General features: G+C 32.0%; 1 protein-coding gene across 1 annotated transcript; it reads left to right on the top strand.

Moving 5' to 3' along the window:
- Positions 1–40,060: 40,060 nt before the first annotated feature.
- LOC132754542 (uncharacterized) lies at positions 40,061–108,707 on the top strand. The gene is made up of 14 exons (XM_060745182.1): positions 40,061–40,231; positions 79,885–80,020; positions 81,753–81,829; positions 88,700–88,780; positions 97,676–97,876; positions 98,170–98,279; positions 101,311–101,419; positions 101,591–101,879; positions 102,294–102,358; positions 102,650–102,724; positions 103,130–103,300; positions 103,805–103,893; positions 104,357–104,468; positions 104,988–108,707. The coding sequence occupies exons 1-14, from the start codon at positions 40,177–40,179 to the stop codon at positions 105,155–105,157; spliced, it is 1,740 nt and encodes a 579-aa protein (XP_060601165.1). The 5' UTR covers positions 40,061–40,176; the 3' UTR covers positions 105,158–108,707.
- Positions 108,708–144,179: the final 35,472 nt, after the last annotated feature.

Here is a 144,179-nt window from a genome sequence, read left to right as displayed (position 1 = left end):
CAAAGAATATTTTTAATTACATTATCAATACTGGGAGGTAACTTCTGATGTCTTGTTTCCACTGCAATGTTCAGTATAATGATGATCAGCATATCGACAAGTTACCGATAATTGTCTGGTAGAGTCATAAATCATGTGCAGCCAGTTCTGATCTTTTCCTCCAATTTAAAGAAACATCTCTCACACATTCAAAGATAAAACGTCCCATGTGACATACGGAACCGCCGTGAAATATTCAATTACAATTTATTTATTATGTATAAGTCTGACTGATAGATACTCATGCTTATTACTTCTATATAAATCTCGGATGTAACATGCTAATTTGTCAATAACGTCGGGAAAATAAATTGGAAATCTCCCTACCGAGATGTAATACGTAGACGTAATTTATTTGCAACTTGTCAAAAAGAAATCAGAAAAGATATATGAGATGAATATCATTTCAATTGACTTTCTAGATGCAGAATTCATAATTCACTGTTTCTAAAATTGTATTTAGCCTTGTGTAGCTAAAGACAGTACGCAATAAGATTCAGGAACCAAATAGGTCTTCCTTTACGTCTGTTTGCGTCTTCGAGCATGTTCGCCTGTGTGCAAACATTCATGATGCTTGTATACGGTGTTTGAATATGTTTATAAATAGCGTCATTTTATTTATCTTTATATGGCTCGTCCTTACTGTGCAACGTTGTATGATAGTGCAACAATTATTATTGATAATTTCACATAAAAAAAACCCGGAATATTTCTCATAAAACCGTAATTGATGTTGCAGTATTGTTTTATTAAACGTCCGTTAAGACTAAAACTTGTTATAATAGTGTGTTATATACACGACTTTATATAATTAATATTACTTGACTTGAACTAGCAACCTTACTATAAATTAAAGGCCGAGTTGATATTGTGTCGGACTAGTAATATAAGGATCGCTAACAATGTATGTTCCTAGCGGTTATTTTCTTAAGAAATAAATTTACACTAAATGCTTACAAATTGCTTGTTCAATGAACGGGTTCAAGTGTATGTATATAAGCCGACAGCTTCCTTCAGAATGGAACTGAAAAATATTCTGAATAAACTCAAGGGAAGCAATATCTTACTTTGAATATTGATCATATGCTTATACAACTAGCTACTTATTTCTGTCACATTGACTCAAAAATCCAAAAGGGAAATTCCAAATTCATTAGAAAGACAAGACAATTGTACAAAATAAGCAACATAATGGGTTACAGGTATGCATGATTCCCCAGTTATCTATATTACAGAACAGAAAAAAACACTTTCTAAGATATACAATATAACCGTACCATACATTTATAACTTATCACTTGACATACTTGTATTAATTAGAATTAAACCCTCTTCGGGAATAAATCGTTGTATTCAGAATAAAGTATATGAATATTTAAATAATATATAATACTGAAAATACAATGCGAAAATCATCTGAATCATAACAAAACATTAGTTTACTATATAAACGTTTTTACTTTAATAATAAACACGTATTTTATCAAGTCAGCATTGTGTTGGTGTTTCAGCTTAATAACATAAATTGGTGTTTGCTTGACATTTTGATAAGTTAATGATTAACAACAACAACAACAAACTCGGCAGTGATTTGTCAAGATTTAATTTGCCACTGTCTCATAAATCAGATTTTCATATCATTTCAGTATGATGCCTCATCCGTTTATACCAATATTCTTTCGTTGCTAAGCAACACAAAGCTGTACATAAAATTTTAACAAGATAAATCACTTCAACAACCTTTTAACATAACAAACACGAATTTATGAAAACTTGAAGTTTCTTGTTCAGTTTAAATGCAACTTTATTTGTCTATTATTCAAAGATAGAAGGGTAGAAATATAAGAACATCTGGATATAGGTTGTTGTTCTTTACAATCTTTCTCAGTTTACTTCCCATCCACTTCTGACCAACACTGTTCTCCTTGGTGATATTATTACCCGGACCATAAATGTTCACTTTAATAACATTGCGATATGATTAACTGTCACCATCTCTCACGAAAATTGTATTTCAGCTAGCGCTTTTCAACTGATCGTATGTATATATCAACAAAACAAGCTCCTTCCATCGAGCTTGATGAACAGCCATGAGATTTTGTACATTTTCATATTCTGGACTGTCCGTTTTACTCTAAACAGCTTTGCAAATTTTACAAAGTTTGTATTTATACTCGTAATCAATGCAACTCAAAACGACACTGAGTGCCCTACATGATTCCACGTGCCATCAAAAGAAATTGTTACGTCCGCGTTCTCCTCGATGTTGCAACCGCCTAACTGTTACTTTATGTTCTTCAGTTCCGGAATAGCCCAAGACATGTCCTCTTCTTACAAACGAGTGAATTTGGTAATTCACACCACGGACTACCAACGAAATACGCATTTTCTATGTCAACGATATTTTTACGTCCCATTTTTAATTATTTTAAATTGTTTGTTTTTCTAACTAACATCCAAATGTTACATAACCACTATAACTAATGAAAATTTTACCCAATAAAATTAGAAAAAAAGCTTTCCGTCAGTCTTCGGATAAGGACCACGAACATAATAGTATGAATACACAGAACAGATACGGCATTGCGGTCTAACCTACGCTAAGAAACTAAACATGTAAACAAATAGTAAGTTTATGCTGGGATTAGTTAACAAGTTTATTTCCAATATATCAAGTAAAAGTCCACTTAAAATAAGTGAATTCATAGGTACAAAAGCAAACAATACATTATTTATATATTTATAATTATGGTTGTAGAAACCGAAAATAAAGAATGTCAACCTGTGGACAATGAGTTGGATTTGTTTAAAAGTGTACATTAGTGGGCATATTTAAATTAATAATGGTTGGCAGACATATACTACTGATACAGACTTAATTTTCCTTTGGATGTCAAATATCTACATTCGTTTTACATTACCGAAGATTACACACTATGTTTCTGTTTACATCGGAAATCACGTGGTAGAACTACTTTCAATCCGTATTAACTCCGAGGTTATTAAAGATAATAGCCAATGATGTTCCGATTGGACCACTAGCAAAGAGCTAAGGAGGACATCAAACAAAAGCAAGTCATGATACAAGGCAAAGCACGGACAGACAAACAGAATAAGAAATACTAGAAACCGACAAGGCAATTGGGGATGACGATTATTTGATATGTCTACAAATGTAAAAATGTTGTAGTGTATTAATGTTATAGCATTTTTAATCAGGGATCAACTGAGCTCCAAAAATCCTAAAAATTAGTGCAGGATACGAATAAGAAATTGTATGTTCAAATCTTCGTTTTCCCGGTTCGAACATATTCAATTATTCGTTTTTACAAAAGTTGTTCATATATTTCTCTTTTAATCATCTTTTGATGATTGTAGATAAATTTTATTGATCTAGCTGATATGATTTTTGTGTAAAAATTCCGCCTGTCACTTTATATTTGCAAAATAAACATCTTTTGAGATCTTACAGTGAAAATATGTTACGTTTTAAACTCCACGCACTGTAGGTAAACACAGTATGAAAACATAATGTCGAAAAGAACTGACAGTCTTTTATGAAAGAACCAAATTAACTTAAAAGTAATATCCTAAATAGCGTTTGTACATTCTCTTATTCAAATTAGACATAGAATCATCTCTTAGATTTGTATACATATCTGCAATTAAATTTTTGTACCAAAAGTTGAGCATAGTATATCTTTTAAACATATCCATTCGTGTACATTGTCAATACTGCACAATCGTGATATTTATGGTCTACGCCCCTGTTAATATCCAAGCAAACATTGAGTGTTGTGTTGATTTATAAGTCTGCATACACAAGGATGATAAATCAAGCTTCAGATTACGGCTAGTCAATAGTTGTCTTAGATTTGGCAACTGAATTGATATGCATAACTCTGAATGTCAGGGACTTTGTGCAAAAATGCTTTTTTTGAGCAAATACAAATAAGGTAACGAGACGAACCAGACTAAACTTCTGTATTTATCTATTCTATCCGTCTGTCATTTTTACACCTAATAGACATGGACAGCTTGTGTGCTTTGGTTATCGGTCAGATAAATTACTTATCTATTTAATAATTCACATATTTTCCTGTACTCTCGTGAACTTTAAAAACAGTATTCTCACTCGTGGCTACGCCACTCGTGAGAATACTGTTTTTAAAGCTCACTCGATGAAATAAAATTTCATCTTACACACAAACAAACAAATATCCTCTATGTAATTTTTACATAAAATTGAAAGGGATTAGAACGGAAGAAAACTTATATAGTTCCTCTCCCTAAATATAAAGTTTCAAATCGTGTTATTGGATAAGAATAATGCGATAATTAGCTATATTGTATCGAATATTGAGAGTATCTTAAGACAATTGTTTACTAACGTTTTAAAACAAAATCATGTTATCCAATGGATTATCAGTCAGAGGATGACCGTTGCGTTATGTGTATTAGTTTATAAAGCACAATAAAGAATAAACAAGCATATAATTGCTGAAGTTAAAAGATATAACATTTGGCACAATAATGTGTACGTAAAATACCAGCTATTTTCCTTGATATTGTAAATTACAAATAAGTTTTTTTTCAACCTTTGGTTATAAATAGGCCACCATTTGTATAATGTTATAAACACAATACTGGAAACTAAATTTTCATCACAAGGAATGGTTAAAATACAAATTATAATTCCATGTTATTTTGATATCCATAACATTCACCTTTGACCTTATAACTTATGAAGTAAAGTGATCTTTAATCTATTTGTGAAAAAAGCTTATTTAAAATTCTCTTCAGATTATTCATTTTACTTGTAATCATATCAGGTAGAAATACATTGAACATGCTTAATATTTTGTTGCGTGAAAGGAGCACAGCATCATACATTTATCACAATGTCATCCATAAAGGGTATAAAATTATAGAAGCTCAACTGATGTAAAAATTTAAAAAAAAAATAAAAAAGGCTGAACACTTAAAAGTTTTGCACAGCACAAAGCACATAAAATGGGAATTTTGCAAAATAAAATATTCTCGGAATTGAAAATCGAATTTCGCACGATTTTAGCTCGGTTTGGGTGAAAAGCGTTGTGGTTTGAGTGAAAAGTAATGCAGTAATTGAATGAAAAAAACTTATTTCGTAGCAGATCGTTATTGTAAAAAAATGAGTTATATAAATTGAAATCAAATTAATTGGTTCTTATATCTCATGTTTTTTCTCTCTCCAAATTAATTAAATAAATTAATAAGAAAACAACAATACAGTTAATTATACAATCGTTATTTCATTGTTAATGAACATATACATATTCATAAATCAAAGACGAACTTGGTATTTCTGCAAATATGTATGAGCATTGTTATTATGTTATTATGGGTACGTGATTAGAGCAATACATTAACAAGTTAGAAGTAACCTTTCTTAAACTACAAAATTAGAGATAGACATTTGGTCATTAAACTAATGAAATGAATGCCACGAAGAAGGGCGAAACTATCACATGGCATGTGAATATTGCACATTACATGGACACTCGAAATCTCTATCAGAATTATTCAAATGTTATTAGTAGAATAGTATTGCAATGGAAAGTGACAAGTGACAAAAAACATCAAAGGAATACATTCTATGATGCTGAAAGGTCATATAGTTATTAATGAACATACTCAATAAAACTAAGTCTTCAATTTAATATGATAATTAAGTGATCAAAGACAGATACTAACGACATAAATTAAAATAATGCCTTTTTAATCAGTGTACAGATACAGATAGAACAATTTGAATTTTCAATATAAAAAGTTCAGATCAGAGGGATAGCAGAGAGATAAATATTCTGCAAATTTAAAATCATTTCATGTATAATCTTTTCCGATTAAAACATTTCATCACAAAACTAGTTATTTGAAAAGTCTTGAAAATGGCATCTAAGTACTAGTAAATCATAAGATTATATTATTATTTGTAATATCTGTTCAATCAAAACGTCATATAAAACTATAACAAATCGTTTTCCGATATGTCAAATTCCAAATCTAAATGCAAGTAATTGTTCTGCAGAGTGCTCTCCTCTTTATTTTTTTGTACGGAGTATTTTCATTGGTCTAAGGTTTTCACACAACCAATGAAAATACTCCATACGAAACGGTTCGTTATAGTTTCATATGATGTATTCATTGAACAGTTATTACAAATAATAATATAATTTGATCATATTTATATGCGCAATACAAAACAATATTCATTTATTTCGAATAAACTGCCGTTTAGTCGGGTAATTTTGACAAATACCCAGCGGTCAGGTCTCTGTCGGTGACTTCGAGATTACATATCTTCTTAAAACTTGAAATGATTGTAATGACAGCTTAAATTCCTTTAAGAGTAATCAATTCCCTACCATTTGGTACCAAAATATTGAAAATTGGTGAAAAAAATGTTGGAGTTATGAAGTTCATATTAAGATGAGTGCTTAAAAAAGAGCGGCGAGTTGCATACCTTTACTAAATATATACATATCATTTTTTTATTTTTTGTGAGAGATGAAGGTGATTGAATTAAAAGCATATACCAAATATTAAAACATGTTTAAAATGAAAAATACTACAGTTTACATGGTTTTAAGAGGTAGGAGGGTTGTAGAGTGGGTGAGAGGGGGGAAGTTGGCCCGGGGGTAGTGACCAATCAACGCGCCGAACACCTATGGTAGAGTATACACGTGTTTGTTGTATTATATCACTATTTTATGAAGTCTACTTGATTAATATAACTCCCAACAACAAAACAGTTTTCACACTATCTTTTAAGTAGTGTTGCATTGCTTTGGCGAAATGTACTACGTGCTAAACGCCACACTTTAACATTTCATGAAAACAAGTCTGTAAAATCTCATGCGATTTTGTATATTTATGAATATTAATAGCCATATTCCACAATGTCGACACTACTTATATGCTTGTATTGGCTCGATCACATTTGCGAGAGCTCTTTCGCATTGCCGATGGCGCCAGCACCGTGTCGATGGCTGGATCGCATTTGAATAAATGTAAATATTTCATATTTAACCAATCTCTTTGAAATATTTTTAGTGTTGAGTCGACGTCAAAGGTGAGGTAGGCACAATGTTACATCCAATATAATGTGTGTCAACCTTAACTTTATAGTAGAGAAATCACTCAAGATGTGTTTCCTCGCGAAAGAAAACACACGAGTCGATAATTGGTAAAAATTCTAGCAACGTCATTTTGGGGTATTTCGTATCGAAATTGCATCCAAATGGATGAGAAAAATATTGTTCGTGGCATAGCATTCTTCGATTTTTGAAAAACAAGCATGTTTTTTTTAAATCGAATATTTTTAGAAACTGTCTTTACCTTTTTCAGCTTTGTTTTGGTCGATGGCTCTCATTTAAACAGATCCACTGTTTAGTAGGCGTGAGTAAGGATTGGCTAAATGGCTTTTAAAATTAATCTTTCCCAAGAAACTTAAATACGTAAAATACAGGATCTGTTTGAATGGTAGTCCATGCTATGATCTTTACCGCCTTAACAAATGATTTTATTTATATATTGTAGTGAATGTAAATATACGAGTATTAAGGAAATCTAATCGCATTATGATTCATAGAATATATCTATCCATTCCCTATTTGAATATTGAAACAATTGAAAGCAAATGTCGGTCTCTGATTTGATACACCATTCTGTGCATTTCTAATCTGACATTTCTCAATGTCTGAAATATCACTGATATAAACCCTGTATTTTGTATCTACAAAAAATCATTTCATCTATCCAAGACGCCAAATTGACAGACAAACTGTTATTCAAACATACATAGACATCTATACTTTTGATTTACTTTACATTAATTGGAATTCGTAAAATATCAAATTCACTTAGAAACATTGTTTATCCATCTAAAAAGCTCTATTTTAAACAAAGATGAAAATCAATTATTTAATTATTTTAGGAATATTCTACGTTCACTAAACATATATATATAAAGTACATTTTGACAGTCGAATTACATAAAATAAATGTTGAAACGTTCCATACTAAATGTGCATGATTCCCACAAAAATGAGAACAAGGATCAACAAAGCAAGGCGACGTTCACGGAACGCAGCCCCCATACTCACAATGTGGCAATAAGGCACCAACCAAAAAACAGGAGAGGGCACAATGGTGTGAAAAGGAGAGGAACATTTCAAAAACTGTAACAATTAACAATTTAATATGTGAATTGTCTCATTTATTGAAACATGTATTTGCTTATGTATTTTTCCATCGCATTCCTTGCATTTAAGATTACAAAGTGAAATCATCGACTTTTCAATAAGACAATATAATTGACAATGCAAACAATCGGTTTATATCTCATCATTCATTTGTAGACAGAGAGTATATATTGTTATTGTAAAAATATATTAATATTTAGTATATAATTAGTATATTAATATTTTGTAATACAGTGAAGGGATTACAATGTACATGTAAAAAACTGCAATTGTTAGCTATTATGATGCTATAAACATCTTTTTTTTCTCAGCGATGTAGCAGACAAAAGCAATCAAAAAGCAGAGAAAGTAAGTATATAAATAAGAAAGTAGGCAATAGAAAGAAGCTTTGCATCTAGAGTGGATACTTCTATCTCATAAATAATCGAGCGCAGTAATAATTACATATTGATAGATGAATTCATTACACATCCCCTATTCGGAACAGCACATACTACATGTATTTACATGAGTTATGAAATCATGAAAATGTTTACTTTACTTTCACATATATTACAATCAATTTTGCACTTTCACATACATTTTTTTTCTAACATTTCCATAGCAACAACTAACATTCACATGTATGACATTATTTGTATCATTACATATATGCATCTAAATGTCTTTTATTTAACGACACCCATAATATATTTGGTTCATGTCAAACCATTTTGTTTCAAACAGTTTCCAAGATGGAATTCCGTACAATGTTGAAATTTCTATTTTACTCAAAAGGGCTAACATCAAAGGGGCTTATTACTTTTTCGTACCCGACGTGAAATGTTATAAAGTCAATCTAACTTTCTTCATGTTTGATCTAATATTAGAGACGAGTTAGAAAGACAAAGCTATTTCTTTTCGAATTTGTGATCACACATGTCACTATGTCAAGCAAATTAAATATAAGTTATTTTACCACTAACTCTTTTTTTCTGGTAAATCTTTAACTAAATGCGATGAAAATAACTTTAAATAGATCTTTATGAACACAACTGTTACCCAAAACTCCGAATGCGTGCCATAAACGGTAGCAAATAAATTACCTGATGGATACTACTCTTTGTACAACAGAAATGTGGTGAAATAGATGTTTTCATACAAAAAGTGCTCAAAAGTCTTGCCAAGCTACACATTTGATATGGTATTCTAACTGATGTACACGACATAAACTTACAAATACTAGTACGACACCCTTTTTCGGTAAATGTAGTGTTGATTATTTTGGTTTGCAACAAGCTATACAAATGCGAGCAAAACAAATAGAAAACTTATGTTTTACAACAAAGATTGAATATTTAACACACTGACATTAATGTCGTAACTTCAAGACTGAATTCTATGATTATTACCTCATATACATATTTCTTATTCCTTTTTTGACAAGTCAAAAATATAAACTACATCAAGGTATCGGCAGAAAAATTTTGAATTTACTTTATAAATAAACTTGTCACATCTGATAAATACAGAGTATCTATCAGTCAGAATTTATACAAAATAAATAACTTGTAATTGAATATTTCACAGCGGTTTCGTATGTATTATTGGATATTATGGCACTTTTTTAATGTGTAAGATATGTGTCTTGAAATTAGAGGAAAAAATCAGAACTCGCTGCACATGATTTATGACTCAGCCAGACAATTAGGTCTAGCCTTTCGATCTTACCAACCATGGCTTTGGGCAATAGACTGTACAAAATGACGATTTACCTCTCATATTGATGAAATATATACCTGCATGTAGTTTGTGTGCAATAACTACTACCACTTGTTCAATGATTGTCTTAATTGTATGATTATTTTAGTCATGGTGGGATAAATAGAGAAAACAAAATCCTTTAAGAACATTGGTAATGTTTCAGGTTTGGTTCGATCAATTTATTTAAAATAAAGAAATACATGTAATCGTCCTTTAACTTATCCTCAATATATTTGCACAATATAAATTCAGCATTATTATTTGCACGATTCCTTCGTTTGTTTGGTTTTTGTGTTTATGCTTCCCGAGGAGAGCATATAGTCGCAGCCTTGTCCGTCTGTCCGTCCGTTGTCATGTCCGAAGCATAACTTGAAAACCCTTGGAGATAATTTGTTTAAACTTCACACAGTGAAAGAGGGCATTGAGGCGGAGTGCCGTAACGCTGCCTTGCCTAATTTTGGAGTTATTGTCCCTTGTTTATGTTTACACTTTGAACTTTTACCGGAACATAACTCTAAAATCATAAGAGATATCAGCATGAAACTTTGTAGGTAGATATATCTCATTGGGTAAAGGTGCAGTGCAAAAGAAACCATAACTCTGTTGAGCCCGATTTTTTTAATTATCTCCCCTTTTAGAAAAGTCTTGTCCGGGACATAACACTAAAACTATAAGAGATATCAACATGAAAAGATCTCAATGGGTAGATGTGTATTACACAAGAACCATAACTCTATAAGAAATATCAACATGAAACTTTGTTGTTAGATAGATCTTAAATAAAAGTGCACTCCAAATAAACCGTAACTCTGTCTTGCCCATTTTGCGGTTATTACCCTTTTTCAATTTAACACTGTGAAGTTTGTCCGGGACATTCCTGTGAAACTACAAGAGATATCAATGTCGATTGATTGATCTCATTGATATGAAATCCAGTGCAAAGAATATTTACTCTGACTTGCCTTATTTTGGAATTATTGCATTTTTAACATTATCCAGGGACATAACAGATGTACTTTCTTGTGTTCAAACCCTATTCGGGGAGCATCAAACCGGTTCAAACCGGGCTTTTGTTTGTTTTTGTTCTTGTTTCTGGATACGCCTGCGTTGTGTCTAAACATTGCCGATTGGTAGAACTAACGTGTCAGCGGTACAGTTTAGGTACAGTTTATGGTTAAATAATCATTTGATAATATTCAGTGTGTATCGTGGCCAACGTCTGTAATGCATTTGCTATGTCAGCATATTTTTTCTCGAAATCTGTGGCTTTTCCCAATGGTGTACAATCTAATTAAAATTGTTTAAACTGTATAGATAGACTATTCCTTATGGATACTTAAAAATGATATATTGAAACGAGAAGATTTTTTGATTAATTCTCCTTTATTTACATATTTGTGAAATAGACAAAGCCCTCTAGCGGCCATGTGTTTTAAAAGCATATCACAATTATTATTTTAAGCTTTACAAGTAGTCCTGTTATAATCGTGTTTGTCTAACATTTGTGTGAAATACCAAAATTTGACTCTACAGTTTTCGATAAGTGATTGTTATGGCTTTATATTAAATGAAAGTTTTTGAGCAACATTATAAGAAAATTAACATAAAGTTGTAATTACGATGACTCTGTGGTTTATGTAGAAATGTTCTGTAAATAAAAATGTTGAAAGAAGAATTTGTGGACGCAGGACGGGTGATGTGTGATCATGATATGTTGTGCTCTGGTGATCTAAATCTTGACTCAATATTAAGCAAACTTGACCCTGCATTATTTCAACTTGATTCAACATAAAGCCTTATAAAAGAAAAGTTAAACAAGGGAGAGCAACATTCACTAAGCGAAGTCTCTCCAACAGTATCAAGTCACACAAGACGTATGGGCAGGCACCCTGCAGTGCAAAACTTGTATAAACTTGATCCAAAATATTGAAAATGGACACAACCTGTAGCACACTTGACCATTTTTAATGTTGACACAACATACTGCTAATCTGACCGAATAAAATGCCAATTTTGCGCAATCTTATGTTGCCTTAACTGAGTCTAATGATCATGCCACGGGTCGGTAATGTGTTAGATTCAATCTTCATTTGGCCGTGTGCTGTTTGTTAGGGTTTCCCGACACACACGTTACTCGAAAGATAGTAGCATGTTATTTTCTATATCTAAGTGTTTGATCATAACGTAAAACAAAGATCATTTTATCAATACTGAGAGGTAACTTCTGATGTCTTGTTTCCACTGCAATGTTCAGTATAATGATGATCAGCATATTGACAAGTTACCGATAATTGTCTGGTACAGTCATAAATCATGTGCAGCCAGTTCTGATCTTTTCCTCCAATTTAAAGAAACATCTCTCACACATTCAAAGATAAAACGTCCCATATGACATACGGAACCGCCGTGAAATATTCAATTACAATTTATTTATTATGTATAAGTCTGACTGATAGATACTCATGCTTATTACTTCTATATAAATCTCGGATGTAACATGCTAATTTGTCAATAACGTCGGGAAAATAAATTGGAAATCTCCCCACCGAGATGTGATACGTAGACGTAATTTATTTGCAACTTGTCAAAAAGAAATCAGAAAAGATGTATGAGATGAATATCATTTCAATTGACTTTCTAGATGCAGAATTCACAATTCACTGTTCCTAAAACAGTATTTAGCCTTATGTAAGCAGTAAGATTCAGAAACCCAATAGGACTTCTTTAATGACTCTTTGCGTTTTCGAGCATTTTCGCGTGCGTGCAAACATTCATGATTTTTGTATACTGTGTTTGAATATCAAACGTGCAAAGAAATCACTTTTCTGTTTATTAACAGGGGCATTTTCATTTATCTACACTTCTGTGCAACAATTGAAACTTGAAACTTGAAACTTTTTATTTAATTAAACGCCTGTTTCTATTTAACAATATTCAACGGCGTTGTACAGTACATATAATATAATAAGAATCAACATCAAATGAAATAAAAGCTTTAACATACAATTCCAATTAATATATTTTTAAAAAATTTTAGAGACCTTAAAATGATAAAACTGATATACATGTAGCATGATATAAGATTATTTACATACATGTAACTTGATTACAAATAGATTAAAAAGAATAAAACATCCATTTACATTGCACATTCATCACACTGTCAGTGGATCTTGTATTTGGAACGGCCTTCCTGATTATATTAAGTCTGCTACATCTGTTAACCATTTTAAAACCTTATACTTGAGGTTTTATCACGCATTGATGTATACAAATTGATAATCTCCTGTATGTTTTTACATTTATGTATTTTAATAGTTTGAAAATGTTAAATTTATATTGTTCCTTGTTGAGGGCCTCATGGAAGATTGATATGTTTGTTCAAATGAGTTCTCTCGTTAAATAAAGTCTTTATTATTATTATTATTATTATTATTATTATAGTCATCAGTTATATGTTACTCATGTTTATCTCATTTCAGATTTTAAAATAGTGATTCAAACTTTCTGAAAAAAAATGTGTTTTAAGATTTCTCTTAAATACATCAATATTTTTAGATTGTTTCAACTCTAATGGCAGCGGATTCCACAATTTTGGACCAATAGTTCCGAAACTTCTGTCACTAAATGTTTTTCTTTTATTGAATGGAATAACGTAGCAGTTTTCAGAGGTTTAGCTGAACGTAGTCGGGTATTTGGTACTTGTTTGGTTAGGAGTTCAGAAAGGTATTTTGGAGCATGACCGATTGAACAATTGTATACAAAAGTCAGAATTTTATATTCGATTCTAGATTTGATGGGCAGCCAGTGAAGGTCGAACAATGCTTGCCTTGAACTGTCAAATTTCTTTCGTTGCAGAACTAACTTAGGCGCACATGTTTTGAATACGTTGCATTGTTTTCAATTCAAAATCGGATACACCATAAAGAATGACATTGCAATAATCCAAGTGTGACATTACGAGTGCTATTACTAGTATTTCAGCTGCTTCTTTGGTGAGGTATTTTCGGATACGTTTTATTCTAAGATAGTTTAACATTGCATTATTATTGATAATTTCACTAAGAACGTAAGATAATTTATAATCTAACATAAATTTGATGTATTGTTTTATGAAAGGTCCGTTATTTTATACTAAGATTGCTATAATGATATGTTATATACCCAACTTTGTAAAATGAATAATGCTTTACATGATTTGAATGATGACGGGAAACAAAAAAGGGAAACAAAAAAAACACCTTACTTTTAATATTGATCATACGCTTATACAACTAGCTACTTATTTCTATTGCATTGATTCAGTAATCCCTTAACATAACAAAGGATAATTCCAAATTCTTAGAAAGACAAGGACAGTTATACAAAATTAGCAATATAAAGGCTTGAAAGTATTATAACTTACCAATAAACTGTATTACAGAACAGAAAACTTTTTCTAACTCACACATAAGAACCTGACCATACATTAAAAGCTTATCACTTGATATGCTTTTATCAATTTGATTCAAACCCTCTTCCGGAATAAACATAGATTGTTGTATTCAGAATAATATATATTTCAATTATAATTATATTAATACTGAAAATATAATGTGAAAACCAACTGAATCATAACAAGATACATGTATTGTTTTACTATTTAACGCTTTTACTATACTAATAAACACGTATTTTTATCAAGTCAGCATTGTGTTTGTGTTTCAGCTTAATAACATATATTGGTTTTTACTTGACAATTTGATAAGTTAATGATTAACAACAACAACAAACTCGGCAGTGATTTGTCAAGATTTAATTTGCCACTGTCTCATAAATCAGATTTTCATATTTCAGTATGATGCCTCATCAGTTTATACCAATATTCTGTCGTTGCTAAGCAACACAAAGCTGTCCATAAAATTTTAACAAGATAAATAACTTCACGCTTTCAACATTATAAACATGAATTTATGAAATCTAAAAGTTTCCTGTTCTGTGTAAATGCAACTTTATTTTTCTATTCGTCAAAGAACGAAGGATAGAAAAATACCAACAGTTTTTAGTCCCGCGCAATAATCTGTCCTTACTTAACATTTAAATCACTACTCGGTAATCTCCCTTACACTAGATTTTTCACGCATGCACCAGTACAGCTTTTTCACAACTACACACTTATATTTAATGACAGTTCCTTTATCAACATTCCATTGAAAATGCAAATTAAATCCTCCTAATTCCAGTAACTTACTGAAGTACATGTATAGATAAGAAATGCAGTTACATAAACTGAAGACAATTTTTCGGTTTTATTGGTCTATGGCAGTTTATTATCGTAACTATGGCGAGCTGCAAACCATTATTCAATTCGTATATTCTAAACAGTAGAAAAATATATCAAATTTTCTTCCTAGGAACATAAAGAATAGCTTTGTTACTGAGCAAACCTACAATGCACCACGTGGTCGTTTTGGGTCGTCTGATTGCAGAAAAGGCACAGCATGAGAATCCGGTAACCTTGACAACCTTGTACCGAATACTGGCACCATCTGATTTATTTCAGTGTAAAGTTACACGAACATTCCATGCAAAAATATTTTCACCATCTAGTGTATCGTTAATTAAAACATAATTAGAATTTCAGATTTACACCAGGAATAATTTTAGTTGTGTACTCGATGATATTCCTTAATTACAATAACACATTCGTGAACAGAATTTCTGTTATATCATTAAATGCAGCAGAAAGTTTGCAGTATTAAGTTCTATCATAGAAATAATGCGTTCCAATTGATGTTTTGAACTCGTGTTTAAATTCAATTTATCGCCTTTTATCTAACTTATCTTGAAACCAACATTTTCGGAAAAATCGAAATTCTCAAGAGAAAGATAAGCGGAGAATGTCTAGATGTTTTAATCTAACAACTCCTTTGTATTTTACTTTTAACCCACAGATACTCTTTATTATTAAATGGATGTTCACTTTAAACTTAACTTTAAAAAAAATCAAACAGAATTAAGGCAACATATTATAGAACATATTCTTTGAAATTCAGATATATTTTAATCTCGAGGGCCGTAGAAAATATAGCATCAAATAATATCTAAAATATAATTATCTCAGATTATGTGATAATGGGAAAAAGGTTTGAAATAATCTCATGATTGAAGGGACAACATGTTTAATGACATTTAGTCTCATTCTTTCTCGTAGTAAAATGGTCACCGTATATTAACTGGTAGTCTTTGTTAAAAATACTGTATTTTGTCTGTTAGTTGTCGTTAAATGTTACTGTATTCTGATTTGTACTGGTTCTTGACTGTTACTATATTTTATCAAATGTTATTGTAATTTTCTGGAAATGTTCGTTAAATGTTTCTGTATATTGTCTGGAAGTGGCTATTGAATGTCACTTTATGTTGACTCTGGTAAATGTTACTGTATTATGTCTGGTAGTGGTTGGTGAATGTTATTGTATATTGTCTGGAAGTGATGGTAAATGTTACTGTATACTAGCTAATAGTGATTGGTAATTGTTAATATATAATGTCTAGAATTGGTTCGTAAATATCACTTTGGTATGCTGTCCCGTAGCGGTTTTTAAATTTCATATCGACGAGTGTTATTATATTTTGATACATGTTACTGTATTCTGTCTCTTGGCGATTTGTAAATGTGATTTTGTAACATGTTACTGTATTCTGTTTAGAAGCGATTTACAGCGACTTGTAAATGTGATTTTGTTACATGTAACTGTATTCTGTTTAGTAGAGATTTACAGCGACTTGTAAATGTGATTTTGTTACATACCACTGTATTCTGTCTCGCAGTGATTTGTAAATGTGATTTTGTTACATGAAACTGTATTCTGTCTCGCAGCGATTTGTAAATGTGATTTTGTAACATGTTACTGTATTCTGTCTCGCAGCGATTTGTAAATGTGATTTTGTTACACGTTACTGTATTCTGTCTCGCAGCGATTTGTAAATGTGATTTTGTAACATGTGACTGTATTCTGTTTAGTAGCGATTTACAGCGACTTGTAAATGTGATTTTGTTACATGCCACTGTATTCTGTCGCGCAGTGATTTGTAAATGTGATTTTGTTACATGAAACTGTATTCTGTCTCGCAGCGATTTGTAAATGTGATTTTGTTACATGTTGCTGTATTGTGTCTCGCAGCGATTTGTAAATGTGATCTTGTTACATGTTACTGTATTCTGTCTCGCAGTGATTTGTAAATATGGTTTTGTTACTTGTTACTGTATTGTGTCTTGCAGCGATTTGTAAATGTGATTTTGTAACGTGTTACTGTATTCTGTTTAGTAGCGATTTACAGCGACTTGTAAATGTGATTTTGTTACATGTAACTGTATTCTGTCGCGCAGTGATTTGTAAATATGATTTTGTTACTTGTTACTGTATTGTGTCTTGCAGCGATTTGTAAATGTGATTTTGTAACGTGTTACTGTATTCTGTTTAGTAGCGATTTACAGCGACTTGTAAATGTGATTTTGTTACATGTAACTGTTTTCTGTTTAGTAGAGATTTACAGCGACTTGTAAATGTGATTTTGTTACATGCTACTGTATTCTGTCTCGCAGTGATTTGTAAATGTGATTTTGTTACATGTTACTGTATTCTGTCTCGCAGCGATTTGTAAATGTGATTTTGTTACATGTTACTGTATTCTGTCTCGCAGTGATTTGTAAATGTGATTTTGTTACATGTTACTGTATTCTGTCTCGCAGTGATTTGTAAATGTGATTTTGTTACATGTTACTGTATTGTGTCTCGCAGCCATTTGTAAATGTGATTTTGTTACTATTACTGTATTCTATCTCGCAGCGATTTGTAAATGTGATTTTGTTAAATGTTACTGTATTCTGTCTCGCAGCGATTTGTAAATGTGATTTTGTTACATGTTACTGTATTGTGTCTCGCAGCGATTTGTAAATGTGATTTTGTTACATGTTACTGTATTCTGTCTCGCAGCGATTTGTAAATGTGATTTTGTTACATGTTACTGTATTCTGTCTCGCAGCGATTTGTAAATGTGATTTTGTTACATGTTACTGTATTCTGTCTCGCAGCGATTTGTAAATGTGATTTTGTTACATGTTACTGTATTCTGTCTCGCAGTGATTTGTAAATGTGATTTTGTTACATGTTACTGTATTCTGTCTCGCAGCGATTTGTAAATGTGATTTTGTTACATGTTACTGTATTCCGTCTCGCAGCGCTTTGTAAATGTGATTTTGTTAAATGTTGCTGTATTGTGTCTCGCAGCGATTTGTAAATGTGATCTTGTTACATGTTACTGTATTCTGTCTCTGCAGTGATTTGTAAATGTGATTTTGTTACATGTTACTGTATTCTGTCTCGCAGCGATTTGTAAATGTGATTTTGTTTCATGTTACTGTATTCTGTCTCGCAGCGCTTTGTAAATGTGATTTTGTTACATGTTGCTGTATTGTGTCTCGCAGTGATTTGTAAATGTGATTTTGTTACATGTTACTGTATTCTGTCTCGCAGCGATTTGTAAATGTGATCTTGTTACATGTTACTGTATTCTGTCTTGCAGCGTTTTGTAAATATAATTTTGTAACATGCTATTGAATTCTGTCTCGCTACGATTTGTTAAAGTGATTTCGTTACATGTAACTATATTCTGTCTCGCAGCGATTTGTAAATGTGATTTTGTTACATGTTACTTATTCTGTCTCGCAGTGATTTAAAATGTGATTTTGTTACATGTTAACGCATTCTGTCTCGCAGTGATTTGTAAATGTGATTTTGTTATATGTTACTGTATTCTGTCTCGCAGCGATTTGTAAATGTGATTTTGTTACTTGTTACTGCATTCAGTCTCGCAGTGATTTGTCTCGTAGTTGTTTGGAAATGTTGCTTTGGTACATTTTTTCTGTATTCAGTCCCGAAATGATTGATGTTAAAGATACTGTCTCGTAATAAAGGGTTAATGTTATTCCAATATCAGTTTTATGTCAGCTAAGACCATGGCTAACAATGTGCTAACAGTAAATGCATTATTAATTTTGTCTTAAAATAGTTTTGTGCCGGGTTTATGAGCGCATGATTTTAATTTCCAAAATTGAACGATAAGGCATTTTCATTCATATTCGTTTCGTTTTCATATGACTTTTTATGATGTTATTGGGATATATTAATACAGGAAGTATGCTCTTGAGGCTGTGTCACACATGTTACCCCGTGACCTCATAGCTCTTACTATCACGACATCAACTTTGCACTGGCAAACGTCTTAATGGAACTTAATTAATTTTTTTCGTGGAAAGAATCCGAGGCCATATAATAATCTGAATAATAGGTTTCAGGTTGTTTTAAAAGCACCGGATAATTAGCAGTGTCCGCATACTGCCACAGTACTTGTAGCATATGAGGGCTTTGTCATAATTCTATCCTTTCATGTGACACGTGTCATTACTAGCCATTACTGGACATTCCCTTGAGCTAGGTGAAACAAAGGAATCTGCTAATGATAAAAACCAAAAATTAAGTGCGCATAATGACTTTGTACGTTTTTTAGGTTTATTTGATTAGCATATTAGATGAAAGTCATAGCCGGTGATAGAAAACATCAACAACTTATTATTCACAGTAATTATGCTGGTCTCAAATGCAAAATATAACAATCGTCTCCTGAGATGGGGGACATAAGCTTAAATCAATATAAAGTTTCCAATTTTAAATGTTTATTAATTTTCAGATTAATCATGGGATTATGTGGTATATTAGATGATGGAGGGTACAATTATATTAGCCTCTTATATATCTCCTAATGAAGCTTGCATGTATTTATCATTCTCATACTATAAAAGTAAAGTGAATACTATTTTCAATATCTTTATGGCCAACTGATTGGTTTTCCAAAAATAATCAAATCTACGTAGAAGGAAAAGTAAATTAAATAGAACAGTATCAACTGAAACTTTGCTCTAGATATTGCAACTAGATATTGAAAAAATAAAGATTTAAAATTGTTCGGCAGGACCCTAAACTTAGTTTACGCCTTATGTGTCCGTCCGTACACAATCGTGACGGGATCATATTCACAGATAAAGGATGAAGAACGTCAAACAAATATGTTAATGATTGATTATTACTAAGTTGGTAAATATTACTGTATTACTATGACAGATAGTGATTGGTAAATGTTATATAGTGATTGGTAAATGTTATATAGTGATTGGTACATGTTATATAGTGATTGGTAAATGTTATATAGTGATTGGTAAATGTTATTAAATAACTTTGTAATAGTTTCATGTATTTTCCTTAAACTTGACATAAATGTACATCATCATACAGTACCTTACCTCAAAGATTTTTTCGTGTCTGGTCTTTGTAATGGATTTTTGATTGACTTTTTAATTATTTTGCATAAATATTCACAAGAACGAGAAATTTTGGGATGGAAGACCAAGAACCTCAAAACAAAGATCAAGATTGCATTAAGGTAAAAATACTAAAAAAATGAAATATTGTGGGTTTTATATATATGGGTTTTAAAGAGCGTTGACTTACCAAGTAACGTCATTATTTATTATAAGAAAGGGGGAATGAGAAAATATTTGTATATAAGGTAGAATAACCTGAGCACAACGGTATCATTTCATCAAACTTCAAAATACGATACCCACTACTTTAAGTCTGAATTATATAATTTTCCCTACAGGGAGAAAAACGGCCATATTCAATGTAATAAACACTCTAATTATCAGTTAGATTGTCAAATAGCTAAGTTCAATAACCTCGTGTGTAGATAATGCACGGGCAAATGGTGAGTATCACAGCTTGCCATGATAATATGTGGGTACGTCCTGCGTGCACTTATCAACCATAAAAATACCTACATTAATACGATCATGATAAAAATAGTCTTGGCATCATTAATACAAATTATAATGACGTTCTCCTTGCTTCTTACTAATATATTTATTGGCAATAAAGATACATCAGATTAAATGACCCGTTCTGTGACTGCTGGATGGACAATGGGAAAAACTTGTACATATCGCTGAATGATACACAAAGATAAAATTATCAAATATTTTAGAATAAAGATTATAGGTCAAGCAACGTTTTAATTTCAAACCTACATATCATCACAAAGACATTTTGTTCATTAAGTATCTTTGAATTCTAAGAGTTATTTTTTTCTCATTTTTTTTAAGCTAAACAACAACAAAACAAGATATCTCCCAAAGGGTTCTGCTCTGCAAATGCTGTACTTTACATGTAGTGCATAACGATTTAATAAGTCGTCTTTTGTAAAATATTACAAGTTACAATAATAAAATTATTTTTGGACTTTGACAATGTAACTAAGTTAAATCGTACAAACATTTCAATGCAGTTATATTCATAACATGTCTCTTGAATTTTGTTAAATGAAACTGTTTAAAGAAAAACGTTTGCTCATATATCAATTTCACGAGAAATGTGTGTCCATATATGTCGTTTATATTTTTACTTGATTAAGCATATAAACCAAGAACTATTAATCTAAAAAATACATCAAAGATTAGCACTTAATGTAACATGAAATAGTTCCTTTTCACTGCGCATGCGTACACTTAATCATTTTTATAGTGTCATGAACACTTACATTAGAAATCGTTTGATACAATTAAAAGCCACAACGAACTATATTTTCTCAGTTCTTTATTTCTTATCAACGCCACATTTCATCGAGACTTTCCTATAACTGATAAGCCCTCTGGCTTAACTAGCAAAAATGCCATTTCTATAGAGTATTCGTTTTTTTATTATCATGAAAGAGCAATAAAACTCGAACTACGAAGACAAATGTATGAAAACTGAGCTCACTGTTTCTTGTCACATATATAATGAGATATGTTGATAAACATCTACGATTTGTGGAATTAAGTTTCCAAATCCCCGTCTTTACTGACAAATAAATTAGTTTTATAAGCCATAAGTTACATTTTAGTGGCGAATATATCCTGCTGTAAATGCAATGCATGTTTTATTTTGCGTATTAGAGACACACAGCGGCAGACATAGTCAGGACTGTTAACTTCATAATACATCATAAGTGTAAACTGACATCAAACATCGTGTTAAAAAACTGAAAGTACTGTGTTTGTTTCTATATAATCATTGGTGTTTTATGATGATATAAATGTACATTTGTTATCTAAGGCGTCAGTAAAGGATAAAGTTTGATATCAATGAGAATTTCAAGAAAGAAAATCAGAACTTAACGCCAAAATAATGTTGAGGAATGCCGTTATTGCAAACTAAGATAAACGTAGACTAATAATAATTGTGAGTTAGATAAAAGAAATCATCTACTTGTTTTGTTGTTGTTGTTGTTGTTTTCCACAAGTTACGATAATAAAGGCGTCAGTAAAGTGATGAATGGTAAGTTCTAAGAAAATCATTTTTGAACATCAATTAAGTTTAATTCAGTGACGTATAATTTTTTTACGCCAGATAATTCTATAACTTTAGTTAGGAAAAAATGGCATAATGTATTCGTTTTCCACAACTAAGAAAATTAAAAAATAATTACAGAAATACAACTGTAATTGTTTCTTGAACTTTTCATAGCTGCAATTAATAAGTCCTTAAATAAATCTATGTGTTCGTTTTCTTTTATTATCATTTCCGGATTTGCAGTTAATTGAGATGCGCTTGGAATTATGAAAAGCAATAAACTAACTTTTACTTAACAATATCTTTTGACCGTTCTGGTGTTTATTTGCTGATACATTTGATAGCAACGCGTTTTGACCAGTATATCGGGTCCTTTACTAACAAGCCCCCTGGTTTTCCTATAAATTGATCCTTTATCTTCATACATCAAAGTTCCAGATAACCAAATAGATGTGCATGTTTAAAAATCCACATGTGTCTTAAATTCTTTGATCAAAATCTAGCCCCGAATGTCCCATAAATCCAACTTTCTTGCTCGTATATAATAAAACTCTGCTAAAACCATCATTTAACTACGCCCGTATTTCAAAAGTCAAAAGGTTCACACGGGGCATTATTGATCTATAAATCTCGTAAATCAATTATAATCCTATATCATATCAGATATTAAGGCGAGTGCGCATCTATGTATTGGTGGGTGAACGAGATTACATTGATTATGGACAATAATGTACTAGCAGAGCAAAATTACTAATCAGTTGATGTGAGCAGGTGCTAATTAAAATGGATGTATTCAAAAACACGTACTGCACTTCCCTTTGCTGTTAACAGTTTTAAATTAACTCAGTAAGTTTGACCACAACTATGTGGATGGGAATATTCACTTCGGTCCTGTGATGTCGTTTTGACCCCATAGTACGGAAACTTATAAATTTCTTTAAGGTATCCAGTGCTAAATGTCATATACTTAATAACATAATATAGTACAAGCAACAATTTTCATCAACGTTAAGAACACATAATTGTCCATATATCGTCATATTCAATCAGAAACGGGTGTAACACGGCCAAAATTAAAGAAGTAAATGACAAATATAATACCAAAATGTACAAAATTAATATTCCTTAGTGTTCGAAATTTCATATACGTCAATCATGCACCGAAATTAACTAAACACGAGCGTTCCGACATTAGCGTTAAAAAATAATTACAGAAATACAACTGTAATTGTTTCTTGAACTTTTCATAGCTGCAATTAATAAGTCCTTAAATAAATCTATGTGTTCGTTTTCTTTATTATCATTTCCGGATTTGCAGTTAATTGAGATGCGCTTGGAATTATGAAAAGCAATAAACTAACTTTTACCTTAACAATATCTTTTGACCGTTCTGGTGTTTATTTGCTGATACATTTGATAGGAACGCGTTTTGACCAGTATATCGGGTCCTTTACTAACAAGCCCCCTGGTTTTCCTATAAATTGATCTTTTATCTTCATACATCAAAGTTCCAGATAACCAAATAGATGTGCATGTTTAAAAAATCCACATGTGTCTTAAATTCTTTGATCAAAATCTAGCCCGAATGTCCATAAATCCAACTTTCTTGCTCGTATATAATAAAACTCTGCTAAAACCATCATTTAACTACGCCCGTATTTCAAAAGTCAAAAGGTTCACACGGGGCATTATTGATCTATAAATCTCGTAAATCAATTATAATCCTATATCATATCAGATATTAAGGCGAGTGCGCATCTATGTATTGGTGGGTGAACGAGATTACATTGATTATGGACAATAATGTACTAGCAGAGCAAAATTACTAATCAGTTGATGTGAGCAGGTGCTAATTAAAATGGATGTATTCAAAAACACGTACTGCACTTCCCTTTGCTGTTAACAGTTTTGAATTAACTCAGTAAGTTTGACCACAACTATCAGGATGGGAATATTCACTTCGGTCCTGTGATGTCGTTTTGACCCCATAGTACGGAAACTTATAAATTTAAGGTATCCAGTGCTAAATGCCATATACTTAATAACATAATATAGTACAAGCAACAATTTTCATCAACGTTAAGAACACATAATTGTCCATATATCGTCATATTCAATCAGAAACGGGTGTAACACGGCCAAATTAAAGAAGTAAATGACAAATATAATACCAAAATGTACAAAATTAATATTCCTTAGTGTTCGAAATTTCATATACGTCAATCATGCACCGAAATTAACTAAACACGAGCGTTCCGACATTAGCGTTGTGTGTGACTGAAACACATGCTTCGAGGAAGTTACGTCATGCGCAGCGGTCTACTGTAATATACGCGAGCCAACTGTAAAAAGGGAGTAGATTACCCTGCTTTAAATATTTGACTTTTAATAGACAAGTCACGTGTTATAACTCGTGTTTTTATTCAATTTCCCAATGCCATGTGTATGTTTTAATGCTAGGGCCGGGCGTCCCAGGTCGACTGGTTAAGGTATTTGACTGCCAACCACTTGCCACGCACCGCTGTGGATTCGAATTCCGACAGGGATTTTGAACTTTTGCATGTGAGGAACCTATCCAGCTAGCTTACGGAACGTCGGTGGTTTTACTCAGATGCCCGTTTGTGCCTGAAATAATGGACGGAAGGGCATCTCAGGTCTTCGTCCACCAGTATAGCTGGGAATCGCCATATGAACTATATTGTGTTTGGGCCACAATCATACAAATATTGGACATAAATATTGACATAAATATTGAAACTACGGTAGCAAAAAGGTTATATTTCGCTAAGGGCGTTGGAATGATATCAAAACCGGCTATTATAGTCAAAATTATAAGTATAACAAGAGAACTTCTAAACGTAAGCAACAAGTTATATGTGTAGAAGTGACGATATTTGACAGACTTTTTACAATGCATCATACGACCGTATGGTCGGCTGCTTGAAATTCGCTCATATGAAAATAACGTTCAAAACTACGACTTTAGTAAATATAATGTCTTTAGTACACACACATTCCATATTTGGTATGCCATACTTACGTGTAACAGACACGTCGTATTATATATGAGATATGAAAAACATACTTAATCAAATCATAATTGTGTTAACAATCTCTTTAATCTTAGTACATGTATTTGAACACTAGCGGAGATAATAATTTGCCGATGCCACTATTACAAAACTAGGCCAGCTTGCTGTTTTATATAGAAATCCCTAGCGGTAACAATATGAAGATCAAAAACAAAGCAGCACAAGTTCATTATACCAATGAAGAAAAATTTCAATGAAAAAAAAAGAATGAATCAAGAAAGAAAGCTATGACGGTCAATGTCCAATTTCCCATCCTGGTTGTGAAGGTCGTCACGTGCAAGCGCCTATTTGATTAGATTGACATGCAGACGACACAAGTCACATTCCTCTTGTCTCAATTATCGTATTAAAAATATTGATTTTAATAATGAAATCATCGACGAATTATTCGTCTATAACTGACACCGGACTTTATATTAAACGTATTTTATAGGTCACCGTCTGCTTCATCATCTTCTGCTGATTCTAGTATAATATAGCTAGGATTGACATGACGTCATAGAGTGTGTAATGGCGTAAATGTAGAATATCTTGTCTCTCCCGCTTTGAGCCATCATATCTCGATATATAAATGACACGGAAAAAAACTAGACATTTGCATTTTTCTATCGTGTTATTAATACTATTTTAACCAGACAGTAATCATGCAGGCTAACAGTGCAATCAAAAGTCTTCAAGGTTTTCATGTTGTATGATGGATGGTAAAATAATGTTTCTGTTAATTTCCGCGTGTTTAACTAAATATCAATGTATTTCACTCGTAGTTTCTGATACTGTGTCAATTAGACGAACTATATTCCATAATTATGTACCCTATACAATTGCATTCACTATTGAAAATGGTAATTACAACAGGAAACTGGAACTATTTTCTATAGTCATTTATATTGAATGCAATTCACATCTGTGTTCGTTCGGTATATACTGGCCTATAACTCATGTTTCCCCCTTTATATTCCTGAATTTCATTAGGGGATTTTTTTTATTATTCAGATTTTCATTGAAGTCATGACTCATTCTATATATACATTTGACTGACCTGATTGATTTCATTACTTTCTTTCAAGCAGGTTTCTGCTTCATATCTAAAACACCATGCATTTTTCCATGTGAGCGGTAATGCACGCGCACGCCTGGGAAAAGTCTGTGTGTGGTTCTAGTGATATTATAAGCGATACATACTCGTAAGCTGTAGGCATCAAGTGTTGCAATATTAATGAAGTTTATTCAATCATTATTTCTAATTTCGCCCGTAAGGCAATCATGTCTGTTTTATGATTTATTTGAAAGTAGAATAGAAAACAGGATGCATGCACGCGGCGTGTAACGCAACGCATGGCACGAGCAGTCAAAGAAAACATAGTGTTGAGTGCAGTTTAACACGGGAAAGCATATTTTGTTGCATATAAGAAGGTACTGATAAAGAGCAATTAACAAGTCTTAGAGTTTCTCAGTGCTCCGACTATCAATATCAATTGCCTACCATAATGATGGTTTCCTTGGACACATCGGAATGATTACTGAGCAATTTAGAAGTTAGACAGAATGTTTTTCTTCCCTTCTTGATTTTGCTGTCATGTCATAAAGAGGTAATGCGAATTAAAGTAATAGCCTGGAAGATTTATAAAATTGTGGCAAACCTTTTTATTGTCTACAATAATATTTTATGATTTGCTCTCAGTAAAAGCCCCCGTGTAACAAATCAATTGACCAGTAACATGTTCAAGATGTCTTTGAAATAGTGTAATATGATGAAGGCTATCATAACCTAAATTTTACCACAGTCTATTTACAACATTCAGTCCAAGTTGACGTGACCATACAACTATTGTGACAGCAGTTATGTATCTTCTTTATTACTGTAATTTTTTTAAGCGCTGTCCTGTGAAACAGTTTTTACTATTCAGAAATCAAAGTGTCATCATAAGACGAGTTTCGAAAAATTACTGAGACATCAAAAACCTTACCGCTTTACATTAATTGAACGGTCAATTCTTATAAAAACGCCCTTCCGTTTTATCCTAACCGTCTGTCTGAGCATGTACGTATTTTGTCATATGATCAGCAAGGTAAGGCAACATTCACCAAATACAGACCCCAACATCTTCCAGCAACACAGGACGTTCCTTTAAAGGACAAACCTAAAGGCCACTAACTTTAAAAAGACTCATTTTGTCATTCCGTGTAGATGTTTTACCATTGTGAAATGATTACGGCGAAATAAATGTGCTTATATATTAAGTCATTCATACAAATTTAACATCATATAAATAGAAATAATGTATACATATTCTAGCAAAAATTTCCCACGTAATAAAAGGTAACTACATACATGTATATGTAGATGAAGCCAACAAAAATATAATGGCAGTTTGTACAGTTCAATTAAATACTACACTAGGAATCTACTATTTATAGAAAACGTCTGCTGCTATTTTCAGCTTTTTCTAAAGATTCAATTTTTTGCAGCATATTTCAATATAAAAAACATCCAGGAGCATTGGGGACCTTTCGGTTGTATTATTTAATCAAAATGGTAAAAAAGAAGCAGGCAAATTGCTCTTGCTAAAAACATAAATCAACGAAATCTGCAATTTAACTCCGTGGTTAAACATTACACTTCAGGGGGTGAGAAAAAATCTCTTACTCCAGATCCTTGTTGTGTTGAGAAACATTAAGAAAAATAAATTTGTTGAGAAATATATTTTTTGTGTAAAAAAAAACACACAAAATACAATATAGATATTATTCTTCTACACGAACATAACAACCGAAAAATTATATAAAAGTAATGTGTTCATATCCGGATAATAAGATAAGTAATGACATTACAAAAAATTGTTTTTCTCCCCATGAAAACATTTTAATATAACATTGACTTCGGAATTTTGGGGAAAGGTACAATATTACTTTTGTACTTAAAATTGTTGCTACTTAAAATATTATGCCAATATCTTTCTTTTTTATGCCGCCCATGTTTAACGCGTTTAATAATTGTTTTAAAACGATGGATGGATTCACAACATATGATATCTAACATGTATTGATGGACTTAACGCGTATTGATATTATAAAATCATCAAAAGAAAACAGAATCCTAAATCTCATTATTTAAGTTATAAAATGTCGTCTATGTACACTGTCTTGATTGAATTAAAAGATAATGTTTAACGTAATTCGATAACCGATTTTGAAATGGTTCAGCGATCAAAACATCAATTTTCTTGTTTGACTTTTAAGACATATCAATATGTCTAGAATATGGCCACGCTCCCGTAATATTTCGGCTTGAAATTTGTTATTGTGAAAGGTTTACATATCGTTTACATTGATATATTACACAAATTTATCGGTCTTTGTGTAAAATGAAGATGGTAGGTTTGTCTGCCGTAATATAACGCCATCTTTAAGCCACCGCCTGTCAAGTCTCGTTCACAACGTGATTTACAACGTGATTAGTACATCTGACATACCCCACGAGGCCGAGACAGCTTTATTCAAATACTGTGACACCAACCGTGCCACCAGTTACATTGTCACACAATAATAAATTACACCCGTTGAGAAAGAATATCTTAAAAAGGGGGAACTACTCTTAAAGACTTAACGCGTTGATATTTCAAGCTTTTTACTCCATCAAAATTCAACCTCTCGAAGCTGTCAGCCAATTTATAACTGATGTGAAAATAAATAAACGGAAAATTATGATAAAAATTCCTTTAAGGATTCTTTACAACCAATGAAGTTTAATCTGAGGATTTTCTCCATTTTCTGCTGATAGCAATGGGGATTAAAGGACAATTTGTTGATGAAAAAGGCTCGGAATACTTTCGCTTCAACAGATAACTTGAAAAGTAATCCGAATGATACTGATCAGGCGGAAACATTGCGTTTTACGCCCGAAATAATAAAACTAATTACTGCCGCTAAAAACACTTATAACACCTGATGTCAGGGATTTAAATGATGAACCTTTGAAGTTAGGGAGGCAAATTCGATCAAAGTGAAATGAATGGTACAAGATTAATATTCAGATTGAAAATTTGAATATGTTCAAAGTCGTGCAATTCAAATTTAAATCCCATTGTTTTCGTAATGTATTTTTCCAAGAGATAATTAGCAATAATTCAAAGATGTAAAATGCATTATATATCCTAGTTTAATTAAAATTTGTTTTAAAAATGTGAGGCAATAAAAACTTGTCTAATTATTTCCAAGTGCTTGAAATCCCATGTCCATATGTTCTCCATAGACAGCCACGTTTCACGCAGCCCTTTTTATGAAAAAATACATTTGATAGGATCTCTATATGTCGTAAACATGAATTCGATTTGCGACGTTTCAAAATACAGATGTCGTAAAATATGATGGCCGCTTTATGCAGAAAAAACGAAAATGCATTTTTATGTTTATCAATTTCCCGAGAGAACTTTTATGTCGTTATAAAAAGATTTTATGTCAATTTGTGTAAGATGGTTTATCTTAATAGTATTCCCTACTGATACTGAACTAAACAACAACCCTCTAAAAACGTTTTAGCTGAGATAGTCGGATGAGGTTTTATGTAGATAAAAACATAAATGACACAGAGAATAAACAAGTTATTAATTACGTTGACATAATAAACTGAGAACTACAAAAAATGTCCGTAGATATATTTCAGAATACAAATAAATCGCATTTATGTTTGTTAAAGATAAATGGTTCATAACGACTTTAGGTCGTTCCCGCGCTTTTGCGAATTCCGTATGCGTGCTATATCTACATCCATGTCCGTCTACGCCAAAAGCATCTCAAAAGCACATACCGTAAACTATATAAACGAGCAGAAGAATATAGATGAGGATGGTGACTGATGAATTACTTTACAAATGTCCACTACTAAATGTACTTTAAGTCAGAAACAAATGTAAGCGTATTCAGTCCTATGTATTGTCAATGTTTAGAGCTGTTTAGTATGAGAGTCTTCTCAAGGAAAATATTCATCTTTCCATGTTCATTGTTTTATTCTAACTTATCATAATATTTCTTATCTTTAAACAATATCAAAGACTCAGTTCCTTTAAACTGGGAACTTACTGTTTTCATCTGCATGTATGTAAGAACGTAATCAATATATTAATGTTTTGAACGATTGAGGCGATAGAATTGGACTTACTGTTTGCGTATCATATGACGGCAGGAGTAGGAAAACTAAACGTTGAATTCGGCAAAATGTAATCTATTTGGGATTTATATCACTACAACAATGCCAGGGTTATATTGAAGAAAGGTTTATACATAATAAATTATATGGTTATTAGTGAAACAATGGCTGTTCAAGAATTACTGCTTGGTCTCCGATAAATATTTCACTTTTTTAAATTCATATTTTATTTATATTTCCATTCAATAATTAATGAAAGAAATGATTCAGAAATGAAACATTTTATATACTTATAGATCGATTATGCTCTGTACAACGATAGTACCACTAGAAAGCATAGTGATTGTATAAATGTAGATATTTACTGGTTGAAAAATAATAACAAACATTAAATAAATGAGAGAAAAAAAACAATGGCTGAAAATTACTTTCTGTGTCAGGAGCATTATATTGAAGTGAATTTCACGTGATTATAGTAGAGGCAGCGCTGTTTAAGCAATAATAAACAGCTCTGACTGCTTTTGAAAATAAGATTTAGGAAATATAGAATATTTTGTCACTCAGCTTGTTCTTTAAGGCCCATTAAGCCTCTAAATACTTATGTTTTTTTTAATTTTTCATCAGTTTTTTTTCAATTTTGGTGTCTTGTAAGGTTTTAAAAATGTTACACATTTAACATGTAGCTGATCCATCGTTTGTGTCTTTTAAATTTTGTAATAAGTGCATTAATTATGATTAAGTATTTTGTATGTTATTCAAAATACTTCTTTCTTTACATTTTGCTACCTTCATCACACCAGCGCTATTTTCTTAAGGTTAGATAGATATAGATAGATACTTTTATTTCCTCCAAAGATGAAGAGCATAACAGTATTTACAGATACAATATTTACAGTAACAATACATGTATAATACCATTTAAATATTATGCGATAACATTACAAAAATATATCATAACAAAAACAAAAATCATATATATTGTGGGATCTATATCAAATCTCTTATTCAATGGCAAAAGTAATTCACACCTGTGTTTAATTCATTGATCTATTATCTAACATAAAAAACATGGCAACTACAAGTGTATCCTTAATATGATTGTAAGCATTTCTCCTTTATATAGCTTCAACGAAATCGAAACTAAAGCTTTTTAAAGTGGGAAACACCTTTTATTGATTTCTTAAAAATAATGAAGGGGAATTGGCAAAAAGTGCTAAATAAAAGTCATATCTTCTTCTTAACAGAAGATATAGTTAATATAAAGCTGTAGTTAATTATTTTAGTATTTTCTTCATTTATACAAAAATGATGAAAGATTATGAAAGGAAAACCCGATTTTATACAGTTTTGAATAGTGTAAAACTTTAATAAATAATTCATGAGATATTCTACTTATTCATAGAAGTATTTATATTTTAGTTTCCTAGCACTCGAGGATTAAATATATCATGGTTTATTTCTTACATAATTACAGATAAGACATACGTATCAGAAAACATTTCTCATTGGTACAAATACAAATTACAATATACACAACATATAACGTTCGAAAATGTATCACAATTCATGTCAATACATCATTTAATCTAATAAACGTAATAGTGATTTAGTTAATGAGAAATTTATGAAAATGCGTTCGTCATTTTTCACGGCGAGCCCCATTATAGTTTTACATTGTTCAAGAGGACAATCTGTTATTAACTCACGGAACCAAGTAAATCCCAGCCAGTCTATAAGCATGTTCCACAAATTCTCACGTTCTCGGGTATTTCTGATACAGAAACAGATCTGGTGTAGGATAATATTTTCTGTATTAAGTTTACATTTTGTGCACTGACGCTCATATTGTCGTGAAACCAATAAAGCGATGTTTCTTGAGAGTTTCCTGCAGATATGTGATAGGGAAGGAGTGTTCCTGCTTACGAACCATAGGCTCGAACACTGGCTAACACGAATAAGGTTATTACAAACCCACAAATGTCCAGCTGAAACAATACAATCTATTTGATATTGGTTTTCCGACTTAAGCACTGCTTTGACGAGAATATCTTTCCACTGCCATTTACTCGGAAATAAACTCGATTGTAAGTAATTGTACATTACATCAGTCAGAGAATATTTGCAGAGGATCCTATATATATCAGGAATAAAACCAAAACGTTCCGGAAATCCATTATAATATCTGGTTAAACGATAATTGAATATTTCCTTCGCTAAAAATATGCCGGACAATCTACACAATTGCCCAAAGAACTGCAGTTTCCTATATTCTATCAGGGTCTCAACACTCGTAATATTAAGACAAATACGCGTATAGTTTGAAGATGCGTTTCTTGGAAGCTGTTGCATATGTTTCAAACAAACGTTTTGAGCAGTCTCGAGTAAACGTATATCGTCTTTAGAATAGGAGCTCCATATTTCACAACCATAAAGTGCTCTGGGTAGCACCACAGATTTGTATATTTTACTTAAAGTAACAGGGCTGATAGAACCCACATCAAGACTTCCGGCTATGCTGAAGTACGTTTTCTTCAGCTTTGAACATGCGTTTTCAATGTTAGGTTTAGTAGATAGAATATTTTCACTGATAACACCTAAATGACAGTAGCTTTCGGTTTCAGAAATTATGTAAGGCCCCATACTAAATCGTCTGCAATGTATTAATTTGTGTTGTTCATTCATCACGACAACTTTACATTTTTCTGCATTATAATAGTATCTCCATTTTTTTGAATAGTCCCAACATGTACTTAACATTTTGTCTAAACCAGTTTTTGATAACGAAACAAGTACCATATCGTCTGCTACAGTTGGAGAACACACATTGAAATTGAAGATGCACATTCCTTCGCCTCTATCCTCAAGTTCTTCAATTAATTCATTGATATAGACTAGATACATCAATGGCGAACTCTTACCGCCTTGCCTTGTGCCTTGTTTGACAATAAAGCTATCAGATATCAATCCTTGACAACGAACTTGACATTCTGAATTGACATACAATGAATATAGAGATGCAAATGTAGTGTAGTCAACACCATACTTAAGAAGTTTGTAAAACAGTCCGTTATGCCAAACGTGGTCAAAAGCCTGTTTTCCATCCAAGTAGCACACATATACCTTCGAGGAATTTTCTTTTGCAAAGTGGATGCATTCTCGAAACATAAAAGAAGTCATTAAACATCCAAGACCCCGCTGGAAACCACATTGCTGCCTCGCTAACTTGTTTTGTAAGTCTTCAGCACATCTATTCAAGAGCATTAGTTCGTAAAGTTTAAGAATACAGGATGATAAGGTAATTGCTCTGTAGCAGTTAGGGTCGTCTTTCTTTTTGTTTCCTCCTTTATGTAACGTAATGATTATACCCCTCTTCATATCTTTTGGTATAAAAGCGTGACGTAACATGTTCGTAAATAAAATAGCTAAAATCGGGGAAATTATCTCTTTGCTTAATCGTAAATGCTCGTACACGATACCATCTGGGCCACCCGATTTCCCATTCGGAAGAGTTTTGATAGCATCCTCTACACAAGCAGACGTAATATGCGCACTTTGATCAGTTCTACATGACGTCATCACTTCATCAACTGTCATATCTACAAAGTCTTTCCAACTATCATCAAAGTATTCGGATTCAGAACATTTATAAAGGTTTTCAAAGTATAGTTTCCATTGTTCAACTAGATTTTCGCGACTTCTATATATTTCGCCGTTAAATTTTATACCTGCACCGGATGTTTTCCCTGCGGATTTACGAGAATTAACTTCTTTCCAAAATTCCATAGAATCAGTCTCTGCGTCACTTTCCAATTTTAAATCCAGTGCTGCAAGATAGTTTTGTACATGCATTCTGTGAGTTTTTCTATATTCGGTTTTCACTTTCTTATATTCTTGCTCTTCAAGTGAAGTACGACCACGTGGTCTTCCTGCTCTGCACCACGTTGCACGTGCAGTCAACATCTTTTGGTGTAATGTCTTAAGCTCTTGGGACCAATATGGTTTCAAATATGATCTAAAACACTTCTTTGGAAATACACAGTTGGCATGTGATTTTAATTTACAACACACTATATTATATGCGTAGTCTATGTACTCCGTGGACATATCAGAATCAAGTATTTGTTGTAATTGAACGTCATCGGATAACAACGATTGATACTTAAGCTTCATTTCATCAGTACATTTTTTCCAATTTATTCTGACAGATTCTGTTTGAGGCTCGCACGTGTTTATTTGTAATTTTAAACATAATAATATTGGTCTATGTCTAGAAATATTTAAACAAGCGTCATCAGCTATTTCACAGTGCAAAACAAAATCAGTACAATCAGACGGAATGCACACATAATCAATCATTGAGGTATATTGCCCGTCATAAGATACAAATGTATTGTCTTTACCGGTAAAATCATTTACAGCACTCAAATTACAGTCATGAAGAAATTTTCTTAACAATTTATCTCTTGTTTGAGAGTGTGTACCAGATAATCGAGCATTAAAATCTCCCATAAATACTGTTAAGCCTTTCTCACCATACAAGTAAAATAATTCAAACATCTTATCAATACACAAACGATAGTTTTCAATGCTATGATTCGAACAAGGGAGGTAAACCTGAAATATAAATATATACTGTCCCGGTGAATACTCAAACTGTATACCTACTATACGATCACTGTCAATCACAAGAGGCACAACCACACTATTGTACTTTTTACGCCAGAAAATTGCTACACCTCCCTTGCCAACTTTTCTTTGATGATTGAATGTCAATAAGTCATTATCACATACTGCGTGGTAGCTTATAATAATCGCTTGATAAACAACCTAAAAAGTGTATATTGTATGGTGAAAGCCAGTGTTCAGAAACCCCGCAAAAGTCAATAATTCCTTCTGTAATTATATCACATAAGACTGATGCACTGGACATTATTCCTGTGACATTCCATGTCAATAGATTTAAAGAAGAAGCTGACATGCTTTAACAATAATAGTTCAATTAACACTGCCTAAATCCCGCAGGCCTATTAAATCTCATTTACTAGCATTTTATATCTGTTCGGATGATCCAGTCCAGAATTAGCTCTTTCAAATCGTCTATTTGTTTCGAGTCTTAGTCGCTGCCGTCCATTCAAGTTTCGTAGCCTAGCAGATATGTCTTGTGTTTCGAGCCGTTGGTTTAAGTTAATTGGCTGCGATTCCCAAGGCATGCATGATACATAATGCGGCCAAAAACCTTTATTGAGAACAATGTCAGCATTACTGTCGGCATGGATATTGAGCTTAATTCTTACTTTTGAAGGATTTCGTCGGATAGGAAACACACGCACACTTGACACTTTTGGACCTATAGAGTTAATATCTGACATTAATAGGTCTAAATTAACTTTTTCACTTAACCCAAGAACAAAGAATCGCTTTGGCCTTCTCCGTTGTCTGATTATAAAGCCGTCGTCATCAACTTTCTCTTTCATATGTACAGATCGTGTAGTTATAAGTACAGGGATTTGTTGTCCTACTGATTTTTCAACGAGAGTTGAAAAAGAGGCTGCGGAAGAGGCACTGTTTCCGTCAATTTTAGAAGACTCTTGCTGAAGATTGTCATCAGAATGTGAGTTTGGATTGGTGTAGGAGGGGTGAATATTGTCCTCTGCATTATTTGTGACGTCATCAGATTCGATGTTCTCATCATGTAATATGGCATTATTCTCGCCGTAGAATGTGTTTTTATTTAAACTCGAGATTGTGACTATCTCTTCTGTTTCTAAAAAACTCTCTAGAAGTCTAATTCTGTCTTCTAATTCTATTATGCGTTGCATCAAAGATGACGTCAAACTTCTCATCGTATGTTCAGTGTCCAAATGACATTTTTTAATTCCGTGATTGCATTTCATAATATCTTCCCGTATAATTCTGACATTCGAATTTACACACTTAGTCTGTTCTGAACGTACTCTCTCATTTGCATGGTACGATTGTTTCAATAGCAAAATGTCCGCCTGAATGCTAGAGACCATTTCTTTTACTAATGTTAGTTCATTTTTACAGGAGCATGAATTTAATGTACTGGCTGAAATATTGTTTGATCTCTCTCTCGGTATCGCTGATACTGATGATTTCCTGGACTTGCAATTACTGATAAGTTGCTTAAGACTGATAGGGTCGCCTCCCTGTACAACGTCTATAATTGTATGAATATCCTGGGCAAGTTTGATTGCCACTGGATCTCCTGTTCGTGTGCTCACGCGTCGCTTTAATTCCGCATCAGAACCAAATGGAAAGCCAACATGAGTTGTCTTTAAGTGTTCAAAGTATTCAGTTCTAATACGATCTAACTCTTGTTCATTAGAGTGGTAATCTCGAAGAATCTGCGTAACAAACATGTCTCTTGGAAACGATCGAAATGAATTCAAGATATTTCTATATTCCCTTATGACCGGAAATTCATTCGGATCACATTCCGATAGGTTGGATGTGCTGTCACTGTCTTCTGCTCCATAACGTAACAGAAACGGGTGACACTGACCGTTATAACAGTCTTTCAGTTGAGCCATTGTACTCTCCGTCATAACAAACAATCACTGTCTCGGAATGTTTCAATAAACTGTATACCATAGATCACATTAAACAACACAATAGGAGAGCCGTTATCGCCTCAGGCTATTTAAGAAAAAAATCAGCGTGACCCACCTTTAATCCATGAACACATAAACGCGCGAACTTAAACAACAATTTGAATATAGATACAGAAAAGAGTCTTACTGCTACAATGTTATCCCATGTATATTTCCATTCACAATAATATTATTATACAGCAAAGAACTCTTTACATCACATTTTCACTATTTATCCTTCTTAAATCGCCCACAAATGACTATATTCTAACCATTATCACAAATTTTACAACATTATAAAACATTATATTATATTACAACATTATAAAACATTATATTATATTACAACATTATAAAACACATGTTTGCCTTTAATACAGAAAATAAATAAATATTCATTTCTGGGGCTTAATGTGTCTTAAAATATCTACAATGATGAATATATGGTAACATTTATAAATATACAAGTATTATAACATTGCTTACTGATAATACAATGAATTTATCTTTATAAAAAGAGAATTTATTATTGGTTGTTGCTGCTGCTGCTGCTGCTGCTGCTGCTGTTGATGTTGTTGTTTTGTGTTGTTGTTGTTTTGTGTTGTTGCTGTTGTTGTTGATATTGTTGTTAAGCATACTTAATCAAATTTTCTAACATTTCTCATTTAGTATGATTTTTAAACACATTTTTAAAAAATAATTTAACCAGAAAATAATAACAACAAATGATAAGATTTTTTTTGTTTGTTTTGGGTTTTACGTCACATCGACACAGTATAGGTCATATCGCGACGTTGGAGGAAGACCTCGGGTGCCCTTCCGTGCATTATGTCAGGCACGAACGGGCACCTAACTAGAACCACCGACGTTCCGTAAGCTAGCTGGATAGCAGATGATAAGAGCTATGTGTTTTGCAACATTGTTATTTATAGTAGCAGAATTATTTGTTTTGTACAGTTGTGTAGACAAATACAAATATCTAACTTTTGTTGTTCTGTTTTTTATATAATATTGGTGTATTCGATATTCGATATAGTAAGTGATCATATTTCTGTTATTGGAGTACAAGAGAAGGATATAATTGTTGCTATCTATTTTTGACAGCACGTGACATAAACAATACGGAAACTCGACATATGATTCGGATAGTAAATGAATTATGCAGGGACACCCTACTGGCCAGTTTTAATCATGTTTTCTCAGTTTTCTGGTGTCACATGTCATATTTCTTATGATATATTTGAACACAGCGAAAATAATTCATATGCTGTACAATAAATCTCGCGTAATAAGAGTCTAGAATACTTCTCCTTATAAAACATAGATGAACATTGTTTATGACTGTGTTGTTGTGTTCTTTTTTATCATTATTATAAGAAATTAATTATAATGACTTGCACGATGCGTAGTTATCTTTTTTGTTAATTATTAGAACAAAATCTAGCTTTAAAACAAAGATTGAACTCAACCCTGTCAATAATATACAATTAACAATATTTTTTTGTTTCCAGTTAGAATGACATATTATTGATTATGAATTCTATATAAAGAAAATAAGTTATCAGATGTTTATTCCTATTTATATTGAATTATGATATAATGCTTTTAATCGTGTGTAATAATGAGTCTAGAAAAGGGATATATCAATATTATAAAGATTCAGTGGTAAAAGTAATAAACAATAGTTATTTAGATATCATAGATAGATACACATCAATACATGGGCGATTATAAGTCCTTTAGATATTATCTATTACCCAGTTGCATGGTTCATTGATATTTTGCCACACGCACGATCGCTAATTACAACTCCGCCCATTTTCCAATTCACTGCACCAATACTGACATGCCGAAGATGTTAAACCTGCATTATATTTGTTTCTTCATTAACGTTAATTCCCTCACACGTATGCAGGAAGCAAATTGAAAACCCTTAAACCTCATAATCAGTATCGATCCAAAAATGCCCTAATTGAATTGCAAATTAGTGTTGATCTGCTGATAATTACAACGTGCGCGCGTGAATCACAAGAAAATCGACCCTCCCACAACCGCTGTTAGAGTAACGCCTTCTGCTTGTATAGTAGCTGTATCGCTTCAGTAAGAGAAGAGAATATTGTAGAAGTAAATAGCATCATTTATGAAGAGGTTGCAGTAGTATAAATAGCCAGTAACAAAAATTCTGTGTTAATGTATCAACACGTCTTGTTTTTTGACAGGAGGTGATTAAGAGTGAAGGATTTGAAAACTTAACAGAAAGGGATAATGTAAACGGAAAAGTGAAAGATATATATATTCAACAGTGGATATTTTTTACGCATGACATTTCCGTATCAGTGTAAATCTCAAAACAAACACAATGGTATAAGCGAGACGATGGACTATATAATGTTTAAAGTTAGTACTTACTTTAACAGTATGACTAGCGTATGTTCTATATGGTAAACAGTTTGGTTGTCTATTTCGGTGTTTTTAAACCTGTTACTGTATTACCGCATATACATAAAACTATAACATTTGAAGCCAGAGGGAAAAAGTGAATTTGAATTTCTATATAAAATTTATAAAAAAACCCCTTTGAAAATGTTAAAAACTACACTCGGTAATAAAAAAAACTCGTGGCTAGGTAGCTCTTTATTTTCTTATTTAAACCCCTATCTTTAAACCCCAAAACTTAAAACTGTATTTTTTAGCCCTTTATTTCCTGGATTTTTTTTAAAAGGGTTTATTATTGTATTGGGTGTTTAAAGCCGCCCCGTGTCAGTGGACTTAAAACATTGTGTTACCTTCTTCAGACAAAAATATAACCCATCTTGTATATAAATGGAAAAAACACTCGTTTTATTTGTCAAGTGACCGAGTCCATTCGAAAATATGGAATTATTCTTTTGGATATATTTGTGTTCTGCCTACATTTCATTCGTATATGGTAAGTTTGATAGTTTTATTACATAATTATTCATAAGCAAGTTGCAGCAACATTAAGTGACTGGTTTAATTAATGAACACAAAATAATCACTCTAAAATGAAATGCTGGTACCAGTCAGGTTTCAGGAATTTCATTAATTATAATATATGTCCTTTATCATCATCAAGGTATGAGCTTCCATTAAACAACACATTGTGTAAGATTATATATTAACATTACAAGCACATGTACAATGTTGCAAAGATAAAATGTAATAGTTACAATCAAGCTAATTATTTCCTTCTCTACCGTCTGTTGGTGCTAATTTTTGGCACGTGGAGGTATATAAATAGCACGTGCGCTACAATATATATACCAGGGCCAAAAACATAATCTTAAATAAAAATCAAGAAAATATTTTAAAAATAAACATAATAACAATAGATTAGACTACATTAGACTAAGAAGTTAGGTTTAGTAATCCAAACTAGCCCCAGAAACTACTGTGCTATGTGAGAGTATTGGAAAGTTCATGCTGTGAAGATGTTATTATCAACATTATAGTGTGAAGAAATTACAAAGTAAACAAATTAGCAATCAATACATCAGAGCAAATAAGTGATAAAAAGAAGATCCAATTCGACATGTATAATAGTAAAATTACACAATGCATACGTTGCCACACACTGTATTTTTCACTTAGTCTAAAATAACAACTTTACAAGCAATAATCGATAATAAAAAGCTACATGTACATTGTTATATTAATTTTTCAATCAGCCGATGGTGTTAAGTAGAGAAGATATTTCTGGTGTATGTAGTGACATATGTTTTATGTGTTGAGAGACGGTTCATGTGACAGGTTTATTAACAGTTTATTACTACCATAACGGACATCAAACCACTACCAATACCTCCTTAATTGCATCAATAGCTTTATTAGAAAAATAAGTTTGAATCGATAACGTTTTTTTTTTCTTTCTTCTGATGTTACCATGTTTTTTTAAGGGTACGTCCCTGCGTCGGTGAGAAGTAACAGGTTTTAGCTTACTAGAGACCTTGTGGTATTTGTTTGTATAAAACGTAATTTGTAAGAAATAAGGTGTAAATTTGTTGTCAAGTATTTTTTAAGGTTTCAAGATGATCCTGTTTTTATCCCATCGGAAATCTTGGCAAAATGTTTCCATATTAGTCATTTCTAAACCTGCAGACTTGTAGAGGAAGATTACGATGTGACACACAGGAGAATACCCACATTTAGACATTCTTTTAACAGATAATGACAAACATTTTAACACTTGTAAATTGATTTAACTTTCTTTTTAAATTTTATCCGTTTGTAATCAAAGCGCGGCGATCAAAGGTACATTTTTTCGCTTTATTTGATATTTGATAAAATATGGATGTATATTGTGACAAAGCAAATATTTTACGGGGGAGATGTATAATACCCTTTAAAGCAAAATTGATTTAAATCTGTCGCAGATTGCACCTGTATAAGAAGGACAGTCGCCTATATACAGTATATGATAGGGATTATGGGGATTATCGTTCTAAATGATTAATAGATTGGACATAATACAGCTATCAAAATGTAAATATCATGGCTTTAAATCTAAGATACGTTACATGATAAAATACCGGCTAGCCGCCCTGCTAGTTTTTTGTGTGTCATGTTGAACAATTTTAGGTTAGCTTAAGTAACTGGCTTTATGTTTGAGAATAACGCTACTAGAACCGGATAGCAAGGGCCTGTAAATGCCTTTAGGATCTTAACCTGTTGTCCTAGTCCGATAAATATGGAGTTCGTCCTGCTTAAATTACACAAGAATATAGAAACACATTTTACTGGTCCTATATATAAAGACAAAAGCCATGCCAAATTGAATAATGAAATTAAACGCTCTATAGAAGAGTTTTAGACTGAACATGAATATTTCAGTACTTGTCAGGCTTTTAAACTTTTCATTTTTTGTATTGATACTTAATTCGAAAAAGTTTTGTTGTTTCCATATTTTTACTCGTCGTGTATTTAAGATATACATGCACTTTTTCTTTTTATTTACACATTTATTGACAAATGTTCCAAGCTAAGTAGAGTGCCAGGATGTCTCTGGAGTTTATCTTTGAGAGAATTTTTTGGCTTCATTTTCGAAAATATTCTCATAATACTCGTAAACCATGCTTAATCTGCAACAATATATGACAGCATTCACGGAATAAAGTACTTTTGAATAACACATATAAACATTTATTTATGACAAATGATAAGAAAAAACAATGACACCGGTTGGCCTAATTCCAGCGTTTTAAATTTTGCAGTATTGAAGTCTTCAAGGTTTATTATGACTTTGTGTTTTTTGTTATCAAAGTATTATGAATATTTAACTATGACATTATGTTTTGTTGATTACCTTACTTCTCATCAATACTCAATTTACCACACACATGTAAAATCCATATTCCATCTGTTACTCTTATGGGAATAATTTAGCACTTGATGATCGCGTTTGATAAATGTTAAGTTTCAACGAGATTTTTTCCCATTGTCAAACGATTTATTTATTTGTAATATGTTACTAATATAAAGAAACATGGCACCGTTTTTTCTAATGAAGAACAATTCTCATACATAATCACATACATTCCCAAAATCTCAGAAGTAATGTACTTTTCGTGCGCTATTTTCACTTTACTCCTTACTGTCTTTTGTGTATTTTTTCATTCGACTTTATTATTTTTTTCACTCGACAATCGCTTTTTTTCTTATTTTTTCATTTGATTGTTTTCACTCGCTTATGTTTTGTGTTGTTTTTTTTCCCCCCCAAGCATTTTTTGTTTTTATAGTTGTTTTTTCCTAAAAATTTTATTTTTCCATCAGTTGATGAAATTTATCACCTTTGGGATAGATTCCCATTCCCAAGGGTTTTTTTTTGTTAAAAACAAACTTTAAAGACGGGTTTTTTTGGCCCAGACAAAAACCTACTACTACGGGTTGGTAAAAGGATTTAAATTTTTGTAAGAAAGCACACATTTTCATTCTGCTACAAAAAAGTCTTTGTGAAAGAAATACAAGTTTTTATAATAATCCCTTAAAGAAATAAAAGGGAATTTTTTCTTTAAAAGCTGAGGCAAATTTAATTTGAGCGTATCGATTTGGTTTACTTGAACGTTATTTTACATTTTCTTTTACTGTTATGTGAAAAAGGGAAAAAATTCTGCTGATTTTTTCCTTTATTTCTATTTATGACACCCTAAAATTTAAACTCACTCACCAAAAGATGGCATTTTGTTGAACATTTCCGCTGCTTGGAAGAAAGATTGAACTTTTACGTCTTTTCTGGAATGTTCGTCCTATAAAACTAAGTAATAAATTGTAAACAGTTTGTTAGAGGAAATAAAACACAAATACGATTGTTGCAAATAACATTTACCTGAGCTCAAATTGTTCTTTTCTCCCCCATCAACAAAAAGTGATATACAAAAAAGAGAAAGAGAAAAAAACACTCTAAATTCTTTCTGCTGATAATGAAATTTCACCCGTGCCAGCAAAATATCTTTATAAATCGCTTCTAGGTGTCCTAAGATACATTAAGTATAAAAAGGTAGATAGATGTATTCGGGATCATTTCCACCGACACTATGTTTATAAAAACGTTATAATCACCATCATGTATAAACTGACTCGGGAGTTTTTACTCCATTTATTACTAAACTATTTATAAATTATTGAGATGACAGAAATATCACGGATTACAGCCCCGAGAACTTATGTTGTTTTTGAAGAAAAGAGATAATTTTATAGTCTTAATTGAGTATATTTTTTACAGCGCACATCAAAGGAAAGTTTCATATAAGATGAAGGTATTCATAATCTACAACTTTTAAAACATAATCAGTATCATTTTTTATGAGATATTTTTTACTCTCATTTATGGTTTTCTAATTCATCACATATGTTTTTCAAACATATTAAGAGACAAAACCTATAACTAATTCAGACGTCTATTTAATAATGTGATATTTTAAGAATGCAACTTATATTGAAATCGATATTTAATTTCGCTTTTTAATGCAAATTGTTCTTGTATATCCATAAATCAAGCCCCTACAGGCGTTTCTAAGAAATCCATGATTGTAGAGATGCGCTTGTAACATTTGGTAAAGATATCATTGAAATTTCTGATATAGAGGCTGTCAAAGAATCAATAAAGCAAAATGTATTGAAAAATCACGTCGCGGGAATAGTTATAAAACAAATGTAACAGAATCTAGCAGCTTGCGAAAGATATTGCACAAAAGACTGTTTTAAAAAAATACATGTTAGGCATAATGAATTAACTTCACGACTTAAAACATCATGATTTGAAATTCATAAAATATTTATAACTTGAATTTTCTTACCATATAAGTGCGAGCTTTTGAATAACTTACCTTTAACATAGTGTTTGCATTGTCCACTTGTGAAACCACAGCATATAAATAAAATGCACAATACTTCTTTACTTTCTCTTGTATCCGCTGCGAGGATAGAATTTCCGAGCTGTAATTTATTGATACAAAGTGAAAGATGTTGAAGATAAATATGTAAATACGTTCTAATCTTGAATATTTGTTGAAAGCTTGACCTCCTAACTGTAAAATGATCCTGCAGACATGAAATTTCCCAGTCTCAAACATTTGAAAGCGGGGAGAATGCGTAATTTAGATATATAAGTCGTTAATGATAAACAATTAGAAATTTATTATGTTACCAAACTTACCTGGCTGGTAAAATAGTTTTGAAATATATCTTGAAATATACGTATTAAACTTATTTAAAACATTAAAAGAATATCAGTCAATTTCTTTACGTGACTCAGAAACGAGACCCTTGTTCGTTTGCTTGGATTCTTTCAATTTATAATAAAGTTACCACATCCGATTGGTCAGTCAAGTGCTCTCTGGTACTGACGTTACCTTGAAGTGTAAAAAACAAACATTGAAATAACGCAAATTACGTCCATTCAACGATCTTTGGTGACATTTTAGATCTTTTCATCCCTATAATAGAACAGCAATCAGTCTTGTGAAAAACTTTCTGTCGGAAAGGTCATAGCACAACTGGTAGTTAACGATCGTAGTTCGCATAGGGGGATACAAATTAAAATTTTGGAATATCTTCTCCTGATTTTTAAAATTCACAAAATAGATTGACCCAACGTTGCCCTAAGAATATGACAAATGACATTTATTAATGAAGAAAATGCAGAATTAAGTGTCGAAAACATTAATATCATTAGAGCAAATAATTCCGACAAAGACGAGGCTAAAGAACAGGAGACTATGGGAATAAAATCATAGTTTAGTGTATGCTTCATTTCCTACTAGTCCTTTCAAGCGAAATATTTTTTCCGGCTCTATAAAAGGTGACAGGGATCTATCATTCGTGGGGACAGCAAAAGAAAGGATAGAAAATGAATTGGCGCTTGATTATAGAAGCCTTAGGCCCTCTGAAATTAATTGAAATTGATTAGATTTTTCCGATTTCTTCTTCCCATCAAGGGAAAGTTGGAATTTTTAATAAAGCAAGGTCATTGGAATGCATTGAATTGTCTTTTTGGTTTTAAGCAGACGAGATTTTTTTGCTTCAGACGACATTAATACTATGGTGGAACTACAGAACAGATTGCCTCGTTATGCAAGATCGGTTAATGCTCACTAATTCAATGTTTGCATTTAGTATTTGTACTAATTTTAGGCTAATCAATGAAATTGGTGATTTGAGGTTGACAAAAAATGTGTCTCTTATTGAAGTACTTGCCTCCAACCAAACTTTGATTAAGTCAAAATTGCTAGATTTAACAAAGCATAGTAAATCTTGATATAAATTTGACTTAAAGGGACAGCATGAATCTCTAGGCAGTTTTAGCGAAAGGATTACTCAAATTATCCTTTATTGGCTTCCGTACAGGCTAAACATGTCTTGTACAGATAAATTCTCCTTAAATGAAAATTATGATGAGTTTGCATGTGTATTAGTAACTTTTAAGAGATATTTGAAAGTGAGAATTACATTCTCAACAGCCTGAAACCGAGTGTTGATAGTGTCGATATACCAGTGGCGCCTTTTAAGTTTGTTCCTGTTTTGGTGAAATCACGCAACGTGCCGCGGCAAATGCACGAGAGATTGTCATAAAAGCGAGAGAAGAAGGATTCAGGCTCATGAAATATTTACAAAGTTATTGATGTTGTAACAGTCGGTGCAAAGATTTTATGTAATTTCCGTCAATTCACTCGATTGCAATAGTAATGGTAGCAGGACGCCGTCCTTAGCTGTAACATTTCATGTATAACAGGAATATAAGTCACATTTCTCTTAAAGGAAATCCTCAGTTATCGTTAAACATTGTGTTATGTTTAGTTGTGTCACTGTACCAGAATGTAATGTAAAAAAGTCGTCCGATATGTTTCGTATTAATGATATATAGATCCACAAAATTGTAGTATTTTCGTATCATTGTATCAGTCACTCAGTCCGCCTTGATTCAAAGTCGAATCATATGACACTGTTAAACAAGTTTGCAGCAAAACAAAATCCCCGGATTCTTTTTTTGTAATATCATCATTTTCACTTAATTGCAAGGTCTACCATTATGTGGTTCACTTAATGACATGTTTTAAAAATATTATTTCAAAATTTCAGTTACTGTGATGAAAATGAAACATTTGAAAATATCGTGCAAGAATCCCATTTGTAGCGGTCTGTGAGTGTAATAACGGAGAATTCTGACTTTAATTGATTATTCCAGAGTCTATATGGAATGTTTTTTCTATCATTTTATGATCAAACAGTTCTGATCATTGAAAGAAAATGACAATATTGCCGTGTCTTTGTTCTCAATTAAGTAAAAAATAAAGAAAAGATATCTTGTTTTGAATTATGTATACTGATAACTAACATCATTACCGTCCAAGATATGATAATGATGATAATCTTCAACTACATCGTCAATATATAAGGAAAGGAATTTACAGTATGAATACTTGTTCAAATTGCACTGAGCAATGCCGATGACAGTTTGACGTTTCCACTTTTATAATACCTAACTATTCGCAGGGTCTTATCTTTTCCCCTCATGTAACTTTCATGTATAGTTCCAAAGATGTTTTTCTTACGACTTGAATACATTGAAATGACATTAAAACGCTTTTCAGTGCCGTCAGTGGGTGGGGTAACATAGTTTACTGTCATGACCTATACATCAAAGGCACCTGCGATGTTGAACAGAGTAGGCTTATCGGTAATTCAACCATCTAGAATTGTCTGCCACATAATTAATAACAAATGATATTGTTCTGATTACATTATCTCATTGTTTTCAGCAGACGATATTTCATAATACTTCTGTTACGTGTCCGTCTGCTTTTGTTTATCCAACTTTACACATGTTGCCCTTCCATCCAACATTGCTCCATTTTGATTACACGAAAAATCCGCGCAAGATTGCCTTGATGGTATCGCGACCAGATTAAAAAATGTCGCTGCTCTAAGATATAATGTCAAATTTAATTATGCGTCTAATACATAATCCCGAAAATGCCATAAAATTCGAGTTCAGTGGCGCGGGGAAAGAGCCATAAGAAATTAAAAATAAGCTGAATGGAGACCATCATGTCCTATGATAAAAAACGAATACAAGAATTCGTCAGATAAAGTTAAAATACGCAGTTCTTTGAACTTTTTTCTGTGTTTTTTAACTTTAAATTTATGTGTACAGAATGCATAGTTTATCTTAACAAAAAACGAGACTTCCATGCAAAAATCTTAAATATTTTAGGAGCAATATATACATTCAGTCGATTTATTGCTCTAATCAAAATGTGAATGCAGCATTTTCCCGCCAGCAGTGCACTAACCTGTCTCGATATAGTGTGTTGATACATAAATCTAGCCAATTTTTTCTTCAGTACCTCTTTTATCATGGATAAATACATAAATATGTTTATAAACAACCGTTTTAAGTTCTGTTAGAAGCTGAGTGAGGGAACTCGACGGGAACATTTGCATTTCGCTTAAATTGCCTCAAAATTAGCCCAATTATTTTCGCATAAAATGTCACTGGGTCTATATTCTATCTCGGATTCTGACGGCGTTCGAGACGCGGGAAAGACGGGGTATTGGTTTGATTGTTATTCATAATAACCGGTTTTTATACTAATAAAATGTATTCGATAACCACTGTGATACTAACCAGTTCACTTTTTATATCAAGAATTTATTTAGAGTTTGAATATGTTATTGTCCCGCGGTTAGTTTATCACCCTCATTGTGTCGACTCATTGAATATTATGGCCGTACCATACCGTACACTGAAGAAACGGTGGTTAGACACTGCCACTAAACTGACTGATTTAAAGCGAGGTATAATTATCTTTTTAAGAAATCTAATTTCTCCTCTTTTATTTGACATCTGCCTGTCTCCGAAATGTCCTCATTTAGTAAAGGTTTTCCGGCAGGTGACTGCTATCACATGTACAAAGCAAAAACTTGTTAGTGTTACACATTTGTCTTTCTTCTTTTTTCATTATTTTCATTTGTATTCTTAAAATAGAAATATGTTTTGGTGGTTGAATTTTTTGCAGACCATAATATGTAAATGGCATATTTTAAATAATATGAACATCACGGTGGTGTTCGAATTTTTTGTTTTACACTTATTAGGGATAAATGCGTTCTATGAATTATATACATATATCGATACACTGAATGGTTATACTGAATAAATAATAATGAGAAATCATGAACAATCTCAACATATTGTAGAAAAAAAATCCCCGCACATGGCGCCATATCTGTCTGATCAATTTTGACACATCCTTGCAAGCTGTAAAAACTGGATATTTCATTAATAAATGATATATTATTTAATGATGGTATCTGTTATTCTTTGTTTGTACAGAGACTCGATAGTTATCTGTTGTATATGAGAAAAAACTTACTACGGAACCTCACTGTTTCATGAAAATTAAATGCTAAATGCATTTAGGTAAACGCCTTCTGAATGCATGAAAAATTGGATATTTGATCACTGACAAGTTAAACGATTTAATTAAACAGTTCATAAATACAAACTCGTTACACATGAGTACTGTAGTGCGTACAGATGGTGTAATAATTGTTACGTAATTGAAATATAATTTGAAGAGAAAAGCAGGCGACTTCTTTTAGAAATGCGCTAACGCTGGCAGTAAATGCGACCAACAGAGAAATTCTGTTAATGTGCTTACTTTCTTTTCATGGCTTCTTCAATAACTGAGTATGAAAGCAAAATCATATGGAATCTCTATTCATGGTATTGTTACTTTTATTTACATATTGCTAAAAAAGACATTTTGCATCGATTTTTACTTTGCTATCTCAACATGTTCGATGACATTTACACATTTTACGTTAAATAATATAAAGAAATTGTCCGTTTATATTTATTACATGGAATATTCTAGTAAAACCAGTTGATAGTTATTAATGCAAACCTATTACAACAAAATATTTTTTTTTCAAAAGGTTCATATCCACGTTATCTTGCTGTAGTGTTAAACCCTCCCTCGTGCTGATTGGTGCATGAAATATTCAGATATTGACATTCCTGATTACATTGACTCCAAGAGTACATAATTGCTAAGCATTTTCGAGAATGCGTTTATAATGTACGTGATGATTTACAGACGACATCAACTGACATGTTTCTCAAACAAACGTTCTAAGTGTTTCTTTTTTATTTGTTTGTAATAACTTAATTGAAACATCTTGTCGTAACAAGAGCAAAGATAAACGCGGTTGCAGCATTTAGTTGTTTGCTTTAAAGTCTGAAAATGAATGAGTTTATTCACGCAATTGAAAGTTGCATCTTAAATAATGCCATACATTAACATATACAAGTTATTATATGTTATATATTTAACACTCAAACAAATCATGTGAAATAGTTCAAATATTATTATTTTTAGCTCGACTTTTCTATGAAAAGGGGAGCTATCCTACTCGCCCCGGCGTCGGCGTCGGCGTCGGCGTTGGCGTCGGCGTTGGCGTCACACCTTGGTTAAGTTTTTCGTACCACCCCACTTTATTTCAGAAGTATTACAAGTATGGCTTTGAAACTTACCATACTTGTTCACCATCATAACCTCCATCTACAGACAAGAGTACATAACTCTGTCAAGGTTTTTGACAGAATTATGGCCCTTTTTTGACTTAGAAAGTGTATTGAGCTTGGTTAAGTTTTTTGTACCACCTCACTTTATTTCAAAACCATTGGAGGTATTGCTTTGAAACTGACCATACTTGTTTACCATCACGACCTTCATCAACAGACAAGAGGACATAACTCTGTCAAGGTTTTTGACAGAATTATGCCCCTTTTTGACTTAGAAAATACATTGAATATGGGTAAAATCCACTTATTGCCTTAACCCTTTGAGATATTGCTTTGAAACTTTTAATGCTATTTCACATCATTACCCCCATCTGTACGCAAGAGAAGGTAACTCTGTCAAGGATTTGTTTTAAAAATTAAGGCCTTTTATCGACTTAGAATCTTGGTTAAGTTTTTAGTACCAGTCCACTTTTTGACTGAACTGTTTGAGATATTAATTTGAAAGTTGGAATACTTGTTTACAATCATGATTTTTTTCTTTCTTACCAGCCCTCTTTTGACTTAAACATTTCAAACTTTGCTGCAGTGTTCAAGGGTATCACACAATTCAGTAAAATAATTCTTCACTAAATATCTTAATGCTCATGGCCATTGTTCACTTTAAAAATACAGAGATTCTTGTATTGCCTTTTACTGCAAAAACTTTTTTTATTGGCAAGCAATAAAAAAGTCGAGCGCGCTGTCTTACGGACAGCTCTTGTTTGTCTAAATTATAAACAATAGAGCAATTTCCTTTCCAATATCGCTTCAACAAAATCGTCAAAAAGCTTTCACTGAATAAAACATTAGTAACGCAATAAATATAAAAATGCTGGTTAATTTACCATAACTGCTTGTTTGCCCGGTGATATAGATAGGTCTTGTATTTCACTTTCCTTTTGACTTTACAATTCTGAATCACGTTAATCTCGTGCTCTCGGAAAACCCAATTTACTTCTATTGTTGACAACATCATGTACAGAAAAGCATCTGTCCAAAACATATAAACACAGTAATTCATATGAAAATGACTTTTAATAAGCCGGCTAACAGCATATTGTAATTTGTTCTGCAATTATCGAGTTCTTCATCAGCAACAATTCCCACAGCTCAAAACTATATCGATCATTTTCTCTCGTTTTGAAGACAGTTCAGTCATTTAATGATCAACTTCTTAGATACTCTATAGGCCTCGTTTTTTCTCGCCATGACAACTAAAGCATATCAAATTTTCATTAGTTCTCTTTCTTCGTATTTTTCATAGTTTATAATCATATTTAAGACACTCTTAAGTTACTTGTTTCTCTCATGTGTTTGTATTTGGACATCGACATGACTATACATATACTTTATGCAGATCAACAAAAAAGAAGCAATGTGTGTTGGAAGGCCTTTAATGACTAGTTTTGGGCAGACGACAATAGTTCATTACGACAAACAAGACCGCTTTCTCCAACTACAGAAACCGTTATTTCCGGAAGGTACACTCAAAGAACTAATAAATGTCCATGATATATACATGTAGCGTTCTGGACCTAATCTCTAGAAAGCAATAAAAGAATACAATAAGCGACAGCAATAGCAGACGATTGATAAACGCAGTATGATGTTGCACTAAACCGTCACGTGGTCTTATTCCAGGAATCCTGGACAGGTTAATTGGAAAATTATCTATATACCGTTATCTCTAGTTATCTTTTGTGTGAATCCAAACATGCAGGCGCATATATACAGTTACTCTTTGAACTACTTTTTATGAGTTGAACACGGCTTCGTCTGATAAATAAGTATTTGATTTCACAAAGTACAAAGACTGAACATTCTTACAATATTTTTGCTTTCCATTTGAAACTGATGTTAACTTACAAATTACATGTAATTTAATTATCATGACTTCTATTTTAATACATTCATATTATTTGTAATCAATTAAATTGCTTTTTAAGATAAGGAACAAGGGCCAAATATTATGATTAGCTGACCATTACCAAGTCCATGTATTTATAAAGATAAATAAGTCTATAACAAGTTGGCACAAGAGCTACGCATTATTCATCATTTATTTGTAAAAGCCACTTTACATACCGGACCAAACTTAGCGATCAAACTCATTTCCTGCCTACAAAAATCCAATACGTTTCTTCCCATAGAAAGAAGTAATATCTGCAGAGAACAATGTCTTAATGTCTGCTTGTTTAGATATAAGAGAAATATATCTGGAAAATACCCTTGTTTGGGATGTTAAGCAACGCATTTTGTCAGAAATCAATGGTTATATATGGACCTATAATCTGCCGTCATCCCGGGAATTGAACAATTACAAAACTTGTCAATCAAACAGGCCCTATCGCTTCACGTCATATCGTCAATAGGAAAAAGAATCACTCGATTGAAAACATCCGAATTATTCAGGAAATGTCATATAGTTATGCCTTGCATGTAACATGTGATGAAAAGTATTGAACTTCGATGCATAATTGTGACTGATCTCTCGTGATAAGCCGTGCAGACTAGCACCAGAATTGAATATCACACTTTATGCTTCCCAAAAGATAACTTACGAATAACCAGAAATTTGTTTTTGCGCTGACTTAACCATCTTTATGGTGTAATACTGCGAGAACCTATTATATAAAATGCAAAATTTTGATAAATTAGTTGCCCTTTGGTGTCGTAAAATAATAAATTGATATAAGGTGCAAGCATTGAGAAATCTTGTGAATATATCCGAGTTCATAATAAAGTTATACTATCAGATTAAACAATTATAGACAACAGATAATTGTAGAATGTTTTACGATTTTTTTAATGCAACAAAACTTCTACAATATAAAGAAGTCAACTTTAACTATCTATAAATCAAACAATTCTTCTCTCGTCTTCCGCGGAATGATTTGTCATGCATCAAAAAGTAGTCCAATGAATGAGAAAGGAAAATTATGTCAGCCTCTAGCTTGCAGTTTCAATCAATGCTATTATTAGGTGTCTTTTGCAAACCTAGGCAGACGATCTAGAGCGTTCATGTCACCGACATGTCTTTTCAGAACTTTTCTCTTTTATCTTGATTTCATACATCACGCAAAAGTATTGCGAGCAGTACAGTAAAACCAGCGCATTCCTAGATGAGGAGAATTTTCGTTGACTAATCGATATACGAAATAAATTGAAAAAACTCTCGGCAAGCATAGTGGAGAACCCTTCAACGGGATCGCAGCTTCCTTACAAATCAATATCTGCCTTTCATATATCAGAAAAGAGGATCTTCTTTCTCCATTCCTATGAGGATATTGTGATCTGTTTGAAACAGACTTTAATAAAGAATTAATATGCATGAATTTCATATTTGATTATTTGCATTGAGGGTCTCGGTGTTGTAACAATGGCAAGTTGCGCAACTAGACAACAATCTGTAATTCTTTTGATCTGTTGAGCAAATATCGGGGAAGAGTTGATTATGGTATTTGCCTGCGAATTATATTGATAGCTTTGTTTGACAATAATAAAGCTACTGTGTGTGTTTGTATAGAACGGGCTAGTCTAAATAATCTTAAAAATACAAAAAATGTCTCTGTTTATTCACGCTGGGAATTGAGCGTCTTTAAATAAAATTTGGTAAGATGAGATCTCAATGCTTTTTGTCAAGTAATAGTAACGAAGTTTAACAGTTAGAGAGGTTAGTTCCCCAGGGCTTGTTTTTTCTCGCATTGTGACAAAGAAGTTGGTATTGTCAAAGGACGTGTTTCATGACATAATTCTATGGCCTGTATCCCGCGTTCAACGAGGAGTTCTTCTTTATTCTTAGGCGTCTGTCTTAATCTGTTAACCTGCTGTGCTATGAGAATAGGTGTCGCGAAGAAAAGATTTATTATTTCATAGTAGAGTATATTTTGTCATTAAATATATCATCGTATTATTAAGAGTATAATTTACGGGGATTTGTGACCAATCTTAGGACGATGAATCTGCAGTTTTTAGGTAAATACATGTGAAAGCTGGTCTAATAAGGGATTGAATAAACAAAGCTTAAAATCGACACTTGGGTCACTCTTAGATACTCTTTTTGCTGATTCAAGTAACAAACACTTTTCATTGAACAGAACTGTCATTAATATTTATTCATTAGGATAAAATTCATTTTTCAGAAGAAATTAATTTGCCGAAAGAAGTCTTGTAAAGTCGTATGACTCTCGTTAAATTATGATCTCAAGTCGGCAAACTACTCGTGCACACGCACGATGGAAGGCCATTAATCAAAGAGGTCGGCAATAAACAGTGATTGCATCTGCTTGACCAATTTGTGAAGTTGTCCGCCACGTGAGCAATTAAAGCACCAAGAGGCTTTCCAGCACCTTTAAACAAGTCCATATTCGGATAGAAAATTAGTCGATAAAACGTCTGAATGGCGTTAATAGGTTAGCTATCGAGTCTATTAACAGACTAAATCGGCCCTGTGTGTAACATAAAATCAGGAGGGAAAATTCCCCCAATTTCGGTTGCATTAACCGCCGTTCAAATTGCTTGACCTTCGATATTAATTTAGAATTCATCTGATCCGACAGATCTAACTAGTTTTTAAGGTTAATCATGTTTGAAATAAAAACAGCTCCTATAAATGAATGGACGGGATAATATTTACTTAATATTGTTAAAAGCCATTGTATGTGTTTTAATCTAAAGCGTCTCATTACACCTGTCAAATCTGCTCTAAAAACACGCCATTGTGATTCAAATGGGATTTTCATGTAAAAATGGCAGACCTGGAACAACACTACAATATTTGCCTACACGAAAGAAGAAAATATGATCTTTGTCATTTAGACGATTTATTCACATGCGGAGACACATTTTGTAATCCGAGACAAATCTCTTTTGTGACGCTGATTTAATTCCGTATAAGGAAGACGCATGTTGACTAGTGTCCGGTTTCCTAATTCACAAAAGACTTGTGTACAAGGTCGCTGGGGTAAAGTCATTTGGTGCCGTATTAGAAAAGATAGGTCATTGTTAACAAGGTGGAAAATTGATTCGAATAGATAAAATACCGTAACAAAAATGAAATAGGAACTTCAAACATCTAGGCTATCAGCCAATTTCGTTATCTCCCAAGACGACTTTGACTCCTTATACAGCTTAAACAATTGCTAGTACAATGCTTCAGGAAGACAATGCGCAATGCCAACTCGTGTCATCACGAAAACGTGAAAAAAAGTTCCTTGTTTTAAGAAATAAAAATAGTGCATTATATCAAGTCATAAAAATAAAGTTTTAAATTTCAAAGCAAAGCGACCTCTGTTTAGGTCTTATTATTGCTAACATTAACCTTTTACATTGCCAGTTTGAACAAGAAGTAAAGATGCTTGTGTTAAAACAAATCAGAACAAAGAAACATGTTCCAGTCACTGCTCAAAGAACGCCGGGACATGAAGTTTCACAAATCTATGGAAGCACTGGAGGGCCCTTTTGACTTATGACATAATGACTTTTGACTATTGACTTGGGAGTTATGACTTGTGACTTCTAAGTTGTGACTTGTAATTTGTGATGATGCATTGCCGCTCATTTTAAGCGAGGAGATGCAACATGGCGGACAGGGATTTGTGAGATGATGTAAGTTTTTATAGTTTGCTTGAATATTATTCTTAAATAATGTAATTTAGCGATGTTATACATACCCATCACTAATCGGGCAATACAATTTGGACGGTCTGTGTAGTTTTGTTCACTGAGATCTAGATGCGTATACCATAAGAAATTAACACTCTCCCTCAATGTGAGAAAAGTGACTCCTTTCAAGCCTCACGGGGGAACCGAGTCTAACTTCCATCAATCAAACAATCTATACTTAATGAAACTTATAAGTACTTAGATTTAAACTTGCAGATAAGCTCGAGTTTTCAAAATATATGCCAAATCAGTTATTTAGCTTCTTGTTAAGATTGAATTATTACAAAATACATTTACTGATATAAAATGATGATACTATTATAAGTGTTTATACAAGAATCGTTGTAATTATTCTATACAAGTATATACATGTATATACATAATTATTCTGACCATAATATATACATGTACATAGAAAAGGTTGTCGGAATGATCGATTTCGTTTAGTGTATTAATACCATTCACAAAACTAAAAAACAGAGAAACACTCTCTTCTTTAAATGACTTTAAAATACAATTACCCACCAATTTTATTCATCAAGGTTATTCATCTGGTTCTCTCCATGTATATGAGAATTAGATTTATCACTGGATACGGGCTGGTCAAACACATTCGACGTTCCCATATTTATAGTTTACTGTACATCACGGGAACAAAATGCCTCCTCAGATGAACAAAAAACGGCATATTATATTTGAAAGCCAGAACTAGACCCAGGAGGCCATAAGTGGCTCAAAAACACTTTGGTTCAGCTAGCTAGTTGATCAGCTAGACCTTGTCAGAAATCAAAATAATAAAAAAAACTTTGCTATCAGTAATAGTGTACAGAATACCGTTAGGGCCAACGTGGTTGAACGTTATAATCCAGAGGGCGATAATGTGATAGTGCGACAACGCGATGGCGATAGTACGAGAGTACAGTGACGATAGTACGATAGTGCGATGATGACAACGCGACAATGCAATGGCGACAATGCGATGACGACAATACTACAATGCGACAGTGCGATAATGCGATGGCGACAATGCGATAGTACGATGACAATAATGTGATAGTCTATAGCATTGTCGTCCTCGTGTTATCGCGTTGTCGTCATCGTTCTATCACCATCGTGTTGTCGCACTATCACATTAATTGTCGTCCTCTGGAATATAATGTACAACCACGATGGCCCTAACGGTATTCCGCAATACTGTGCTTTTCGCTTCATAGATTCATTGAATTTAAGCTTACTTGAAAGAAGAATTAACTTTGATAAAGTTAGCCCTTCTAAACTTAAGTGATTCAGTTTTTAATTGTGTTTAGGCCAAATAAAAAAATGTTGGTTTGTAGTGCCCGCTACCTTCCCATCGGTCATCGACTATTTACCGATATGTATCCAGTTCTCCTATAATTACCTCCCCTTAATAAGAATATGCCATTTGTAATAAAGATTAGTAACGGAATATATTTGCTATCTTTTATTAAAACAACTAAACCATGTGTGATCTGATTATCTCATTACAGTATACTTTGTGTCGTTAATGGTTAGTATTAGAAAATTGTAATTCTGAATCTAATTAATTGAGAATGTTTGACTGAAGTACACAAAATCACAAAATACTATCTCTTGTGTAATATTATTAAAACACAAGAATGGCAATGTTGATAAAATGAAGCACAAAATGAAGCACCTTTCTAATTTTTTATCTTTTTGTAATTTACAGGGCATACATAGGAAACAACGTATAAAGGAAGTCAATGACATCATTAAGAATAGAAAGGCAAAGAAGAAAAAACAGCCCCCAACTACTAGTTCGCTGGTCCTAAATATAATAAATACTGATTTTTATTTACTTCAATTGTTTATTGTTAGATAAAAGTTCTTTTTTAAATCAATATTATAATAAATACTAACATGTTGTGCTTTTAGAACACAATTATTCGTCCTTGATTATACATCCTGTAATTTATAGCTCGACTATTCGAAGAATAAGGAGGGCTTTCACCTCATACGGGCGTCGGCGTTTTTTAATGTTCTGTCCAATTTTTCATACCACATCAATCATGTTCAAAGTCCCTTAAGATATCGCTTTGAAATTTTGCAGACTTGTTAACCACCATGACCCCAACCCCTAGACATGGGTAGATAACTCTGTCAAGCATTTTGTTAAAATTGACTGCCTTGTCGACTAAGATGGTTTTTTATTTTAATACCAAGAACTAAGAATAGTCGAGTGTGCTGCCCATTACGCTCTTATTGTAGTTTTTAATTCGCGTGAGCTTATGTAGAAGCTTTGCTGAGACTGATATTGTTGTCATCGAGTAAAATAGGACTGGTGGAATAAGAACAAAAAAAACATAGTTTTGGTGCATGACCTTGTCCTACACGGGCGCTTTATACTAGGGCTAGCAAAAAGTCTAGTTGTTTAATCCATTTTGAGGGCTTATTGAGAAATGGTTGTAACTTAAACTAGATACAGAAGGAGATACAACTGTTTTGCACCAAGCCCTCGAATAATTATATTTTTAGTTGTATTTTATGATACACGTACAGCTTCATGGCGGTTGAATATCTGTTCCTTTGCCAATCCCCAAACCTGTATTAATTCCATGCATTTGTAATAGAGGTCGATACGTAAAAAGTCAAGACCACAAGTGTTTGAAGTCACTACTCACAAGTAGGAAGTCAAAAGTCACAAGTAGGAAGTCACAAGTAAGAAGTCAAAAGTCATAAATAGGAATTTAAGTCTCTAGTCAGAAATACGAAGTCACAAGCCAGACCTTTGTGCACGAAGTGTCATTGCAATATCGTTTAAAACGTCCTTAGCTTTACAAATGCGTCATCCTGGAAATTCTTGAAGCTGACCTTACCACGGATAACTACCTATTCGCCCTAATAAGAGCCAATGTTTCTATAAGCGCCCATCCCTTCTTTTCCATTTGTAAGTGGTTAAGCACCCAGGATACATTGTCTTAAAAGAAAAAAAATCAACTGACCACAATCGACATTTTAAATTTTTATGCATGTCCGCGGGCCTAGAAAATTTCACAAGGAAAGACTGAATATTCACATTTCAAACCCATTGTAGTGATTTGTCAGTAAACGGGACCACTTTAAATACGAGAATTTGCATAGCTGTGACTCTTACATATTGTATACTTTTGTAAGACTAGACTCCTAATAAGCGCCCGCCTTTCACAATTTTCTAAGCGCCCTGGGCGATTACATGGAAGAATACGGTAGTACTGGCTAGATATCCTGTGCAAGTTTCGTACTAGGGCGATTGGTCTACAAAGATGAACGTGAGGCAGTGAATTTATTTTAATAGCCAGATTCTAATTAACTGAAAGTTAAGTATATAGACCGTAGTAAGTCTGCGCACCTGCACAGACTAATTCGGTCTACACTTGTCACAGGTCCGTAGTTTTTCTTGACTGAAACGTTAACGGTTACAAACAGACCTTTGTGAGCCATGATGTATTTGAACGTAGAAATAACATTTGACTTTCGTGACATATTCGTTTGTTATAATTGACTGTCAAACATAAGGATTAACATATGCCACTTACGATACACTATAGTTTACAACATCATCACGATCATCAACCTTAATATAGTTATCATCATCGTCATGATTATAATCATTTTCATCGAAATCAACTCCTGCTTATCATCAACAACATAATTATTTAGTCGGCCTTCATCATGATAAGCAGCATCATGACAATCATCATTGCAGTCAACTTACTTATAATGATAATCATGATGATGTAGATGATGATGATGATGATAATGATGGATTGTGTTGATCATTTGTTCTATCACAAAACAACTTTATGGCTTAAAAAAACTTCAGTCTTCATACGAGTTTGCCACTAAATTATTCAACTCCAGGAACAAATTCAATGCTGAACCGGCATCTACTGGCATTCTGAATACTTGTCTTTACAACAGGTCACATCACGTTTGTCAACCACAGTACCATAATCAAGCGCGCCAAACGTTTCAGGTAAAAAATACATAATGTCAGGTTTTCCGTAATGTGCGTCGGAATAGTACTGAGCTCTAATTTCTAGTACATTCCACTGTTGAGCAATTCTATCCAGGTGTGTTTGTATTATGTTCATAAAACAAAATTTCAAATTTTCACAATGTATCTGGTCGAGTTCATTGAAACGACCAGAATCGCGCAAATCCTTAAAAAAAGTAAATCCACCACTGTATTCCTTGTTGACGTAGCGTACCCCACCATCTTTCAATGCGCTGGTTAGAAGTGCTTCTTCCAACAATAATGCTGCGACTACCAGCAAAGTGCTCGGTTGCTTCATTCCGAAAAAACTGCTGTAGAAGACAAACAACACTACATGTTTTCTGTTCCAGCATCGTAACGAAGTATGCGAGGTGTTTTTTCAATGCGCTTCAATGCATCCAAATAATATATCGCAATCAGTTTTGGATCGCTGTTAGTGTCAGAAACTTCTAACCAGATAACTTTCCTGCAAAAACCATCTACCGCTCCGTGTATACAAAATCCGAATGGTTTCAACTTATCATAACCATCTAAATGCCAAATATTGTTTGGCCCTTTTTCACAATAGAAAACGTCTTTAAAGTCGATGTGCTTTTCTCATTTCAACACCATTTGGATCTATTGCCTTCATTATGTCCATAACATCTTTATGGCTAACATCCATATTATGATTCACTTTCAGCCGGCACCATATCGTCCGATAACCGACAGACTGTCCACTATAATGTATTTCCGTGCCAATTACACGAACAACGTTTTTCAACTGCGATCACAAATGTACACCTCGACGTTTCAGGTTCAACTTCTTCAAAATTCTTTTCAGCTGACGCAGTGGCAACAAAATAGCAAAAATCCAAGAATTTCACTGTATTTAAAACCTTGTTTGAAACATTCTTCAATGAGTGATGCTTTATCAACATTCGGAGACGACAAAGGCAGGTAAGCTGGCACCACACCAGCTGTTATCTTCAACAGAGTGCACAGAAAACAACAAGCAAACACGAATTTTATATTTTGGCACAACACAGCCATCTTCGCTTATTACTCACGTGCTCTCTCTTAAAGTGTGGTTTAATTAATCAATTTCACAACTAAGAAGTAATAAATCTTGAGTTAAAAGTCAAAACTCCCTAGTCAAAAGTCATAACTCTTAACTCAAAAGTCATTAAGTCAGAAGTCAAAAGGGCCCTCCAGTGCTTCCATACAAATCTATTGAAAAGAAGCGCACATTTAAGACGGTGCATTAATCCTCGGTGCATTGTGATTTTTTTTTATCTTTTACATGCACATGTATATATATTTTGGCGATTTTAAAGTAGTGTTTTCAAAATATATATATTCTGACGTGGATGAAAACAAAATTAATGCAAATGAATGAAAATAACGTCAGAAGTATTCTGTGTCATAAATAAAATATTCATAATAACGATTAGTGTTAAAAAGTCGACAAATGTTACATATGAATACTGTGACATCCTGACTTCTGACATGAAGAAAAGTGCATAAGTTTATGCGGCAAAAAATGAGCAAAATGAGTTTACACCACTAAAAAGCATGGAATGAATAGAAAATTTGTTTTTACTAGATAAACGTGAACACCGCTTGTGGCTACGTCACTCGTGACAGTATTGCATCTGGTGTTCACTCAATGAAGTATATTTCGATCTTATATGCAAAAGAAACAAATATGTTGTATGTCGTTCGTTAATTGATAACAAATATTGAATTATATAATTTTCTCAAATAGTGATGTAAGTGTGATCCTTTATTATTTTCCGATACAAATCTTGTAAGCGTTATTTGATTTAAATTCGCTAAATAGAACACTTGCTATATTGTTTTACAAGTTGAACATGTATATCATCCAAACTGACATCTGCGTGGCATGTTTACTGTAAAGAGTTTCTATAAAAAAAAGAAGATATACAGCAAATTGAATAACCAACAAGTATATACCTCAAACATACTGACGTTCTTCAAACATTATCTCCTGTTCGTTTAAAATTTATCTGTTAAACCTGACGCTTATCCTCTGTCTTTATTCATCATTTGAGAGCTAATTATCTGTATAGTTTCGGCAAACATCTAAATTAGCTCAGCAAACCTTAACCTCAATGCAATCTGTCATTCAAACTCTTTTGCACCGACTCTCTCCTCCGTGTTTTCATTCTATATTCACTAAATTTACTTGCATCTTCTGTCTGTTTTCTTTCACAAATTTCACGTGAAGCACCATTGAATAAAATTAATGAGAAATTAGAAAATGTTAATGTTTTTTCTTCAGAATAGTGTAAAGATTTGGAAATGTTAAACCAGTCTGCAATGTTATCTTGTATTATTTTAAAAATATCCTCGCTATTTCTGGAGATAAAAAATAGATATGAGGAGAGAACATTTCTTGTGCTTTGAAATTACTGCACTGTAGCAAGAAACTTGTTAAGATAAGGTTTCTTAAATTCTCCATTTTTCATTCAATATAAATACGGGGATGGTTTTCCTTAAAATTTCAACTTTGTATGACATCATCATCTATTTATGTCAAAATGATATAAAAAAAAATTAAGAAAAAATGCTCCGAGATTAAAGATAAATATGAACATTAAACAATTTTTTTAACTATATTCTATCGGAGGGCATGCTGTGTTGAAAAAAAATGTGCTGTATTTAGATCCGATACATGTATATTAAAAAAATAAATACAGGGAAGTTAACATTGCGGTGAAATGCGTTTGTTGTTTTTGCGTTTCCGCAAGTTTTAGTATAGATTATAGTCATTGCTTGTTCGGAGTTTCCCTGTACGAAGTAAACACATGTACTTAACTTAGCTGTCACTATTTAAAACAAAAATATCCAGACTATTTGATACTTTCAATCTTTCACTTATTGTTTGTGTAATCAATTAACAAAACAGTGTTATGGTTGGATACCTGACAGAAATGTAAACTGGGCTATCAGTTTTCAATTTGCAAATAAATTTAGTTTAGTTACGTGTCAGGTTCTATTTGTTTTTCTGCGTCGCCCACTAGCAGTAGTCTAATTTACTAAACTTGTGCAGTTAAAATATTTACTTTATCCGCACTATAACCTATCAGATGTCGTATTAACTTTTACCGTCAAAACACGACAGATAATCTTGACAAATACTTTTAAGGTCACAAGTAAATATTGGTGGTAAGACACTGGCACGTTTAAAAGTTGCGCATAGGTGCACTTGCTTTATCGAAAAGAGATAAACTCCCTTTCATGAGATGAATGTGACATCTCTAGGAAAAAAACTTCAGATTAAATCTTTTGAACTGTTTTATCAAATTCAACATGGACTTATCACCACTAAGATTCGTTATTTTAAATTGCAATTCTTACTATTACCCACCGCGCACTTATTTGAACATTTATCCCGCAAAGAAATTAGTTGATTTAGACATTCAGATGGAAAAACATATGATAAAAGTTTTTGAATTTCTAAAGCTTTGATACGTATTTATTTAGTTTTGAAACATGTAAATATATTGTATTGTCACTCGTAAATTGAAAATATTTCAAATGCTTAAGTACCCGTTTAATTTTTTGGTTCATTGTATGTTAACCTGAGTATCTTTAAACACTTTCCTTTAATCAATGAGATAAGATAGGCGAGATTGAGGTAGTAAACTTCTGGTTCATTTCTATGATACAATAGTAGATAGGTAGGTCAAGCCGCGCACACCTGGCGCATTTGCTACCGTCTGTAACAATTACACATTACAGAGATACGTGACTTCTCATTATATCAAATTAATTGGAAATTTTTCTCAAATCGTGTGTCATCCGGTGTACCCTTGGGTAAAAAGTGGGTGGGGTATGGTATTTATGAGAAAACTGGGGAAATTGTACGTTTGGCGTAAATCTTATGGCAACGGGTGGTTATCGGTACGAAGGGAGCAATAATTATGTTTTTATCTGTGTTAGATTATAGCCTTTAACATTACTTGTTATGTTTGTATTCATGATACACGGCAGATGTTGCAGTTTTACTAACAAGTCACATCATCCTTCGACGGCTGCAAAACAAAATGCACTGAAACTATATAGAAAATTGTGTGAACAGTCCTGAACTGCTGTCATCCTACGATATAAAGTTGCATACTTTGACTGTATATAAAACACATAAAAACGACGAGGGCATGGACTAAACTACAAACATTTTGCGTTAAATCTGTAATAAACATCTTAAAGACCGTTTATTTATTTCTCACTAAGATAAAATTAGTTTACTTGTAATAATATAAGCTACCGGTAAACTTGAAGAAATTAGATAACTTGAATAAGAAATGTATAATCTAACTGCTTGTGTAAATGCTATGAGAAAATAGAAATAGGATATTTTAAGTAGAGATGGTTTAGCTATGCATGGTGCCTTTTGCTAGTCGAAATGCATTCTCACGATTTCTGTCTGTCTACATTAATAACTAGATAATCTCGTTGTTTATTTTTTGACGAATTCGTTGAAAAAACGGCATAAACCCAGGTATTTTACAAGATTTTGCGGTAGCTTATCCCTAAATTTGAATGATGAACGTCCGACATTTTTCTTTCACCTACAACGTAAAGCTTAAGCTGTCACGATTAATTTTGTTTTATTTTTTATTATGACTCAAGCGGTAATGAATTTTAAACTAGTAAGCAACGTGTATATTTTATTTTAAAACATTTGTCTAAGTTGACGGATGAGTTTTGCGGTATCTTTAACCTCACATGACGTTAGACGTTAATCACGTGATCTTTAACGTTTACCTCATTTTGTCATTTAGTTTTTACAGGTGTGACACATGACTAATTACACGTTATTTTTATGTCATTTTTGCATTAATTACCTTTCTCCGTTGTATTGTTAATTTGGCGAGGGAATAAAAATGTTTTTTTCTAACAACTGTTTACGATAAACCCAAAAGTATATGAAGGAAAAAAATCATGAATTTAAAAAGTGACTCAGTTTGAATCCCATTAACGTTGTTTTTTATTTTGTTTTATGAATGATATTGTTAATGGTTTAAATCAAGATAGGACATAGACAGTTAATTAACAACACGTAACAAAGAAACATAGTTTTTATCATAATATCGTATTGCTTTTGTTAATCATTTTCCACTTTAATATTAAAGATCAAGAAAACGTGAGAAAACTGAATAGTGTGCAAGAAAAAAAAATGTCAGTGTCGTTTTAAAGATAATCTTAAAATCACAATTACACAAAATTGACATCATTAAAATGTCAAGTTTTGAAACATTTACTAATTTTGATTGTTTTGCTTCCACGGAAATCAATTTCATCGATTCTATAATTAAATTATGCCACAATTGTCTGAAATTACTTGTACAAAAATGTTAGCAAGCAAACTGGAGATAGTTACAGTGTTTATAAATAATTGAAAAAATAGTTTAACAATTGTCAAAAATGTCAGAAATAATTGACATAATAACATGTCAAACTGGTATTTTAGAATGTCGATAGTTTTTAAACCTTTCTTCATTTTAATATCAACAGTGCCTAGTGCATATCTTTAAAATGTAGAAATCTGTATAGTGTTGCTGTTAGTTTTGCTGTTATCGACGGTCGTGGTTGACCTTAAAGTTAACAAGTTGAAATTGTTGCACTTGAAATTATTTGAATGGAAAAGTCCTATGAAGTGGTCTTTTTAAGTATCCATGTAAAGAATTTCACAAAGAAATTTATCGTTTTTAGACAGATTTTCCTGATAAATATTTTGATTAAGAGTTTTTAAAAAAAAAGTTGTTTAAGGGCTATCGTATCTTTTAACGTACTTTGATCATTTTTACATATTAAATGACTTATTTCTTCACTTATTCCGTGAACAAATTAGTGGAATACACAAACTTAAGTTTTCCCATAAAATGTTATTCGATCAGAATCTTTGACCAGGGACAGAATGTTGCCTTGAGCAATAAGATTTAAGATATGCCTACAATTTGATATTATAATGTTTTTTGAATACTTTTCTCTCTTTTATTTCAAGTATGTGACTAATGCAAATACAAATTTAATAACAAAATTTTCTCAAATCTTTAAACAAAGTAGCATGTAGTTGCGACAGTCCCCGTGGGGCACGGGGAGGTGACATGAGGTCGACAGGTTGCGTTGTGATAATTGAATTGTACGTTTTATCACCCTTTTATCAAGTAGCGAGTTGAAATTTGTAGATCTTTTGTTCGGGGTGTCAAATCCAATGTTCGTATGCACTGTTTGCTTAGATCAAATGGTCAAAATTTTGTCGCCCTTGGATTTGAAAGGTCATGGTGCCAAACCCCTAAGGCAAAACATGTTTATTTTGTCATCACCTCCATTTTCTTTAGCGGCATTTATTACTGGTATGTTTTCAAAAGATTTATGGCAGTTATTAAATTATCGTAACAGCAAAAGTGCTGCCAAATGTACATAATTTTTGTACTGAAGGAAATCTTTGTCTGTGATGTTTTATCGATGTTAATTATCATATTACAAGACTTTACAGCAAAATAAATACATTTGTTATTATTAACTATGTACGGAGAATAGTTTGGTTTAAATTTTATTGCAATGTAGCATAGATATTAGATTGTGTGGTATTAAAATAAAGTGTAGGAATCAAATACGAAATCATAAAAGTATTTAATAATTAATTTTCAGAATTTATGACAGTCATAAATCAGCATTTAATTACAACGCGTGCAATTTTCATATGGTATTTTCCGTTTGAAGGCAAATGTTTTACGAATAACATTGATTGAATTGCAACAAATGTTTTACATTATGTATAAATCTAAGTTTAGTTCTTTGAAAAAGTAAACCGCCAGCATTATACTTGTTGTGCCGCTAGATTAGAAGTTATTATCCTAACAACTTTGATAAATTCAAATGGAAATCGTTCATTTTGTGCCCCTTTATTTTAAATAGACGATGATAAAGTCCCTTATAATATAAGGCACTCTAAGTTCAGCATTTAAAACATATAGTTGATTCCTTTCTAATGTACAACTTTTCGGGCATTCCTATTGATTAAAATTAATTGTTAATTTGATAAACATCTTACATTATTGACATTGTACGGTATATTTTTATTGAACTGGTATGATAAATTGAAATTGTGGAGTAATTCATATTCAACAAGTTATCTAGCTGGGGTGTCATGACATCTAATTAATGTCAGGGTGGTACACGAAGTCATCCGAATAAAATCATTAATAGCTCGTTTACACACGAACGCTAATCGGGTAAGATCGTGACCACACATACTATATTACGTCATGAATAATGGGTTAAAATTGAATTCTGTAATCGAAAATGGCTATATAACGAATTGCCTTTATTTATCAGCGCCATCTATCGGCAATAGGGCGTACTACATCCATTCTGGACATATGGTCAACGATAAATTAGTGTCATGATTTCTCATGAAACCTTGCTACCGGACATGCGGATTGATGGACACTAGTTGTGAAGACATGATAATGGTCATTTTTGTAATTGGAAATATTCACATGACCAGTGGCCTTGAGCAAAATCAATAACTTATTTCAATGGCTATTCTTCAAGACCAGTGGAATGTCTGCGCATTTGCTATTAGAACTGACAATATTGTCATCTATTCTGCCCTCGCATTAATCGCGGTTTAAGAATTAATTTTCACGACATTTCTTTATGCACTGAATACGATATCGATGTAAAAAATGCATTCTGTCCGAGAAAATTACAGAAATATGCATTCCATAAGGACTTTGAAATTGACAGCAGATTGCGACACTGGTATCAAATACGTCTGCGTTTTGCCATTTCTGTATTTCCCTCTAGTTTTAATAATCTATAAAAAGTCGTTTTCAGGGCCATTATATCAGACACGAAACTGCCAATATGTCAGATTTTATAATCAACAATAGCTATGGCATTACTTTCATAGTTAAATAAAAGTGTTCAGGTTTAGAATGTTTAAAGACATTTCCATTTTTTCCACCTTTCCATTTTCGATTTAAACGTTTACTTTGTGTCTCATATAAAACATTAAAATGGGTTCTTTAGTTCGTTTGTAATAAAATTTCACTTGATAAACTTAAGTTTTTGGCATAAGTTGTAACGATATTCGAACTAGCAGGAATATATGTATATGTTGTGATGGATCAATTTGTCAACTTTCCAAACAAACAGGCAATATTTCTTAGATAGATATCTTTTAGATATATATCTGAGTATATATTTTGTATATTCGACAGACATAGCTGAATCAACAGAAATATGAAGATGAAAATAATTTACATGTATATTAAATTTCCATAAAGTATACATATATCGTCACAATGTTCTACGGCTGCTGGAAGATTGTGTTCCTTATTAGCCTAGGAAACACATTTACGGTCCGTTGTTTGATAAATTGAATCTTGAAACTGTATTTGCATGTCCCATCTGTTCCCGTTCTTTCTTAACGAAATCACGCGAGAATTGACACGTGTTGCGTAATCCGGCGTTCAATATGGCGGAACCATCCGTATTATCTCTGAAGGTCCATTTTATCATAATTAAGTTACATTTCCCCATGTTCTGATGAGCCTACGAAATATCTTTACTATCATTTCTTAAAGTCAGCGAAACGGAAAATATCTCACGCGCTGTGAAAATATCTGATCCGATTAGAAATCTAAAACTCCGTTTTGCGGCCATATTTGATTTGTATCTATGGGAACGGATTGAACATATTTCATGCGCCTGATCTCCGTATACGATTTCAGCCAATTAGGAACGTCGATACTCATTCAATGAAAAAGGGAGTTTGACAGCGACCCTGGGTAATGATGCAGTGATTGGATTTTCTACTTTGTTTATTCTTTGTAATTTCTCTACATTCCGTCTGACAGTAATGCCTGATTTGAACACAATCTTCTTAAAAAAGAAGAAAGCAAAGAAAAGAGCCAAAGTCAGCAACATTGCTTTTGTCGTAAATTTACCAACGCAAATTTTATATTTTCATTACTATGAACATTTCAATATGTTTTTTCCCACTCGATAATGATTGTTTTACATCACAAATGAAATCCTTGATTTAGATCTTTGTATCATATATGGTACATCTGCTACTTAACCAAAACACTATAATTGTAATTTCCGAGAAGCTAACTGTTTATACTCCCCACATGATGATTAAACATATTAAAAAAGTCCAAACCACAGTATACCTTAAAAACTTCAAAGCATTCAATGGCTTGTATGAATAGATATTCTTCTTTTATGGCGGGAAAGACTTAAAATATGTCACAGCAGACCTTTAGGACATATCAGTTCAAAAATAGTAAGCAGCATAGCAAAGAAAGACGTGTGAAACGAAAAGAAAGAAATTAATTTGTATTTTACGTTTAATTTTGGACAAACTAGTACCCTTTATATACGTACTGTGTATGATGCTTTGTTTCCAGAACTCATTTTCCCTTTTTTCAGACAGGTTTAATGGAATCGGCGGATAATGGATACATTATTATATTATATATATCTGGATGATTGTCACCACAGACACACGTCATCTCCGCGGTGTCCTCGTATAGAAGATAAAATGTGCTCATTTGGTATTGCATGTCCTTCTTTGGTATTTATATGACATTTTCAAAACTGGCCAGTACATAAAGCAATTGGACTGATTTTAAAATTTCATACAGAGACCACTTTGATATAATCATTTTGAAAACCTGTCTCATACAAAGTCTGTATTTCCGGAACTAATCTAGTTTTTGTTATAATTGGATTTACTGATTTTCTTTTAACAGTTTTAGCCCGAGGCAAAGTTGTTTCACGGAAACCAGAGCGAAAAGCATTTCGTCAAGCAATTCTTTTCTAATTAGGTTCGTTTAAGATTTTCTCCTCTGTAAATTTATTGTGTCTGAGAAAATTTAAATAATTTAACATTGTTGTATCCTGGGGCAAATTTCCATATATCGTGAGAGCTAGAATGCGGTGAGAGACAGTATTAAATAGACCCATGTTTTTTCTTTTAACATTAGAACAAAAACATGATGTAATTATACTTAATCAAGATTCTTGCTTTTTTGCTGTTTATGGTAATTGCATCGATGACATAAGGTCATTCTAGTTTTTAGTTATGTTTGAAACCTACTGACACAAAGATGTGAAGATTTTCGTTTTATTTTTGTCAAGACAAAGCAATCTTTCCCTGACTTACTTAATATCTTAAGTACTTACTTACTTAATGTCAAAATATGTGATCAGTTATATATATATCGCAGAATATTTCTGAGCATTTAAACGTGTTAAGTGTAATTAAACTTTGATATCATATATATTGAAACCCGAGGTATTAGACATAAACAGGTTGAAACATAAAGAGGCTGGGCCGTAGGGATTAGACATAAAAATGCTGAGCTGTATGTATTAGACATAAAAAGGCAAGATAATGTACTCGTAATATCTTACCAGAACTATTTGTTTTATCATCTCGGTATATTTCGTTATTATACATGTATAGCGCAAACATCTGCATTTTTTAATTAAAGTACATACTACACTCAGTCATGATAAAAACCACACCATAAATATGAGGTGACTAAAACAATCTTTGGCATTTGTGATATATATAGTGACGGATTTCAGAGTGCACATATTTTTTCCGTTGACATATTGCATATGTTTTAAACATGACAAGTGTTTATACTCCAAAATTATCTCCTACCGTCAGCAACGGCATTTTGTTGAACCTTGTCCCAGTGCTGTACGTTGGTTCTCGAAATCTGCTTCATCTTTATGTTGGCTCCGGTTTGTAGCCTCGCTGGCCTCGCATTGTTACAGTCTGCGTCATGTTATATGTTTGGTTGTTTTTGTTGTGTTTTGGTTTGGTGTTGCTTTCTTTTAAAACAAACTTTCCGTGCAAAGTGATTTTTCTTGTAAAAAGCTTGTAAAATGATATTTCATATCATGTGCTCCTCCGTTTTCTATCGTATATATTTGTGCATGATTAAAACGGTTTATGCCACATAATTGAATGTTTGGCAATAAAATTTAGTTGAGAGTCTCATTAAAATCCGATTCCAGCTAATGTAAAATGAATAAAGAAGTATCAAGTTTTCATAGGAACTTTTCATTTTGAGTTAGTATAAAGATCACACGGAGAGATTGGACAACAATTGGATAAATTTGTAGTAAATGTTAATTATAATGACTTATATATATGCCCAGAAACCTCCTTATTTTGAAGCTGACGTTTATGGCAAATTAACAAGGTTTCGTCATTCAGTGATTGGTATTGAACCCCAATTGTGTAACATCAGAAGATATAATGGGCTACAGTTGGAGACTGCTATCGCTGTTATAATATGAGCCGCGTCACGACAAAACCAATATAGTGCGTTTGCGACCAGCATGGATCCAGACCAACCTGCGCATCCGCGCAGTCTGATCAGGATCCATGCTGTTCGCTATCAGTTTCTCTACTTGTAAAAGGGTTGGTAAGCGAACAGCATGGATCCTGATCAGACTGCGCGGATGCGCAGGCTGGTCTGGATCCATGCTGGTTGCAAACGCACTATGTTGGTTTTGTCGTGACGCGGCTCATATAATAAAATGATGTTAAGATCAGTTTTGTTAATATACAGTCTAAATAAATAAAATGCTTTATACGAGAATACTTTTGAATGAAACAAATTTTCGAAGACAACGCAAATGTTAGATGTATCAAAATTGTCTGTAAGTTAGCTATTTCGGATTTATTCTGTTTTCTTCATTCTGTTTCTATTTTGACGGAGCGGTAACATATTATCGAAACCGTCGCTTTCAGAAATTATGTCTCTGTCACGCTATTAAATTCAAATAAGATAACACCGGGACTTTTTGTCGTTAAAGTAGGGGGATACATCTGTCTAGTAAGAACAATTTAGATGCTAAATAAATACAGAATGATCTAATTCGTCCCTCATGTAAACGGTTTTTTGATCTTGCAGCCGTGTTAAACTTAACAGTTAAATGATTGAAATAAGGATTTTAGATAATACATTACGGTGATAACGACCCTCTCTCACTCTCTGATTATAATCAGTGTTGAAATTCCTATGGTTAAAATTACAAAAGATGATTTACTATGTTTAATGACTCCCTAACATACACATTAGGTCGTCATGCATTTCAAGCAATACTAACATTATTATTTTGATGAACGGAAACTGTTTATAATGGGCTGTTATAATGACAGTGAATGAAATTGAGCATTAAAGTCACAATTTAATGTTTTTGTGCTACATTTTATAATTGTATGTAATAGGTAATAGCAATTTTGATAAATGTATTTTAATGGACAAAAAAAAAACACGTAAAAGTGTGTAACTTAATAAAAACAACGCAATGATTTTAAAATAAAAAAAGCGCGTTACATTTTTTTAATATTTACACAATCTAACAGTTACCAAAATGAAACAGTTACTGGTAAAATTTTAACATACTTCATATATATATATATATATATATTCCTTTTGGGAATCACACGTAGTTAGAGATATTGAAATAAGTTTTAGGCAGATAAGAAGAAATAGATTTGTTTTATTCAGTGCGGTATATTATATAACTATCAATTTGGTTTCAATTTTAAACGTTTTCCGTAGAGAATATATTTTAAACAAAAAAGAAATGAATGAGTCTGGAAGACGGCTTGCCTGGAATATTCTCAATGCTAGACTCCCTGAAACATGAAATCCCTGTTGCTTTCATTTATGTTGATAAAATTAACTTATTTATGTCAACATATTCACATTCGGTAATAAATCTGTAAATGTTTTATTTGCGTGTTTTGGAAACAAAATAACAGATTTCGTAAGAAATTGGCTGTAAATATTTATTCAGAGGCATTAAACGTCAGCTTATAAAGGGATCTGGAATAAAAACATCGTAAAGATTCTAAGCAATCGTCTTTGTATCAAGAATTCTTGCCGTTTTGACTGAAAAATTACCGCCAGATAATCTTGGCTGGGTAGCCGCTCTATGAAAACATAAAATAAGTTTAAAGAGGTAATTAATTGTTAGCAGAAAAATATGTAGCATCAGGGCATATTAATTGTAACATTTTCACTGTGAAGTAACGATAAGGAGTTCCGACAGGAAGGATTTTTATCTGCCATATTTTGACAGAATCTAGTCTGAATCTAAATAATTGATCCAAACCATATCTTTTATATTAAGGGAGAAGATGTTCTTAAGTCAGCTTACATTTCCAATCAAACACACAATGATAATACATATAAACAAGTCGAGCGCATCTGTGAAACACGTGCATCTCTAACGAAATATGTAATGTATGTCTAGGACCAAAACCCGAAGTCTGCATAGATGAAGTGTACAGTTTACTGCACACGAAGTAGAACTTGCTATTGTACTTTATTTATGAGAATAAAGACCATTGTGCACATTTTTAAAAATATTATATCTTCTGAAGATAGTGTACCGACTGAAATTTTCAATTACTGGGATGTTTTTATGTGGTAGTAAAAATGGCGCGTGATAGAAAACTATTTCAAGCGAAAAAAAAACAACAACTTTTTAATCACTGATTCCAATTAAAACGCCCGTATGATATTTTTTCTCTGTTGCATGAAATAATGGAACAAGCGTATGACTAACCCTATATACATACAGTGACAGTCTTGCCTCGAGGACTGGTTATGATTGCCCTGTCATAATCAGTGAGTTGAAACTTTTCGTTCATTGGCGACTGTTCGCGTGTTATGTGAAGGAAGTATTGATCACGGAGTCAGGGTCTCTGAGACGCTTAGACGGTGTTCTGTGAACTTTTTCTGTCATAGTCATAGGATGATTATTACTGTGCTTTTCTTGTCAGTTTTTAATATAATAGTGTCACTTTTAGTACATGTATACAATCAAGTACATCAGATATATGCTTTGCTATTAATATTGTGTTATCTGTAACCGAGAATTGACTTAGGTACTTCTTTTTCTTTGTTGTACAATTATACTGCAATATCTTCATTTTTTTGTTTTACTACTTTGATGTTGCCTGATCCTCATTCTTTCCAAGTATATTCCTATCAAACAGAGTCAACACTGCAACCTTGATTTGCTTTTTTCATCTAACCGTCATGCCACCTATTATCCGGTTTTAAGTTCTTAATTGTGCGACAGAAAATATATATTCTAATATAAACTAATATTACAGATTCGATACGTAAACATGCAATGATTCAATGTTTACCTATCGAATCTGTAATATTAGTTTGAGAAACATAACAAATTAGATTTTGAAACCACCAAAACATAAAAGACGACAATCAAATCAAATTAATCGAGGTACTCCAATTTCTTTTACATTAAACCAAAAACCAAATTCGATATTTAACTGTGTTATAAAAATGTAGCTTTCACATTTGATTTGTTATGTTTTTTTCTACATCTAAGCAACATCATATTCCTGCCTGGTTAAAGAATGATAACATTTAGAGTAAGTTCCCTATGAAATATGTCTACCATTCAGAAATGTAAACAATTACAAAAAAGTCACAGACATGCTTCATAAAATGTGAACGAACATCAACATAACAAAATGGCAAACATTACCCAAAATCTTACAAAACAAACGTTGTTTACATATGCAAATTAATCCTGACAACTTTTCTCAAGGGATATAAGTTGACTTTTGTAGTAAACAATTCGCAGAAAACCCGCCTATAAGGAAACGTATCTAAAAGCAAAAAGCAACAAGTTCCAGACACTTCAGGCCGCCATTGATAATACCCCGGGAGAACATTCACTAACAACTTGTCAATTTTTTCTCATCAGTTTTTTTATATAAAGTTTCGATGCGAGAATGAAAAAATAATGTATCAGTTTTACGAAAACAAATTGACGTATAAATAACAAATATGAGAAAGAAAGTAGGTGAAGAAAATAGCTATATTAACTGGTTTACACACTACCAGTTTACTGTATTCATTTTAAGTAATATTATTTGGAACGCAGCAGATTCTAAGATGTAGAAATAGAAACAAAGTTTTGGCAAAATTATTATTCTTTTTTCGCTTAAGATCTTTATTATAACGCTGTTAATAGAAAACATTGGCAACCTTAATGATTCGTTTTTCGTAAGCAAGAGGATCATAAATCACAAATTGACTCGTGCTCCATATTCCTGCACGTGTTACGTTCGATAACCATAAACACAACAGAATACTCTGTAGCTACCAGTAAGTTATCACTTATGAAATTAACCTCACCATGTCCACCTTACATTGTAGCTAGTAGATTAATACATAGAAACTATACATTCCGCAGATACATTTTTAATATTCTGCCAACACTCTTTGACTGTAAAAAAATATAGGAGGCAATGCTGTTTTGGTCTTTCCATTGCGTAGAAATGATTCATAATTAACGAGGGTGTTATTTATGTACACACCGTATCCAGTTGCAGCGTTAAGTCACGCTAGGTATTCGATGGTCGTGTTGCAATTACGAATTCGTTTATTTCGAATTACTCTTTACGTCAATGAGACAACAAGCATTGGTATTACAGAAGTTCTTTTCTAACATGTCAATATAGTGTGATGCTCCCATTTATTGATCTAACTTGATGCTGGCAGGGGTTAATTCCTTCAGCTAATGAACAGGAATCGTCATTTGCAATGTTGTACGTCTAAAACTTATGAGGAATTTAGACCTAATTTGATACGTTCTCTCCGAAATCTCTGACGACGATTCTATTTATACAGGGATTATTATCTTAGTCTACAATGTTCCTTTTTAACCAAATGAAGGAATTATTTTTCCTTAAATGTTTTCATGAAATGAACCAGTAACTTACATTTTGGGATTTTATTCATCCTTGAATTTAATCAAGATTTATACATCATTTTCTTTTTTTCCCTAAAATTTCTTAATAATTGAGATGGAAATTTGTTTAGAATACATTTATAAAGACATTATTATAAGATGCAATAATGGGATTATATCCTTCAATACACTTTACCTCACATTGCGTTATTTCATATTTACGCCCTTTCGTTTGGAAACGATGTTTCGCCTGATACACGTTTTGTTGTTTTCAGACTTCAAAGAGCTAACGCACTGGGTATCCGGGGCGCTTGTTTAGAAATCAACCCGGGCGTTACAATAAGCTCCATGTTCGATTTCCTCTGTTTTTGTCCAGTGCACCAAGAAACTTGTTCCTTGTGGTTCAGCGGTAATCGACTCATAGAAAAGATCGATCGTACGTTTATGTCATTAGCGGAATGAATTCTTTGAAAAAGCAGCCGACATGTTAACGAGTGCTTCTAGTTTTTTAAACATTCAGTCGCCGTGATATTTTAATAAACTTCTAATCAGTTGAATAAAAACCTCGCACTCATTTGCATTGAACAAGCATCTTTTCTCGCTAGGTATTCAGGCTTGTGTTGCATTTATAATGGTGAACAATGTAAATGTAGTCTACCATACCGACATAAATGTATCTGCTGGTGCAATACCGAGAAATGGAAGTAGAATAACGAAAACAAGTTAAGTGAACTTAATTTACACACACTGAATTAGTGCTTTTAAAATTCGCCATCCAAGCTGTCGGCAACCGCTTTTTTGTTGCCTTTGCTTTAACATTTTAACTGACGTAAAATTTGCAACATGTATTGTAATTCGTAAAATTCATTTCAAGTAATGGAAATGCTAGCACGCACTCTCAGACTGTGCACCTTAATTGATTTTATTGATCGTCTGCTGCAAGATCGTTCTGTCTCAAAGCCGTCATGTACAATGCATAATAAAACAATTCCAATCATTATCTGTTGATTTAAATACCAGATGGCGAAATTAAAAACAGAAATTGAGAGCATACAAGTATCTTTGGAGAGATGTCGTAAAAGTTCAACTATCGGTTTCTTATCTTACTTTTTTCATTATTTATATGTGATATTTCTATGTCACAAATGTTCCCTATTAAACATTCCGGAGATGTTAATAGAAGATATAAATTTTATATGTCATCCAAGGGCTTTTGTATCTAGATAAAATACAAATTTTGACGCCATGGTTATTTATTGCATGAAACAGCGAGGGCAAATATAGAGGCTCAATTCAATCATAGTGTCATCAGTGGCCAATAAGGTTTCATCTATTTGACCAGAAACCATTTCTAACAGCAATTCAATTACTTGTTATATACTTCATAATTACTGTCGGCCTCGTGTCCACCGATAGCTTTATTGGAACTATGAACGCTGTACTTGTTCTCATCTTTCCAGATCTTCTCATGATTCAATGATTGACTGAACAATAAATTATATCTTGTTGTACAAGCAGATCAAAGTGTCAGATACGCTTGTAGGACCATCATATCACCTTAATTGCTATTAATAAAGCAACTTAGGTGCTTCAATAATTGAAAACAATCAAGAAATAACATACATTGTAATGTTATTAAAGCATTGAAGAAATAGATACTGGTTATGCTTGATAAGTACACAATAAAAGTGACAATTTATCTATCACCAAAGTCGCGAGGGGCTTAAACCCCGCCCCTTTTTTTCAAGAAGCGGCATATGCTTTTTACACATCATATCATTTTGTTTATTATAATAAGAATAATTGTTAACTAGTTGCTGTTTGTACTGCTCTTTAAACAGAGCGGTTTGTTCTTTATTATATATTGTAATTTATTGAAAAATAAAATAGAAAAATAACGGAAGTAAAGATGAGTTCAAATTCGATTTATATGTACAATGTAGTATATATTGGTACTTAACGAGGGAGGTGTTACCTCAAAGAATGGAACAAAATATCGAGAAACGCCCAATGTTTGAATACGAACCTATATACTTCATGAGAAAAAAATGCATCATAAATCTTGCGTGAAGTTTATTATCATCATCATCATTTCACTGCTTTGTTTGATGTTTTATACCACACCAGGTTTTGCAATAGCATTATTATATAGCGTATTAAGTCTATGCTAAATTAAACAATAAGGTATAAACTCAAAATATCATCATCTTTACATCAGCTGTAAATCTTTAAATATTTAAGCATAAGATATTGCATTTTCTCTGCAGTTTTATTCGGATATGGCGCTAGAATGGACGTCAAAGTTATTTATAAGGGTAATAAAAATGGTTATAAATTACTCGTACCAACAAAACATTTATTATCGTATATAAATATCTTAGATGAATGAGGCAATGGCTGATAATTCCCCGTAAAAACAGCTAACATTTACCCAACATTAGCCCATTATAGCCTATAAACATAGACAGCCACTCACAAGTGCTAAATCATGAAATCTGTTGGAACAATTCTGATAATATGTATCATACTTAGCTAGCGTTTTTGTCTAAACACACAATTTACAGGAGATTTTTTGTAGCGGTGTACTGGTTCATTGATTCCCCGGGAGATTGCTCCTACTTTTAATAGATTGATTGATGATGTGTTACCATGCTTGGTTTAGATATCTGGTTTTATAGAATTATCATAAAACATTCATAGCTTGTTGTTGTTGGCTTTATGCACGTCATTAGTTTATGACAAAATGCCCGTAGTCTGCGAGATGCTTTTTGTCATTGACTACTTCGCGCTTGTGGAACAGTAATTTTATAACAATATAGAGGTAGAGCGATTTTCTTCTATACCATTAACGAAGAAGTTGCCGTAAGCCTCCGACGAAACTTGGAATAAAACATCCGCATTCGTCTCTACAAAATATTTAATAGTTATATAACGAATTTGGCGCCACGTGTCTCGCTTTCATCAAACCTGTGAAAGCCGTGCATTTCTATGTCATTCCATTTTGTCACTTACAGAAACATCCTAAAATAATGGCAGTTGACTTGAAAACTGAGACAGTTTAAGCTGCAAATTATGTCAAACTTCCAGATAAATTTGTTTTTTACTATTCACTGCTCGTATAAATTCATTAAACACTACAATTTGGCAACGCTTCTGGTGAGCCAAATCGTAAAAACTCTGTTGTTGTTTTTGTTGTTTTTTAGTTCAATTTCATGTATTCTCTCAAAGTTAGAAGCCAAAATCATTGGGGAGGATAAGTTGAAGTCAAACCGTCTCCAAAATTGCCGGCTTTCAATTATAAATTAGAGAGGTTATGAAACATTATTTCCCAGATTAAACAGAATAGAACTGATATTTTATCTAAGTAAATCTTGCAACACCTACATTTTTACATATTTATGGCAATGTAAAAATGAAAGTAAAAACATATTTGTCTGTGTGAAATACTTCTATGTATTTTGTTTTAAAAAAATGACAACCAAAACATAAGAAATAAGACGAAAACTTAATTAATGAAAAAGCACTAAACGGAACTTATTCTATATGTGTACTTTCAAACAGTATTGTAATAGTCAATTTTAAGATATTGCGGTAGCATAGAGTTTAATTCAATGCGAAAATTCGTCATAGGAATCTCAGATATAAAATTTTAACAACAATCACAGCTATACAACACTATACATACCAGAAACAAGCAACATTTGCATAATTCGTCAACACAGCATGAGAACGGGATTTCAAGCAATTATTAATAATCTCAGTCAATACGAGTTACCCCTAAAATCATTTGTCTTACCGAACTCTTTAACGACCACCTTATTATATAATATGCAGTTAAGAATAAGAATTTTAATTGTTATAAAAGACTATTTTATAGGTAACAAAAACGAACAGTTACCTTTAAAATACTTTCAACTAAGACAAATGATTATTGATTGGTTGATTAATTGATGTATCTATTATTTATTTATTTATTTATTTATTTATTTATTTATTTATTTATTTATTTATTTAATCTCTATTACAGGATCAGATTGTGTTTTTCCGGAAGAATGGCGGGATAGGTGGCATGAGGGACGCCGCACAGAAATTTCCGCTAAAAGTATGTCACGAAAAGGCACGTGCATACGGAGGGATGGAAACAAATTTTTCATGCTCAATAAGTAAGATTTTTTCGTCCATTCTATCTTTGTACAACATATATGCACAACGTCAAATGTAAAAAAGTTTGACGTCTTGTCTGACTTAAAGCATGTTTTTGCTTTTAATGTAAGAACTGAAGAGACAAAAAAGGAGAAGTAGAGAAAGATGTTATGATATTGTAGATCGATGGAATAAAACGGAGCACTTCAAAGCAATCATTGTAGTGCAGTTTTATTGCAGGCAATTTTCTTGAGCCATTAAACAAGACAGATTGGGCTGATGGGTATTGCAGTAGAAATTTGTTCTCTCTTAATGAGGAAATCCTTTCTACTTTAATTACAAAAATAATTGCTAATTTATTGTAAATTATGATTTGAGTTACTTAACAACGTTATACGTAATCATTCAGCAAGGAGAGATATAACTCTTGACTGCAGGTTTGCTCGAGGCCAGTCGTTTATTTTAGTTAGTGTCTCTGAGAACAGATTAAAACCAATGAAATCAAGTTTGAGCAGCAGTTCATTAAAAGATCATGAACTAATTGCCTGAATTTTATCAAATATAACCTAAGGCGAATTGTCTTCACACAGTTAAATCTTCTAAAAGAACAGTTGAAAAAATAATTGAAGTTGAAAAAATGAAAAGAAAAAGGAAATCGGAGTTAGGTTGTTTATGAGTTCTGTCATAATTTCAAGAAGTTTGATATTTCAAGATTTCATTTTGTAACACCTCGAACTTTACATTTTCTATGGAACACTTACTTGTGTGACATGCGTAATAAACGTGACAAACGTTGCAGTTGAAGTATTAGCCGAAAAGTTTGCAGGGTTTTATATTCTGTATTTACGTCTACATATTGTCATAGACATTTGTATACGGAAGGTTATAACTTCAAAACACAACAAAAATTGTATAACAGGTTCATTATATCATTATGACAATCGATTTGTCAAGAATATGAATTAGAAGAGAAAAACGTATAATTGAAATTATTCCTCTAAGATTTAAAATGTTAATGTTTTTTTTTTACATTTATATGAAAACAGCTCATGGGACTAAAATGTTATAATTTTTCTTACAATTGTTATTTTGTCAAAAAGAAATCATTTTTAATTAAAAAACGAAATTTTTAAATTTATGTTCACATGACATCACAATCATAAGACCTTAAAATGTTTAATAGAAAAAAATTGCAATAATATTTATTTCTGTGAAATGATTCTATTTCTGTTAAAGAATCCAATTAAACATATGTTTTCTAATTATTTTATTAAAACAACGCATCTTTTTAGACGTTTGTCAAGAAAGCAATTTTGAAGAAAATAAATAACTTATGTGAGTACATTTGTACTGTCAATGACAGGTTTTATTTCTGAACAAATGGAATGAAAAACAATATTGCAACACATTATTGCGCAGTAAGCAGAAAACAGGAACATAATATACTGTCATTTAATTCAAATACAATCAAAATTTTAGAAATAATGTTAATGTTTTGTCATTGTTTTTCAATATACGTGTATGAAATGTAGTTGTCAGTTACACTCAACTGTTTGTCAAAGGGGATTGGTTAACCATTTATATATTATATTGTTTGTTACTTCATGTTGATATGTTCTGAGTTGATATGATACTTTCTGTGAAGTCTGCCTATTACTACTATATATTTTTCACCATATGTGCCTGACAGTTTACTTAGTTTATGTCTCTTTATCTAGAAAATAATTTTCTTTCTTCCTTCTTTTTTTCCAGAGATGCTACTAATAGAAAATGTTTCACATGTCTTGTGTTCACCCAGTGGCATCTAAATCTTCTACAGTATAAAGAGAGTAAGTATATAAACAATGTGTGATTTATAAATTGTTACATGGAGGCATTTACCGTTTTATAATGGCAAGAATAGAGAGCATATAAAGAGGCGGGAAGTCGTTTGAAGAGCTTATGAAGAGATTTTCTTGAGAAAACGCCATATGGTACACTATTATTGCTACAATAGAGTACATATCAAGTGGCTATAAGTAATACGTCAAAAACAAAATTTATGTGCAGCGTTTACATCACGTGAATTGCTAGAAATATAAGACTTGTCGTCTGCAACGCGCAGATAAAGATACTCCCGCGTATCTCAACAGGAAGATCATTGGATTAGTAATCCAAGGTCGAAGGTTTGATCTTTGATGTTTCAGGGCGTGGCGTAACTGCTCCGTGAAAATTGATTTCGGACATTGTGTCATAAGGCCTTTTGTCTCTCATTGCGGATTTAGAATTCATGTATGATATGTAACCGTTTACTTGTGAGAAATTGGTGATTACTGGTTAGTTATCCAGGAAAATTTGTCAAAACCGGGGTAAAAACAAACAAGCAAACAAGACAATGTACGTTGGGTCGTATTAACGTTCGTTTATGCGTTTATATATTCTGATAATAAATTAAATTTTGACAGATATAGAAGTGAGATGCACAGCGTGTAATTCTGACAGCTTGATCAATCACGTGTTATATACGTCTTTCAAAGCATTGTTCCAAATGACGCTGAAATGTTGTTATGCTCTGATATATGTAGCAGTAAAATGTTAATATTGCTTGAAAAATATGACAATTTTTCTCTGTCTGTTTTATCACAACACGGCATGTGATCTCTTTGTCATTACTCGTGTAACAGAACGAATAGTGAAATAATACATTCTTGCAAACAATGCATTTATGATTTAAAATGAAATGACAGATTGTAAGAGTTGATACCATTTAATCATTATAACGGAAACAGAAACCCTTGTCCGCATACTGTTACATCAGTGTTTGATTGAAGATGCTCAGTTTTCTGTTTGTATTTCATTTATCATATTTTGAGAGCTGTTACGAAAAGCAAGGCAGACGTAATTCTCCGATATCAAGCTGTTGGGTAACTATCTATCAAAGGCTCATTGCTCTTGTCCAAATAAAAAAAGAAATAAAGAAAAAAGAAATAAAAACGCAGCAAACTTGCCACAATATTTACAAAACACAAATGACACAGGAATGATTTATAATGCATTTGGAAGAATGCTTCTTAAACATTAGGTGATGCCTTTTCTCTCTTTTTTTTTGGCAAAAACAGATGAAAGTTAAAACGCGGTTAAACCTTTATTTAGATAATCAACTGAAAGTCTTGGACAACATTACAACAACGTACACTCCACTGAAGGTTAATATGTAAGAAATAAGGAGCAAGTCCAAAACATGAAAGAGCAGAGTGACAAAAAAGCTCGAAGCCAAAAGTAATCAAACTGCTATAGGTGATAACGTGACGATTGTAATAGTGCAGGTGTCAGTCACTGCGGTACAACAACCTCCGTCAGGCAAGCGTCCAACATGTGCCAGGTTGGCGCCAGTGCTCAACATTAAATCAATTTCATTCAGACGATTTCGCCATAAATGTTCTCGCATTCGCAACTGACTTTAACCACCGATGATCAATATGATTACGCTAGTACGATTATAACTGTAACAATACCTTTTCTAATCAGTGTTTGTTGGTGTCTGTAATTTCATTACATATTTTATTGATAAAAAATAAACGCGATCGATTCACAAAAAAGGTTTTATTCCATTATGTCTTAATTAGTTGCCATGGAGATGTTTCAATTTTTTCCTCGACAAAACATACATGTTACCGCCATATAACCTGTAATTTACATTCATTGAACTCTTTCTAAGTAAAGATAATTTTGAAAGTGATTGCATGCCGTTTTATTTATTTCGACTTTTACAATACACAGCGGAAACCAGTGGAGGAATTATTGGTAATAATCAGCGGATGAACACGGCGTTATTTTATTTTCTAACAAACTCTATGGTAACGGGAAAAAAGTTTACTCAGAAAAAAAGCAAAAACAAATTACTTCAAAATGTAACACTTTGACAGAGTTGTGAATGAAAAAATCTTCTCGGCGAGATTTAGGATCTATTGCTTGGCAAACAGAAGACAAAAGCGAATGATCCTCTGATTAATTTCAAACATTTTTTTACTTACTCGTACATGTATATTGTTTTCTTTGAATGTCAAGGACAGAAATAAAGTTAGTGATCATTGATTGGACAATTTATATGAAATACGTATTGAACCACTTCAAACATGATCGCTACTATATAAAATAATTGTGGTTGCTTGAAGTCTGTTAAATACGTATACTACTTTTATTCATTGAAGCACCCTTGTTCCGTTTCTATAAGTTACTATTGTTTTAACAATGACTTGTCACTCTTTACGGTGGTTTGTAACATATATGGAATAATGACTATAAATTGATTCATGGTGATGACTGAATTTCATCAATTGATGGCCTGATCATATATCATTATTTGGTCTGAGATATTTTTTTTCAAATAAGAATATTTGAGTTCCCTTTGTCGTGTCTCTCAGATGAAACAGTGTGAAGTTTCAAAGTTTGAGAAGGAAATTGAGAAACTGTAATTAAGAAATATAAGGAGCAGCAATTTTGCTTTAAACGATTCCAACAGTAAACCGGGGTTTGATACTTTTGATCATGTACCGTGCCTCGTTAAAACTAAATGTACTCTTAATTGATTTAGCACATTTTTCAAGTGTCCAAGCTGCGGTCAGTCTGGTAAGAATCGGACACCTACAGAGGCTTAAACATAATGAGTTGTACTCATCTGGAACATATGAAAATATTTGGAACATTAAAAGTCAAAGCATTATCGTCATACCTTTTAAAATACAAAGTATCAGCTTTGCAAGTCTTTAAGAAACTGTATACCGCTTGTAACAACAAACAAATCCATTAAGCACGTGGTAAATGGTAGAAAAACACGGGGATCTATCAATCACGTTGGTATAAGATGGACCCCAGGTCGGCAGAGCATTTATCTCCACGCATTCATCATTAATAATCTTCACGCGACGTACACATTCTTAGAACGTTTGCAAACAGTTTGGTGATTTTTCAAATGTTTCATGTCATTTTTTATTATTGATGTTTTAAGCGATGAATCATTTATTTCCTGGATTTATCTAACTCTTTCTGGCTGTAATGTTCTTATTTAAGACAAATTAAAACCGACATCAGTTACTAGAGTGATCAATACAGTGACTTAAGACTTCCCTTTATGCACGTGCAGAATTACCATTTCCATTTTACAATTCAAAGAAGAGATGATGTGAAACTTGTCCGAAAATATACTGTCAAATTTGATTTGAAACGTAAAGCTTTGATAATATTTGATCCAATAATAGGTGATATCATATTTATAAAATACCCTGTTTTTTAAGAAGCAGTACTGTTATATTTTCTTTAAATGTTTCAAGAAGAGATGTCAAACTTTTAAGTCTTTATTTTTTTCCCCCATGTAAAATCCTTAATTCATTTATTTTTTGCGATATAATATAAACTGACTATAAAAGTCTATTTCCATGTTTAATCAAAGCACACTGTTTTATATTTATTAGTTTCCAATCATTACATGCTGTAAAGAACTCCGTTCATGCAAAAAGAATATGTTTCAACTAAACTGAAATGAAAATAAAGTCATGTTACACGTACGGAAAATAAACATGTCATCGACAAAAATATATTACAATGTATATAATGGTGTTTATACTTCATTGTTTAATTGTTAACCCATGGCTATGGCAATGAAATAGAAACATTTTCGAGCGAATTTGTAGAAAACCTAAATTGTAGGAAGCATTCAATTATTTTCTATGCTGCCATTTCTTGTACTGAATCGCCTTTTTTGTTTGAAGTGTAACTATTTTGTTAGTTGAAAACCAAGAACATTTTCTAAACAAATATGCCACCAATTGTTTGAAAACTGGCAACAACATTAACTAAAACATGAAAGTTAATATGTTATATTTGGTAATAACTGTGTAACATTTTGCGGAAATAGTGAACGCTTCAGCAAAACATTTGATTGTATTGAGAGAGAACATGTTTTGAATTGTGATAAGCACGACTTCTCTTGTATGTCTTGAATGTATCACTTCTAATTAACTTCAGACCGGGGTCTTGTCCGCATGGCGTTCTTGTGTAAATACACAGACATTTACTGGACTAAACTCATCACATTGTGGAATCCGTGCAAATAACAAATGATTGGAGTCAGAAACGCTGAAGTGTGTGTCTGCCAAAAACAATTACATATGCTACATTTGCATTTACAAGACATACAGGTGATTTACTCGATTAGGGTCAGCGAACAGGAAAGTAAATTTAGCACAAAAATCGAGAGTAGTTTCCTGTGTGCTATATAACTAAGATCTGTTTTTTTTAACAAAGCCGGGTTTGATTGTTCCTTGAAAACAAAGAATATATGTATTTGTGTCGTTTGGAAATTGATTTATTCTGGTATGTTTGTGCAAAAGGAATTCATGAATGAATGGCCTAGTTTTCTCGGCAGCGTTGCTAGGTTATCAAGCATAATGGCCCTGTCTAGATAAGTGAATGATGAGGATTACTCTGTATCTGCCTCCATGCTAAGTTTCATTTATGTAATATCACAGCACCTGTTATAATGATAACTGTCGGTCAACATACCTTTGATAAAATCATACAGTAGGTTACATTGAATCATATAATAAGACAGATAACGCTTAAGTTCCAGTCATTGAACCGTACAGTATTTTTTTATTTTATATTTTTTGTTAATGATCAATCAATCATAGAAGCTGATTCGAGTTTTTTCCTCTACAACCTTATTTCTCTTAAAGACTAAAAAAATCACTTACAGGTTTTATTAGCGGGGCAAAATAAAATGAGATGAGCTTAATTTAAAAGTTCCATGGTTTTCACTTAACGGATCATTAAAGACGCATTTGAATCAATTCAAGATGGCACGTTATTACGCGCCCCTTTCTATCTTTATAATAAAACAGTGACTCCTGATAATGATGGTAATGACGTGGCAATCAGTCCGTGTTTCACAGCTCGAAGATAATGGAGTGTCGAGAAGAAGAAGAAGCTGTATTTCAACGTATATAACCTCACAGATATGTTTTCTTTATGACTTACCACCGATAATTTGCTACACGAGCACTTTTAAACCCCGACGTTACTATTCTGGTCTTATATTAAAAGTAAAAAATAATATTTCAGAAGAAAAATACAGCCAGATAATTTTCATTCACAGTCGTCCTGACATTACTTTAGGGTCTCATCATTTGATCTATAATTTACGGAATTCCATTAGTTTTCAAGCTTTATATACACTTGATTAAACACAATTTTAATAAATCGTACATATCAGAACAATGCTTTCTATTCAATCATCTTCCTCCGAAGGCTAGCTAGCATATACTGTAGTGAAACACCATCATTTGGCAATAGTTTTACATTAATTTGTAGAAAAATGTAAAGTGGGCGTTGAAGTTATGATTTCATGTTTTGTTTCATATTATCATTCTTTTGCGTTTTGCTAACTAACAGATATATGCTGAGACAGTCCAAACGTTAATGTAGTCAGAAATAAATATCATCTTAATTTAGTGACGTTTAACCAAACCGTCTGTCTGCAATATTTGCTTAAAACGTAAGATTGTATGCACTCGGTCTACTAATATACGGAAAAGAAGAAAGAAATAAGTAAGAGACATTTTATACTTGCTGCTATGAATCGATTAGCATAATAGACGTATTCATGGGTCACTTTATGAGTATCTTTATGTCACAAATTTATTCACTAAAGGAAATGCTTGGAGAAAATTGGTGAAATAACCATATGCATGAATAATTTTTATGTCTACTTCGGTTATTTTTTATGGACCAATAATGAAGCTCCGGATTTGTTTCAATGCCTTGTGTTTCCGACGTATGATTATATTTTCATACTTTGTATGCATTTTTGTCAAAACATTATGACACTATCAGGGAAATCTCGATTCTCCGCATTTACAATTATTTTGCCCCGCATTTTATTATCGGGGTCTTAAAATAAGCAATCCTGGTGTCGTCGTAAAATACATATCGTCGTGAAGATAAGCAAAACGAAGCATTTTCGTTTTATGGGAAAAGTCCCCATTAAACTAGTTGAGTTTGCAAACAAACTCATATAAATGTTGCCTCGTGTTTTATTTGAGTCTGTTTAATTTCAGCTTTGATATAAATGACATATCTGAGCGTGAATACGGCATTTAAAGGGAAAAAGACACAACACATAAACTTTATGAACATGTAAATTTTTACAAAAAATGGCCTTAACTGTCTGTTCAAATGAGACCTATATGTTAGTCTTGTCTGAAATCTAAAAGCTTCCTTTACTTCTGTTATATAAAATTAAGTTTGCAGCAAAATCAATTATTGAAGAGGAACTCAGGGAATGCTTTGCTGCTCTTCAAAGCACCTGAAAGAAAAAAAGCTTTTAATATAATTTGGTTTCAATTTTAAATATCAGACGTGCTTATACATTATTTTATAATGTTAACTTATTCGAGAAGAGTTCTTTTCTCCACAATAGCACTTGGAAATTGTATTTCGGCATAACATTAATGATAGAAAACTTAGTTATTTCATCTTTTTTATACAAAAAAGAAAGAAAAAAGATGAAATATTAGTTATAAATTAGTTATATATACCTAATTTTAACAAATATATTCTTTTTTTAAAGTAATTAAGTTATATACATATATACGTGTGATCATCATCATCATTTTCAAATGTCAATACTTTGTTATAATTATTATTCTTTGGTTTTATTTTAGGTCCGTGTTGGTACGAGCAAAAGTTTCACCACGTTTGTGGTCTTATCAATGGAGATACAATATTACATACACTAGTCAGAGGTTTGTTTCCTTATTTACATTACTTATTTATCACATTCCTTTCCTTACAAACATACACCGATTCTGACACTTATACATTTCACTCCTCCCGCCACGTTGTACTTCAAAGTTGATTTAAGTTTAATTTTAAGGCGTGAAATCCTTAGAAAATGCATTAATATTGCATGAAATGGATTGATGCTGAGTGACTCTTGAAAAATTTTCGATAACTTGTTATAAAGATAAATAAAATCTTGAATAATGTGAATATAAAACTGTAATATAATAGTAAATAAGAGTGCTTTTTTGATAGTATTTTTTATAAATTATAATAAAAAGTAAGTCAGTTTACGGCAGGGGCCGAAACGCAAAGGGGGCGTAGTGTCGCATCGTACTATTGTCTTATGACAGATTTATAATATTCTCTATTTTTTAAAGCTAACAGAATCTTCCTAAAAATGTGTCTATTTTCGGTAAAATATTGCATCGGAAAAGATTGATTCAGTTGCTATAAATTATATTGCATTCTAAGAAAGATTTTGCCGCGATATGGCATGGTTGCTAGTGTCTCCAATAAATCATATATGATATATTTTAATCGAACACATGCTTACTATAATATAGCAAAATAGACAAAACATGCTTCGATAATAATTATAGGAATCCATCTAAAATCTATTTTAAAATTTAAGAATCTCTAAAAGAAAGGACGCTTTAAGAAAACAAATACTTCTTCTCTTAGCTAACGAGAAAATGCTCATATTGGATGGCGCCATTTTGTATTATATTCAACAAGGTCGTAGATTGTTTGAATTGTGAGATTTAATGTCTATGTAAATCAAAACAATTAAACTGTAGACGCACGCATTATTATCATTTGAGCAGACGTTTCTATATGGATCAACGATTGAAAAAGAAACTTTAAAATACATTTGAAATTGTATAAGGTCTGTTTGGTTTCACTATGTCGTGAAGTTTTCAATTAATTTCTTCAAATTTTAGAAATTGAAGCTGTTAATTCAGTTTTGATACGATGTGTTAAATGGATTCTGTCACATTAACGACTACATTTGTTGAACTTATTGTTTGTCCTCCAAATCAAAGCTACTTTTCCTGGATTTTTTTAGAATACAATATCAGTTGTTTTTTTCTTCCGTGCAATCTTTTGATTGTTCTGTGGAGTTTGAAATCTATATATAAATGCAATTTTGAAAGGACGGGGGAAAAGGTGTTATGTAACAAAGGGTAGGAAGTTCAACATTTCAAGATGCAATTGATAGACTATTGTAATTCATATACTGTAATAGGTATTGGAAAATGAATAGAAAAACAATCAAAGAGTTTTAAATCCATGACGTCATGTTATTATTATTCATTTGTTCGTGAGATCTATCCATTTTTTTCGAACCGCCATGGTATATAATTCACAGTTATTTACAGAAAATTGTCATTTATTTTGTATATAACTCCGAATTGTTGTAGACAGTTAGGATGATATGTATTTATACAGGACAAATATTATATATATGTAGATATCAATAAAAGTAATGTCATGAGTTTCGGGACGTGAAGGGCATTGAACCAAGAAATAGTGGTTAATCGAAAGTGAAGTCCCAAGAGTGTTGCAGTCTATTTCATAGCACACTCCAACTTATAGACATATTTTAGAATTCTCCTTATTTCACATACACGAGGGGAATATGCCATTCTAATATATATTGTGTAGATACAGTTATCTTGATTAAAAACTCAAAAGAAAGCTTCATACCGTATAACAAGGCGCCATAAAATGCTTGAATTTAAGGGCTTCTAAAATTGCCTTTAATAATCTAGACTCAACATGTAATCTTTATGGTTTTATTTTAAATTCGTAATAAGCTTTCTTCTGATTGTCTTGAACTTATCCGCGATGAATATTTTGATATTTTTTCTCCACAATATCTCAAAAATGTTCTGCACTTCATCTCTAGGTGATCATTCTTTACTGATGCACGTATTTTTCGTGTGTATAAAATAGGCACATGTTAATATAATTATAACACTGACAGCGTGTTCGTGGCATATAAAGCAATTTAAGGCATTCACTCGGGGAATCTTCAAACATGATAAAATTGCCATACTCCCTCCTATTAGATAGAATTAACACCGGTCACTCTATGTATTTGAGAGCGCAATCACACTGGCTTGATTTAATTTGGTCAACATTCATTTGCTATTACCGAGCACATCTCTGGAAGAAAATTGGAACAATTTGATCATGAAATATCGTAAACTTTGACTTGATTCTCAATCATATCTTGTTCACTAAGCAGGAAGTTTGTTGGAATTATGGGAAGTCTTCTTCGATCATGTACGATAGTTCAAATATCCTCATGTACACATATAACTAAACATGTAATATTGACAGCTGAAGATATTTCATTCTTTGTTTTTAAGGTTTGGTTAGAATCTTACAATTGCTAATTAGGATAATTTTGCTGTTTAATGTTTTTTTATGTCCTAGACGCTTACCATTTTCCACTTCTCATGGCCCTTTATATTGCATTGTGTAAGATCCTTAGATGCTTAGAAATGTTTTAAGTTACCAGTAGTTTATCAAAAAGCTTTAACAAAGCCAGCTTTGTGATGTAAGTGACATTAAAATTATGACATGGTAGCGACGCTAAATAGATTGCAATGTCAGCTTTAAGATCTTTATCGTGGTGCCCGGATGTAACATATCACCGGATAAAATATCTAGAGTATTTATTTCTGTTTTCAGAATTCGATTCTTTAATGGCGTATCAAAGTTTCAATTACATTGTCAACGATTTATTCATTGAAACATGTAACTTTTCCTGCATATCTAAGACGATCAATTAATGCACAAACATGCTTTTTATCCGTAAAATGCGCTTTGTTCCGACAAGTAGAATCGTTATCCGGAATCAAAGTGATGGAATTAGTTAAGTTTAGAAGTCTGACTCACAGCTATCTATTCATCTCCTTTCAGATCAAGTTTTTTCCCCAATATCTGCAAGAGTATAAGAAATGTATCAGTGCGAATATTAGCAGTCAATTTGAAAGCAATTTATCTGGTTTAGTAGAGGTTCTAATTAAGCGTGCGCGTCTGATTGATACGTGGCCTGACACTATTCCTAGCTCTATATACATGAAGCGAAATTGAAATCAGATTCATCATTATCAATCAATATAAGACAATCCGTTGAAACAGCGTATAGCGCATGTAGATGCAATATTCTCTGTGAGGAAAAATCTGATTTTAAATACGAGAATATTGATTTGCTTGCAAATATTTGCTTCAAACCATCCGTCTGTATATTACTCTAAAGGTACATTAATTCTTCTTATTGAAAGAGACAATAAACAATGAATAATATCTATTTTCGTCAGATTAAAAAAAGACAAGATAAAAATATATAAATTTTAAGGTAGACATGTATTTACCAGTTGGACATGTTTCCTCAGTCTGAGATATATAAGCTCTGTTACTAAGCAAAATATGGTTTCTTCGAAATACATGTATAATGTTGAAAAATATGCATTATCTTTAAGCTGATCAAACCATATGAGCCGCGTCACGACAAAACCAACATAATGGGTTTGCGACCAGCATGGATCCAGACCAGCCTGCGCATCCGCGCAGTCTGATCAGGATCCATGCTGTTCGCTATCAGTTTCTCTAATTTTATCCGCGCAGTCTGATCAGGATCAATGCTGTTCGCTATCAGTTTCTCTAATTTTTAAAGGGTCTGTAAGCGAACAGCATGGATACTGATCAGACTGCGCGGATGCGCAGGCTGGTCTGGATCCATGCTTGTTGCAAACCCATTATGTTGGTTTTGTCGTGACGCGGCTCATATCAGAAAAGGGGCGGCTGTCATCTTATCCGTCGGAATGACTTCGAGTTTAAGTTTAAGTAGGCTGATAATCTGGCCTTAACACACAAGTAGCCATCATTTAGGTTGGATAAAACTTGTGTTGGCATTATTGATGGCGATTACAGAATGCTATAAAGACTTACAACTGACAAGCGCCCTCTCGTGGGAATTATATTTCTATAGCGCTATGAGGTGTCTATACTTCGATGCCTCAATTTACGAGCATATTTCATATATAATCTTATTATAACGTTATCTCTTTATTCATAACGTAATTCATATTATGTGTATCATCATCAGGAATCTTAGTTATAAAGAGTTTTGACGTGTTATATGACCCAAGTAACAAAGGTTCCAAAGAAAATAAGCATTTAAGCACAGCCATATAACCTGTCCAAAATTGTATAACGAATTTATAATACAGCACTATTTTCTTTAGTTTGTATTCATTATATAAGCATCACGAGTATTCAATGAAAATCGCCGTAACAAATATGCAGCATCATATAGTTATAAGTAAAGTTAATTGTTTTATTTATGCAAAATATTTATAGAGAACCTTATAAGAAGGTTTTCTTGCACTATCTAATGTTTAAACAGAATCAGTTATGGGTTCTTGTTTGATGACACGCAATTGTCCTACTATGTAAATCTCAAGTACTGATATTTAGCTATACAATATGCACGGCATTATTTGTTTGTAATGAATTGTCTTGTCGAAAGATTGTTATACGAAGATGGTGATTGTATGAAATCTGCTATAATTCTTTCTTGATGCCTTCCGATCATATTGTTTCTTTATCTCCCTGTCTAGACTGTGTTGTTATTTCAGAAATGACATATTATTGCCCTAGGACGAGTTCATCCCTATCTGGCTGAATTACAAAATACCAAAAAGGAAGCATACTTTACTGAACGCCTTTTTTGGGTCATATGCATGTATAATATATTCATGCATAAGAATCAAATATTTCAACTTATTTTCGTGGATTTCAATCTTGAATTGAACGCAGAAACATTTCTTTTTTTTTAAGTACGGAGACTGGTCCATTACCAAGAATGAAAACTGTTTTCGAATTTATTTCAAGACTGCAACCACAATTTCTCATATTTCAAACTAATTGTTATTCATAACTCGTGCAGCATTCCTTCTTTTGTAGCACGTACAATATTGTCTTCTTCCAGAAACCTAAAAACGCAATTTAAGAAAAGTGAATTAAAGAAGTTTTCGTGTTTCATTGGAAAAAGAAATCAAAACAGGCATATAAACAAGGACCGTCACCCAAAACATGGTCACATAAAACCATAAATTAACTGCTCTTTTATTTGACAAGAAAATGCTTTCGACACAATCAAATAAAACTCTTATCTTATTATATCAGATATAAAACAGGCTAATAAGAGCTGACGCTACCGATATTTAGATTCTGCACGGAGGGTCCGGGGCTTTATTGAATTATCAAATTCAATTTTGGTTCCATTAAAGATCTCGCCATCAGATTATACTGTCTATATGTTGTATTTATGGAGGACAAATCGTGTCAAGGGAGACAACCGATGTGTGCTCATAGACATTTGTACAAAAAGTTCTACAAATTGCAGATATCTTTCCAAGTTGTCTTTTCTGTAGTGAACAATAATGGAAAGGCTATTTGTCCAGAAATATATCTACCTGGAGAATACTTCCAAATATATGACGTCATCATTTACTCATTTATGCTGTAATGCTGACAAATACGTTTTCTTAAAGAAAATTGACAAAGGAATATATTCTTAATACATATTAATGCAACGGAAAAAATTTGAACAATAAACTTTCTCCAACAGAAAATATAGCGAAATAGTTCTACGTTTCTTAGAATGTGATTCCTAGTCTTTATTTACCTATCAAAAACTGTAAGTGTTTAAAGAAGATGACATTCAGCGTAATTATATCAGTTTGGCATTAATGGTCTGGTATTATTAGTTCACTTCTTAAGCATCTGTGATATTTCAAAATTTATTCCACCAACAAGACGATCTGTAATTAAACATGTCTGTGAAAATTTTAATGACCTTATTACCGTCAGTTTTGTATTCATACGCACCTGGGCTACTTGTTTCTGTTTGAAATAACTAGCTGTTAATGAGTCGTAATATTGTTATATTTTTGTATACCAGAAGTCGTTTAATTATCAAAATTACGAAACAAGTTTACAATTTTATTTTCCGTCACTAACTACGCGTTGCATTCTTAAAATCATTATTGTTTTAGTCTTGAAAGTAATTCTTACAATTGTTCTTCTGTTACAATCTTTATAATTAAGATTCTTGTTTTAGAAAATAAAGTTTAATAGAAAATACAGTTTAAGGTATATCACATTGAAAGTTTTTTTTAGAATATTCCATTGTCAAAAGATATATAAAGACATTTTATACACGATGAACAACAACAATAAAAATGAAAAGGAAATAGCTAGCATTACGGTAACGCAAGAATATTCAAAATTATGATGGTTTTAAAAGATTCGGCATTGAGAAAGGGAGTAATAGGACGACTCTTTAATAGAAGGTACGAAATATAACTTGGATACTTACAGTTTAACTGTAGTACATTCTAAGACCTCTCCTTAAGGTTTTTAATTATTTAAAAATAAGCATGAACTACTAAATCTACCGAACAGTCCATTCTGATATCATTGCAATAAATCCTGTAAAACAAGAAATAATGACTCACCGATTTAGTTTCCTAGACGTATAATAACCATGTTGTGCCGTTACACCTTGCTGAAGGCAAATTACTAATTGGATTCCGGGTACGTTATAGCACGGAGTTTAGACCAGTAATCACACATTGTGAAACATGCGATATTATACGAGATTCATGTTGAGTCTAATTAAATGAAAAACTGGGATTCGCAATGTATAATTAAATGTGTATTCCAATAAGCACTAATTATTTGAAGGTAATTTCAGGGTTTGAGACGCAAAGATTACTTCTGAGGACGTAAATATCGCAATTTTAGACATTTTCTGAAGAAGTAGATCTTCATAATTCGTTTTAATTAGGCTATTATGAAAACATAATGAAATGGTTTTCTTTGTTTTTACGAGATAAATCTATTTGTTGTGATATGCCTCTATGCCCCTTGATGAATTACATTACAAAGAATGTGTTTGATAAGGATTTTTTCTGCATGTTTCCCTCTATAATCAAAAGATTTCTGAATTTAAAAGTAAAAGTAAGGATAAAAGGAAATTAAAACAGCAACACGACTGATTAAATTTCGAATGATAATGTTACTGTTGCAATGTATAATTTCCACTGTAGTGGATTTTTTTTATCTTTTGTAGAGAATTCCGAATTAAAAAAAGAACGTACCGCTAGTGACGTATTAGAATAATCACCCCAGATGCTCTGTCATCATCGCCTTTGATGTTCGTTTATCAACTACCTTCTATTTAGATAGTTATAACATGCTATCTAATGTTTGTCCATATCGTTACCTTTGTTACCCTATCATTATAGAAATGTTGCGACATGAAGGCCATTAACGATTCTTAGTCAATGTTGACTGCAGAGCTTCAGAACGAGTCCAGATTTGAAATATTATTAACAACGCTTGCTTTCATTATCGTTTTGGTATTTTAAGTTGAATCATACAATTGTTTCAAATAGAATTATAGGACATTCTGTTTCAGTTATTTTTCTTTGCTGGCGGCTACTCAGTATTAGCTTTTTGTTAAAATATTTTGTAAAAGTTCAGAGCAAGTATACTATAGGTCAGCGGCATTAGGGGTAAATAATAATCAGACGAGTAATGAACGCTGTAATGTGTAAGAAGTAAAGAAGGTCTACAGTATATATTCCAACATGGCTTAACATAAGTTCTATTCAATCGTCGTTATGTGAAAAATACTAGAACTATGATTAGTGTTGGCATTAAATATGGTACAAACAGTTTCTCACATATAAAGTCAATAAAACTATTCATTTTTACTGGATCAATAAATAATGCCATTCCATTTGAACATGTTTTTTCCCTCTTTTTACTAATAATAAAACATATACGATAATGTTTCCAGTTTTATTCTTCTCCAAAGAAAACCCATCAATTTTCAATTCATTATAAGCCAATTTATAACCGCTGTCGACAGTTCCGAGCTCTATATAATGCATGTCATAAACTAAACAGCATTCTGAACTAGTCATTAAATGGATATAAAAAGTCTAGAATTTCCAAATTATTAAGTTTGCATAATGCCTCTACTAACGCATGTAATCTATAATTTAGGCCTTTGAACAACAAAGTTAATCGTCTATAATCGCGTATACGTTTCACGGTAAAGCACGTTCTAAATTAGACATTTATTAATGAGTTTTTTGCGGCATTAAATGATTGTGAAAAATAGCAGAACTATCAGCAGGGTTGGAATCGGAGAACTATTTAACTTTTACCTAATTTTGAATAACTTTGGTTTAAAATTTGTTTTCCAGATGCAGGCGAATGTATTGCAAATATTTATTAATTTTGTTGCAAAGCAATCATTGTAAATTATATTACTTTATAATTATATACATTGTATATAGAACCAAGAGCCATTCTGTAAATGCCGCTTACATCATTTTGAAATCATAAACTACAGTATAAGTGCAGTCTTTTTGTGCGTTTGGATGAGCATATAATGAGAAAATGTTTTATTTTCCACATATTACTTTTATCTGGAATATTGTGAAAACACCGTAATCCTCTTTATAGATTATTAATGTTTTATATTCATTTATTATTTATAATCAACTGTATGCGTTTTAAGAGAATTATTGAAAAGTCTGGTGTTCATATGTACCTCAATGAAATGTTCATACTTAGTATGGGTTATTTTTAAATAATCTTTTTTTTTTGAAAAAGAGGATACAATGGGCTTGCCATTTGCTATACCATTGTTTTAACGCTAATAATAATTATACTCGAGGTTTTTTTATCATTATCTATAACAGTTTTCACATTTTAGTTTGTATACGATTAATATCAACATATATTACGACTTTTTGCAGCACCCAGCTCACCTCCGAGTCTACCACGACTTCCGGTCACGTGTCCATTCCATGGCTCATACACATTCTCATACACAAATGGAACCATGAGCAACCAGCAGTGCGATTCACCACTTTCGGAAGTTCGCGCATGTGCAGATGAATCAAAATTCAAATTTATTTTCAAAAAGTGCAATAGAATTCCAGGGACACATGATAGAGGTATGTTTGATTTTAAATCCATTTTAAATTTCATTTTTGACTGAGAAATACATAATTTCATATCATCATTATGATAAGTAAAATAACATGATTCAATGTTATATGTCAAAAATTGACTGATTATAAAAGTAGAATAGTTTGAAGCATGAGCAATTTGTCTTAAATTGTTTGAGAACATTGTCCATTTCAGATGTAATATCAAACGCTTGTAATTTATAACAAACACGTAAAGTTTAAATATTTAAATTTATGTTGTGTTGTATATTAAAGTATTCGTTTGACATATTTTGCAGCTATGGACTTTCAATGCCTGGCATCTTGGGAAAATGGAGACAAATATTTGTATGGTAGTTTTTCCGAGCCCTGGATGACAAGTGTGGACGACTATCAGTACAGATGCTTCGTAAGTATTAATGACGTAAAACGCATATTTTCAGAGAACACCGCCTTTACATTATTATCCATTCAATGTATGTTTAAAGATTTCCTTACTCTCCCAGACATTGTATACATGATAAAAGCGGCTAAAAGTGGTAATACTTTTCATTATCTATCTTAGTTTTATGCATACATTATGGTACATGTAAAGGACTCTTATTTCTACCGGATGCAAACAAATTAGTATTAAAGTACAATCATGGACATAATAAACATCATCCATGAGGAAATGCTTTAAAAACTTATAATATGTAAAACGCCATCTACAACTTAGAATACCAGATGTCACAAAAACATTGAGAATGTCAACTTCCCAGAGAGTGCGAGAGAGAACAAATTTGTTTACAAACATTACATTGTCTATTTTGAACGTTGTAAGATGACCTTACGGTTATTTGGTTTCATGAATAATGTTGTTGTTTTTTATACCGCTTTAAATACGGCTTTGTTTTAAAGGTTCTTTTTGAGCCAGTACATAAATATATCTTTAGATTTTTCAAGTGCTTATTTTATGATTTAATTAAACGTAAATCATGCGAGCCAGTTATGATATTGTTTATTACGGTAATAAACTGTTTAAAACATAAATGTAATAAACTTTTGAGATACATATCTTTACATCGCGATATGAAATTTCGCGAAATTTTATGTCATAAACAGAACATGCGTCATTTTGCTGTAACGCGATGTCGTAAAACATGTCGTAAACAAAGTTTGTCGTAAACCGATCTCACAATTAAACTCTGTAAAATTCTAGGCTGGAGACCACAGCAGCACATAAAATACAACTTTAATTCTGTAGTAGTTTATGTTTAAGCTTGTTCGTTTTTAGTTTTTACCTCGCTCTATTATTAAAGTATTTGCAAACTTTTCTTCTGATTTATTTTCTCAAATTTGCAGCTTTTGTTCTTTATCCTTTCTTCAAGGCTATGTTAATAAATCGTAATATGTGATCTCCGCAAGCGCCTAATTCTAGAATATGTAGACTATTTTATACATATGGTTTTATCATTTATTTCGGGATTAATTCAATTCGCAGTCATTTAGTTCCTCTTACACACAAATTATAGGTTTATTAATAAATCATAAGTTTCTACGTTGGAGGTCATATATTTTTATTAAAAGAGATCTTCAAGTGAACCCGTTGAACTTTTGAGCTTTTTTAATATAAGCATGATTTAAGAAGTCTTTCTTCATTTATACATCCATTAACTCATGTAACCATTCCATATATTGAACATAGACCAAAATTTGTTGAAAACCTACATATTTTACCAGATTGTGCTTTATAATTATGAACATAGGAAGAAGCAGAATTAAGTTCCATTATCCTAAATTGGCAGAAAGAAATCTGAGTAAACTAGATATCATGTTTTCCTAATTAATAATATAAACATTTTACGTAAAAGGCTGGAATAAAATCCAATGTTTTACTTGAGTGCAAAATGATTGAATATTTAAGACTAACAAATTATTAAGTTATGGGCTACACTAGTGAAAGAAAGCTTATTTTTGTTCTTCTGAAAGGCATATGTACAAATCAACAAAAAATTAGTCATATATTGATATTTAAGAAACATCAATATATATAAATATTATTTTGAGAGTATAATGACAAAACAAATTTGCTGCTGAAAGTCGTTCACCAATCTGTAATGAAAATTTATGCAATGTTTCTAAATCACAATAAATATTTTACTCTGAGAAAACATCGACAAAAAATATAAACACACAAATCTTAACCACGCCAATCTTGTACAGTGTTTTTACAGAATGTTATAACTCCGATAATTATCATACCCCGCAAGCTTTACAATTATGAGAGCTTAGATTTATATGCTTCTAGTTTATGGAAGATTTATGGTTCTGACGTCTTTGGCAGCCAAATTTACAGGAGTGTAGCAAGGGAACAAAATGATGGAAACTGCCTGAAACTCTTTTTGATCTAGATAATTCAAAGACTTTTTTATTATTGATAATGACCATAAAATAAAATTTGAGTTTATGACAGTGAACACACCTTAGATGTGTTGATAAAATACTTATTATTGTTATAGTACAAACTGATGATACTGTTGGCTAAGTTGTTAATAATATAATCTACTGAAACTTCTACTGCAAAGTGTAGCACTTATGGCCACCCCTTTTTTATTGTTATTACATGTATAATGTCTGCGATTTTTTTATGTAATTCGTTTCATGCAGTGCTGACAAAAACATTTTTATGATAAGTGTCAGTTATGTTCCCTTTGTCTTCACAAATGTTGGCTTTCCCAGCAGGTAGCGGCATTTTAAGATATGGTGTCTTTAATGGAACTATATTCCATTTTAATGTTAGGTGAATCGAGGTCATGGGAAAATAATAATTGCAAATGTTGGAAAATAAACCTTGAACATTAAATGAGGAAATGTGCAGGAAATTTAAATGGCTTCATTTAATTAATATTTTAGATCAATTATAATATTTTACCTCTTAAAGGATTTTTGAGTCAAATAATCTTTAAAGACCCACGAAGCCTCAAAACTGATGTAGCTTATTTTTTTTCAAAATTTCAACAGTCAACTCTCACTTTCTTATTTTCGAATTAAGTACAGTTAAAGTGTTGGAAGTCCAAATACCACTTTCTTTACATTTGGCTAGAATAGAATAGAACTTTAATCATCCTCCGTATACGGAGAACATAAAGAACAAACTTTTACCTTATCCGGCGCTTCTTCCTTCCGGAGATAACTATAAAAAATGTGCCCTATCTACAGAAGAAAAATAAACTTATTTCTTAGGGTTAATGTGCCTTTAAATGTCGCTGCTTCTATCTTTTACGGACATACCTTTTTGTATGGTTGTAAAAACTGATTCTGTTTGCAGTTTTGAAAATATCTTATGTATTTTACATGTACATGTAAAGGATGGTGACATGGTCATAGACAGTGGTACCTTTCAGATATTTGTATTATACTCATATGTATAATTCTTTATTTATTTTTATTATTTTTAGATGCACAGTTTCTACGGTACAAATGGAGATATGTCAATGTCGGCTGATTCAACATGTCAAGGTCTACAGAGTCCGACGTTAGGGGTCATTACTATGAAGTTCTCTAAAGGTAAAACATGTCAACATTATTATTACTTTGACGTTGTACAATCTTTTTAATTCTCTCGTGACAGTTGCACAAATAGAACTCATTTTTGTTTTTGATGTTTCATCTTGTTTCTTTCTGAACAATTTAAATGCCGTGCTAATATAATGAAACAATTTTAAATTTTGAATTCAGATCTAAATGAGCCTCGAGGGTCTTGCAGTTTTCCTGACATTCTTGTAAATAGAAACAAATGGCGAGATTTGAGCGGGAAGTGGTTGCTCGATGTCGAGCAAGGTTTACACGTGCTCAGACTCAAAGACCGTCAACCAAAAGGAACAATGCAATATTCTGAACCGACGAATCTTGACGCGTCATCTACAAAGCTTGTTATCCGCTGTGTAGAGAAGACGCACCACGCGGAGACGATAAAAGCCGATGTATTACGAACAGATTATGTCACATACGTCACAGACGACAGTTGGTAAGCGACAGTGGAACTTACAGTATAATATTCCTTGCTCATATCCATATTTTATAACTCGTAAATCTTGGAGTCTTAAGTTTTATGAAAAATTAATGAAGTTATGATGACATCTGAAGACAAATCAGTAAATAATCCAGTTATGTTTTAAAACACAGATCCGGTAAAACTTAATTTAATGAGTCATGAAGCAGACACAAAGCAGATATAAAAATGATGAAATGAATAATTTTGCTTTTTTGCAATTCTTTACTTCTCTGTTTCTGTGCGAATGTTATCCGTAGGTATTTACTTGAAAGTACATGCATGTTTTAATACTGTGTAACCGAATAATAAATAGTATGCCTCCAGAAAGATAGAGAAATATAAATTAATTAAAAAGAGGTTTTAAATACCCGTATTTGTTTATTTCAGTGAATCCGGGTACCAGTGTGTTCGTCTGGTGAAAAGAGATGAAAATATTCTAGAGATGTATCTAGGTATATCATCATATCATATTTTGTTTCAGAATTCTTACGTCAATAACTAATTACACAAATTAGTTTTGGAATTGCCTTGATGATATAGAAAATAATAAATGTGATTTTTATATAATAGGAAACAATGTGTTTTTCCTTTTACTTTAAAATATCAAATACTTTAGCTTTTATAACATCAAATAGAAAAAGAATTATGTCAATAAAATGCAGAAGACAATTTACAGATCAAAGGTAAACAAAGATCATCAGAAAAAAATAAGTATTGTAAATATAAACTGTTTTGTGTTACAGGAGAACGCGTCAATGGGACGTCCATCAATTGCAGGGATAAAGAATTTAATGACGCGACCAAACATCTACTTATACGTAAGTTTATTAACTTGTTGTTTAAGTATTTGAACGTTTTCTTCAGCTAAAGTAGCGTTTGCAAATATTTGTGTACACAATTTTTGTTAAGAAAACAAATGGACCAATTTTCAAGTGGTGCAAAAATTATTTGAATTTAACAGCGAATTATTCTTTTGAATAAAAACGTCCTTTTGCACGAACAGCGTGCAAAAAAGACAGACACTAAACACAAGAAAAAGAAAAACATAAAGTAATCATGATAAGGAATAAAAAAATTTATCAAAGTTTTAGAATTTGGAAACAATCAATATCTCATAGCCGCTTTCATGATAAACATATTTTTTTAAATGATTTGAACACATTTGAACACAAAGCGATCTTAAAACACATGTTACATGGTACTATTATGTTTTTATTTAACAGCTGATGTAAATGACTCGGGTCAATGTAGTATAACAAGGAAAGGAATATACGACTATCAGGACAAAGCATCTGACTGTAGAGGGACTGTGAACATCGGCTGTAGTACTCCTAATAAGATCACCATTGATACAAAATGTCCTGCTAATAAATACAACGTTAAAACTGAAAAAGGTAATGACTTATGTTTTAATTTCAAACTTAAATGAATGTATGTTTTCTTTCAAAATTTGCTTTTTACTGTTGTAAGTATTAATGCGCAAAATAAGCATATACACACTCCTACGCCTAAAGTAAAAGTGATACTCATTACCAGGGATTAATTAAGTCTTAGCAAATATGAATTATAGACCTTTACCCTTGAGCGTCTTATTAAGACATATATTCCCGTTCCATTATAATGTTCTTATTTTATATGATGTATGAACATTGCAATTAAGGTAAACCCTGACACATTTCAGTTATAATTTCCACATTTCGTGGTTAGTGCAGACATTTACTTGATTTACTTCACTTTAAACTGTTAAATTATAGACAAAGTAACACCAAGGATGAAAAAGTGATATTAAAATTATCTGTATACAATATTAATTGTACTATAGTACTTTCTAGCAGCTTAATTAGCGTATTTTGTACTTAAACATGTAGTTATGTAACCTTTGTATTTTATATTTTCAGTTGAAATTCTCCATTGTTTATATAGTTGGACAGTAGGTGCTAAAACCTATATTATTATACAGAATTCAGGCCAGAGAGCTAAATGTCTTGTAAGTAGTCTGATTATCTTCTCATAATTTGTTCCGGAAAGATTTTTTTTCTCATATTTTTCCAAGTTTAATTCTATCTTTAAGCAGTACTTACATCCTAAATGTAAGCCATCAGTTATCAAACGAAACAAACAGAAATTAATTTAGATTTTTTTTCGGATATATTACTCAGTTTGATAGTAGATGTACATTTACCAGCATATCTACTGTTGAATGTAACGCTAACCTAATTGGTATTAGAACAAAAGTCATATACACAAGTATATCCTTGATCTGAGAAAAATAAATATAAACAAAGATTTAAACCACAAAAACTTTTTTACACTTTTAATATTTCGATTTAAAGTTATTTCTTACTCACTCAAACAAATATTTGATATTTCAAGCTGCCCGAACGGCATGCTTTCTGTTCCTTGGTGTAAGGTACATAACTTCAAGTATCAATTTTTCCAATCCATTACAGACGTTTATTGACACAGAGCATGGGGTGGAGTTACAGTCAGACGACAGCTGTCAATCAGATAGATGGACAGTTACAAATCAATATCTAAATTATCTCCTCTATAATCATCCAGGTAATTTTCATTTCACTCTTTATCGTGCTGATAATTTCCATCTAATTGTATACAATACTTCTCATTTTATTGCCTAAGTTGTTTACGCACATCGGAATATTTCTGACTGTGCCATAGAAAAAAAACAACAAATCAATATGCATATTAAAAGAGTGTAGTCGGTTTAAAAAAAATCCAGTACAATGTGTCTAAAAAGTATTTTATATTATGAGAATACAGACAATATTTGTACGAGATCGTAATGATTTAACATACATGTAGCTTTCCAATTCTTTCAAGAATGCTTTGTACTTCTGGCCATAGTCATTGATAATTCATTATCAGATCTCTGTGCATTAGATAACAGTCAGCAAAATGATATTCGTTTTCAATCTTATTTTTATAACACAATTTACAAATTCTATTAATCTTATCAATATTCTTTTATATGTTTAAAAGATTCAATATTTCATATATTGGCATGAACTAATTGTTTCATTGTTTTACTTGGGCAATTAGCAGTATTCTCATATTTTACAGATCCGTGTATAGACGATGAAATACAAGCTGATCAAAATACAAGTAATGAACGCACAGACGTTGAAGAACACAAAGATATCAACGCCATATCAAGTGTTCAAAGAACTAGTTTTTTCTTACCAACGATAGTTTGCAATTTCCTTTTGTTTTTATTATTACGAGTGAGGTGAAAACATTCAGAGTGATATTCCATTCCAGTGACCGAGGATGACAACGTTGTAATACAGTATAACGCGGAAATCATAAAATGTAACACGGAGGTAATAAAATATAACGCGGATACAGTGCAGATGGACGCTAACATTAGCGCCAGTGATGATGATTCAACTGTGCTGTTCATTGAATTTTGTTAAACGGCTTTTGAAAAAGAAAACACAATACATGTACTTACACAAACATGATCGACGTCAACTGCGTCATGTTCATTCACACTGTTTGTTTGCTACATCAAACTGATATTTTGCACACATTTTAAATGTGTTTGTTACCATTTCGAAGGAGATTTATGGCTTTGATTTTTATCAGTATAAAAGAGGTAGTGAGACAATGATTGAATTTTAAATTCATCATGGACACAAACCCACATATTATGTTTGAACTTAATAAAGAAAACATGCGACCTCGAACATTTGTTTTGTGCAGTATCATTACACAGAACTCCAAGCCAGAGATATCCACCAGCCAGTTGCATTTCATTGGTTTGGATTCTAGCGATTAGCAAATAAGCCAATAAACAATGTTCATGTTTAACATTTTGGTGAAAAATGCATAATAATTTGAATTTATTGTCGTCGTAAAACATGTTTAAATGAAGTTTTGAAGTTGGTTTTCTCAACGTTTCTAAGAATTTAAGGCATAATACACAGGAGTTAAAGGCCTAATTGATAAGATTTATTTATGAAATTTTGTTACTCCTAAATAATAGTGCAATGGCCACTTATTGGTCGATTTGAAATGTTTTTTCTGCCTAACTTTGCTTGCCTTTTGTGTGCTGGTCAGCATGAATACTCAGTTTACGTGTTCAGTTACCGGAAGTGGGTGGTCCTTCACAACCTGAATCCTCTTCTGAAAATATTCAAGTCCATCTATGATTTATGATTGGTTTAAATAAACAGATCACGTGAATGACGTTAGCTTCAGTGGACCTATGCCTAGATGAATACCGTTATTTATCTATCTTAGAAGTAAAAAATTCAGAAATTTTATTACATAAAATGCTCTTGACAAGACAGGTAAATTGTATTGGTAACTGTTAATACATATTTTTATGGTAGAATGCTAATTGTAAATATAACAATGAAAAAAAGACACAAACTGTTTAAAAAATGATGTCATAATAATTTTGAGGTGATTTATTAAAACTTCTGAGTAATGACTGTTCAATATTCCATTAAATTCACGAACTGTAAATTTACTGTGTTTGAAATGTATATTGTAATAGTATAAGCTATATACAATATTTTAGAAAAATTTCTACGTTTAAACAGAGCTGCTTCACCTCTATATATCAAATGTTAAGATATTTTATGCTTGACAAAAGGTTATTTCATAATGACATATTTATTTCCTTTTGATGTATTAAGAGTCTCATTACAAAAAGGTGATATTTTTGGATTCTGAAAGTTGTGAAGGACCATTCTCTTATGGAATATATTTGTTCAGTTTTTTATAGTCAAATTGAGATTTTCTATATCAATGAAATGTTTGTTTATACAGAATTGTATATGCTAATGAAATTATAATGTTGTTGCATAATTGAATGACTTATAGATATATATATATATTATATGACTGGGTAATAATTATCCTCAGATAGTGTAAATGCTATTAAGAAATGTTTATTGGTATGTTTTAGTGTAAGTGCATTTGTCAAAAAAGTGTCAATCAGTGTTTTGACTTAGTCAGTCAAAATGTTTTATAGAATACAGTGTGTCTAGTCGGTTTTTTACGATATAATTACATAGAACCTCGAGTTTTTAAACATGAAACATGGAGTTGATAAAACTGGGCTCTGAAATAGGATCAATTTGAACTGTTTTGATTGATTGTGAATTAAATTGATGATAAGTTGATATTTATAAAGTCACATTTTACCATCGGCGACTCGTGTAGTGTACATATCCATTTTCTTCTGTGTGAAATCGTACAAAATTTTTTTTTATCGTTGTGAACAGTAGTTTCGATATCGGAACAAAAATCACCATTATAATCTTATGACATCATAACATAAACATGTAAATTTCATCAAATGATTTTGAAACTATGATTCAGACAGCAAAGTTGAAATTTTTGAGATTATATTTTTAATTTAGTGTTATGTCAAATATTATGAGGATTTCAATTTCTAAGGAAACAATACGAAAGCTAATTAATACAACAAAAACATAATTAAGATATAAAAAATTAGTTTGACCAGTTTACATCCTTTTGGTTACTTAGTACGAAACTAGTATAAAACGACATATCTAAGTACTATATTTATAAATGGCAAGACACTGCATTTTGTTTTGTTTGTAATTTTTCTAACATTATTTGTAACTGTTTTCAAACAGTTGTCTTAGTTACATATTAAACATATGGTATTACGGATAACAGGGTATAGAAACGTAAACCAAATTATCAATGTTGTAGTTCATAGTTACAGTATGCGCTTTATTGAATGTATCATTTTGTTTGGCTTGAATATCGTCTCATGCATTTTGTGTTATTTTTTGGATTCCAACGAATATTATATAAATATGATTTAAGCGCACGATAATAAGACTTTTGTTGACAGATATTGTGCTACACGTTATCAAAATATATAACATCTGTTATACACCTGGACTAAGTACTTCAAACAGGAGAAACTCTCTCAGCCGTGTTCCGGGTATATTTAAATTATGTCAGTCTGGTTTAAAGGTATTTCTATTATTGCTAAAAAGAAAGATCTTACTTAATATTGAACGATTTACAAACGTATGAAACACTATTATTTCAGTATGTACATGTATATTTACTATCCGGTTCTCAATTTTAAAGAATTAAAGATGTCTTCAGGATTCGCAGTTATAATCTAGACTTATTTTAGCTTTAGTGATGAAAAATTACATGAATGCACCTTTATCTTTTTTCGCTTTTTGTTTTTTTCTTTAAAAGAATTGTTTATGTTATAGCAAAATTAAAGATAAAAACGTGACAAGTTTAGCGATCCAGATAATAAAAAAAAATCTTCATTTTCTTTAAACGAAATAAGAAAAATAAAAAGGTGCCGTTTTTTTCTTTTTGCTCTTAAGTTAATATTTGAATTATATTTTTGTCAACATACGAAACTTTTTATAACTATTTATGTTATGTTATGTTTTTATCAGAAGCTAAAACTGAATATTCTTGTATTAAGTTCTTAATGTACATGTCAACTTGAAAAAATATACAACTTTTAGTTAACAATTATAACATAGTGGAAATAAGAGTAAAATTGGAATATATTTGCTTGTTTTGTGTACATGATGTGAGTGAGTCCCGGTACAATGGTGTCAGCTCACAGCAATCAGGTTTGTTATAGCCTGTATAAGAAAGAAATCATTGTAATAGTACTTTACCTCTAGTGACGCCATTGATGTCGGGACTGTACTCATATATCTGAAGAAAACTTGTGTATATTTTGTTGTTATCGTTCTATTTAACACACTTAACTGTGATATTTTTGTAATAAATGATACAAATATTTTTATAAACCAACTCTTGTTTGTTGTTTTGTTTTCACGTCATCCCTTTGGAAAATGCAAAAACCTAAAATATCATGTGAAGAAATTCTCGGTTATGACTCATCATTGATATAATTATGTAGGTGTAGGTATAAATCTATTTATTTACTTTCCTGCTGAAAGAAATGAAGTCACTTTAACTTGCTTTTTATGAGCTTGCAGAATCAGTGGATCACATTTGAAAAATTAATATCATGAAAGTAATTCTATGGATAATGCTTATATGCCAGATTTATTTCAAAATCTAAATGAACTCTGAAACGCCGCATGTAAAATAATTTAATAATTGACTCATAATAAACAAGTGTCATAGATAGGAACATATAACTTAAATATAAGAACGCACTTACTTAAGCCCTTTCTGTAAAAGCAAATTCTTTCCGATATTCCGCATTTTGAAAAAGCGGACGTAAGTTTTAATGTATTCCTTTTGCAAGTCAAAAGATTTCGGCAGTGATTAAATGACTTACAACTGCATTTGCTATTAAGTGGAAATGCATATCATAGTTGATTTCTTCCAGGTATAAAGAAATAGGTAGAGTTATCATTTCTAAAGCACTTCAGGTCCATCTTATGCCCTTGGAGGCCAGACTACTTATATTGTTTTAATAAAATAATAACATATTTAATTTAAACTGGAGTTGAATCTATATTCAAACTTACATTGTAAAATAATCGTAAGCAATAAAGCAAATTCATATCTGTAAGATGATAAATAGTATTTCGTAACATTCCTATGTATCAATGCATCCTCGAATTTTAAGGTCTCATATTAAACTTTACATTTATTATCTTACGTCTTTATTTTCATTTATTTCAGACACTTAGACAGATATCTGAAATATAAAATAAACTGTAAGCGATAACATGATTATTTGATACTTAAAGAGCAAGTTATAAAATGAGGTATTGCATGTTAAAAAAGAATACAACTAGCATTCAAATAATTTAAAAATCAGGCCACACTTGCTAACATTTTTTGAATCTCTTGTCTTTCAAATATGAAAAAAATAAATATACATCACTGGTGTATTCACGTAATTCTTTTTGTTCTATAAATCAATTTTGGTCATTATCACACTAAATCAATATGTTATTTATATTCGCATTTAACTTTGGTGCAAGGAGCTTTACTATATATAATACATACAGAAGTATTTCTTTAACGGTTGTCCAGCTTAATTGTATAAACTATATAAGTTTTCATTCCAATCTTTTGAGGCGATGGTGTATCAAACGCACATAATTTTATCACCATTGCTGTTAATCTTATTTGATCTTATGTTGTAATTATTTATCATTGCAAATTTTAGTCGAAATTCAACAAAATTCAAAATTCTTTGAAGGAATCTTCGATCTTGCTATGATTATCAACAAATTGTGCCCAAATATTTAACAATAATATTGAATGAAATATTAGTATAAAACATTCCTCTAACCACTTGTACAGTCCTGTAACATCATGTGATGATACCATTTTAAACATTGTAATCTGAAAAGAATGTTACAAGTTTTATTCCTCTCTGAAGTAAACCATCCATGTTTGTAATCTATAATAACTAAATAACATTCTATATTAGTCACTACATGGAAATAAAATCTCTCAAATTTCCAAGTCATTAAAATTGTATAATGTTACCATAGACGCATGCATTTGATAATTTGGATGCTTGCATATAACTTAGACGCACGAACAAAAGATTAAATCGTTTATAATCATGCAAACATATTTTTATATGTAAACTAGACATTTATAAATGAGTTTTTACAACGTGTTATGATTGTGAAAAGTACCATAAAAAGAGTTATCTTTGTCATCATTTGAAAAGTAATTAAAAATTCATGAATCAGTGGAAAATTCAAATATTGTCTATAGCGTGCATTCATGACATGAAAATCAACTCAAAAATTTTGTCTCTGACCTTAAACGATACACGTTTTTGCCTGTTTATGGAGAAATTTGTTGTGTTTTAGTAAGTTGTAACTAAAGCCCTAGTCAAATATGACTTTGTCAATTTGTAAGAATGTTATTATGATACAGTTATAAATAAATAAATAAATAAATAAAATAAATAAATTAATAAATAAATATAAATAAATAAATGAACAAATAAACAAAAAAATAAATAAATCGTTATTGAAAAATGTAAAAAGTTAGTAAAACTAAAACAAATGTGCCATTTACAATCTATTCAACCTTAGCAAAATACAATAATAATTATACATTGTATTAATTGTCTCATATTGTTAAATGAGGAAACATGATATCATCTAAGAATTCTATTTTCGTCGTCTTAGATTTCTGTTTAATTACAATACAAATTTGTTACAGAAATGAAGAAACATAAAAATGCAGAGTATCATATGCGCACACTGTAAATATATTGACAGTTGAGAGAAAACAATGTTTTCATTTATATTATTCGATATCAAGTTATATTTGGATTATCATTTGAACATGCTTTCAATACCTTTAGAAAGCAATTTACACTGCAAGACACAAAGTGAAGGGGATTGAAAGCATACCGAAATAATCAAGAAGTATTGCATCTAGGTCAAATATTCATTAAACTGTCATATACAGTTGTAAAAAAAAAACAAATACAAGTAAACACGCTGTTTAACCCTAAAATCAGAATATATAAATCTTTATAAACAATCTCAATATGGAAAGCAACAGTATTTTAGCATATTGTTATATTCCCGAATAGACAACCTTGTAATCGGCTTAATAGCTGTAACATATAACTTAAAAATCCTCGTTGAGCATAAGGTGCAGAATCTTTTGGAGCACTTCTTTTTATACAAAAATCACTTTAAAAAAAAATCAAATCTTAATTGTCTTTATAAGTCACGCATGCATTCATTTATATTGTCTCTTCAATAACTTACATGTATTTGAGTTGGAATATTGCATTTAATACTGTTTTATTTGTTGAGAGCGATGATGGTCCGCACATTATAAAACTGGCATTTGCCTTTTTATCACCTCTTCATTATGTCAGAATTCCAGTTAAGTCTTCGATTAAACTGGTTACATCATCGCCTTATGATCACCTCTGAGACAAACCATTACCAAATACGAGTGCTTAATTCTGCTAAAAGCTGCAAAAAGGGCAATTGTAACGGTAACAAAATGAAGTATTACTCGATTATTATTTCTTACTAGACGAATTGTGAACTCCAGACCTTTATTGTCATTACATGTATATCTATGATTTTATTGCTGTTGAAAAAAAACAACAAAAAACAAAACAACAACAAAACACAACACAATATTTCTGATTTCAAACACAAAATTTCAGTAATATTTTGGTTGTGTTGCGCAATACACAGTAAAATATTTATCTTGAGTTGACAATAATAGTTACGATATACTGAGGCATCAAACTATAATTTATTATATAAAAGTTAAACATTTTAGCTATAAGATGCTTCAATACATTTAACAAAAGTATCATAAAATAGTAGCCGGGGTAACAAAACCATCTTATCATATCCTCCATCCAAAGAATGTCATGATAAATATGATTATTTAATATCAGTTCGGATAAATCATGTTAATAATATGTATATTTTACATAAATATTTACTAACCTAGTGCTGAACAATCATTGTAAGGATAAGTAGGAGTTAGTTTGACGACATTGGCTGAATTGTATTATTTTCACCTTGTTGTGTCTTTTTTGAGGCAATGCATGTTTTCACTTCAAATATCATGTGGCATTTTACACGATTATATAATGATTAAAAGATAAAGTGATGAACGATGTATCGTATTTATGCTCGTAAAAGAAAATACATCAATTTCCAAATCATTGTAAGCCAATTTATCATCGCAGACCTGTCGACTGCTACAAGGATTTGAGGCGATATTCTGAACTAGTCATATAAAATTTTTATTAAAAAAGCTCCGTTGAATATTTTTATCTTTGCTTTCAACATTTAACAATGTAAAAATAAAATTTTGAAATTAGAAACAAATGCAGATCTGTTTTTAGGAACATTCAATGTGACACTTTGATGACCAGCGCCATTCGCGTATGGTCCGCGAGAAAAAAGTACGTGTGCCCTAAACGAAAGAAAAGATGAAAAGAAAAGAAAAAAAATAACTGGTGAATCTAAACAAAATGGAATTTGATTAGGCAATAAGAGATTATGAAGCCAGCATATCATAGATAAAACGTCAAACGACGAATTCAAAAAGTAGCAGCACATACTATGGGTTAATAAATAGTTTTCAAGTTTGAATATTTGAGCCACATCACAATAAATATAAAAAGACACACCTAAACATAGCACTATCGTGCTGAACGACACTTAAGGATAAGAAAAATACATATTACCATTTTACAAACGTATAGGAGACAAATTGTTTACATACGTGGACATATACTCATAATTATCATGTTTATTTAACACACGATCCTTAATTGCGTTGCTTCATTTCAACTCGAGATATCTTCATAAGGCTGAAAGGGTGGCTGCTATTTTCTTACAAAATATATATTTCGAAAGATGTAAGTTTGCTTGTACTTTGTGTTTTGCCATTTCCCCCCGAAGAATACACTAATAGGAGGAATGATCCAAACATGCCGTGAATTGAGCCATGGATTAAATGTCATTTATTAAAAGTTCATATACCAAACACGATATAAATGCGTAATATTATCCTTTTTACAAGGAAAAAGAGGTTCCAACGGTCACCACATGCATATCTAAATAAACATAGTAATGCGCGTACGGCACAGACTGTGGTGACATCAAAAACACTAAAATTTATTTCCTTTTGATGTATTTAGTGTCTAATTAGAAAAAGGTTTTTTTAGTCGTGTAAGACCATTCATTTATGGATCATTTTTGTTATAGTCAAATTAAGAGTTTCTATATCAATGAAATGTTTGTTTACACAACATTGTATATGCTAATGAAATTATAATGTTGTTGCATACTTGAATGAATTATAGATATAAAAGATATACAAGAAAAACATTAATGCAAAGCATCAAAGGGCGTCCAAGCAAGAAATGCAGCAAGTGAAGATGATTAGTAGACATCTGATCACCAGATATTCTTATAAACTTTTCATGGTTAACTGGTTTTTACAAGAATTGTATATTATTTATAAATGGACGGACGAAATGAACTTTGGTATGCATTCTAGAGATTAGAATATTAAATTCCTTTCCACAGGAACTTGAAATTCTATTAATATTAACAAAAATATCCAAAATATACCGGTCTATATTATCCAAAACATACCCGCTATATGAAATAAGCTTATTTATACTATATAGGGAGTATTTTTGAATATTATCATTAATATTGGTTATTTGATAGAATTTCAAGTTCATATGGCATTTTCTTTGGAACATACAAAATACAAAATAGTAGTTAAAATGTACAAAGTCTATTATTGATTTATTGGGAGGCCAATCTACTATTTTAATGAATTACTTCAAAAACCTCGTCTGACCTTTCTGTGTGTTTACATTCCTATCAATAAACCCAACACAAATAATGTTAAAATTGCAGACGAAAGTTTCTGTTGTTAAAATGTCATCAACATTCCAACATCGACTGCCTTCAAACAAAATATAAAACAGCAAAACTCCGGGAAATCAAGGTCGATTTCAGCTAAAGAGACTTGAACAGCGATTATGTTTTATAGTATACTACTGCTAGACCTGTTAACTGTCGCACAACGTCAAAATAAAAACGGCAATATATGACATAATTGAATCAGGGCCGTAAGAAAGAAAACCGGAAAGAACCTACGGAAAAGACAATTTCAAAATGATAATACTGTAATATAACAGTTCGTAAAAATGGCCTACTTAATGTGTTCTATAGATTTATAGAGTGCAATTCATCGTTTGAATATGTTTGCTTTTCATTTCCTGCAAATTTCTCCAGTTCGTTATTTATTACCATAGCGCGACACGAATGACAGTTTCGTAAATCTAAAACTACCTCTAAAAATAAATTTTCGGACTTTCACAATGTTAAGGTCATAACTCTATTTATAGGTACAGCAATAACTTACATAATGACCCATTGTGTACTACAAAATGATTAATAAAAAAGCAAAGAGCGCGATAAATTGACGGATATGATAATTTCATTTGAATATGTTTGCATTGCGAAATTCTCCAGTTCGCTATTCATTGTGCATATCGCGGCATTTCATTTTTGATAATCAAACACCCTCATACCAATGAATGATCGGCTATTATGACCGACGAAGAGGCCTGAGAAGTTGCAATTGCCCTTTCACAAAATCTGATTTCGTTCCAAAAAAGGTGCCAATGACTGTAATAATTATCTTCAGATAGTGCAAATGTTATTAAGAAATGTTCATTGGTATGTTTTAGTGTAAGTGCATTTGTCAAAAAAGTGTCAACCAGTATTTTGACTAACACAGTCAGTCAAAATGTTTTAGAGAAGACAGTGTGTCTAGTCGTGATTCTTTATTAAGTCAATAACCGATAAAATTACATAGCACCTCGAGTTTTGAAACATGATACATGATGTTTTTTTAAACTGGGTTTTTCAGTGTTGTTATATTTTTCTGGTCCTTCGGGATCATTGATGTCAGCACTATTAAGTGTTGAGAATTGAGTACCGCTCCAGCCGGTTCTAGGGGGCGTGAGGGATGTTGCACTTATTCATTATCCCTCATGTACAGACTCAATCAAACCGAGTCTGCAATTTTCATGTAATTTTGTTGTGCTTCCGAGGGATCACTTTGTTTCCAGATTCTTAAAAAGATGTTCTGGGTATGTCTTAATCATGTCAGCTTGGTTTAAGGATTTGATCTTTTGATACATGTATTTGTTAATGTAGCAGTTAAAAAGAAAGATTTAACTTAACATTGTTCGATTTACAAACGTATGAAATACTCATAATTCAGTTCATATATGTATTTTTACTTTCCGGTTTTAATTTTAAACATTTAAATAAGTTTTCAGTGTTCGCAGTTATAATCTAAACTTATTTTAGCTTTAGTGATTAAAATATATGAATGCACCCTTAACTTTTTTCCGCTTTTTGTTCATTTCTTTAAAAGAATTGTTGATGTTATAGCATAATAAAAGTTAAAAAAGTGGCATGTTTAGATATCAAGGTAATAAAAATATTTTCTATTTTCTTTAAACGAAATAAGAAAAATAAGAAAGGTGTCATTTGTTTTTCTTTTGATCTTTAGTAAATATATGAATAATATTTTTGTCAACATACGAAACTTTTTATAACTATTTATATTATGTTAGACTATATATTTTTATCCGAAGCTAAAACTTTTCTCGTACTTTTTTCTTGATATTTCTTATAATGTACATCTGAATTAAAAAACCGCACAGCTTTTAGTTAACAATTATAAAATAGCTGAAAATTGGAAAATCTTTGCTTGTTTTGTGAACATGATGTGAGTGGGTCCCGGTACAATAGTGTCAGCTCACAGAAACCGGGTTTGTTATAGCCTGTACAAGAAAGAATTCGTTGTATCTATGATGAGAAAGAAATACTTCTGCATGTATTATGTATAGTAATGCTCCTTGCACTAAAGTTAAATGTGAATCTAAATATAAATAATATATTGATTTAGTGTAATAATGATTAATTTAATATTTATTTATAGAACAAAAACAATTACCAGAATACACAAGTGATACAATTTTATTCCATATCTAAAAATAACAAGAGATTTAAATATCTTTGAAGGACATGAATGCAAGTGTAGCAAGATTTCTAAATTATTTGAATGCTGGTTTTATTCTTTTTTCACTTGCAATACCTTCTTTTATAACTTGCTCTTAAGGTATCAAATAATCATGATATTGCTTACAGTTTATTCTATGTTTCAGATATCTGTTTAAGTGTCTGAAATAAATGAAATTGAAGGCGTAAGATAATAAATGTAAAGTTTATTATGAGATCTTAAAATTCGAGGATGCATTGATACATAGGAATGTAACGAAATGCTATTTATCATCTTACAGATATAAATTTGCTTTATGACTTACGATTATTTTACAATGTAAGTTTGAATATATGATCAACTCCACTTTAAATTAAATATGTTATTATTTTATTAAAACAATATAAGTAGTCTGGCCTCCAAGGGCATAAGATGGACCTGAAGTGCTTTAGAAATGATAACTCTACCTATTTCTTTATACCTGGAAGAAATCAACTATGATATGCATTTCCACTTAATAGCAAATGCAGTTGTAAGTCATTTAATCGCTGTTGAAATCTTTTGATTTCATTATAACTTACGTCCACCCAGATTGATTGCTTTCTCTAAATGCGAAATCTCGGAAAGAATTTCCTTTTACATAAGGGCTTTGGTGATTGAGTGTTTGCATTAAAGTTACATACACCTATCAACGATACTTGTTCATTATGAGTCATTTATTAAAAGAATTGATTGTCCATATAATTACTTTCTTGATTTAAATGGCTTCATTTCCCATTTCATTCCGCAGGAATGTAAATAAATAGATTTATGTTTACCGTTACATTTATAGATTATTTCAATGATGAGTCATAACCGAGAATTTCTTCACATGATATTTTAGGTTTTTGCATTTTCCTAAGACACGTCTTGAACACAAAACAACAGACAAGAGTTGGTTTATAAAAATATTTGTATCATTTATTACAAAAATATCACAGTTCAGTGTGTTAAATAGAACGATAACAACAAAATATAAACAAGTTTTCTTCATATATATGAGTACAGTCCCGACATCAATGGCGTCACTAAAGGTTAAGTACTATTGCAATGAATTCTTTCACAGGCTATAACAAACCGATTGCTGTGAGCGGACACGATTTACTGTGATATTTTTGTAATAAATGATACACATATTTTGATAATCCAATTTTTGTTTCTTGTTTTGTTTTCACGTCATTCCTTGGAAAATGCAAAAACATAAAATATCATGTGAAGAAATTCTCAGTTATGACTCATCATTGATATAATTATGTAGGTGTAGGTATAAATCTATGTATTTACTTTCCTGCTGAGAAGTAATGAAGTCACTTTAAATTGCTTTTTTATGAGCATGCAGAATCAGTGGATCACCTTTGAAAAATTAATATCATGAAAGTAATTCTATGGATAATTCTAATATACTAGATTTTTAAAAAAAATCTGTTGTCATAGATAGGTGCATGTAACTTTAATGCAAGAACTTGTTCACCAACGCCCTTCTGTTCCTTCTGTTAAACAAATTCTTTCCGATATTCCTCATTTCGAGAAAGCAACCAATCTTGGTCGACGTAAGTTATACTGTAGTCATACTGTTGCATGATTCAACTAAAATCAAATATACATTGACTCAATTTAACTAAGCAAATATCCATCAAGTGATGTGCATTTTCGCTTGTCGTAACACTTGATAAAAATTCGTTCAAAGAATCAAATGATATCTACTTTACCATATGAAATACATATACAAGATTTCGACAGTGATTAAATGACTAACAATTGCATTTGCTAATAAGTGGAAATCATAGTACATTTCTTCCATGTATGAAGAAATAGGTAGAATTATCATTTCTAAAACATTTAAGATCCATCTTATGCCCTTGGAGGCCAGGACTACTTAATATATTGTTTTAATATATCAATGCAATTTTAAATTTAACTGGAGTTGATTCTATATTCAAACTTACATTGTCAAATAATAGTAAGTAATGAAGCAAATTTATATCTGTTAGAGGATAAAAAGTATTTCGTAACATTCCTATGTATCAATGCATCCTCGAATTGTAAGGTCTCATATTAAACTTTACATTTATTTATTATCTTACGCCCTTATTTTCATTTATTCAAAAGAATTGTTCGCTCTTGCTGTAATTAGCAACAAATTGTATGTAGATATTTAAGAAGAATCTTGAACAAAACATTAACACAAAAGATTCCTCTAACCACTTGTACAGTCATATAACATCATGTGATGATACCATTTTAAACATTGTAATCTTAAGAGAATGTTACTTGTTTTATTTCTCTCTGAAGTAAACCATCCATGTTTGCAAACTATAATAACTAAATAACATTCTATATTAGTCACTATATGGAAATAAAATGTCTCAAGTTTCCAAGTCATTAAAATTGTATAATGTTACCATAGACGCATGCATTTGATAATTTGGATGCTTGCATTGTATAATTTAGACGCACGAACAAAAGATTAAATCTTTTGAAATCATGTAATCATATTTTATATGTAAACTAGACAATTATAAATGAGTTTTTAACAACGTGTTATGATAGTGAAAATTACCATAACAAGAGTTATAATTGCCAGTGGAAAATTCCAATAAGTGCATTTATGACATACGAATCAACTCATAAATTTTATCTCTTAATTTAAACGATTCACGTCTTTGCCTGTTTATGGAGAAATATGTTTTGTTTAAATACGTTGTAACTACATTTTTTTTGTAATTCTCTATTTGCACTTATGTCCGAATGTTATTATAATAAATAAATAAATAAAAACATAAATAAATAAATAAATAAATAAATAAAAGTACAAACGTTTGAAACAAAACAAACAAAAGCGCCATTTAAAATTTATTCAACTTACGAAGAATACTATAATAATTATACATTGTATTAAATGCCTCATATTGTTAAATGAGGAAAAAAAATATCATCTAAGAATTCTGCTTTTGTTACATTCCGAGATGTATTTAATCACCGTCTTAGATTTCTGTTTAATTACAATACAAATTTGTTATCAAAATGAAGAAACATAACTATGCAGAGTATCATTTTACGCACACTATAGATTTAGCTATTAGCAATCGAGAGAAAACAATGTTTTCATTTATATAATTCAATATCAAGCTATACTTGGATTATCATTTGAACATGCTTTCTTTACCAGTAGAAATCAATTTACACTGCAAGACACACGTTCTGGAGAGGATTGAAAACATGAGATATTCTAGAAGTATTGCATTTAGGTCAAATATTCATTAAACTGTCATATACATTTGTAAAAAAAAAAAAGAAAAATAGTAAACACGCTGATGAACTCTAAAATCAGAATAATTAAATTTTAATATTAAACAGACAGACAAAACAATTTCAATATGGAATACAACTGTCACTGTTTTTAGATATTTAAACGTATTGTTAAATTCCTGAACAGACAACCTTGTAATCGTTAATATTTTGATCATTATATTCAGCATTTTACAATTTAAAAGAAAAATTTTGAATGTAAAAACATCTGCAGACGTTTTTTTTTTACAGCGGTTATCATGGAACATTTAATGTGGCACGTCAGCGCAATTTGCGTATGGTCCCCTAATAGAAAATGCGTGTGCCCCAAACGAGAGGAAACAAAAACGAAAAAAAAAAAAAAAAAAAAAAAAAAAACTAAGTAAAATGGAATTTGGTAAGTGAATTAGAGGTTTTGAAGCCAGCATACAACTGTATCACAGATACGACGTCAAACGACGAATTCATAAAGTAGGCAACACATCCTACGTGTTATTAAACAGTTTTCAAGTTTGAATATTTGAACATATAAAACACCTAAAAGTAGCAAAAAGACAACACTGATATCGTGCTGAACAATCAAGGATTGGACAAATACATATTACTATTTGCAAACGTATAGGAGACAATTTGTTTAATTACGTGGACATACATTCATACTTATTAAGTTTATTAAACACACAGTCCTTAATTGCATTGCTGCATTTCAACTCGAGATATCTTTTTAAGTCTAAAAGGGTGGCTGTTATTTTCTTACAAATATATTTTGCGAAAGATGTAAGTTTGCTTGTACTCTGTGTATAACCATTACCCCCCTAAGAATACCATAATACGAGGAATGATCCAGAAATGCCGTGAATGGAGTCATAGATTAAATGTTATTTATCAAAAATTCATATACCAAACACTATATGTATGCGCAATATATCCCTTTTACAAGGAAATAATAATTCTTACAATCAAAGACACTGTGGTCAACACATGCATATCAAAATAGACATAGTAATGCGCGTACGGCGCATTGTGAGATAACGCCATAAAACAATAAAATTAATTTCTTTTTGATGTATTTAGTGTCTCGTTACAAAAAGATGATATTGTTTGGATTCTGAAATTTGTGAAAGACCATTCACTTATGGAGTAAGTTCAATTGTTATAGTCAAATTGAGATTTTCAACATCAATGGAATGTTTGTTTTATGCTAATGAAATTATAATTGTTGCATACTTGAATGAATTATAGATATAATTATATGACTGGGTAATTATTATCCTCAGATAGTGTAAATGTTTTTAAGAAATGTTTATTGGTATCTTTTAGTGTTAGTGTATTTGTCAAAAATGTGTCAATCATTGTTTTGACGAACACAGTCAGTCAAAATGTTGTATAGAATACAGTGTGTCTAGTCGTGTTTTTTTAAGTAAATCACCGAAAATAACATAGAACCTCGAGTTTTGAAACATGAAATTCGATTTTTTAAAACTGAGTTCTTAATTAGGATCGATTTTGAACAATGTTGCTTGATTGTGAATCAAATTGACGATAAAAAGATATTCATAAAATCACCTTTTATTAACGGGGAATCGTGCAGTGTACATATGCAATTTTCTTCTATGTAAAATCTTTACAAAAATTGTTGCTATCGTTGTGAATAGTTGTTTCGATATGAAAACAAAACTCACCATTAAAATCTTAAGACATCATAACATAAACATGTTAATTTCATCAAATGATTCTGAAACTATGATTAACATTTTTGAGACATAATAAGGTGTAATTTCAAATAAGATTAGTATTTCAGTTTCTTAGGAAACAAAACAAGGGATAATAAATACAACAAATACATAATTAAGACAAAAAATAGTTTGACTAGTTTGCATCCTTTTGGCAACTTAGTACGAAACAAGTATAAAACGACATTTCTATAAGTACTATATTTATAAATGGCAAGACACTGCATTTTGTTTTGTTTGTAATTTTTAATATATTTTGTGACTGTTTTCGAACAATTATTTTTTGTTACATATTAAACATATGGTATAACGGATAACAGGGTAGAGAAACGTAAACCAAATTATTATTGTTGTAGTTCATAGTTACAGTATGCGCTTTATTGAATGTTTCATTTTGTTTGGCTTTAATATCGTCTGATGCATTTTGTGTTATTTTTTGGATTCCAATAAATATTATATAAATAATATAAATATGATTTAAACTCACGATTATAAGATATTTTTGACAGATATTGTGCTGCATGTTATCTAAATATATAACATCGGTTATACACCTGGACTAAGTACTTCAAATAGTAGAAACTATCTCAGCCGTGTTCCAGGTATATTTAAATCACGTCAGCCGGGTTTGAATATTCAATCCTTTAATATTAATTTTGTAAATGTAGCAGTTAAAAAAGAAAGATGTAACTTAATATTGTTCGATTTACAAACGTATGAAATACTATTATTTCGGTTTATATTTGTATTTTACTATCCGGTTTTCAATGTTTAACAATTAAATAAGTTTTCAGGTTCGCAGTTATAATCTAAACTTATTTTAGCTTTAATGATAAAAAAAACATGAATGCACCCTTATCTTTTTTCGAGTTTTGTTCATTTCTTTAACGTAATTGTTAAGGTTATAGTAAAATAAAAGTTAAAAAGGAAAGGTTAGCAATCCATATAATAAAAGAATTCTCCATTTTCTAGAAATACTTTAATAAATGCTTTTTTACCATTATAAAGCAACTTACACACAGAAAGACACAAAGTGGAGGGGATTGAAAGCATTCCGAGATAATCAAGAAGTATTGCATTTAGGTCAAATATTCATGAAACTGTCATATACAGTCGTGAAAAAGAAATGCATGTAAACACGCTGTTTAACCCTTAAATCAGTATATTTTAATCTTTATATTTAACAGACGAAACAATCTCAATATGGAATACAACAATCACTGTCTTTGAATATTTGAGCATATTGTTTAATTCCTGAAGAGAAAAGCTTGCAATAGACTTCTCGTCTACGGTAAGTATCTTCCCCTTTGCACCTAGTCTTATCTCTTTAAATTATCCCCATCCCCCGGGTCTCCTGTCCCCTTCGCCTGTGCCATTTGACTTTGTGGGCCTATTATTCAATCATTTATTTGTTTTCTTTGAATTCCTTATCAGTTACAAATTATTTCCTATTATTCAATCATTAATTTGTTTCCTTTGAATTCCTAATCAGTTACAAATTAATTATCCTTTTTTCTGATTAGCCTGTCCGTGCTAGGTCTTGTGCCCTTTCCTGTTTTTGTTTGGGGTACGCCTCGGCTCCTTGCCACTGATTCTTGTTGCTGGGTCGTGTGGGGGTTGCGTTCATTGAACGCCGCCGTTCCTTGTTGATCTTGTGTATCATATTTTAATAACTGTAACACGTAACTTAAAAAAAATCCTCGTTTTTGAGAGCGATGATGGTCCGCACATTCTTAAATTGCCATTTGCGTTTTTATCGCCTCTTCACTTTGACAGAATTCTAGTAAAGCCTTCGATTAAACTGGTTACAAAAGGGATCATGATCATCACCTTATGATCAGATCTGAGACAGGTAACAAACCATTTTCATGAGTTCTAAATGCTGCAAAACGGCAATTGTAACGGTAACAAACTATTGCGTACCTGTTACTCGATTATTATTTTATACTGGACGAATTGTGAGCACTGGACCTTTATTATCATTACATTTGACTCTATGAGTTTATTGCTGCTCAACAATCATTGTAAGGTGTAAGATTTAATTTGACGAGATTGGATGATTTTTTTCTATTCCACCGTGTAGTGTTTTTTTTAAGGCAGTGCAAGTTTTCACTTCAAATACAATGTGGCAATTTATACGATTATATAAAGATTAAAAGATAAAGTGATGAATGACGTATCGTGTTTTTGCTCGTTACAGAAAATCCATCAATTTCCAAATCATTGTAAGCCAATTTATTATAGCTGTCGATTGGCATTTTTGGGGCAATAATCTGAACTATACCTATAAACGTTTTATGAAAAAAACATAGTTAATATTTTTATCACTGTATTCAATATTTAACTATGTAAAAGTCATGTTTGATAGAGAAAAGTCCTCAAATATAACGTCCAATGTGATTCCTTAAAGTAAAAGAATGTGTGCCAAAAAACGAAAAACAATCTGACGAAACTTAGTAAAATGGAATTTGGAAAGGAAAGTGAATTAGAGGATATGGAGCCAGCATAGTACAGATAAAACTTCAAAAGACAATTTAAAAAGTAGGCAACATATCCTGAACAGTATTCAATGAGGAATGCTAGAACCACATAAGAAGTAGATCAATTAGAAAAACACAGCCCGCCCTTAAAACAATGATGTCATGCTGACTGATTTATCATCAAGGATCGGAAGAACACATTGACATTTGCAAACCTAGTGACAATTTGTATTTTTACTTGAAATTATACACATAATGATCATGTTTAAAAAACACACAAACCTTAAGTGCGCTGCTATATTTTAACTCGAGATATTTTCATATTAGAGAAACAAAATCCCTTAAGGACCCCAAAATTGAAAATGTTGCAAGCTCAATCTGATGGCCGCTACCGGAAATTGCAAGATACCATCCACACTCCTAGCACCGGCTTAAGCAGAATTCAACAATTTAAAGTTTGAGTTGTAACTTGCGTCTAGCCATTTTCCCCCTCAGAATACTCTAATACGAGGGATGAAATACGTATTATTCTGACAATAAATTATTTTCTTTAATATCCTTGTCGGTCACTATTATTTTCTTTTATGTATTATCAAAGTGATTATCCTGTCTGCGATTTGCCTTATGCCCTGTGCTTGTTTTTGTTTGGGTTCTGCTGGCTCCTTGTCGTTGGTCGTTTGCTGCTAGGTCGTGTGGGGGTTGCGTTCATTGAACGCGTTCACTGCGTTCTTTGTTGATCTTGTTCATTATATTTTATTGTGAAGTAAAACATTCATGTTTGCAACCCATAAAAGCTAAAACAGTATTCCGCATTTGTCACCATATTGATATAAAATGTAACAAGTTTCAAAGTCATTTAAAATGCCGGTATAATGTTACCGTAGACGCATGCATTGCAATATTTGAACGCATAAATTCTTAAACTAAAGATTTTATCTAAACTTGACATTTATTAATGACGTTTTAAGATGTATTATGATTGTGAAAATTGGCAAAAAGCTTATAATTGCAATCATTTAAAACTAATCAAAAGTTAATGAGTCAATGGAAATTTCAATATTTTTTTAAAACATGTAATAATGACATAACAATTGATCTCGTTACTAAATTACTAAGATAAACGAATTGATTATAAATTTTAAAAGTTAATGTCCCGTTCTAAGCCAAATATGACTTTGCCTTTGAGTCAGATGTTTAATTATTATAATTTGATATCTTGTAGTATCATACTATGCACTTTTATAAACAATACAATACACTACAATACAAAATGTATCTAAAGTCTTACAGTACAAGTAACAACAAACATTTGAGAATTAGGATAAAAAGAATTAAACTAAAATGCAAAAAAATTACTGCCTTTATATTGTCATTTGGATGATTGAAGATAATTATTCTTAGCTATTTTTTTACGCCTTGTCTTCGTCTTTCATCATCATCATCATCACCATCCGCATCCTACGATAAGATACCTAAAACATAATTCAGGAATAATGGTTCACTTGCATTTGTATTACAATTATTTATATCAAAGTTTTTTTTGTAAGATATGCAGCATCATAATTCAGATTACCCAAGTTACGATTCAACACATATTTCGTAAAATTAATATTTCCGTGAGTGTTCAATTATATTTCAGAACCGGTAATAATTCACTCTTTGAAATCTAAGTTTTCTGTTTTCCTTTAACAAATAGTAACTTTTTTGAGAGTACAAACCAATTGTTGAAAAAAAACAACAAAAAAACAATCGCTTAAATGCCAGGGTATGAGGTTATTACTGTGTACTGTACAGGTTTGTGTGCTAGTTTCCGTAAAACTGTAGTAGTTAAAGACACTGCTGCATGTAATGACTAGTTGTGCTTTTGTTTAAAGGTAAACTATGTTCGTGAACTCTTTCTGAACAGCATGCGTAGCATTTACAGATAAGAAGACAGTAAAGTGCTATTTAAAATTTATTCATTTGAAAATCACAGGTAACAACAGTTTTGTATCGACATAATACAAATTAAGGCGGCTAATTTTGATTGATTATGAGCATTTCATTTTCAATCAATTACAGGCAAAAATAAAAAATATTGATTGTGGGAAAGATCTTTTTGAAGTTGTTTATATGGATGTTTGTTCGATGATGATTAATATATAATTTAATAAAGTCGAAATTATGACATGTTATGTGAAATTTAACTGACAATTTAACTCGCGTAAGAAAAGCAACCATTTTGTTAAAACATCTGGAAAAAGGTTGATCTTTTACAACCAAAAAATTGCAGATTCGGTTTAATTGAGTCTGTACATGAGGGATTATGAAATTTTTAATAAGCACTTGACACCTGCTGTTGTGAAGTCTGACATAAAGGATCTTTCGGAAGCATCAATCACAACAAAATTACATGAAAATTAAAATTGCAGACTCTGTTTGATTTAGTCTGTACATGAGGGAATATGAAAAGGTGCAACCTCCCTCAAGCTCCCATCATGTACCACCAACTTGAGCGGTACTCAATTTTCAACACATTAAGTGCTGGAATCAATAATCCCAACTTGAGTTTTCATTTGAACTGCTTTTAGCTCAATAAATGTATAAGCATACCTCAAAGCATGTCGTTGAACGGATTTGAAAAGTCATAAAGAATATCATGATTATTAGATTTGTATAATATTTCCAGTCGTTAGCCATGTAATTATAATTTAGGCATTTTAACAAAGCAGATAATCGTTTACAATTGTGTACAGTTATCTTAAATAGATGAAGTAGAAGTTGTTAATGTTTTTTGCGCTGTTGTGCGATTGTCAACAAAGTGGAAAATGGGTTATAAAGCAATTTATATAATGACTATAAGTGAAAGGGTACGGGTCACAAGATACGGAATGAAATATACAAAAAAGCTGAATGATAATCTGATATTATGCCCATTTTGTTATTCCAAAAACTGCTTTGATAAATGTATTTACAGAAGAATATTTTGCAAGTAAAATGCATTTTTATATGCCCTAAAGAATTTTGAGCATATTATGTTATACCCCATGCGCCCGTCCGTCTGTCCGTGCCATTTAATAGAAGTAGGGGGCCAAGTAACTGTAAACAGAACAAAAGAGAACAATAGAGTTCATTCCGTAACAATAGAATAAGGGACCATGGCCCACTATTAAACAAAAGAAAATAACAAAAGAAATGGCCCCTTAGTCCATTTAATTGGAACGTACGTCCGTTTGTCCGTCCGTCCGTTAGCAATTTGGTTTCCGGAGCATAACTGTTCTCTATTTGGCCCACAATATTTAAACTTCATAGGATGATTGTCCATATTATGTAGAAGTCCCCTATTGACTTTGGGGTCACAAGGTCAAAGGTCAATGTCACTATTACCTTAAAACTGAAAACAGTTTCCGGAGCACAACTTAAGTTCCATTTGGCCCACAATATTCAAACTTCATAGAATGATTGTCCATATTAAGTAAAAGACCCCTATTGATTCTGTGGTCACAAGGTCAAAACACTATTACCTTAAAACTGAAAAAAAATTCTGCTCAATAACTTAAGTATTAATCAACCTACGGCTGTAAAATTTTATAGGATGAACAGCCATGTCCAATACATAACCCCTTTTGATTTTAGGGTCATAAGGTCAAAGGTCAGGATCACAATGATCTTTACACTGAAAATTATTGTGGTTTCTGGAACATAACTTAAGTTCAAACGTCATAGGATGATTGCCTATATTGAATAAAAGATCCATATCTACATCGGGGACACAAGGTCAAAGGTCAATATCAAATAACCTTAATATTGTTAACAGTTTGACATATTTCGAAATTCATATAATGATCACTTATATTGATTACATTAATTATATGCCCTAATAAGTATGCTATACCCTGGCGTCTTTCTGTCCATCCGTCTAAGCATTTTTACTTACAAAATAACAACTTGATGGTGGTGCTTTGGAAACAACAACTGTGTGTATATATATATATATATATATATATATATATATATATATATATATAAGGTTCTTTGAAGGAGGATTGCTTTTTTTGAAGGAGGTAATACTTTATTTAATTCCAAGTCTTACAATGCATATAATGCTCCGCCTAGCGGTGCTCTTGTTCAACATTGACACCTTTAAGTGTTTATTAAAGGCAAACACATGCTTTGCAATAAAAAGAACCGATTATATTCTGAATAAATATTTGAAGGCTATCAATTAAACTAGAATGCCCAATAATATCCTCAGAAAATCTTATTATACAAGGTATATGTACGGTGTCATTTTGAAGATTGTTAGAAGACAGGTAAAATGATTTATCTGAAAAAATATAACGTAATAAGGAAATTAAATTGAAAATGTTTTATTCATAATTTCATCAACCGTAGTCAACTGCTATTCTGAAAAAAAGCATTTTGTTCTTTAAGTGTTTAAGGCGACTTTATGTTTCATGCCATTCTTACAAATTTAATGAAATAAATGTTAATTGTTTGGTTAAAAATAATTATCTCCCATTCCAAATGCATTGATTTATTGCTTTCCTGGTTTATTTTTGAAAAACATATACACATATAGTTAACTTATAGCGTTTGGTATGATTTGATTGATGCACTAAACAAACTTTAAGATGCTGGAGGAAGAAATAATACCTAATAGGTATCTACACAAAACAATAATATAAATCAAATTCAATTGTATTGATCAATTATCTACTCATTAACCAATATCAAAATTACATTTTGAATTTGCGTCGTCCGAATAGCTACATTTGATATATATTATCGGTAAATGGTTTTCGCCCTTAAAAGCTGGGCTTGCATTGCAGGGTTTCATCATGATCATTGTACGTAATACATGTGCACCAAGATATCAAACATGTGTATCCGAACAGCGGCAAACAGCGGCAATGTGAGCCTTAGTACTTAATGATAATTGTTTGTTTGTAAAAACATCCCTCGAAAAAATGTAGGAATTCTGCACAGAAGGAATTGTTACGCCAAGCATTACATCAGAAATCGACATTTTTATTAATATACCTTCTGTTACCTGGTAAACAAATTTTAAGGCTACAAACAGAGACCTTTTACATGCCTTTATATACATATAAAATGTAACGTAGGGTCAAATCTTATGTTTGTAATGCAGTATTCTTTTGTACTAATAAAAAACCATATTGTATACTTGTTTCCTAAAATATTGAATTTCATGTCTTTATAGTTAAAAGGTTTTACAACTGGCAGAAATAACAATATGTTGTTTTTGTTTTGATTACTGTTTGTTTGTTTGTTTCATTTTACGCTTTTTCTCAACAGTATTTCAGTCATATAGGTGGGTAGTTTCCTAACCATCGTTCCTGGAGAGTAACAGCAGTACTAGCCTACCTTCATCCGCGCTAAACTACCAAAGCATCTTGAATACGGTAAAACAAGTTAATAAATTGCTCTTAGAGCAATGAGACGTTTGTTCCAGATACAGATGCGACTATAGGCATGAATTTAGGTGTTGATATTTTTTGCTTATTCATAACATAGGCGCTATTTCATGCTCGATCATGTTTTGGTAACATCAACGAATACAAAAAACAATCGACAGACTGGAACCCAGGCTAATACGACTACAACAAATAACAAACTTATTACAAAGCATTCAAATTAATCACATAAATACTAAATTTAGTAGATAAACATGATATTCTGCTGCGAGACATTTTTGTGTAAATGGATACCGAAGAAATTAAACAGATTTTGTTTCATATTTTGTTTCATTACTTTATATCAGACATTTGACCAGTGCATATTAAATTGTTTACGGAAGATTTTTAAAATCTTTTATCAGTAGGCCTTCAAATAAAACACAAATGACAAAAGAGACTATTGCTTTAAAAACATATCTTTTTTATCCATCAATCCATGATTATTTAGTGTTGAAGATATTTCTGACATGATTTTCATAATAAACTTTTCAAGTCACTTGCGCTTTTTTGTTTTTTGTCGATCTGGTTTTAACTGGCTTTGTATTTTGGCATTCAGGGCAAACAGGCCACACAATTCCAAATTCATCTTAAAGTCGCTTCATTTCTTTAGTGTTCAGTACATGAACATCCGCTCAGTAGAAGCAACATCATCCAATAGTACTGTTTTTTTCTGTGACAAAAAATATAAAAAATAAAGAATAATAAAACACTGTATTCTACTTTGAATATGGTGTGTGTCACTGTAGATTTTGTGCTGGGTCTTCATCTACACAGGCACATTATAAAAGGTCATTCTGCCACCATCCAGCTTTACTGACACATGTTTGTAATCAGTACAAACTAGTATAAAGACACATCAAACACTATATTTATAAATGGCAAGACACTGCATTTTGTTTGTAATTATAACTTTATTTGTAACTGTTTTCAAACAGTTATCTTAGTTACATATTAATCATATGGTATTACGGATAACAGGGTATAGAAACGTAATCAAATTATTCAGTCATATAACATCATGTGATGATACCATTTTAAACATTGTAATCTTAAGAGAATGTTACTTGTTTTATTTCTCTCTGAAGTAATCCATCCATGTTTGCAAACTATAATAACTAAATAACATTCCACATTAGTCACTATATGGAAATAAAATGTCTCAAGTTTCCAAGTCATTAAAATTGTATAATGTTACCATAGACGCATGCATTTGATAATTTGGATGCTTGCATTCTATAACTGCGACAAATGAACAAAAGATGAAATCGTTTGAAATCATGCAAACATATTTTAATATGTAAACTAGACAGTTATAAATGAGTTTTTAACAACGTGTTATGATAGTGAAAATTACCATAACAAGAGTTATAATTGCAATCGTTCAAAACGAAATTAAAAATTTATGAGTCATTGGAAAATGCCAATAAGTTCTTTAACGTGCATTTATGACATAAGAATCAACTCATAAAATTTTGCCTCTTAATTTAAACTAAACACGTATTTGCCTGTTTATGGAGAAATATATTGTGTTTTAGTATGTTGTAACTAAATCTCTAATTAAAATATGACTTTGCCACTATGCCAGAATGTTCACTGTATTGTGATATAAATAAATAACTAAATAAATGGCATGACACTGCATTTTGTTTGTAATTATAACTTTATTTGTAACTGTTTTCAAACAGTTATCTTAGTTACATATTAATCATATGCAAATTATTCAGTCAAAACAATGTGATATAAATTTTAAACCATTGTAATCTTAAGAGAATGTTACTTGTTTTATTTCTCTCTGAAGTAATCCATCCATGTTTGCAAACTATAATAACTAAATAACATTCCATATTAGTCACTATATGGAAATAAAATGTCTCAAGTTTCCAAGTCATTAAAATTGTATAATGTTACCATAGACGAATGCATTTGATAATTTGGATGCTTGCATTCTATAACTGCGACAAATGAACAAAAGATGAAATCGTTTGAAATCATGCAAACATATTTTAATATGTAAACTAGACATTTATAAATGAGTTTTTACAACGTGTTATGATAGTGAAAATTACCATAACAAGAGTTATAATTGCCATCGTTCAAAACGAAATTAAAAATTTATGAGTCATTGGAAAATGCCAATAAGTTCTTTAACGTGCATTTATGACATAAGAATCAACTCATAAAATTTTGCCTCTTAATTTAAACTAAACACGTATTTGCCTGTTTATGGAGAAATATATTGTGTTTTAGTACGTTGTAACTAAATCTCTAATTAAAATATGACTTTGCCACTATGCCAGAATGTTATTGTGATATAAATAAATAACTAAATAAATGAGCAAATAAAAAAAAATATTTTAAGAATGTAGCATATAAGTGTACAACCGTTTAAAACAAAACAAACGAAAGCAATATTCAAAATTTATTCAACTTACGCAGAATACTCTTATAATTATACATTGTATTAAATGTCTCATTTTGTTAAATGAGGAAAACAAATATCATCTAAGAATTCTATTTTTGTAACATTCCGTGATGTATTTAATAGCCGATTTCTGTTTAATTACAATACAAATTTGTTATAGAAATGGAGAAACATAAATTTTCAGAGTATCATATGCGCACACTGTAAATTGAAATATTGACAGTTGAGAAAAAACAAGGTTTTTATTTATATAATTCAATATCAAGCTATACTTGGATTATCATTTGAACATGCTTTCGAAACCATTATAAAGCAATTTACACAGCAAGGCACAAGGTGAATGGGATTGAATGCATTCCGACATAATCAAGAAGTATTGCATTTAGGTCAAATATTCATTAAACTGTCATATACAGTCGTTAAAAAAGCAAATACAAGTAAACACGCTGTTTAACACTTACATGAGAATAATTAAATCCTTATTACAACAGAGAAAATAATGCGTAATGAAATGGACAAGAAATATTTATCTGGAGTTGCCAAATAACAGTTATACTTAGACTATGATTTATTATATAAAAATAAAACATATCAGCAGTAAGATGCTTTAATACATTTAGTACTTGTGTTATGCAAAATAGTAGTTGTGGTAACGAAACAATCTTATTATTTTCCCACTTTCAAAGAATTTCATGATAAATATTTATTGTAAGAACGGTGCAAATCAAGTTTATAATACGCATACGTTACATAAACATTTACTTACATTGTGCGTCAGGGTAAGTATGAGTCAATGTGGCGGCATTGTCTGAATTTTATCTACTTCACCTTGTAATGGCTTTTTTGAGGCAATGCATGTTTTCACTTCAAATGTCATGTGGCATTTTACACCGTTATATAAAGATTAAAAGATAAAGCGATGAATGATCTATCGTGTTTTTGCTCGTTAAAGAAAATCCATCAATTTCCAAATCATTGCAAGCCAATTTATTATCGCTGACGACTGCAATAATGCATTATTGAGGCAATATCATATTACGAACCATTCCTTTTACGAAAAAAGCATCTTAAATATTCTGATCATTGTATTCAACATTTAATATTCTAAAGTAAAATTTGATTGAGAAAAGTTCGCAAATGTGTTTATACGGCAGTTATCATGGAACCTTCAATGTGACATTTTAACGCTAGTCGTCGATTATGGTCCCTTGAGTAAAAAAAAAAAAAGAAAAGCGTATGCCCTAAGCGGGAAATGCTGGCGAATCTAAATAAATTAAAATTAAGAAAGGGAGTTAGAGGTTATGAAGCCAGCATATCACAGATAAGACGTCAAAAGATAAATTTAAAAAGTAAGCAAGATATCCTACTGGTGATTAAACAATATTCAAAATGAAATACTGGAACGCTATCACAAGAACTATCAAAATAGAAAAAAGAACCACCAAAAAAATAAAATAGACACAACAATGAACGATTATCAAGGATCGAGGAAAAAATATTACCGTTTAATTCGTTTTCTTACGTGAACATATATTTGGCATGTTTATAAAACAAACCTTAACTGAACTGCAGCATTCAACTCAAGATATGTTCAAAAGTCTAAAAGGGTGGCTTTTTTTTCAAATGTATTTTTCGAAAGACGTAAGTTTGCGTGTACTTTGCGTTTAGCCATTTTCCCTCAGAATATACTTATACGAGGGATGATCAAGAAATATCCGGAATTGAGCCATGAATTAAATATTATTTATCAAAAGTTCGTATACCAAACACTGTATTAATGCTGATTAATATTCTCTTTACACGGAAACAAAAAATGTTCGATTAAACACATTATGGTCACCACATGTATATCTAAATAGAGATAGTAATGCGTGTACGGCGCAGTCTGAATCTCACAACGTCATAAACGATGACTTTTTTTAAACATAAAGTTAGATCGTTTTCAAAATATTTGCCGCTATATAAGGTTGCTGATTTCTACACATAGCCCATTACCAAAACTTGACATTTAGTTATGTCCTTTTAAGCTGTATTATCACGGGGGAGGAAGTGTTACACGAAGGATGGAGTTCTTATGATAACTTGTTACAAAATACAATATGCAGGGCAAGCTTAAGTTTAATTTAGCACCTCAAACTCCCCATTTAAAGTTAAAAATAACCATTTTTTACGCGAGTTCTCCAAGTATATAGAAAAGTTTTCCACAGAAATCCGTAACGTTTTCCAGGAACTCCGTGACAGTTATCATAAGAACTCCAAACAAGTTATCTTAAGAACTCCATCCTTCGTGTAACACTTCCTCCCCCGTGATTATGGTTGTGAAAAAAAACAGCAGAACAAAGCTTATTATTGCTACTATCTACGTAGCACTAATTAAAAGTTAATGAGTCAGTGGAGTTTCCAATATTTTCCATAACGTGCAATGAGGACATGGCACTCCGTAACATTTGAAAAATCGGGTATAAATTTATTAGCCTGGGCTTTATTTTTGCAACTCTCCATAATAATTAGGTAATTAAGTAAAGCAACGAAGAAGATCACAAATGAAAAAGTCAATATGTACGAATTAGCAAGTAATTTGGTAATTTTTCTCAAGACTACCAGATTTTTTTAAAAAAGGCGGCAAAATATGGACTAAAAGATTTTTTTCTGAAACAAAATACAATATGCAGGGCAAGCTAAAGTTTAATTTAGCACCTCAAACTCCCCATTTAAAGTTAAAAATAACCATTTTTTACGCGAGTTCTCCAAGTATATAGAAAAGTTTTCCACAGAAATCCGTAACGTTTTCCAGGAACTCCGTGACAGTTATCATAAGAACTCCAAACAATTTATCTTAAGAACTCCATCCTTCGTGTAACACTTCCTCCCCCGTGATTATGGTTGTGAAAAAAGCAGCAGAACAAAGCTTATTATTGCTACTATCTACGTAGCACTAATTAAAAGTTAATGAGTCAGTGGAGTTTCCAATATTTTCCATAACGTGCAATGAGGACATGGCACTAGTCACTAAATTATTACGATAAAAGAAAGTGCTTGTAAATTAAAAAAAGTTGCTCCGTCAAATATGACTTTTCCATTGGGCCAGATGTTATTTTAAATTATGTTCAATTATTTAAATTTGATTTCTTGTCCTTACATAACTATGTACTTTTATAAACAAAACAATGCAAGACATTACAAAATTTATTTACAGTCTGATTGGTACAAGTAACAACAAACATTTAGAATTAAGAAAAAAAAACTAATGCAGAATAATGCTACCTCATATATTTTCATTTTGATGAATGAAGAGAAATATTCCAAGTTGAAAACTTATTTTATTATGTAAACGCCTTGGCGTAAGACATAACAAATCAAACACTATTATAATAGTAATGATTCTGTACAAAAATTGCCTAAAATGTTTAAAAAAATTATAACAATTTTAATACATATTATTCATAACTGTAAAAAGGCTTTTGAAAATGACAGCAGTTAGAACTTTCGGTTGAACAAATTACAATATCTACCCCATACCACGTTACAGTATGGCTAACCATAAAAATACAGTAGTCAATGCATGATTAAATTAAAAATGTTATCATTTACATCAGAGAAAAAATATATCTGCTTTCAAAGAGCCATTTGTTTTTGGAAATTTTCAAAGAGCCATTTGTTTTGGAGATATTATTCATTTTTCTGTTGTCTTGAAAATAGAATATCATCTAAGATTCCTGTTTCATAACAGTTGACTTCTGTTTAAATTCAATATAATTGTGATATAATGACGCCATCTTACTTTTCTGCTTAATTAAACTTTGTAATCGATGTAATCGAAAATTAAGAAATGTAAATAGCCATGTGCAAAGTATCATTTTCTTAATATATGAATTTAGTTGTTTGTTGAAAGAAAACAATGCCTTCCTTTACGTAATTCGATATCATGTAATACTTGCATTTTCAATTGAATATGATTTCAGCATATCAATCGTTTAGTCAAGGAACACGATCTGAAAAAGATCGAAGGAATTCATATATTTTCATTGTAGTATTGCATTTAGGTCAAATATTCATACATACTTTCTGATTATAAAATACATAACTTTTGCTGTACATATTCACGTTTACTTAGCATATTGTGAAATTCTTTAAGGGACATCCTTGGAATCAACTTTTTAAGTGGAACAAGTAACTTGTTGAATTTGTATTTGATACATTGTTGTTCATTGACAGTTATGATTACCCACTCATTATAATATATGCCATTGTTCTTTGTCCTGTTAATTTTGCAAGAATTCCAGGTAAATCTCCAGATAACATGAGTTTCAATAAACACCGCCGTATGCTCATTTCTGTGATTGCTATAGAATTACAAACTCTTGTCATATGTAAATGCTGAATTCATTCAGCTTACATAACACTTTATTCATATTGTGCCCAACAACTATTGTATTAATGTGTGAAGTTTGGCTAAATACTATCATTAATATTGTCACCATGTAGTTTCGTTTCTCTCATTATGAGGCAACGTGTTTATATTCAAATTTCACGAGACATTTTACACGGTTATATAAAGACTCAAATATAAAGTGATGAATGGCGTTATGTTTTTTGTCGTTTTAGGAAATGCATCAATATTCAAATAATTGTAATCCAATTTATAATCTCAATCGACTGCTTTGAGCTTTATACAACGTCAAAATCTAGACAACATTCTTAGCAAGTCTTAAAATGGATATCAAAAAGTCTAGAATTTCCATATCATTTCCTTGCACTAAATATTATGAAATGAGGCATTTATTAGAAAAAGCATTTAGTCGATTAAATTCTTGCACCTACAATCTGTATCATTGAAGGTCAGTCTGACAAATGTCACGTGTTGTAATTAATATCTTTTGTGAAACACGTACATGTTCATTAGCCTAAAAGAACTTGAAAGATAAATTGTGAATAACATAACTTTGGTTTGTAACTATGCTTTTTGTGAGTAGTTTACAAATTTACCGAGTGCACGATAGGACATTTCAATACATTATTTATATAATTCAAGAATATACATGTATTTCATCTGCATTATTATAAGAAATATATCTAAAAATGTCTTGTAAGAAAGGCAGCATAATATTTGAGCATTTCATTCTCAATGAATTACAGATATCAAATTCTATCTAATGCCCGACTGGAAAATCGAAATAATGTAACATGTTACGTGACATGTAAACGACATTTTATTCGAGATAATTTGAGCTCACATTTAGACTTTTTGCAACTCAATACAATGTTAAAGCATAAATCAAAGCTTGTCATTCAATTATTTGAATCGTCAGAAAGAATAACCTTATTATAAAATTTGCACAATCATTCCAGTAAGCCATTTTTAATATTTTAACAAAGCTGATAATAGTTTATGAAGATGAACTATTAATTTAAATAGCTGAACAAGACATTTGTTTATGTACGATTGTCAACAAAGCGGAAAATCGGCCATTATGCAATTTGAAAACGTAAGGAGAGCGGTAGGCAAACAGATGTTTTGCAATATAAAGAACTGAGAATATCCTGAATCAATATTTGAAGATTTACAATTTATTATAAACAAGAATGCAAAATAATCTTTCTTAAAAATCTTATTATTACAAGCTTATATGTATTTTGTCAACTTGAAAATTTTAATAAAGAAAAGGAAATGACTTATTTGAAACAAAAAGGTTTTTTATTACCTCAACACCAATGGAAAATATAAGTAAAAAGAATAAATATGAATCAAATGTAATTGTATTGATAAATTATTTACTCATTTACCAATATTAAATTATTTTTATAATTTTCATATAATTTTGTATTTGCGTCGTCCGAATGACTACATTTGATACATATTACCAGTAAATGGTTTTCTTGCTTAGCTTGCATTGTAGCGTTTTATAATGATCATTGTACTTTAAAAATTGACACCAATGCATCATAAAAGTGTTTCCGAACAGAAGCATGAGCCTTGGTACTTAATGACGATAGTTCGTAAAACTCAAATTTCGAAGAAAAATCTAGGGAGTTGTGCAGTTAGTCCAAGTTTTATCGTTCGATTTTGAAATAAAAATAAAACGACAAAAGGGGTTATGTTACGACATTATGGCCCTAAGTCTTTCACCAGAAAGAACTGTTTTAGTTTTTCAGTGTTAGAAATATTTTTTCAAATGAACTTGCCGAAAGGCAAGTCTAGATCAACTTAAACTTGCCCCTCTAGTTATATAATTTCCCGAGACTGATTGTTTTTCTTCATAATAAAACAAAATGGAACCTTTCACATTTTCTTTCACAAATGACCCAAATTCATGCTTACTGTACATCTGGCAAGAAAAACATGTCACATCACGATTATCATTTCCTTTTCAGACTGGGGCCTTTTATTCATTTGTTTCGTTTAATGGATAACAGTTTGGCTATTAAACAACTCAAAAAGAACTAGAACTGTGTCCAATGGATGCCCCCACCGACAACATATATATGGTATATAGTGAAAAAATCAACAAAGGGCCATAATTCTGTTAAATTTGGTCGCAGCAAAAATTCCTTCCTTTACTACCATCAACACATTAAGGTTGTTCATCCCTGGAAGTTTAAGCAAATTCTGCCATCCGGTTAAAGAGGAGTTGCGTTCACAAAATTTCTATATGGTATATAGTGAAAAAATCAACAAAGGGCCATAATTCTGTTAAATTTGGTTGCAGCGAAAATTCCTTCCTTTACTACCATCTACACATTAAGGTTGTTCATCCCTGGAAGTATAAGCAAAACTGCCATCCGGTTTAAGAGGAGTTGCGTTCACAAGATTTCGGGACGTACGGACGGACGGACAGACGTACGTACGTACGGACGGACAAGTGCAACGCTATATGTCCCCACTTTGTGGGGGCATACAAACTACAGAAAAGCGGGAAAAAAAGGAATATGTTATTTTTCGTGAAAAATGAACTTGCTTTTCGGAACAGTATATATAGAAACTTACTTACCCAGTCAATTTTCTACTAAATGAGGTAAGAAAGTATCCTATTTTAAGGAAGGTTTTTGTTGGGAAACATCAATGAAAGGAAAATAACAATTATAAAAGATACTACCATGCTTCATCAGGCCAAATGAAAATATGACAATATTGACAGAACTTGATAAATATATAGAACTTACTAGCAACCAATATATTCTTAAACTGCTTGTCCCTCTCAGAAACGGGCTGTTTTTCCTGAGCTTGGTCAATCTGAATCACTGGTTTCAGTTCCGTACATGCCATTAAAATACATATACTCCTCATATATGCTCCGGGAATTTTTGGTTGGTTTGGCGCGCCTAAAACCGGTTTAAACTCCCCAGTGGTTTAACTACCACTGACCGTTCCAAGGCGGTACCCCTCTGTGTTCCTTCACGTGTTTTTCATGTCTGTTTTGTTACTTGTTTTGGATGTTTACATGTTTTGTGATGTCTGTCTTGTTGGATTGTCGTTGACGGTAAGTATTTTCTCAATCCCCCCCCCCCCTCATCCATTTTAACCCCCCACCTTTTCACCCTTACAGCCCTTATCCCTTTAATTCCCTTATGGGCCCGTTTTAGTTGATATTATTTCACATTACATGTCCCACTCCTTTCACCCTTATGTCCGCTCTAGGGGTTTTTTTAGTGTGTCGGGAGCCGCGTCTTGTGTTTCTCTCTTGTCTGGTTGCCTTTGCCTTGCTGATCTTTATTTTATTTTTTTAACTTGGTTTAACTACCACTGACCGTTCTGTGTTACTCTATGTGTTTTTCAGGTCTGTGTTGTTTCTTGTTTTTGAATGTTTACTTGTTTTGTGATGTCTGCCTTGTTGGATTGTCGTTTACGGTAGGTATTTTCCCAACACCCCCCTCCCATCCTCCCATTTTTTTACCCCCTCCCCTTTTCACCCTTACAGCCCTGATCCCTTTAATTCCCATATGGGCCCATTTTAGTTTATATTATTTCACATATTACATGTCCCTCTCCTTTCGCCGCCCTTGTGTCCACTGCGGGGTTTTGTTTGGTGCCTTCTGGGTGCCCTACTTGGGTGTGTCGGGGGACTGCGTCCTGTGAACGTTGCCTTTGGCTCGTTGATCTTTATTCTCGTTTGTTTTGTCTTTTGATAGTGCACTAAGAACACTGTTTGAGCTGTGGAAACAATGTAACATATTAAGTACCATGCATAAAGTGGCTTTTTCACTTTGCGGGGATTATTTTTATTTACACTTCCATGTCATTCAGGAACATATTGGGTCTACGAGTGAGGTTTTTTTAGTGTGTCGGGGGCCGCGTCCTATGAACGTTGCCTTTGCCTTGTTGATCTTTATTCTTGTTTTTTTTAGAAGCAGTTTTAATTCAAAATAAACAATAATTTCATTTTCTTAAATGCTCAACATTAAACAAGAAAAGTAAACACTGTGTAAATAAGTTTATTTAAAGAAATAAAAAAATTAGGTTCTTCTTGTATGGCTGTTATAAATAGAACTGTTATAATAATTAATGAGGATTCAAAGTCAACAGTAGTTACTTTACCTGGAACGTGTAGTGTCTCTTTCTACCATGGCTGGAATGAAATGTCTGCAGCTGAGTTGGCTTCCATGTTTTAGAGTTCTGTAGATTAATTGAAGGATCAAGTACATGAATGGTTTGCCCAACTCTTTTATTTCTACAGGTAAAGTTCAATCATGAACCACAATTTGTTCTTCCGGTTTCGTTCAGAAGCATTTCATAGCGCTTTGTCTTACAGTTTAAAGACCGCGCTTGCATTTCAAATTCTGGGCTCATTGTTGGTCTCTCCAAAGAAACATTCTGTAATGCAAAGTTTAAAGTAATCATAACTAGTGAGGGGACAATCCTTACTGCAACAATCATATTTAAATCTAGCCATAATAGTTCCAGCAACCAACAAAAATGTACTGACTGATACGTGGTACTATAATTTTGGACTATAAACTGTACATCTGCAAACAATTGGCATGTAAGCGTTTTATGTCATTATTGTTGTAATGGTCTCTAAGGACTTGGAGCCTTCTGGGTGCCCTGCTGTTGTAGCTTGGGTGTTTTGTGAACGTTGCCTTTGTCTTGTTCATCTTTATTCTCGTCCTTTTTGACAGTTTTAGTGTTATGCCCTTTAAAATGGAATATATAACTCAAAATATTCATCTTTTACTGTTACATGCACTGTCCCTCTGTAAAAATATATCACACAACGATGTAGGAATATCTTTTCTGAAACAGACAGAAGGAACAACTTCTGCCGCATGTAAGTCATGATCGAGTGTCACTATCTTCGCCAAAAGTAAATAGCTTTGTAATGCACAGAAGTCCCTCCACTTGATAAAAACTTTTTCACAACAAAAACTGCTGTCCGCAAAAACTAAAATAGATAAATAAAGAATCCCTAAAGAAAGCCCAACACGGCAAAATTGAAAATGTTGCAGGCTCGGTTTGATTGAGCCTGTTCATGGACGGTACTGGAAAGTGCAAGTTACCGTCCACGCCCCCTAGCACCGGCTTAAGCAGAATTCAACATTTAAACATGAAATGGTAAAATTTTGAATTAAGAAACATCCGCAGATGTGTTCATACGGCGGTTATCATGGAACCTTCAATGTGACACTTCCGTGCCATTTCCATGAAAAAGCGGCGTATGGTCCCCAAGTAATAAAAAAGCCGTGTGCCCGCTAAACGAGAAAACAATGGGCGCGAACTAAAATAAAATAGAATTTTGAAAGGGGATCAGAGGTTATGAAATATGAAAAACAAGATCAACAAGGAAAGGGCGGCGTTCAATGAACGCAACCCCCATATGACCCAGCAACAAGAACCAATGGCAAGGAGCCCAGGCGGACCCCAAAATAAAAAAGGACAGGGCAACGACAACGTTAATCATTAAATGATAAATAATTGTAATCTGATAAGGAATTCAAAGAAAATAATAATAGCCCACAAAGGGGAAGGTTGACAGGAGACCGGGGGAAGGGGGGGGGGGGTAATCAAAGAAATAAAACTAGAGGCAATGGGGAAGATACTTACCGTAGACGAGAAAACAACAAGGGACACAAGCAAAAAGTGTCACCAAAACAGGTATGAAACAACATAGACATACATCTGAGGAACACAGTGGGCGCCGCCTTGGAACGGTCAGCAGCATAATAATTGACTGCTGGGGAGTTTAAACCGGTTAATGGTGCACCAAACCTCGCTCTTAGCCCCACCATGTTCCTATAAACGAGACAGTGTAAATAAAATGAATCCCCGCCAAGTGAAATTCTAACAGTTGTCATGGTTACAAAAGGTTAAATAAGTAAAACACTAAAATGATCATGTAGAAACATATAAAAGTAAACCCAATGACCATAACAAAAGTAAGCCTGCGTATCACAGATAAGACGTCAAAAGACACATTTAAAAAGCAGGCAACATATCCTAAGGGTGATTCAACATTATTCAAGTAGGAATATTGGAACCACCCAACTAGAAAATGCCGAAAAGTTGAAACTAAAAATACCACAAGCACAACAATAATGTCGTGCTGAACGATCTTCAAGGATCGAAAATATAACATCATTGATTAAATGTACGGGGCGATTTTTTACAGCCGCCACACGGCACAAATAACACGGATGTAAAATCAACATCTGCTAAAAGGCGCTGCCGCTTCTGAACAGCATATTTAACATTAAAATAAAGAAAATAAGAATCCCTAAAGAAAGCCCAAAACGACAAAATTGAAAATGTTGCAGGCTCGGCTTGATTGAGCCTGTTCATGAACGGTACTGGTAATTGCAAGGTACCACCCTGTTAAACATTAAATTTCCCTGTGAAATTTGCAGCTGAATTCAGGTATTGGGTTTTGGGCTGAAAATGCAATCTTGAGTTCATTGAATGCCGCATTCCCTTGTTGATCTTGTTTAGCATATTTTAGCCAAGAAACTGGTGGGAATAGAGGACCTTGAGGTAATTCTTTGATACCATTTGCTCTCAAATTCTCTATTGAAATCGAAAAAAGGAAGATACTGAATATAAGTCTGTCGTTTTTCATGTACCGTTCTATTTCCTTCCAAATGCTTACTGAGAGCAACACAAGGTGGCTCATACTTTGAATCACATGGCCACCCGTCATCTTTCCTTAGACCAAACTGAAGCTAAATTCTGGAAACAAAGTGATCCCTCGGAAGCATTAATCACAACAAAATAACATAAGAATTGCAGACTCGGTTTGATTGAGTCTGTACATGAGGGATAATGAATAAGTGCAACATCCCTCACGCCCCCTAGCACCGGCTTGAGCGGTACTCAATTCTCAACACTTTATAGTGTTGGCATCAATGATCCCGAAGGACCAGAAAATATAACAACACTGAAGTGAAGTACGGGGCAACTTTTTTACGGCTGCCACACGGCACTTGACACCTGCTGTTGTGAAGTACAAATTCTGAAACAAAGTGATCCCTCGGAAGCATTAATCACAACAAAATAACATAAGAATTGCAGACTCGGTTTGATTGAGTCTGTACATGAGGGATAATGAATAAGTGCAACATCCCTCACGCCCCCTAGCACCGGCTTGAGCGGTACTCAATTCTCAACACTTTATAGTGTTGGCATCAATGATCCCGAAGGACCAGAAAATATAACAACACTGAAGTGAAGTACGGGGCAACTTTTTACGGCTGCCACACGGCACTTGACACCTGCTGTTTGTTGAAGTACAAAATTCTGGAAACAAAGTGATCCCTCGGAAGCATTAATCACAACAAAATAACATAAGAATTGCAGACTCGGTTTGATTGAGTCTGTACATGAGGGATAATGAATAAGTGCAACATCCCTCACGCCCCCTAGCACCGGCTTGAGCGGTACTCAATTCTCAACACTTTATAGTGTTGGCATCAATGATCCCGAAGGACCAGAAAATATAACAACACTGAAGTGAAGTACGGGGCAACTTTTTACGGCTGCCACACGGCACTTGACACCTGCTGTTGTGAAGTACAAAATTCTGGAAACAAAGGTCTTCTTACTCAGCTAGACATTTCATAAAATAGAGAGAAATAAAGAATAAGCCTATCAGCAATAGCTGTCTCCTTTAATTTGGACTTTTCTAAAAATTGTTAAAAACTGGTACATGTTTCTTAAAACAACTGGTTGTAATTTAATCTTTTTCGTGTACTTGCTTACAAAGTATCGTACTTGCTTACAAAGTATCTCATCATTCGCCTTGTTGAGACTGTCATAATACTATCTCTAACTAGATTTATTATTCTTACGATTTCACTGGACTTGACTGGTATTTTCCAAATCATATTAATGTTTCTTATGT

Source organism: Ruditapes philippinarum, unplaced genomic scaffold, assembly GCF_026571515.1.
Source record: "Ruditapes philippinarum isolate M1 unplaced genomic scaffold, ASM2657151v2 ctg139_1_1_1_1, whole genome shotgun sequence".
In the NCBI taxonomy this organism is placed as follows: Eukaryota; Metazoa; Mollusca; class Bivalvia; order Venerida; family Veneridae; genus Ruditapes; species Ruditapes philippinarum.
Note: the sequence above shows the minus strand (reverse complement) of the source record. Positions and strands in the feature narration are given on the sequence as shown.

Coding starts and splice junctions, on each gene's coding strand:
- LOC132754542 (XM_060745182.1), top strand. CDS start 40,177: ATGGAATTATTCTTTTGGATATATTTGTGTTCTGCCTACATTTCATTC. Junction 88,781..97,675: donor ATTACATACACTAGTCAGAG/GTTTGTTTCCTT, acceptor GACTTTTTGCAG/CACCCAGCTCACCTCCGAGT. Junction 103,894..104,356: donor GCCAGAGAGCTAAATGTCTT/GTAAGTAGTCTG, acceptor AATCCATTACAG/ACGTTTATTGACACAGAGCA.